Source organism: Lolium perenne, unplaced genomic scaffold, assembly GCF_019359855.2.
Source record: "Lolium perenne isolate Kyuss_39 unplaced genomic scaffold, Kyuss_2.0 unplaced28, whole genome shotgun sequence".
Lineage (NCBI taxonomy): Eukaryota > Viridiplantae > Streptophyta > Magnoliopsida > Poales > Poaceae > Lolium > Lolium perenne.
In genome coordinates this window covers 382938-527116 of record NW_027248986.1, presented here as the reverse complement: position 1 = coordinate 527116, position 144179 = coordinate 382938, and the positions used below count along the sequence as shown (strand labels likewise).

The window sequence follows — 144179 nt, the reverse complement described above, 5'->3', positions numbered from 1 at the left end:
TTATTAGTTAGTGGGTTAATTAGTTAGTTTATTTTAGTATTTAGTAAGTTTTTTTGTAAGTATTTTAGTATATATATAGATTATTTTAGTTTTTGTAATTAGTTAGTTTAAATCTTTTTGTAAGTATTTTAGTATATATATAGATTATTTTAGTTTATGTAATTAGTTAATGGTTAAATACTTAGTGATTTTGTATATGGTTAAATAGTTAGTTTATAGTTATTTTGTATATGGTTAAATAGTTCGTTTATTTTGTATATTTTATCTTGTATATAGTTTTCTTGTATATAGTTAATTAGTATAGCTAGTTATGTTGTATATATATAGTTAGTATATAGTTAGTATAGTACCGACGCCGCAACTCCCTCTTTTCTCGCCCTCTCGCGAAAACCATCGACGCCGCAACTCCCCTCTTCTCTCCCTTCTCGCGAACAACCGACGCCGACACCCTCTCTCTCTCTCTCTCTCGCAAACACGCGTCGCCGACACCCTCTCTCGCAAACACGCGTCGCCGACACCCTCTCCCTCTCGCAAACACGCGTCGCCGACACCATCTCCCTCTCGCAAACACGCGTCGCCGACACACTCTCCCTCTCGCAAACACGCGTCGCCGACACCCTCTCCCTCTCGCAAACACGCATCGCCGACACCCTCTCCCTCTCGCAAACACGTGTCGCCGATTAGGGTTAGGGTTTGGTTTGTGTTTGATTAGGGTTAGGGTTTGGTTTGTGTTTGATTAGGGTTAGGGTTAGAACATGTACTTATCGATTTAATTCTTTTGCAGAAACAATGGATCCATTCGAACGGGACTTGGAACAGGAAGACATGTTCGCGAAAATAATCCGCGATGGTACAGAAGCCGACCGAGAAGACCGCGACTCCGGTGATGGAGAAGCCCGCGGCTCCGGTCATGGAGAACCCGACGGCTCCGGTCATGGAGAAGCCGACGGCTCCGGTGACGGAGAAGCCGACGGCTCCGGTGACGGAGAAGCCGACGACGGCTCCGGTGACGAGGTATTAATGGAATTCTATATGTACATATGTATTGAGGCATTAGTATAGAGGCATTAATGCAATTCTATATGTATTCTCTTAGGCCTCCGAAGATAAGATAGAGAAACGAGGCCCGGCAAAGAAGTTGACCAAAAAAGACCACTTCACAATTGAAGCTATATCACCGGAAGGCCAACCGGTGGTACCCGAGAATGTCGGAGTGAAGTTCAAAAATCAGTGCGGAGTTGTGGTTAGAGATCGTATCCCGATCACTGTCAGAGAATGGAACAAGACCAAGAATGTGTCCGAAAATCAGGTTGCCGATAGGTACAAAGACACACTTTTTAGATATCGGGGTGGATTCAGTTGTCCCGTCGTGGGAGACATTGGAGCTCGATATCCCTGGAGGTGATGGGGGGCTTACACTCAGAGAGGTGTTGGGAGAAATCATTATCTGGGAAAAGAAGAACATCAGGCTGCCAGGCTGGGTAGCACCTAGTACCGGTCATCCCAGCAGGTCACCATCACCTCCTCCAGGTGATCGCAGGCCACCATCACCTCCTCCTACTGATCACATGTCGCCACCATCACCCCGTGGGTACGACGTCGACCACGACATCGGTAGTCCATCTCCATCTCCAGCGCCGCCGCCTCCGCCCACTAAGACTCGGAATGCACCCAGCCGGAAGCGTTTCAAGAGTCCTGTCCGCAAGAAGTCGTCCCTCCCAAAAGTACCAAAGGTTCCTCCCCCCCGTCCTTGGGATCTTACTGTCGAGGAAAATGCGGCCGCTGTTGCGAAACACAACTATGATCATTTCCATAAGCCAAAACCTCCAGCGCCAGAGCCATACACAGAGAAGCAAATAGAATATGCTACTAGTTTTCTGAACACACCATCGCAGTATGAGTTACACGAGAAGAAGGATGACTATACACGCACTCTTGCGAAGGTAATTGATCAAAAGAAGGATGAAAAGGCTAAGGAGAAGGACATTGCTGGCACGAGCAAATCATCAGCTAAAAGTGCAGCTGAGAAAAAGTCAAGTTCAACAAGTGCACCCCTCAAAGCCAAGCAAACGACAAAAGGCAAAAAGAGAAAGGAAGTTCCCCTCCTCGGTGCTCAGCCCAAACAATCGATCCCAGCACTCAAAGTGCTTAATGTTCCCAAGCTGTACCAGGAACATCATGGTGGTATCGATATGGAAGAAGCTGCAAGGCTAGCGGCTGCTTGTTCAGTTACCGTGGAGGAATTGCTGTCTGCAGCAGATGCTGCAATACCCACTGCTGATATAGCTCCTAAATTTGTCTACGGGGCCGACTTGGTCAGCAGAGAGCAGCTGCATAAACTGCCAACACATATGCGGAATTTGCATCAGTGGTACCTTGATGCATGCAAGGAGAACAAAATGTACATCGTGGCGAGTATACCATGGGAATATTACTACCGAAAGGAGGAGATCCATATTGAGATGAATGAACTCTGGCAGTTATTCAATCTAGAAGCCCTCGACAAATCTCTCATGAGTTGCTATTGCTTGTAAGTTGTTAACTACATATAAGTTCATTTTCATTCAGTTCATGTTCGTTTTCATTGCATATATATACTCATTATATCTTATGGGTTCTCTTATGCAGACTGAAGATCAGTGAATGCAAAAGTAATAATATTATCAATGTTGGGTTTGTTGACCCAGATAAAATACATGTTGAAACGGTGAAGCATAAACGCGAAGAAACGGGGGGAAACCTACTAAGGTTTTTGGGGCAGCAATATTTCTGTGATTCAATATTGTTTCCTTACAACTACGAGTGAGAGTCTTAATGATCTTTTATGCACATTCAATTTTTCTTACTCGATGTTAAGTGTAATTCCTGACGTATATGCATAACATGTGCAGCTTCCACTGGATTCTACTAGACATTCAACATGATAAGGGAATAGTTGAAGTAAAAGACCCACTGAGTAGAGGCCTGGACGGGTTCCAGGACTTGCAGAAGTTGCTCCAAGTGTAATTTCCTTCATCGCCGCGCTTTATCTTTCGTGAGATATCAATTAATTATCCACTCATTCAATCATTCTTTTGCCTGGCAGGGCTTGGCAAGCTTTGAAGAATGTTCATAAGGACATTACCTTTGCAAAGAAGCTAACATTTACTCCTGTAGCGTGCCCCCAGCAGCCACAAGGGACGAATCTATGTGGATACTACGTTTGCGAGTCCATTCGCATGTTAACCACTGAGAAGCAGAACAAAAATAAATTCGACGTAAGCAATAACATTCACAACTTTATTTATTATCATCAATATTTCGTTATCAAGACTGATATAGTCATACTCATCTCATTTTCGTATATAGGTCGACTTCATGCGGGACAGACTCCAACCAAAGGAACACGCACTAGGAATCGCGGAGGAACTGGCGGGACTTTTGGTTAGAGAAGTAATAAACAACAAAGGCTTGTTTAGTCCAAATAGTTGTTCTACCTCCAAATAGACGGTCGTTAGTACCGTTTGTCGATCGTGAGCTCCATGTATATATGTAGGGAACCTACGAATATGTGTAAGGGGAATCGACACGCTTCCAATATTTGTTTGATAGATCTATATATATATAAAGAATGAATTTGTACAACTTCTAGTAGCGTACAAATATATTCAACTTTTATTTTCGAACGAAAAAAAAGAAAAACAAGGCGGTCGGTGGCGGGGGGGGAGGGGTGCTGCACCCCTCAAACCCTAAAGCAGAAGCGTTGTGCGCGCGCCACGTAGAAGGCCTTTTGTCGCGGGTGGTAATACCGCCCGCGACAAAAGGGCCTGTGCCCTGCGCGCCCCGCGGCTGCCACGTGGTGGACCTTATGTCGCGGGTCGTAAGAGACCCGGGATAAAAGGCCTCCCTTTTATCGCGCCTTGCTTGTCGCGGCTGGCCGCCCGCGACAAAAGGCCCTAACCACCCGGATCAAAAGGCCTGTTTTCCACTAGTGAATTATAGTATGTACCGCAGGAGCGAAGCCAGGAAAAATGTTCATTGGTCTCATTCATTAGAATCTACCGGTGTCAATTCAAATTTCTAAGCGTATTACTTCATTTCCAAAGGGAAACAACAAAATTCCATTGATGTCATTTGACAGGAATTCCGTTATTTCGGGGAACATATGGTTTCGAGTATGGTAGCTTCACGTACTATATCCACCGTGTCCACATATTGGTAGCGCCTAGTGTGCTAGCAGGATCTGCCGAAGGAGCTCCGACAAGCGGTGTGCATGTGCCTAGAGGCGAAAGGATGACCGGAACGCTACAGAACCCGGCGATTCTAGCACGCACGCTACTTACTCCAGCGCTGATACCGTGATTTAATATTCGTGCCGTCATACTTCATCAAGGTTCATCGTGTTTTAGCAATACTGGAGCAGCCCGCACGCCACACAGAAAGACAATTACAAAAACGCCGCGGGAATCTGACGAGGCTTCTTGACCTCACGACAGGCTCAGTTTGCTGTGAGTTGAAACAGCACCGCTGACAAATCTTTGATATCCCAATGCATCCTATTTCCATGAAAGGTCACAGCAGCCAAATTGTTCAGTTTCATGTGTTGTTGTGACTTGTGAGCTGCTACATACTGCACCTTCGCTAGCTGATCTGCGACGCGGGCCGTGAACCAACATTGCGTATATATGGTGGCAATCAAGTGAAAAGGGCAGTTCTTAATTGTCACCCACCCATCCGTTCATGGGCAGGTTGGGGGTTGGGGGTTGGTGGACATACTCGAATTTGGTTTACAACAAATCTTGAATTTGGTGCTCTTGCCCGGTCACATGTCATATATTAGGGCTAGGGAAATATCCTAGCATAGGACTCGATAAAACACAAAATAATTCGTCCAAGATAAACCCAAAGAAGTAAAACATAATCGTTATTTTCTTCAAACAGAACACTTATAGTCAATCACTTGAACAATTATTATGACTTTAAAATTCTAGATTAGAATCGCAGCAGTTCCATGGCCACTATAGTAGCTAACTCAAGCTGAGAGTATAACTCCCGGTTTTTCTCTAGAACATCATGCATGCTTTCTTACCAATCAGCTTCCATGTCAAAAAGTTCCAAGAGTTGCATCAAAAGGCATACATTGTTTTCAACCTTGTTTGACGATTAAACGTGAAATTGTTGGAATTGTGAGCATCAAATTCTCTCTATCTCTCTCTCTCTCAAATAAGTTGAGGGGCGTTTTAGGTCAATACGTAATCCTCAACCAAAGGGTGTTGCAAGATGATGACCTAATGCCCCAGAAGGCCCTAAGCCATGACCCAGGCGAAGGTCGTGCCCTAGGTGCTCCTGGGCACCTCATTTCGGTCTCTCGAGTAGTTCTAGGGTATGTCGCTTTGTTTTTTATGCAAACTTTTGTGGCATTTCCCATATTTATCTAGGTTTTAGAAGGTTCCATAAGCATCAAAATATGAAAATAAGGATTTCCTAATTTCTAGAATTGCATAACAAAATAATGGGATTTGGCAGTGTCGGAGGACGGACAATTTTTTGTTGCGGCCAAATCCATAGCATCACATGAAAAATACTTAAGTGCACATAAAGTATGTGAATCAACATGAGACAGTAACTATAACATGCTCACCTGTACATAATAAGAACAAACTAGGATTAAAAAAAATACATCGGTAACAAAATGGAAATTTACACAATTTATTTAAAATATAGAGTCAATCTGACAAAGAAAGATGAACTGGTATTCATAATTAATTTATACATGGCAGAACAGATGGAAAGAGAAGACATTAGGAAAAAGGGGCTTACCACTTAAGCACCAATTGGATGTAGGAGAACGAGGAGGTTGAATTTGCCGCGTTTTAGTAGCTAAAAAGTATTTCTTCACTTCACCAAGATCAAGTTCCTTGAATATATCTCACTCGATGTAGCACACCATAATGCATCTGAAACTATACCTCCCAGTTTTTTCCTAGACCATAATTCATGCTAGAGGCCTTGAGGATAAAATGGCTGGAAAAGTCCCCACTTAGCATGGAAAATACATTAACATGGCCGACCGCACCGCCCTAGTCAAATCCGTGCTACCATCTTAAGTTATTGATGACCCACAAGTATAGGGGATCGCAACAGTCTTCGCGGGAAGTAAAACCCAATTTATTGATTCGACACAAGGGGAGACAAAGAATACTTGAAAGCCTTAACAGCGGAGTTGTCAGTTCAGCTGCACCTGGAAACAGACTTGCTCGCAAGAGTTTATCAGTAGTAACAGTTTTATAGCAGTAGCAGTAGTGAAATAACAGCAGCAGAGTAACCAAGACAGCAGTAGTGATTATAGTAAACAGCAGGATTAAAATACTGTAGGCACAGGGATGGATGAACGGGCGTTGCATGGATGAGAGAAACTCATGTAACAATCAAAGCAAGGGCATTTGCAGATAATAATAAAACGGTATCCAAGTACTAATCAATCAGTAGGCATGTGTTCCATATATAGTCGTACGTGCTCGCAATGAGAAACTTGCACAACATCTTTTGTCCTACCAGCCGGTGGCAGCCGGGCCTCTAGGGAAACTACTGGATATTAAGGTACTCCTTTTAATAGAGTACCGGAGCAAAGTATTAACACTCCGTGAACACATGTGATCCTCACATCACTACCATCCCCTCCGGTTGTCCCGATTTCTGTCACTTCGGGGTCATTGGTTCCGGACAGCGACATGTGTATACAACTTGCAGGTAAGATCATAAACAACGAATATCTTCATGAATCAATAACATGTTCAGATCTGAGATCATGGCACTCGGGCCCTAGTGACAAGCATTAAGCATAACAAGTTGCAACAATATCATAAAAGTAACATCTACGGATACTAGGCACCATGCCCTAACAATCTTATGACTATTACATGACCAATCTCATCCAATCCCTACCATCCCCTTCAGCCTACAGCGGGGGAATTACTCACACATGGATGGGGGAAACATGGCTGGTCGATGGAGAGGCGTCGGTGGTGATGATGGCGATGATCTCCTCCAATTCCCCGTCCCGGCGAGGTGCCAGAACGGAGTTTCTGGTCCCGAGACGGAGTTTCGCGATGGTGGCGGCGTACTGGATGGTTTCTTGTGCTTTCGACTTCTCCCCGTGCGTTTTTAGGTCGAAGGCAATAAGTAGTCCGAAGGAGGGCGTCGGGGGCCAGCCGAGGCCGCCACACACTAGGGCCGCGCGCCCCCCTCCTGGGCCGCGCCGGCCTAGCGTGTGGGGCCCTCGGGCCCCCACCTGGCTTGCCCTTCTGGCTCCGCCAATATTCTGGGAAAATAGGACCTTCTGCATAAATTCCGAGGATTTTCCTGAAAGTTGGATTTCTGCACAAAAACGAGACACCAGAGCAGTTCTGCTGAAAACAGCGTTAGTCCGTGTTAGTTGTATCCAAAATACACAAATTAGAGGCAAAACAATAGCAAAAGTGTTCGGGAAAGTAGATACGTTTTGGACGTATCAACTCCCCCCAAGCTTAGCTTATTGCTTGTCCTCAAGCAATTCAGTTAACAACTGAGTGCGATAAAAGAACTTTCACGAACACATTTGCTCATATGATGTAGATATTCTCATGATATGGTAAGTACTTAAACAATTCACAATAAGATACATGCAAATAAAATCATCTAATAATTATATCAATCATGGAAAAGGTACCAACAAATTAATAATAAGCATCATGAATCATGTCTATTAGCAGGATTGCAATGTTCATAAAAGGATATGATAATGTGGTATCTCGCTTGCCCGTATTTGTACAGCAAAACATAAATGCCCGGGCACCTTCGAAGTTCATGGAAAGACTAGAAGTAGAGATTATCAAAGATAAAAGCATCAAAGTTATACCACAAATTAATCATATTTTGAGACAAGCATATTATACTAAGAATGACAGTTGTGCTCTCAAGAAAGTGCTCAAAGAAAGGATGGTGACTCAGCATAAAAGTAAAAGATTGGCCCTTCGCAGAGGGAAGCAGGGATTAACATGTGCTAGAGCTTTTCATTTTTATAAAGACAGAAGTAAAATGGTTTTGAGAGGTGTTTGTTGTTGTCAACGAATGGTAATGGGTACTCTAACTACCTCATCAACCGGACTTCCAAGAGCGGCTCCCATGAAATTTTATTTTTGGGTGGCACTCCTTCCAACCTTGCTTTCACAAACCATGGCTAACCGAATCCTCGGGTGCCTGCCAACAATCTCATACCATGAAGGAGTGCCTTTTTATTTTAGTTTTATTTAGATGACACTCCTCCCCACCTTTGCTTTCTCAAGCCATGGCTAACCGAATCCTCGGGTGCCAACCAACAATCACATACCATGGAGGAGTGTTTATTTATAAATTTATGAAGGTTAATTAATTGGGGCTGGGAACCCCGTTGCCAGCTCTTTTTGCAAAATTATTGGATAAGCGGATGTGCCACTAGTCCATTGGTGAAAGTCCGTCCAGAGTAAATGACAAGATCGAAAGATAAACACCACATACTTCCTCATGAGCTATAAAACATCAACACAAATTGAGAAGCTTTTTGAAGGTTTTAAAGGTAGCACATGAGAATTTACTTGGAATGGTTTGAAATGCCATGCATAGGTATTTATAGTGGACACTCTGGAATAACTTGGTTTTCAGGGGTTTGGAAGCACGAGCAGCGTTCCCGCTCAGTACAAGTGAAGGCTAGCAATAGACTGGGAAGCGACAATCAAGAGAGCAGTAACTATCATAATCATGCTTGCGGCAAAATAAATTAACAGGGGCATAAAAGTGATACAAGAACTCTGAGGTGAAGTAAATCATCGAGGCTTAATTGACTTTTGTTCAGTCATATGCATGCGTGAGCATGTGCCAAGTTGATTCAAGTGGATTATTCAGAGGAGGATACCACAATGTCATATCTATCTATGAATAAAGCAATGCAAGCAAATATTTATGACATGTTACTCATATTAATAGATTGGAGCTAAGCATGAGAGATCATGAACTACTAGACTCTCTTAAATGACATATACCTCACATGAACCAACTAAGATCGCTCACATGGATGAGTATATGTACAAAAATGAAAACAAATAGAGTTCATACCAGCCTCTCACCACAGTCGGATTGTTGTTGATCGTCATTATTGCCTTTCACTTGTGTAGCTTGAATAATATGGAATGAAAACCAAGCTCCAACCACCGAAGACCACTGAACTCCATGATGAACTTTACAAAACCAAAGAAGAACAACAAATATTTTTGGTGTTTTCGGGTTAGAAACAAGAACAAAAGGAAACAGGCAAACAAAGCAAAATCTTTTTGGATTTTCTTATAGCAAACCAACGATAGCAAATAAAGCAAAATGAAAGCAAGAAACCTAGATAACAAATGGTAAAGAGAAACAACAGAAATATTTTTGGTCTTTTTGTGTTTTAGGAAAGAAACAAAGCAAAAACAAGAGAATGAAAACTAGAAGAAACACAGAAAAGCAGGATGGCAGAAATCTGCCAAAACCTGACAGCAGTACAGAAATCGATTTTTACAAAAATCTTCCGTTGCTCAGTTCGAAAAGTGTTGAACTAATGAAAGTTAGATAACAACCTGGGGAACATGCACAAAAATTTGCAACTCAAAATAACGTTCTGGCTGTGCACACGAATTTTTTTAGTAACAGCCCAGAATCTGTTTTCAGGCAGCACTTTCCCAAATATCATCTTCCTCTCATTAGAAAACCACTCAAAGAAGCTAAACAAGTATATACAAGTATCTAGCAACCATAATATGCAAAGAATGAGTGATGCCGGTATACCTCCCCCCAAGCTTAGGCTTTTGGCCTAAGTGGAGTTCAATCCCATGGTGCCCATGAACATTTTTGGGTGTTAAAATTATTATTACAGGGCAGAAAAAGATTTTCAAACCTCTAAACAACTAAAGCATCTTGCAAAATAAGTAGTGCTACAGCGAGTAAAACAAGTGGAGAAGGAAAGAAATGATGTTTAGCTCTTCTATGCATATAAAATGTACTTGTTAACAAGGTTGATCAAGTCTTGCCACTAAATAAATTTTACATAACATAAGAAGAATTAAACCTCAAATCAATCATGTTACTGATACGTCTCCGACGTATCGATAATTTCTTATGTTCCATGCCACATTATTGATGTTATCTACATGTTTTATGCACACTTTATGTCATATTCGTGCATTTTCTGGAACTAACCTATTAACAAGATGCCGAAGTGCCAGTTGCTGTTTTCTGCTGTTTTTGGTTTCAGAAATCCTAGTAACGAAATATTCTCGGAATCGGACGAAATCAACGCCCAAGTTCCTATTTTCACCGGAAGCATCCAGAACACCCAGGAAGGACCAGAAGGAGGGCACTGGGCCCCCAGACCCTAGGCCGGCGCGGCCCAGGCCCTGGCCGCGCCGCCCTATGGTGTCGTCGCCCCTTCGACCCTCCTGCGCCGCCTCTTCGCCTATTTAAAGCCCCTGGATCGAAAACCCTGATACGTTCGACGAAACCCACAGAAACCTTCCAGAGCCGCCGCCATCACGAAGCCAAGATCTGGGGGACAGGAGTCTCTGTTCCGGCACGCCGCCGGAGCGGGGAAGTGCCCCCGGAAGGCTCCTCCATCGACACCACCGCCATCTTCATCAACGATGTTGTCTCCCATGAGGAGGGAGTAGTTCTCCATCGAGGCTCGGGGCTGTACCGGTAGCTATGTGGTTCATCTCTCTCCTATGTACTTCAATACAATAATCTCATGAGCTGCTTTACATGATTGAGATTCATATGATGATGCTTGTAATCTAGATGTCATTATGCTAGTCAAGTGAGTTTTACTTATGTGATCTCCGGAGACTCCTTGTCCCACGTGTGTAAAGGTGACAGTGTGTGCACCGTGTGGGTCTCTTAGGCTATATTTCACAGAATACTTATTCACTGATGAATGGCATAGTGAGGTGCTTATTTATATCTCTTTATGATTGCAATGTGTTTGTATCACAATTTATCTATGTGCTACTCTAGCAATGTTATTAAAGTAGTCTATTCCTCCTGCACGATGTAATGGTGACAGTGTGTGCATCCGTGTTAGTACTTGGTTTATGCTATGATTATGATCTCTTGTAGATTATGAAGTTAACTATTGCTATGATAGTATTGATGTGATCTATTCCTCCTACATATGCATGAAGGTGACAGTGTGCATGCTATGTTAGTACTTGGTTTAGTCTTTTGATCTATCTTGCACTATAAGGTTACTAAAATATGAACATTAATTGTGGAGCTTGTTAACTCCGGCATTGAGGGTTCGTGTAATCCTACGCAATGTGTTCATCATCCAACAAAAGTGTAGAGTATGCATTTATCTATTCTGTTATGTGATCAATGTTGAGAGTGTCCACTAGTGAAAGTGTAATCCCTAGGCCTTGTTCCTAAATACTGTTGTGTTACTACTGCTTGTTTACTGTTTTACTGCGTTACTACTGCTGCAATACTACCACCATCAACTACACGCCAGCAAGCTATTTTCTGGCACCGCTGCTACTGCTCATATATATTCATACCACCTGTATTTCACTATCTCTTCGCCGAACTAGTGCACCTATTGGGTGTGTTGGGGACACAAGAGACTTCTTGCTTTGTGGTTGCAGGGTTGCATGAGAGGGATATCTTTGACCTCTTCCTCCCTGAGTTCGATAAACCTTGGGTATCCACTTAAGGGAAAACTTGCTGCTGTTCTACAAACCTCTGCTCTTGGAGGCCCAACACTGTCTACAGGAAAGGAGGGGGAACGTAGACATCAAGCTATTTTCTGGCGCCGTTGCCGGGGAGGAAAGGTAAAAGGTACTCACACTCCGGACCTCGGCTACTAAGCTATTTTCCGGCGCATTGTAAGTACTCGAAGCTATTTCCTTTAGATCCTGCAATTGCATCTTTTTGTTTCTTGTTTACACTAGTTTGGCATAATGGACAAAAATGAGCTTCTTATTCTATTTCCTGATTTAAGACATGGATGGTTTGATGCGAAAATTAAAAAACCGATGGAACATATTAGTATGAATGCTTTGAACACCATTGTTGCTAATGATATGGAAAATTCTAAGCTTGGGGAAGCTGGCTTTGATGAGCATGATATTTTTAGTCCCCCAAGCATTGAGGAGAAAATTTTCTTTGATGATACTTTGCCTCCTATTTATGATGATTATAATGATAGTGGTCTTTTGGTGCCACCTACTATGGAGAGTAAATTTTGTTGTGATTATACTATGCCTCCAACACTTGATGAGAATAATAATGATAGCTAATTTGTTGAATTTGCTCCTACTACAATTAATAAGAATAACTATGCTTATGTGGAGAGTAATAATTTTATGCATGAGACTCATGATAAGAATGCTTTATGTGATAGTTATATTGTTGAGTTTGCTCATGACACTACTGAAAGTTATTATGAGAGAGGAAAATATGGTTGTAGAAATTTTCATGTTACTAAAATACCTCTCTATGTGCTGAAATTTTTGAAGATATACTTGTTTTATCTTTCTATGCTTGTTGCATTATGCTTCTTGAACTTGTTTATTTACAAGATTCCTATGCATAGGAAGCATGTTAGACTTAAATGTGTTTTGAATTTGCCTCTTGATGCTCTCTTTTGCTTCAAATACTATTTCTTGGGAGTGCATCATTAAAACTGCTGAGCCCATCTTAATGGCTATAAAGAAAGAACTTCTTGGGAAATAACCCATGTGTTATTTTGCTACAGTACTTTGTCTTATATTTGTGTCTTGGAAGTTGTTTACTACTGTAGCAACCTCTCCTTATCTTAGTTTTGTGTTTTGTTGTGCCAAGTAAAGTCTTTGATAGTAAAGTTCATACTAGATTTGGATTACTGCGCAGTTTCAGATTTCTTTGCTGTCACGAATTCCAACTTGCCTCTCTGTAGGTAGCTCAGAAAAATATGCCAATTTACGTGCGTGATCCTCAGATATGTACGCAAGTTTCATTCAATTTGAGCATTTTCATTTGAGCAAGTCTGGTGCCTCGATAAAATTCGTCAATACGAACTGTTCTGTTTTGACAGATTCTGCCTTTTATTTCGCATTGCCTCTTTTGCTATGTTGGATGAATTTCTTTGATCCATTAATGTCCAGTAGCTTTATGCAATGTCCAGAAGTGTTAAGAATGATTGTGTCACCTCTGAACATGTTAATTTTTATTGTCACTAACCCTCTAATGAGTTGTTCTAAGTTTGGTGTGGAGGAAGTTTTCAAGGATCAAGAGAGGAGTATGATGCAACATGATCAAGGAGAGTGAAAGCTCTAAGCTTGGGGATGCCCCGGTGGTTCACCCCTGCATATATCAAGAAGACTCAAGCGTCTAAGCTTGGGGATGCCCAAGGCATCCCCTTCTTCATCGACAACATTATCAGGTTCCTCCCCTGAAACTATATTTTTATTCCATCACATCTTATGTGCTTTGCTTGGAGCGTCGGTTTGTTTTTGTTTTTTTGTTTTGATTGAATAAAATGGATCCTAGCATTTACTTTATGGGAGAGAGACACGCTCCTCTGTAGCATATGGACAAGTATGTCCTTGGTTTCTACTCATAGTATTCATGGCGAAGTTTCTCCTTCGTTAAATTGTTATATGGTTGGAATTGGAAAATGATACATGTAGTAATTGCTATTAATGTCTTGGGTAATGTGATACTTGGCAATTGTTGTGCTTATGATTAAGCTCTTGCATCATATGCTTTGCACCCATTAATGAAGAAATACATAGAGCATGCTAAAATTTGGTTTGCATATTTTGTTTCTCTAAGGTCTAGATAATTTCTAGTATTGAGTTTGAACAACAAGGAAGACGGTGTAGAGTCTTATAATGTTTTCAATATGTCTTTTATGTGAGTTTTGCTGCACCGGTTCATCCTTGTGTTTGTTTCAAATAAGCCTTGCTAGCCTAAACCTTGTATCGAGAGGGAATACTTCTCATGCATCCAAAATACTTGAGCCAACCACTATGCCATTTGTGTCCACCATACCTACCTACTACATGGTATTCTCCGCCATTCCAAAGTAAATTGCTTGAGTGCTACCTTTAAAATTCCACCATTCACCTTTGCAATATATAGCTCATGGGACAAATAGCTTAAAAACTATTGTGGTATTGAATATGTAATTATGCACTTTATCTCTTATTAAGTTGCTTGTTGTGCGATAACCATGTTTACTGGGGACGCCATCAACTACTCTTTGTTGAATTTCATGTGAGTTGCTATGCATGTCCGTCTTGTCTGAAGTAAGAGTGATCTACCACCTTATGGTTAAGCATGCATATTGTTAGAGAAGAACATTGGGCCGCTAACTAAAGCCATGATCCATGGTGGAAGTTTCAGTTTTGGACATATATCCTCAATCTCAAATGAGAAAATTATTAATTGTTGTTACATGCTTATGCATAAAAGAGGAGTCCATTATCTGTTGTCTATGTTGTCCCGGTATGGATGTCTAAGTTGAAGAATAATCAATAGCGAGAAATCCAATGCGAGCTTTCTCCTTAGACCTTTGTACAGGCGGCATAGAGGTACCCCTTTGTGACACTTGGTTAAAACATGTGCATTGTGATGATCCGGTAGTCCAAGCTAATTAGGACAAGGTGCGGGCACTATTAGTATACTATGCATGAGGCTTGCAACTTGTAAGATATAATTTACATGATACATATGCTTTATTACTACCGTTGACAAAATTGTTTCATGTTTTCAAAATCAAAGCTCTAGCACAAATATAGCAATCGATGCTTTTCCTCTATGGAGGACCATTCTTTTACTTTCAATGTTGAGTCAGTTCACCTATTTCTCTCCACCTCAAGAAGCAAACACTTGTGTGAACTGTGCATTGATTCCTACATATTTGCATATTGCATTTGTTATATTGCTTTGCATTGACAATTATCCATGAGATATACATGTTACAAGTTGAAAGCAACCGCTGAAACTTAATCTTCCTTTGTGTTGCTTCAATGCTTTTACTTTGAATTATTGCTTTATGAGTTAACTCTTATGCAAGACTTATTGATGCTTGTCTTGAAGTGATATTCATGAAAAGTCTTTGCTATATGATTCACTTGTTTACTCATGTCATATACATTGTTTTGATCGCTGCATTCATTACATATGCTTTACAAATAGTATGATCAAGGTTATGATGGCATGTCACTCCAGAAATTATCTGTGTTATCATTTTACCTGCTCGGGACGAGCAGAGAACTAAGCAGGGATGCTGATACGTCTCCGACGTATCGATAATTTCTTATGTTCCATGCCACATTATTGATGTTATCTACATGTTTTATGCACACTTTATGTCATATTCGTGCATTTTCCGGAACTAACCTATTAACAAGATGCCGAAGTGCCAGTTGCTGTTTTCTGCTGTTTTTGGTTTCAGAAATCCTAGTAACGAAATATTCTCGGAATCGGACGAAATCAACGCCCAAGTTCCTATTTTCACCGGAAGCATCCAGAACACCCGGGAAGGACCAGAGGGGGGGCACTGGGCCCCCAGACCCTAGGCCGGCGCGGCCCAGGCCCTGGCCGCGCCGCCCTATGGTGTCGTCGTCCCTTCGACCCTCCTGCGTCGCCTCTTCGCCTATTTAAAGCCCCTGGATCGAAAACCCTGATACGTTCGACGAAACCCACAGAAACCTTCCAGAGCCGCCGCCATCGCGAAGCCAAGATCTGGGGGACAGGAGTCTCTGTTCCGGCACGCCGCCGGAGCGGGGAAGTGCCCCCGGAAGGCTCCTCCATCGACACCACCGCCATCTTCATCAACGCTGCTGTCTCCCATGAGGAGGGAGTAGTTCTCCATCGAGGCTCGGGGCTGTACCGGTAGCTATGTGGTTCATCTCTCTCCTATGTACTTCAATACAATAATCTCATGAGCTGCTTTACATGATTGAGATTCATATGATGATGCTTGTAATCTAGATGTCATTATGCTAGTCAAGTGAGTTTTACTTATGTGATCTCCGGAGACTCCTTGTCCCACGTGTGTAAAGGTGACAGTGTGTGCACCGTGTGGGTCTCTTAGGCTATATTTCACAGAATACTTATTCACTGATGAATGGCATAGTGAGGTGCTTATTTATATCTCTTTATGATTGCAATGTGTTTGTATCACAATTTATCTATGTGCTACTCTAGCAATGTTATTAAAGTAGTCTATTCCTCCTGCACGATGTAATGGTGACAGTGTGTGCATCCGTGTTAGTACTTGGTTTATGCTATGATTATGATCTCTTGTAGATTATGAAGTTAACTATTGCTATGATAGTATTGATGTGATCTATTCCTCCTACATATGCATGAAGGTGACAGTGTGCATGCTATGTTAGTACTTGGTTTAGTCTTTTGATCTATCTTGCACTATAAGGTTACTAAAATATGAACATTAATTGTGGAGCTTGTTAACTCCGGCATTGAGGGTTCGTGTAATCCTACGCAATGTGTTCATCATCCAACAAAAGTGTAGAGTATGCATTTATCTATTCTGTTATGTGATCAATGTTGAGAGTGTCCACTAGTGAAAGTGTAATCCCTAGGCCTTGTTCCTAAATACTGTTGCGTTACTACTGCTTTCTTGTTTTCTTGCGTTACTACTGCTGCAATACTACCACCATCAACTACACGCTTGACAAGCTATTTTTACGCTTTTGCCACTCGCTCATATATATTCATACCACCTGTATTTCACTATCTCTTCGCCGAACTAGTGCACCTATTGGGTGTGTTGGGGACACAAGAGACTTCTTGCTTTGTGGTTGCAGGGTTGCATGAGAGGGATATCTTTGACCTCTTCCTCCCTGAGTTCGATAAACCTTGGGTATCCACTTAAGGGAAATCTTGCTGCTGTTCTACAAACCTCTGCTCTTGGAGGCCCAACACTGTCTACAGGAAAGGAGGGGGAACGTAGACATCAGTTACCTTGAATTGTATTGACATTGATCCAATCATAATATTTTGATATCCTTGTTCAGGCTCATATATAGGACAATCAATGGTTCCCACTTTGATAGTTCTTGAATTGGAAATTGTATTAACTCCACATATTTTATCAGTCTTCTTGGGGAAATAGACAGTATGTTCCTTGTCATCAACATTAAAAGTGACTTTTCCTTTATTGCAATCAATAACAGCCCCTGCAGTATTAAGAAATGGTCTCCCAAGAATAATGGACATATTATCATCTTCAGGCATTTCCAACACAACAAAATCAGTTAATATCAAGCAGTTTTGAGTAACTTGAACAGGAACATCCTCACATACACCAACAGGAATAGCAGTAGATTTATCAGCCATTTGCAAAGATATATTAGTCGGTATCAACTTATCTAAATAAAGTCTCTTATAAAGAGAAAAAGGCATCACACTAACTCCCGCTCCCAAATCACATAGAGCAGTTCTAACATAATTATTCTTGATGGAACAAGGAATAGTTGGTATACCTGGGTCGCCAAGCTTCTTTGGAACCTTACCGTGAAAAGAGTAATTAGCAAGCATAGTGGAAATCTCCTCATTAGGAATTTTCCTTTTGTTAGACACAATATCTTTCATATACTTTGAATAAGGAGGCAATTTAATAGCATCAGTCAAAGGTATTTGCAGGAATAAAGGTTTCATCCAATCACAGAATTTGTTATAGTGTTCTTCTTCCTTTGATTTTAGTTTCTTAGCAGGAAAAGGCATTTGCTTTTGAACCCAAGGTTCCCTTTCATTACCATGTTTCTTAGCAATAAAATCTTCTTTAGTATACTTTTTATTTTTATCTTGCTTTTCAGGTTCATCTTCAACTTCTTCTTTATCAGGAGTATCATTCTTATCATTATCTTTATCATGTTCATTACCACTTTCAGTTTCAGCATCAGAAATAGAAATACTATTAGGATCATTAACAGGTTCAGAGGATTCTACAACATTCTTATGTTTCTTTTTCTTTTTCTTAGATGGAGCACTATTTTTAGTTCGTTGAGAATCTTGTTCAACTCTTTTGGGATGCCCCTCAGGATATAGAGGATCCTGGGTAGAAACACCACCTCTAGTTGTTACTTCATAAGCATGTTTTTCTTTAGAATTATTTTCCAACAAGTCATTTTGAACTTTAGTGAGTTGATCAATTTGAGTTTGAACCATATGAAAATGTTTAACAAGCATCTTAACATCATTGGAGGTTCTCTCCACAATACCATGCAATTCACTAATAGCTCGAGAATTTTCCATTAAATGATTCTCTACTCTCATATTGAAATTATTTTGCTTAACAATATAATTATCAAACTCATCTAAGCATTGATCAGGAGGTTTTGAATACGGAATATCTTCTCTAGTAAAGCGTTCAAGAGAGTGTACCTCAATCATGGATGAAGGGGGAGTTATCTTACATAAATCTTCTATAGGAGGTAAATTCTTCACGTCTTCAGGTTTAATACCCTTATCTTTAAGAGACTTCTTGGCTTCCCTCATATCTTCATCATTTAATTTAATCAGACCCCTCTTCTTCAATATCGGTGTCGGGGTTGGTTCAGGTGTAGACCAATCATCATGATTCTGGCCTATTTTAGCCAATAATTCTTCAGCGTCGTCTGGAGTTCTTTTCCTGAAAACACAACCAGCACAACTATCCAGGTATGCCCTAGACTCAATGGTTAGTCCACTATAAAATATATCTAGTAGATCATTCTTTTCTAAATCATGTCCAGGTCGAGCTCTGATAAGAGAACAAAATCTTGCCCAAGCCTCAGGCAATTTCTCTTCATCTCCCTGGTCAAATCTATAAATTTTCTGTAAAGCAACATGTTGAGCACTAGCAGGAAAGTATTTTCGAAAGAAAATATCACGCAAATCAGTTGGACTTCTAATAGAACCAGGTGGCAAACTATTATACCAAGTTTTAGCGTCATCCTTTAATGAGAATGGAAAGATTTTAGCAACAAAGTAAGTACGCTTCTTAACATCATCAGAAAACAAGCTACTCCGAGTAGATAACTCAATCATGTGTTCAACAGCACTTTCTTTTTCAGTACCACAAAAGGGTGTTTTCTCAACAATAGCTATATGAGATAGATCAAGAGAAAAATCATAATCTTTATCCTTAATGTTTATAGGAGATGTGGCAAACTTAGGATCAGGAGACAGTTTATATCTAACAGTATGTTCTGCAAGCAACTTTTTGAATTTTTCTTGCATCAGTAGTAGCATTGCATTTTTCAATAAAATCATCATCAAGTTCCACATAATCTTCATCAAGATCATCACTAGAGTATTCAACAGACTCAGGTGAATTAACAGGTGTAGCAGCATTTTCATTAGGAGTTTCAGTATTTTCAATTTGTCTAGACCTAGCAATTGTAGCATCTAGAAAAGATCCTAACGAACCATCATTATCAAGCACAGCAGAAGCATCATCAAAATTATAAGAGGAGTTTTCAGATTCGGCAGAAGTACCAGCATTTCAAGCTTGTGGTGGTGAAACAAGTTTACTTATCACAGATGGTGAATCAAGAGCAGCAGAGGTACTCAGAGTTGTACCTTTTCTTGTAGTGGATGGTAATATGGCGACCTTAGTATCGCGAGGTTTACCCAAGATGGAGAATTTGCAGCGAACAATATCAATCCAAGTGAACTTCCAAATAAAGCTATGCTCCCCGGCAACGGCGCCAGAAAATAGTCTTGATGACCCACAAGTATAGGGGATCGCAACAGTCTTCGCGGGAAGTAAAACCCAATTTATTGATTCGACACAAGAGGAGACAAAGAATACTTGAAAGCCTTAACAGCGGAGTTGTCAGTTCAGCTGCACCTGGAAACAGACTTGCTCGCAAGAGTTTATCAGTAGTAACAGTTTTATAGCAGTAGCAGTAGTGAAATAACGACGAGAGTAACAAAGACAGCAGTAGTGATTATAGTAAACAGCAGGATTAAAATACTGTATGCACAGGGATGGATGAACGGGCGTTGCATGGATGAGAGAAACTCATGTAACAATCAAAGCAGGGGCATTTGCAGATAATAATAAAATGGTATCCAAGTACTAATCAATCAATAGGCATGTGTTCCATATATAGTCGTACGTGCTCGCAATGAGAAACTTGCACAACATCTTTTGTCCTACCAGCCGGTGGCAGCCGGGCCTCTAGAGAAACTACTGGATATTAAGGTACTCCTTTTAATAGAGTACCGGAGCAAAGCATTAACACTCCGTGAACACATGTGATCCTCACATCACTACCATCCCCTCCGGTTGTCCCGATTTCTGTCACTTCGGGGCCATTGGTTCCGGACAGCGACATGTGTATACAACTTGCAGGTAAGATCATAAACAACGAATATCTTCATGAATCAATAACATGTTCAGATCTGAGATCATGGCACTCGGGCCCTAGTGACAAGCATTAAGCATAACAAGTTGCAACAATATCATAAAAGTAACATCTACGGATACTAGGCACCATGCCCTAACAATCTTATGACTATTACATGACCAATCTCATCCAATCCCTACCATCCCCTTCAGCCTACAGTGGGGGAATTACTCACACATGGATGGGGGAAACATGGCTGGTCGATGGAGAGGCGTCGGTGGTGATGATGGTGATGATCTCCTCCAATTCCCCGTCCCGGCGAGGTCCCAGAACGGAGTTTCTGGTCCCGAGACGGAGTTTCGCGATGGTGGCGGCGTACTGGATGGTTTCTCGTGACTTCGACTTCTCCCCGTGCATTTTTAGGTCGAAGGCAATAAGTAGTCCGAAGGAGGGCGTCGGGGGCCAGCCGAGGCCGCCACACACTAGGGCCGCGCGCCCCCCTCCTGGGCCGCGCCGGCCTAGCGTGTGGGGCCCTCGGGCCCCCACCTGGCTTGCCCTTCTGGCTCCGCCAATATTCTGGGAAATTAGGACCTTCTGCATAAATTCCGAGGATTTTTCTAAAAGTTGGATTTCTGCACAAAAACGAGACACCAGAGCAGTTCTGCTGAAAACAGCGTTAGTCCGTGTTAGTTGTATCCAAAATACACAAATTAGAGGCAAAACAATAGCAAAAGTGTTCGGGAAAGTAGATACGTTTTGGACGTATCAGTTATCTACCACTTGACCCCCTCATTACCCCGTAGGATGTGCTAAACAACATGAAGAAAATTGAGCGTGGGGGGGAATATGCAATGTCAAGTGGGAGACGGTTTGCTGCCCAAAGGATCTTCGTGGCCTTGGTGTGTTATGCATTGAAAAATTTGCAAGAGCTATTCAATTATGATTACCTTGGTTAGAATGGAATGAATTATCAAAAAAAAGAATGGGTGGCCATGTAAAAACCTTGCACGGAGGAGGATATGGACACTGTTTATGCCGCTACCACGATCAAGGTAGGTAATTATGGGAATATTCCTTTTTTAGGATGCGCCTTAGCTCAACGGGGCAAAACCTAGCAACGCTGCAGGAACAGCGGAATGATCTGAAACATTAGTACATACGATCTGATGGTCCAGAGTGTCTAGTCATTGTGATAGCTACTAGGTGGTGTTTCTTGATATGCTCTCCAAAATAAGGAACTGGACCATCAAGAGGGCTATGCATGGGAATACATGGGTCGCAAAAATCAACTTGACCGAGGAGTTCCTTTTTGCTCACGTGGAACAATTTGTTAACCTTTAAATTTCATATTCAACTTAAAAATATGATGAAATTATTTGAAATCTATCCGCGGATGATCAATATTCAACTGCCTGAGCGTGCAAAATACAAGCTCCTTGATAGTGCGCCAAGTTTGTTTTCAGAGGACGTGGCGTTGCATGCTGAAGCTTGACATGATACTGCGGAAAACAACATGGAGAGATGACGTGAGAGTGTTATGCATATGCCGCCTGATGTGGCAATACGTCTCTAAGAAGTGTGCAAAAAAAGAATAGCTGGCCATCATCAGTGTAGCCACTATTTTTTTAATAGCGGACGCATCATTGAATTTGAATGGTGAAGCACTGAAGCATTCGTGCTGTTGGAGATATGCCCAAGAGGCAATAATAAAGTGGTTAATGTTATATCTTAGTGTTCATAATAAATGTTTATATCCCATGCTATAATTGTATTAGCCGGACTTGTGTGTTTTGTAAACATAAAAGAGTCCCTAGTAAGCCTCTTGTGAAACTAATTGTTGATTAATAGATGATCATAGTTTCATGATCATGAACATTGGATGTTACCAATAATAAGATCATATCATTAGGTGAATGATGTGATGGACACATACCCATAGTAAGCATAGCATATGATGAAGTCATTAATTTCATTTTGATACAAGCTTTAAGATACATAGTAACCTAATCCTTCGATCATGAGATCATGCACCTACACCAGATGGATGCTTTGATGACATCAAACGTTACTTCGTAAATGGATGGTTATAAAGGTGGCATTAAGTATTTGGAAAGTATGGGTTGAAGCGCACGGATTAAGAGTGGGATTTGTCCATTCAAATGACGGATAGATATACTCTGGATCCTCTGGGTGGAATGTTATCCAATTAGCTTGCAAGCATGTGACTAGGTCACAAGGGATATCATTTCACGGTACGAGTAGAGAGTACTTATCGGTAACGAGGTTGAACTAGGTATAGAGATACCGATGATCGAACCTCGGATAAGTAAAGTATCGCGCGACAAAGGGAATCGGTATCGTATGTTAATGGTTCTTTTGATCATGAAGTCCTCGTTGAATATGTGAGAGCCATTATGGATCTCCAGGTCCCGCTATTGGTTATTGATCGAAGAAGTGCCTCGATCATGTCTGCATAGTTCACGATCCGTAGGGTGACACACTTAAGGTTCGATGTTGTTTAAGTAGATATGGAATATGAGATGGAGACTGAATATTGTTCGGAGTCTCGGATGGGATCCAGGACGTCTCAAGGAGGTTCGGAATGGTCCGGAGAATAAGATATATATATATAAAGTCATTTTTCGGGGTTCGGAAAAAGTTCGGTGTTTTGACCGGAGCTTCTAGAAGGTTCTAGAAAGATTGGAAGGGTTTGGAATATTATGGAAGGTTTCTGAAGTGTCCGGAACGACCCGGGCTGTATAAGGAAGTCTGGAGGGTTCCATAATAGGTGTATCCACGTCTTCCTTAAGGGTTAAGGAGTTTCCCCTAAGGCAAATTCGGATTTGGCAGAGTCTTAGTTCTAGTAGGTTTCGGCTCACAGAAACCTACCGAAACTCTCCCAAACATTGGGGGAAGGTCTTGGACGACCCAAGGACATTTTCCACCTATAAAAGGAGGGCAAGGGGAGCCCCAACGGAGCACAAGTCGCATCCCAAACCCCCTCTCCCCAAACCCTAGCCGCCTCCTTCCTCCTCCTCCCTCTTGCACGGCTACGGCGAAGCCCTGCAGGATTTCTTCACCACCGCCGCCACCACGCTGTCGTGCTGCCGGGATTCCGTGGAGGATCTACTACTTTTGCTGCCCGTTGGAATGGGGATAAGGATGTCTTCATCAACACCGTACGTGTGACCGAGTGCGGAGGTGCTGCCCGATTGCGGCATCGTCGAGATCTTCTAGTCGCTCCTGAGAGCGGCAAGTGATAGATTACATCATCCATGAGATTTATCTCGTTAACGCTTAGCGATCTTCGAGGGTATGTTGATCTCATCTCCTTTCTACCATCCACTAGATTAGATCTTTGCTTGTTGTTCGTTCTTGCGGTCGGAAATTTTTTGTTTTCTATGCTATGAATCCCTACAATGGTATCAGAGCTAGGTCTATGCATAGATTGGTTGTACCAGTAGAACACAATGGTTTTATGGGCGTTGATGTTTTTTTTTTGTCGTTTGCTTATCGTGTACTTTGCATCTTGCGGCATGGTGGGATGAAACCGCCCGGGCTAACCTTACATGACCGCGTTCATGATACTTGCTCCACGCTTGACATGCAACTTGTATTGCATAAGTGGCTTGCGGGTGTCTGTCTCTCTCACCATAGTTAAGATCCAATTTATAATCTGCACTTGACAACACTTGTATCAGCGCTGTGGTTCATGTTCGTAGGTAGATCGGATCTTACTCGAAAGCCCCAAGCCACGTAAAATATGCAAACAAAACTAGAGGCATCTAACTTGTTTTTGCAGAGGTTGGTGATGTGATATGGCCATGATGTGATTGTGATTATATTTGTTGTATGAGATGTTCCTTATTGTATTGTGGCAACCGACAGGAGTCTTATGGTTGTCTTTAATTTCATATTGATTCATCATGTAGTAGTTTTATTTCAAAGTAGGGTTGTAATAGTTGCTACAAGTGGTGGACAACCATGAAGACGTCGCCATTGACCTTGACACCCTGCCGACGATGATGGAGATCATGCCCGTTGATGATGAATATCATGCCCGTGCTTTGGAGATGAAGATCAAAGGCGCAAGATAAAAAAGACCATGTCATATCATATTATGAATTGCATGTGATGTTAATCTTTTTTATGCATCTTGTATTGTTTAGATCATGACGGTAGCATTATAAGATGATCCCTCTCACTAAAACTCAAGATAATAAAGTGTTGGTCCTTAGCTAGCACCGTTGCTAAGACTCATTTTTTTGAAGCATCACGTGATGATCGGGTGTGATAGATTCAACGTGTGCATACAACGGGTGCAAGCGAGATTTGCACATGTGGTAACTAAGGTTTAACTTGACGAGCCTAGCATGTACAGACATGACCTCGGAGCACAGCAAACCGAAAGGTAAAGCATGAATCATATAGATGATATGATGAACATGTCGATGTTCACCATTGAAGCTACATCATCTCTCGTGATGATCGGACTTGGTGTAGTGGATTTGGTTCGTGTAATCACTAAGGCAACGTGAGGGATGTTGTTTTGAGTGGGAGTTCACCTAGTTAATTTAAAAATTAATAGCAAACTCAATTTATCCTAAACATAGTCTGAATTGTATTTGAATTAAATTTTCTAGAATTGGCATCCGTTTTCTACCTTGCGCTAGGCTTGTAACTGAGATAAAAAACACTGTTAAATTTGACAAGTAACTTTACGAACTGGTACCGTATTGTTAAAGAATCAAGAAATTATTAAGCCCTATTGCAAACTTTTGGTAATCCTCAAATTGCTAATTCGAAGAGCAATGGTTTCAATTAGTATCTAAAATTATCTTGTCTCCTTGAAACTTGATGTTCACATCAGTTTGAAAAGTAAGGAGCTGAAAAGTTTGTTTTCAGAAATAAGCAAGGTGTGAGATATATATGATATCTAAGATCATATTACAAGATGATAGAATATAAATTAGTGAGACGCATAAACTCATAAGTTTTATGGGAATGTACTAAGGTTTAAGATGCTAGGCGTCCCGATCCTCCAACTAGTTGGGCACTAAGGTTATTCATGTATCCACATATAAACCATAGTTGCTTCATCATGAAGTTGTCATGTTTTGATGGATACATTATGAGTGAAATTGTTCATCACATTAAAAGGTTACTAATAGTGAAATCTGGAACACTTGTCATGTGATGATCAACTTCAAAGTACAAGCCTCAAGGTGATAGGTATTTGACCAAAAAGCCTAGAAGTTATTGATGTTGAGTGTTTTCTGAAATATGAGAAAAACCGAAAGAGAAACTACAAAAGATTTTGGCAAAAAGAAAGAAAAGACTAGAAAGTCTAGCTCATGTGTATATAGATGATATACATGTTATGAATGTATTCTTTGATTGGTCACACAATAGAATTCTTGGGTTTTTGTACCATATTGGTTGCTAAGAGATATCATACAATACAACACAATACAAGAATATAATGGTCTAAGTGACTGGCAAGGAATATGGTAACAATGCACGTTTGGAACACAATAAATTGTTATTATATTCATCATTGGCATTCTACCTAGCCCTTGAGATTTATTATGAAGAACTTAATATTGTTGTTTTGCTCTGGTAAAATGATAGCAATGAGTGGTTCAAATTATGACCATACTTCATGTATGATGGATAAGTTATTATAAATCTTAATGGTGGAACACACATGCATAACACTGACACTAAAATGCCATACGGCAAATGATCAGAAATCCACTTATTTGTATAACCGCCATTTAGATCATGTTAGAAAGGAACGCATGAAGAAACTCCATGCAAATGGATTTTTGGAGTCATTCGACTTTGAATTGTTTGGCACTTGCAAATCTTTTCTAAAGAGAATGACTGAAATACCGTTCATAGGCCAAGAGTTGAATGGGTAACTAGCTTAGTGGAAATATACATGATGATGTATATGGTTCATTGGGCATAATTGTGTGCGGAAGATTCTTCTACTTCATAAAAACTTCCAAAAATGAATTAAGTGTATATATATGGATATATTTATTCGATGAGAAAGAAGTCTGAAACATTAGAATAGATTCAAATAAATTTCAGCGCGAAGTGAAAATCTTCGTAATGAAAAAGTCAAATATCTATGATTGCATCATGGTGGAAATATTTGAATTACGAGTTTTAACGAACATCTAAGAGAGTTTGCGAAATTTTTCCACAACTCACGTATCGCGGAGCACCATAGTTATGATGGAGTATTCGAGAGACGTATCCAAACCTTGTTGGATTAATGGTGAGATAAAATAAAATAAAATAATGCCATTATATTTTTGTGGATTATGCTTTAGAGACTACCGTGTTTACACTAAATAGAGCATCATCATAATCCGTTGAAATGACACCATACGAGTTATGGCATGTGTATAAATCCTAATAGTCATTTCTTAAATTTTGGTATGCGTAGCATAAGTAAATGAGTTTACAACCAAAATCGGATAAATGTTTTTGTTGGTTATCCCAGAGAACAAATTGGAAATTATTTCCACTATGAAGTCAAAGACAAAAGTGTTTGTTGATGTTTCTTGCTTATTTCTAAAAAAATGTTTCTCACGAAATATTTGAGTGGGAGGACAATGGAACTCGATAAAGTTGATGAACCTGAGCATAATGAGCAGAGTAGCGCAGCGTCAGAAATGGTTCTGGAAGCAGCCACGATGATCATGGCTCCCATGTCTACAAATTGTTATACCATGGAGATCGAAGTACCTATTGAACCTTGTAGGAATGGTTTACTTTGTGATCAAATAAATGATTTGTGGACAAAGAATTGATTTTGAACAATGATAAACCAACTACATACAAAGAAGCTATGATGGGCTCTGACTTCGTTAAAATGGCTAAGTGCCATGAAATCCAAGATAGTATCTATAATCAAGCTTAGATCTTGGTAAACCTTCAGAAGGAATAAATACTTTTTGAAAGTAAATGGATCTATAAAATTAATGGACATAGATGTAATATCCTTGAAGAAGCTCGACTTGTCGAAAGGTTGTTTACGACAAAGTTCAAAGAGTTGACCGCGATAGGATTAGATATTCTGTAGCAATGCTTATAGTCTATGCAGAATATTCTAGTAATCGCTACATATTTCTTTTATGAGATATGTTAGTAGGATGACAGAAATACATTCCTTAACAGAAGTATGTATTAAAGGTGTATACAAGATACAACCGAGAATTTTGCTAGCCCGTAGAATACTAGATAGGTATACAAACTTCACTGGATGAAGTGAGCATCACAGAGTTGGAATCTTCACCGGATGAAATAATCAAAGAGTTTTGATTTCATCGGAAACGATGAAAATGCTTGCATTTGCATGAAATTAAGTGGGAGTGCTGAGACATATTTGAAATACTTTATGTCGATGACGTATCATTGATTAGAAATGATATAATTTTGTACATTATGTGATTAAAAGGTTTCATTAAAAATTAATTTCATTGAAATGATATGGAATAATATAACGATCCGACCCAGTACGGGTAGAATCTCTGTGCATAATAGTGCTAGTCCCTGGATCAATCGCTAGCACACACAGTTTAAGATGTAATACCAAAAAAACAAAGGTCTTTATTACATCGCATGATCCAATAATTTACAAAGTAAACATTACAAATTGTTACATCAAAGTTTCCAACGAAACATATCAGCATGGAGTCCTTCGTATTCATGTGCCACAGGCGAGCATGTTGAGTATAGACTCGTAACCCTAACCATCGAACCTCACTCGTTCATCGGAATATCTGCAACATAAAACGTTGCAGCCACGCAGGGTCAATACATTTGGAATTGTATTGGCAAATGTCACTATTTGGTGGATATATATAATGGCGCCTAACAACTACGTGCTCATTTGGCAGGTGGAGTTTCTGCTCTTTTGCGAAAAGCAATAGTTTCCCTATCTTTTATAAACAGTTTTACTCTTTAAAAATCATCGTCTAGGAACATATTAGCATAACCCATGCCGTCGCAAGACAGTTAGCTTCATATGCTCCTAAACATCTACGGACATGCTATCATAGACCCATGTAGACACAAGCCAGCCTAGCTTTGCATGCTCCTAAACCCATTGTTTCCCATCAAGTTTTATTAGGAAATTGGAATGCTGAGATCTTCCAAACAGTAACATGCCTAGTTGCTCATAGTTGTCCGTAACCGGGGACACGGCTAAGTACTTAGTTTGACACTCTCGAGAGGATTATACACTTTACCCACATGACCTAGTCAGCCCCTTTTACCATGATGCTCAATTTGCTCAAATGGCCGGGAAAAGACTAAGTCGAGACCTTTTTCAGAAGTAGGACCCCAAGCCATCTGGACGGACCCATGCCAACCTACACATCTACATCTGCTAGTCACGTCAGGTCGGGTTCCTACAACTTACTTAGTCAAGCCAGAGCCCATATGACATGCGGCTGTACACGGAAGCTACTAAACAATAAACCTGTCCAATCTCTTTGATCCCTGGGCGGCAATCCCCACCATTGTTCACCGTGCAGACGCTCCCGTCTTACCAATCCGCCCAGGTGTTTCATTATTCAGGTTGTTTTCATTATATAAAAACATATACTTTTATTCATCTAAACTTATCATGATAACCCAATCCACGCATCTAAGATAGCATTGCTAAGCAAACAACAATACGGTGGCGACAAAAGAATCAAGTGTTGAACATGTGGCTGTTCTAATAGGTGCTCATAGCATAACAATATATAATTTTAAAGCAATCCTACACATGGATAGCTACTGAAAATAACTACAAAGTGCATAGAAAAATAGTAGGACAGAACGGTATGTGACACTTGCCTTTTTGGTAGTTGATGATCGTACACTTCTCACAGTCACACTCGTTGCACTCCGTACAATCTATACGGTAGAATAATACACACAATAAACAGACAATCCAAAAACCAAATAACACGAAACAATCACAAATAAGACAATTTAGTATTATCATTTCATTAGCCATTGTACGTTTATTGGTTCAGTATGCAAAAAAGAATCAATGATGTAACTTCACGGTTTGCATTGTATGGCTTTGTGAGTTTAAGCTTCAATTTAAATGTGTACAAATTGAATTGTGTGAGTTAAAGCATTAATGGTTTTTCCTAGATACTAATGATTAATATAAAACCATAGGAAAAGATATGGATCAATAAGCATTAATGATTGTGGCATGAGGCTGGCTTCTAGGATATGGCTTTAACAGAATGAATGGCAAGATCAAAACTTAGAAGGAAAAATATACCATCTAGAATATATTTGGAAAGGATTGATTGGTGATGTCTACGCACGCTTCTATTCCTGTAGACAGTGTTGGGCCTCCAAGAGCAGAGGTTTGTAGAACAGCAACAAGTTTCCCTTAAGTGAATCACCCAAGGTTTATCGAACTCAGAGAGGTAGAGGTCAGAGACAGGGGTAGAGGTCAGAGATATCCCTCTCAAGCAACCCTGCAATTAAGATACAAGAAGTCTCTTGTGTCCCCAACACACCTAATACACTTGTCAGATGTATAGGTGCACTAGTTCGGCGAAGAGATAGTAAAATGCAAGTGATATGGATGAATATGAGTGGTAATAACAATCTGAAATAAATATGGCAGCAAGTAAACATGTAACAAAACTTGTTGGAAATGGTGTTTCAATGCTTAGAAACAAGGCCTAGGGATCATACTTTCACTAGTGGACACTCTCAACATTGCAATCATGATTGAATATAAATATAAGCACTTCATCATGCTATTCTGAATTACTCTCTGGCGGGATAACGAACACTAATTCACCGTGTAGGGCTGCAAAGCAAACCTTATAGATGTATTTCCAAGTACTAATAAACACCCCACGCTGTCACTGTGAGCATTCATAGGAGGTACTAACACACCACAATTTCATAGAGACATCCAACTCAAATCATAACCCAGTGAACAAGTATTCTGTGAAATATAGCCTAAGAGACCCACACGGTGCACACACTGTCACCTTTACACACGTGGGACAAGGAGTCTCCGGAGATCACATAAGTAAAATCCACTTGAATAGCATAACGACATCTAGATTACAAAGCTCATCATATGGATCTCAATCATGTAAGGCAGCTCATGAGATCATTGTATTGAAGTACATGGGAGAGAGATTAACCACATAGCTACCGGTAGAGCCCTTAGCCTCGAGGAAGAACTACTCCCTCCTCATCATAGGAGACAGCGGCGGCGGTGAAGATGGCGGTGGTGTCGATGGAGATGCCTTCCCGGGGCAATTCCCCGTCCCGGCAGCGTGCCGAAACAGAGACTTCTGTCCCCCGAACTTGGCTTCGCGATGGCGGCGGCTCTGGAACTTTTCTCGTATCGTGGCTTATTCCTTTAGGGTTTTCGCGACGGAGGCTTTATATAGGCGGAAGGGCAGCCTCGGGGGAGTCCTGGTGGAGCCAGACCACCATAGGGGGGCGCCCCCCCTTGGCCGCGCCGCCTTGTGGGGTGGGGCCCCCCTGGCTCCCCTCTGGCCCCTCTTCGGTGCTCTGGAAGCTTTCGGGAAAAATAAGATACTGGGCGTTGATTTCGTCCAATTCCGAGAATATTTCCTTTCTAGGATTTCTGAAACCAAAAACAGCACAAAACAGGAACTGGCACTTCGGCATCTTGTTAATAGGTTAGTTCCGGAAAATGCATCAAAACATTATAAAGTATGAATAAAACATGTAGGTATTGTCAGAAAACTAGCATGGAACATAAGAAATTATAGATACGTTGGAGACGTATCAAGCATCCCCAAGCTTAGTTCCTACTCGCCCTCGAGTAGGTAAACGATAACAAGAATAATTTCTTAAGTGACATGCTACCAACATAATCTTGATCAATACTATTGTAAAGCATATGAGATGAATGAAGTGATTCAAAGCAATGGTAAAGATGATGATTAAACAACTAAATCATATAGCAAAGACTTTTCATGAATAGTACTTTCAAGACAAGCATCAATAAGTCTTGCATAAGAGTTAACTCATAAAGCAATAGATTCAAAGTAAAAGGCATTGAAGCAACACAAAGGATGATTAAGTTTCAGCAATTGCTTTCAACTTGTAACATGTATATCTCATGGATAGTTGTCAACATAAAGCAATATAACAAGTGCAATAGGTAAACATGTAAGAATCAATGCACAGTTGACACAAGTGTTTGCTTCTAAGATAGAAAGAAGTGGGTAAACTGACTCAATATAAAGTAAAAGAAAGGCCCTTCGCAGAGGGAAGCATGGATTACTATTTTTGTGCTAGAGATTTTATTTTGAAAACATAGAAACAATTTTGTCAACGGTAGTAATAATTCATATGTGTTATGTATAAGACATCCTATAAGTTGCAAGCCTCATGCATAGAATACCAATAGTGCTCGCACCTTGTCCTAATTAGCTTGGATTAACATGGATTATCATTGCATAACATATGTTTCAACCAAGTGTCACAAAGGGGTACCTCTATGCCGCCTGTACAGAGGTCCAAGGAGATAAATTGCATTTGATTTCTCGTTTTTAATAGATCTCAACCATGGACATCCATACCGGGACAACATAGAAAACAGATAATGGACTCCTCTTTTAATGCTTAAGCATTCAACAACAGATAATATTCTCATAAGAGATTGAGGATTTGTGTCCAAACTGAAACTTCCACCATGATTCATGGCTTTAGTTAGCGGCCCAATGTTCTTCTCTAACAATATGCATACTCAAACCATTTGATCATGAAAATCGCCCTTACTTCAGACAAGACGAACATGCATAGCAACTTGATGTCTACGCACGCTTCTATTCCTGTAGACAGTGTTGGGCCTCCAAGAGCAGAGGTTTGTAGAACAGCAGCAAGTTTCCCTTAAGTGAATCACCCAAGGTTTATCTAACTCAGGGAGGTAGAGGTCAGAGATATTCCTCTCAAGCAACCCTGCAATTAAGATACAAGAAGTCTCTTGTGTCTCCAACACACCTAATACACTTGTCAGATGTATAGGTGCACTAGTTCGGCGAAGAGATAGTAAAACACAGGTGGTATAGATGGTGGTAATATTGCAGGAAGTAAAGATGCAGTAAAACAGTAAACAAGCGATGTTTGCAGTATTTGGAAACAAGGCCTAGGGATCCTACTTTCACTAGTGGACACTCTCAACATTGCAATCATAATTGAATATAAATATAAGCACTTCATTATGCTATTCCGAATTACTCTCTGGCGGGATAACGAACACTAATTCACCGTGTAAGGCTGCAAAGCAAACCTTAAAGATGTATTCCCAAGTACTAATGAACACCCCACGCTGTCACTTTGAGCATTCATAGGAGGTACTAACACACCACAATTTCATAGAGACATCCAACTCAAATCATAACCCAGTGAACAAGTATTCTGTGAAATATAGCCTAAGAGACCCACACGGTGCACACACTGTCACCTTTACACACGTGGGACAAGGAGTCTCCGGAGATCACATAAGTAAAATCCACTTGAATAACATAAGACATCTAGATTGCAAAGCTCACGATCACATAGATGAACACATAAGTACTACTCTCAAACACTCTCTTGTTGGATGACAAACACCATTCATTGTGTAGGGCTACAAGAGCTCCCTCAAGCCGGAGTTAACAAGCTCCACAACATACGGAGTTCATATTTAAGTAACCTCTAGAGCATAATAGACAAGAGTAACATCTACACATTCATATAGATCACATCATGGGAGAGAGAGATGAACCACATAGCTACCGGAAGAGCCCTCAGCCTCGATGGAGAACTACTCCCTCCTCATCATAGGAGACAGCAGCGGCGATGAAGATGGCGGTGATGTCGATGGAGATGCCTTCCAGGGCAATTCCCCGTCCCGGCGGCGTGCCGGAACAGAGACTTCTGTCCCCCGAATCTTGGCTTCGCGATGGCAGCGGCTCTGGAACTTTTCTCGTATCGTGGCTTATTCCCCTAGGGTTTTCGCGATGGAGGCTTTATATAGGCGGAAGGGCAGCCTCGGGGGAGTCCTGGTGGAGCCACATCATAGGGGGCGCCCCCCCCCTTGGCCACGCCGCCTTGTGGGGTGGGGCCCCCCTGGCTCCCCTCTGGCCCCTCTTCGGTGCTCTGGAAGCTTCCGGTAAAAATAAGATACTGGGCGTTGATTTCGTCCAATTCCGAGAATATTTCCTTTGTAGGATTTCTGGTGGATTATCAATGCATAACATATGTTTCAACCAAGTGTCACAAAGGGGTACCTCTATGCCGCCTGTACAGAGGTCTAAGGAGAAAGTTCGCATTGGATTTCTCGCTTTTGATTATTCTCAACTTAGACATCCATACCGGGACAACATAGAAAACAGATAATGGACTCCTCTTTTAATGCTTAAGTGTTCAACAACAGATAATATTCTCATAAGAGATTGAGGATTTGTGTCCAAACTGAAACTTCCACCATGATTCATGGCTTTAGTTAGCGGCCCAATGTTCTTCTCTAACAATATGCATACTCAAACCATTTGATCATGAAAATCGCCCTTACTTCAGACAAGACGAACATGCATAGCAACTCACATGATATTCAACAAAGGTGTAAAAGTTGATGGAGTCCCCGGAAACATGGTTACCGCTCAACAAGCAACTTATAAGAAATAAGATACATAGCAACATATTCAATACCACAATAGTTTTTAAGGCTATTTTCCCATGAGCTATGTATTGCGAAGATAAAGAATAGAATTTTAAAGGTAGCACTCAAGTAATGTACTTTAGAATGGCAGAGAAATACCATGTAGTAGGTAGGTATGGTGGACACAAATGGCATAGTTTTTGGCTCAAGGATTTGGATGCACGAGAAGTAATCCCTCTCAATACAAGGCTTAGGCTAGCAAGGTTGTTTGAAGAAAACTCAAGTATAAACCGGTACAGCAAAACTTACATAAGAACATATTGCAAGCATTATAAGACTCTACACTATCTTCCTTGTTGTTCAAACACCTTAACCAGAAAATATCTAGACTTAGAGAGACCAATCATGCAAACCAAATTTTAACAAGCTCTATGTAGTTCTTCATTAATAGGTGCAAAGTACATGATGCAAGAGCTTAAACATGATCTATATGAGCACAACAATTGCCAAGTATCAAATTATTCAAGACATTATACCAATTACCACATGAAGCATTTTCTGTTTCCAACCATATAACAATGAACGAAGCAGTTTTCAACCTTCGCCATGAACATTAAAAGTAGCACTAAGAACACATGTGTTCATATGCAACAGCGGAGCGTGTCTCTCTCCCACAACAAAGAATGCTAGGATCCAAATTTATTCAAACAAAAACAAAAATAAAAGCAAACAGACGCTCCAAGTAAAGCACATAAGATGTGACTGAATAAAAATATAGTTTCACTAGAGGTGACCTGATAAGTTGTCGATGAAGAAGGGGATGCCTTGGGCATCCCCAAGCTTAGATGCTTGGGTCTTCTTGAAATATGCAGGGATGAACCACGGGGGCATCCCCAAGCTTAGACTTTTCACTCTTCTTGATCATATTGTATCATCCTCCTCTCTTGACCCTTGAAAACTTCCGCCACACCAAACTCAAAACAAACTCATTAGAGGGTTAGTGCATAATCAAAAATTCACATGTTCAGAGGTAACACAATCATTCTTAACACTTCTGGACATTGCCCAAAGCTACTGGAAGTTAATGGAACAAAGAAATCCATTCAACATAGCAAAAGAGGCAATGCGAAATAAAAGGCAGAATCTGTCAAAACAGAACAGTCCGTAAAGACGAATTTTTCTGGGGCACTTAACTTGCTCAGATAAAAAATCTCAAATTGAATGAAAGTTGCGTACATATCTGAGGATCACGCACGTAAATTGGCAGATTTTTCTGAGTTACCTACAGACAGGGCTGCTCAATTTCGTGACAGTAAGAAATCTGTTTCTGCGCAGTAATCCAAATCTAGTATCAACCCTACTATCAAAGACCTTACTTGGCACAACAATGCAATAAAATAAAGATAAGGAGAGGTTGCTACAGTAGTAACAACTTCCAAGACACAACAAAACAGTAGCAAAATAAAACTTGGGTTATCTCCCAAGAAGTGCTTTCTTTATAGCCATTAAGATGGGCTCAGTGATTTTAATGATGCTCACATGAAAAATAAGAGTTGAAGCAAAAGAGAGCATCAAGAAGAAAATTCAAAACACATTTAAGCCTAACCCACTTCCTATGAAAAGGAATCTTGTAAGGGAACAAGTACTGAGAGCACATAGCAACAAGCATAAAAAGGCAACACAAGCGCAACTTCAATATTCTCAACATAAAGAGGGGAAACTTAATATTATTAAGATGCATATAACCATGTTTCCCTCTCTCATAATAACTTTCAGTGGCATCATGAACAAACTCAAAAATATAAGTATCACATAAAGCATTCTTATTCACATGCATAAAAGTATCATTACTCTCCACATAAGCATAATCAATTTTATTAGTAATAGTGGGAGTAAAACTACCATAACCATCATTGTAATCATCATAAATTGCAGGCATGGTATAATCATAATAACCTTTATCCTCCATAGTAGGTGGCACCAAAATACCACAATCATTATAATCATCATAAATAGGAGGTAAAGTATCATCAAAGAAAATTTTCTCCTCAAAACTTGGGGGACTAAAAATATCATGCTCCTCAAAACCAGCTTCCCCAAGCTTAGAATTTTCCATAGCATTAGCAACAATGGTGTTCAAAGCATTCATACTAATAACATTCCCATTAGCATGCATATAAAGTTTCATGGGTTTTTTAATTCTCTCTTCAAACACATCATGTCCTAATTCATGATAAAGTTCATAAAGATCTCTCATTTTGTTGTTGTTTTCCATTAAGCCTAACTAGTGAAAATAAGAAACAAAAAGATATAATTGCAGGATCTAAAGGAAATATGTTCGAGCACTCACACACCGGCAACAGTGCTAGGAAATAGCTTAGTAGTCGGAGGATGTGAATACCTTTTACCTTACCTCCCCGGCAACGGCGCCAGAAAATAGCTTGATGTCTACGCACGCTTCTATTCCTATAGACAGTGTTGGGCCTCCAAGAGCAGAGGTTTATAGAACAGCAGCAAGTTGAAATAGCTTAGTAGTCGGAGGATGTGAATACCTTTTACCTTACCTCCCCGGCAACGGCGCCAGAAAATAGCTTGATGTCTACGCACGCTTCTATTCCTGTAGACAGTGTTGGGCCTCCAAGAGCAGAGGTTTGTAGAACAGCAGCAAGTTTCCCTTAAGTGAATCACCCAAGGTTTATCGAACTCAGGGACGTAGAGGTCAGAGATATTCCTCTCAAGCAACCCTGCAATTAATATACAAGAAGTCTCTTGTGTCCCCAACACACCTAATACAATTGTCAGATGTATAGGTGCACTAGTTCGGCGAAGAGATAGTAAAACACAGGTGGTATAGATGGTGGTAATATTGCAGGAAGTAAAGATGCAGTAAAACAGTAAACAAGCGATGTTTGCAGTATTTGGAAACAAGGCCTAGGGATCCTACTTTCACTAGTGGACACTCTCAACATTGCAATCATAATTGAATATAAATATAAGCACTTCATTATGCTATTCCGAATTACTCTCTGGCGGGATAACGAACACTAATTCACCGTGTAGGGCTGCAAAGCAAACCTTAAAGATGTATTCCCAAGTACTAATGAACACCCCACGCTGTCACTTTGAGCATTCATAGGAGGTACTAACACACCACAATTTCATAGAGACATCCAACTCAAATCATAACCTAGTGAACAAGTATTCTGTGAAATATAGCCTAAGAGACCCACACGGTGCACACACTGTCACCTTTACACACGTGGGACAAGGAGTTTCCGGAGATCACATAAGTAAAATCCACTTGAATAACATAAGACATATAGATTGCAAAGCTCACGATCACATAGATGAACACATAAGTACTACTCTCAAACACTCTCTTGTTGGATGACAAACACCATTCATTGTGTAGGGCTACAAGAGCTCCCTCAAGCCGGAGTTAACAAGCTCCACAACATACGGAGTTCATATTTAAGTAACCTCTAGAGCATAATAGACAAGAGTAACATCTACACATTCATATATATCACATCATGGGAGAGAGAGATGAACCACATAGCTACCGGAAGAGCCCTCAGCCTTGATGGAGAACTACTCCCTCCTCATCATAGGAGACAGCAGCGGCGATGAAGATGGCGGTGATGTCGATGTAGATGCCTTCCGGGGGCAATTCCCCGTCCCGGCGGCGTGCCGGAACAGAGACTTATGTCCCCCGAATCTTGGCTTCGCGATGGCGGCGGCTCTGGAAATTTTCTCGTATCGTGGCTTATTCCCCTAGGGTTTTCGCGATGGAGGCTTTATATAGGCGGAAGGGCAGCCTCGGGGGAGTCCTGGTGGAGCCACATCATAGGGGGGCGCCCCCCCCCCCCTTGGCCGCGCCGCCTTGTGGGGTGGGCCCCCCCTGGCTCCCCTCTGGCCCCTCTTCGGTGCTCTGGAAGCTTCCGGGAAAAATAAGATACTGGGCGTTGATTTCGTCCAATTCCGAGAATATTTCCTTTGTAGGATTTCTGAAACCAAAAACAGCACAAAACAGGAACTGGCACTTCGGCATCTTGTTAATAGGTTAGTTCCGGAAAATGCATCAAAACGATATAAAGTATGAATAAAACATGTAGGTATTGTTATAAAACTAGCATGGAACATAAGAAATTATAGATACGTTGGAGACGTATCACAACTCACATGATATTCAACAAAGGTGTAATAGTTGATGGCGTCCCCAGAAACATGGTTACCGCTCAACAAGCAACTTATAAGAAATAAGATACATAGCAACATATTCAATACCACAATAGTTTTTAAGGCTATTTTCCCATGAGCTATGTATTGCAAAGATAAAGAACAGAATTTTAAAGGTAGCACTCAAGTAATGTACTTTGGAATGGCAGAAAAATACCATGTAGTAGGTAGGTATGGTGGACACAAATGGCATAGTTTTTGGCTCAAGGATTTGGATGCACGAGAAGTAATCCCTCTCAATACAAGGCTTAGGCTAGCAAGGTTGTTTGAAGAAAACTCAAGTATGAACCAGTACAGCAAAACTTACATAAGAACATATTGCAAGCATTATAAGACTCTACACTATCTTCCTTGTTGTTCAAACACCTTAACCAGAAAATATCTAGACTTTAGAGAGACCAATCATGCAAACCAAATTTCAACAAGCTCTATGGTAGTTCTTCATTAATAGGTGCAAAGTACATGATGCAAGAGCTTAAACATGATCTATGAGAGCTCAAAACAATTGCCAAGTATCAAATTATTCAAAACCATATACCATTTACCACATGAAGCATTTCCTGTTTCCAAGCATATAGAAATTAACGAAGCGGTTTTCAACTCCGCCATGAACATTAAAAGTAAAAGCGAAAAACACTAGTGTTCATATGAGAAAGCGGAGCGTGTCTCTCTCCCACACAAGCATGAATTTATTCAGAGAATGAAAATAACAAAACGAAAATAAAAGCACACAGACGCTCCAAGTAAAGTACATAAGATGTGACTGAATAAAAATATAGTTTCACTAGAGGTGACCTGATAAGTTGTCGATGAAGAAGGGGATGCCTTGGGCATCCCCAAGCTTAGACGCTTGAGTCTTCTTGAAATATGCAGGGATGAACCACGGGGGCATCCCCAAGCTTATACTTTTCACTCTTCTTGATCATATTGTATCATCCTCCTCTCTTGACCCTTGAAAACTTCCTCCACACCAAACTCGAAACAAACTCATTAGAGGGTTAGTGCATAATCAAAAATTCACATATTCAGCAAGGACACAATCATTCTTAACACTTATGGACATTCCCAAAGCTACTGAAAGTTAATGGAACAAAGAAATCCATTCAACATAGCAAAAGAGGCAATGCGAAATAAAAGGCAGAATCTGTCAAAACAGAACAGTCCGTAAAGACGAATTTTTCTGGGGCACTTAACTTGCTCAGATGAAAAATCTCAAATTGAATGAAAGTTGTGTACATATCTGAGTATCACGCACGTAAATTGGCAGATTTTTCTGAGTTACCTACAGACGGGGCTGCTCAATTTCGTGACAGTAAGAAATCTGTTTCTGCGCAGTAATCCAAATCTAGTATCAACCCTACTATCAAAGACTTTACTTGGCACAACAATGCAATAAAATAAAGATAAGGAGAGGTTGCTACAGTAGTAACAACTTCCAAGACACAACAAAACAGTAGCAAAATAAAAACATGGGTTATCTCCCAAGAAGTGCTTTCTTTATAGCCATTAAGATGGGCTCAGTAATTTTAATGATGCTCGTGCAAGAAATAAGAGTTGAAGCAAAAGAGAGCATCAAGAAGCAAATTCAAAACACATTTAAGCCTAACCCACTTCCTATGAAAAGGAATCTTGTAAATAAACAAGTCATGTAAGCATAATGCAACAAGCATAGAAAAGCAACGCAAGCGCAACTTCAAGATTCTCAACACAAAGAGGAGAAACTTAATATTATTAAGATGCATATAACCATGTTTCCCTCTCTCATAATAACTTTCAGTAGCATCATGAACAAACTCAACAATATAACTATCATATAAAGCATTCTTATTCACATGCATAAAAGTATCATTACTCTCCACATAAGCATAGTCAATTTTATTAGTAATAGTGGGAGTAAAACTACCATAACCATCATTGTAATCATCATAAATTGCAGGCATGGTATAATCATAATAACCTTTATCCTCCATAGTAGGTGGCACCAAAATACCACTATCATTATAATCATCATAAATAGGAGGTAAAGTATCATCAAATAAAATTTTCTCCTCAATAGTAGGTGGACTGAAAATATGATAGTCATCATTGTAATCATCATATATAGGAGGCAAAGTATCATCAAAGTAAGTTTTCTCCTCAAAACTTGGGGGACTAAAAATATCATGCTCATCAAAACCAGTTTCCCCAAGCTTAGAATTTTCCATAGCATTAGCAACAATGGTGTTCAAAGCATTCATACTAATAACATTCCCATTAGCATGCATATAAAGTTCCATGGGTTTTTTAATTCTCTCTTCAAACACATCATGTCCTAATTCATGATAAAGTTCATAAAGATCTCTCATTTTGTTGTTGTTTTCCATTAAGCCTAACTAGTGAAAACAAGAAACAAAAAGATATAATTGCAGGATCTAAAGGAAATATGTTCGAGCACTCACACACCGGCAACAGTGCTAGGAAATAGCTTAGTAGTCGGAGGATGTGAATACCTTTTACCTTACCTCCCCGGCAACGGCGCCAGAAAATAGCTTGATGTCTACGCACGCTTCTATTCCTGTAGACAGTGTTGGGCCTCCAAGAGCAGAGGTTTGTAGAACAGCAGCAAGTTTCCCTTAAGTGAATCACCCAAGGTTTATCGAACTCAGGGAGGTAGAGGTCAGAGATATCCCTCTCAAGCAACCCTGCAATTAAGATACAAGAAGTCTCTTGTGTCCCCAACACACCTAATACACTTGTCAGATGTATAGGTGCACTAGTTCGGCGAAGAGATAGTAAAATGCAAGTGATATGGATGAATATGAGTGGTAATAACAATCTGAAATAAATATGGCAGCAAGTAAACATGTAACAGAACTTGTTGAAAACGGTGTTTCAATGCTTAGAAACAAGGCCTAGGGATCATACTTTCACTAGTGGACACTCTCAACATTGCAATCATGATTGAATATAAATATAAGCACTTCATCATGCTATTCCGAATTACTCTCTGGCGGGATAACGAACACTAATTCACCGTGTAGGGCTGCAAAGCAAACCTTAAAGATGTATTCCCAAGTACTAATAAACACCCCACGCTGTCACTGTGAGCATTCATAGGAGGTACTAACACACCACAATTTCATAGAGACATCCAACTCAAATCATAACCCAGTGAACAAGTATTCTGTGAAATATAGCCTAAGAGACCCACACGGTGCACACACTGTCACCTTTACACACGTGGGACAAGGAGTCTCCGGAGATCACATAAGTAAAATTCACTTGAATAGCATAACGACATCTAGATTACAAAGCTCATCATATGGATCTCAATCATGTAAGGCAGCTCGTGAGATCATTGTATTGAAGTACATGGGAGAGAGATTAACCACATAGCTACCGGTAGAGCCCTTAGCCTCGAGGAAGAACTACTCCCTCCTCATCATAGGAGACAGCAGCGGCGGTGAAGATGGCGGTGGTGTCGATGGAGATGCCTTCCGGGGGCAATTCCCCGTCCTGGTAGCGTGCCGGAACAGAGACTTCTGTCCCCCGAACTTGGCTTCGCGATGGCGGCGGCTCTGGAACTTTTCTCGTATCGTGGCTTATTCCTTTAGGGTTTTCGCGATGGAGGCTTTATATAGGCGGAAGGGCAGCCTCGGGGGAGTCCAGGTGGAGCCAGACCATAGGGGGGCGCCCCCCCCCCCTTGGCCGCGCCGCCTTGTGGGGTGGGGCCCCCCTGGCTCCCCTCTGGCCCCTCTTCGGTGCTCTGGAAGCTTCCGGGAAAAATAAGATACTGGGCGTTGATTTCGTCCAATTCCGAGAATATTTCCTTTGTAGGATTTCTGAAACCAAAAACAGCACAAAACAGGAATTGGCACTTCGGCATCTTGTTAATAGGTTAGTTCCGGAAAATGCATCAAAACGTTATAAAGTATGAATAAAACATGTAGGTATTGTCATAAAACTAGCATGGAACATAAGAAATTATAGATACGTTGGAGACGTATCAATTGGTTATAAAAGAATGAAAAAAATTAGAATGACCCATGTGATAGAAATCACATAGATTCCACATGGTGAAAAGTCAAATGCTATTAAGTTGAAGTGTGAAAACACTTATCACAATAGCTCAAGTTACACAAAGTCTTGGGTATGAATAACAATATATTGAGTTACTCAAATGACTCACTTGTAATTTGAATAATATTCAAGATGCGAATCAAAATGGTTTATGGATCATGTGATATGACATATAGAAGGAAACAACTTCAAATCTAAAACCATGTGAAGTGAATATGTTTCAACTAGACTAAACATGAGTTCTAATGGATAGAGAGTTTTAATATGATTCATTTGCATAAGGAATCAATTTAAAATAATTTATAGAATTTAAGTTATGTCGAAACTACTCAAGTCCTCATATTTAGACTTGAATACTTGCAAATAGTTTTATAAGTTTTAGGCACTGATGTTAATGGAGAGGGGACATCAATAACTGATGTAGCCCCGGTCACCGACGTCGCTACACCAAGACCAACAAGTCCCCCAAGTGGACCGATGACACGAGCCCGAGTCAAAGCACTACATGATGAGGTGAACTCGCTCCTCACCACCCTTGATCTTGGTACACCTTTGGATGGATTGCTACCTCATGCCGACGTGTTATGTGTCATTAGGTACAAGGAGCATCAAGGTCACCAAGAGGAGGATACGCCATGGTCAAAGGGAGGAGAGGAGCAGCTGGACAAGAAGATGGACATGAAGATGGACATGGAGCTGGACAGGAAGTCGCCCGAAGAACGCAAGGAAGAGAAGACGGACGGCCGGCCCAGAACCCGGTCAACCGGCTCCCTGACCGGACCACCCGGTCCACAGCCCGGTCTGACCGGCCTCCTGACCGGACCGCCCGGTCAGCAACCGGGATTTGCGCTCGTGACATCCGGGCGCCATCCAGGGGACTTGGAGCCTCGTCCGGTCGCCGCCCGGTCACAGGCCCGGTCTGAAACCGGACCGCCCGGTCATAGGCCCGGTCTGACCGGCTCCCTGACCGGGCGCCCGGTCACAGGCCCGGTCTGACCGGCCTCCTGACCAGCCTGCGCGACTTAAGTTATATTTTTGGCCCGAACTTACCTTTTCGGCCTGTGACGCCTTGTAAGACTATATAAGCACCCCAAGCACCCCTTTAGCTCTTTAGACTTGTTTAGAACTCAAACCTAACTTTGAGCTTAGTCTCCCTTGGGTATCATCCCTCTGTAATCAAGGCACCTTAGTTGTTGACTTTGAACTTGTTGAGTGAGATTCTAGTACAAGATACTCTCTCTCCCTCACCAAGTTCTTCCTCTCCAACTCCAATCTCTCCCCGGGGAATTCTACCGCGTGTCTCTTCCTCGGAGATTCTATTGGCGTGGTCCGTCGAGCCACGGAGGTAAGCATCGGGTGTATCGGGTTGTGTGTGTGCGTGAGTCTCGGAGTTCCTCGTGTTCATCGCCGTGTTCTTCGTGTTCCTCGCGTTTTCCCATCTTCCCCCTTGGTTTCGAAGTCAATCCGCGAGATCGGGCCACACACGGGGTCTCAGACCTCATCATAGTGAGCAATGGTTTGCTCCTCGGATTCTTGGATGTTGGCTCGCATCATAGTGAGCTCCATCTCCTTGTAGAACTCCTCAACGGTTTTGGTGCCTTGCTTCAACTTTTGGAGCTTGTTGAAGAGGTCTTTCATGTAGTGCTTTGGGACAAAGCGAGCATGCATCTCCTTCTTCATATCTTCCCAAGTGTCAATAGGAGGTTCACCCTTCTCTTCTCGGAGAGTGAGGACTTGCTCCCACCAAGTGTTGGCGTAGTCTTCAAACTCGAGTGATGCCATAGCCACTTTCTTGGCACCGGAGTAGTTGTGGATGCGGAAAATCTTGTCCACCTTGAGTGCCCATGAGAGGTATGCTTCAATCGTCTTCACCTTTGAACTTGGGCATGTTGAACTTGAGCTTGCCATACATGTTCTCTTCATCCTCCAAGTTTCTTCTACGAGGAGGGGCGCCGTCAACTCTTGCGGCTAGAGGTGGAATAGGAGGTCTTCGATGGCCAACCATAGCATTGGGTTGGCGTTGGAGTTGAACACTTGCTTCACTTGGTTCACGGTGAGGATGTGGTTGAAGATCTTGTCGCGGTTGAGGACGATGCTCAATGTTGGGTCTCTCATCTTGATCATGGTGTAGTTCTCCTCGTCCACGTTGATCATGGTGAGGGTGGCGACGAAGATCTCGCCGAGGTGGATCTTGAGGATCTTGGTCTTGGGGACGGCTATCACGCCCATGGTGAGCATGGCGATCCACTTGGTGACGATCTTGTTGAAGGTCTTGAGCTTGTGGAGGACGCTCATGTGGACGAGCATGGCGATGTATTTCTCCACGCCTAGAGTTGGAGCGGGAGTCTTCATGACGAGCATGTGAGCGATGAGGTCGATGATGGTCTTCACGCCTTGAAGAAGAGCTTGGGGACGAAAGGCCACCATGAGAGTAATGGTCTTCATGCCTTGAGTAAGAGCTTGATGAAGAAGAAGTAGAGCGGTGTCGACGATGGCGACCCAAGTTGGTGATGGCGCGCTCGAGGCTATCCATGCGCCGCTCCATGTTGGCATCATTGGCCGCCATTTGGCCATTCAAGTTGTCCGTAGCTTCACGAAGAAGGGCCAAGTCGTGGTTCACGGTGGAGAAGTTGTGAGCCACTTCATCGTATTGCTCATCGATGCGCGTCTCGAAGAGGGAGAGTTGCTCCTTGAACTCTTGTCGTTGCGTCCATAGGTTGTGTTGAGTAGCCAACCTCTCGGTGTTGTGAAGGATCTCTTCATCCCTATTGGTATCTCCGTTCCTATCCATGATGGAAAGACAAGAACTATGTTGTGTATGTTAGTGGAAGGAGACTACCTCGCACTCTTACCACGGTAAGATAGTATTGAGGCAATCCACCAAACCGAAAGCAAGATCAAGTGTATCGGGGACACACGCAAAACCACACGCAAAAGCTAGCAAATATGGTGGTAGGCGAGTGTTGTGGAAAGCCAAAAGACAAAACCAAGATCGAGTATGTTGTTAAAAGTGGGTGAGGTCCAAAAATCCAAATGTCAATGTGAAGATCACTATAAACACGGAAAAAGATGTGGAACACACACACGAGATAAATGGGGTTAGTGCAACCAAAAGTGAGCGGAAAAGTGTATGTATAAGTGCTCGGTGTCACACTAACACAAGGAGAGCCAAAGCTTTGGTTGCAAAGGAAGAGACAACAAGATTTACACGTGGCCTCTCTTCTCCTATCTCTCTTTGCTTAAAAGCTTTTTCTCTTTTGTATATGGCGGCACTTGCACTCGTTTGTATCTTTGGTGGCACGTGGACACTTTGTATGTATGGATGTATGGATGTATGGTGCTACTCGCACTCTTTTTGTGTTTTTGGGGCTTTTTCACACACTATGATGGTGTTAGCCTCGCTTTTGCTATCTTGCCACACGAGTGTTTGCTTGGGTGCCTTACTCAACGCGACACACACACCTCACAATGCGGGGCCACGTGCAATGTCTCGCAACACTAGACAAGCAATGCTCGATGGGATAGATCGCAAAAGGAAGAGGGGTTACAAGGTGACCTGCAAGTTATACCTGCGATGATGGTGGTGGTGGTGGTGGTGGTGGTGGAGATCGCCGGAAGTCGAGGTCGAAGGAGTGGCGTTGCGTCGCCCGGTCGGAGGCCCGGTTGGACCGGGTTGTGGACCGGCTTGCCCGGTTTGCCGCCCGGTTGACCGGGTTCTGGGCCGGCTCGGCCGGTCGTGGGCCCGGTTGACCGGCTGCTCAACCGGATTTCGCGGGATGAAGCTTTCTCTCTCCTGTTCTTCACGAAAACCAAGCCAAATCGACCAAAACGAAGGGAAACGATGGAATTGGAGGCTAAAAGTTGGGGAAATAGTAGATCAAGCACAACAACACCAGATCCACGGACCAAAACCACTCAAAACGCAACCAAATCACAGATCGGTCAAGAGGCAATTTAGGGCTATTTTTGGGGATTTTTTGGAAAATTTTCTAGGGACGAAATCGGGTGGGTGGGAGGTCAAATCCGCGGTAACCAAGAGCTGCTGATACCATATGATGAGGTCTGAGACCCCGTGTGTGGCCCGATCTCGCGGATTGACTTCGAAACCAAGGGGGAAGATGGGAAAACGCGAGGAACACGAAGAACACGGCGATGAACACGAGGAACTCCGAGACTCACGCACACACACAACCCGATACACCCGATGCTTACCTCCGTGGCTCGACGGACCACGCCAATAGAATCTCCGAGGAAGAGACACGCGGTAGAATTCCCCGGGGAGAGATTGGAGTTGGAGAGGAAGAACTTGGTGAGGGAGAGAGAGTATCTTGTACTAGAATCTCACTCAACAAGTTCAAAGTCAACAACTAAGGTGCCTTGATTACAGAGGGATGATACCCAAGGGAGACTAAGCTCAAAGTTAGGTTTGAGTTCTAAACAAGTCTAAAGAGCTAAAGGGGTGCTTGGGGTGCTTATATAGTCTTACAAGGCGTCACAGGCCGAAAAGGTAAGTTCGGGCCGAAAATATAACTTAAGTCGCGCAGGCTGGTCAGGAGGCCGGTCAGACCGGGCCTGTGACCGGGCGCCCGGTCAGGGAGCCGGTCAGACCGGGCCTGTGACCGGGCGGTCCGGTTTCAGACCGGGCCTGTGACCGGGCGGCGACCGGACGAGGCTCCAAGTCCCCTGGATGGTGCCCGGATGTCACGAGCGCAAATCCCGGTTGCTGACCGGGCGGTCCGGTCAGGAGGCCGGTCAGACCGGGCTGTGGACCGGGTGGTCCGGTCAGGGAGCCGGTTGACCGGGTTCTGGGCCGGCCGTCCGTCTTCTCTTCCTTGCGTTCTTCGGGCGACTTCCTGTCCAGCTCCATGTCCATCTTCATGTCCATCTTCTTGTCCAGCTGCTCCTCTCCTCCCTTTGACCATGGCGTATCCTCCTCTTGGTGACCTTGATGCTCCTTGTATCTAATGACACATAACACGTCGGCATGAGGTAGCAATCCATCCAAAGGTGTACCAAGATCAAGGGTGGTGAGGAGCGAGTTCACCTCATCATGTAGTGCTTTGACTCGGGCTCGTGTCATCGGTCCACTTGGGGGACTTGTTGGTCTTGGTGTAGCGACGTCGGTGACCGGGGCTACATCAATAACTTTCATTTGCAAGAGGAATCATTTGATTTAAATTTATAGAATTTGAACCATGCATAAAATACTCAAACTTACATATTTAAATTTGAATATTCGAAACAATTCAAATGTCAAATTTTATTGCACCACTGTGTTCTCCTCATTTTTGTGAGTTCAACGACATATTATTTGTTAGAATCCGAGTTTCCAAACATTAGTTATAAATTTTACAAGATTAAACATGTCGCGGTTAAATTTTAATGTTGTACGAAAAGTTGTCCGGAAACGTTTATTGGATGGAAAAACTTTCTAAGAGAATTTAATTACAAACTCAATTCAACGAAAAGTTGTACCTAAAACCGAGCTATAGATAATTTGATATAGAATTTTGAAGTTAGATATGAGCTAGGAGCTAGTACAATCCGCACACGATCCATCCATCGGAAACATGATGACTGTGGTCCGGTTCAATTAGCCTAACAGGAACGCTTAGATTTAGATCTAATGGTTTAAGTTGATTTAGCTTAATCTAATGGAGACTGTAGACATCACTTGCACACTACATTACCGGTGATGACGGTCTGTGTTCGTGCTTGTGTGAGGACGTCGATGGTGGCGGCGTTGTGGGCGTCCCTGGGTGGCGGCGAAGAACATGACGAGGTGTGGTGGACAACGGCAGTCACGGTATTGGCCTTTCCGTCCTGTTCTTCTTGCTCGGGTCGCAGCTGCGAGCAATGGAGGTGGCGGTACGGTGGTTAACTCTGGTGAACTCCGGCGACGAATTCGAGGCGTCTCCGTGCTCTGCAGATAAGGGGAAAGGGTGAGAACGAGAAGGTAGACCAAGGGTGAGAGATTGGTACGAAGAAGAGGGTTTTGGGAGGTCTGACACGACGGTCACATCAACCCTCGAAGCTCAGCGACAACAGCGGAGGCGCGAACTCCGGCGAGAAATTTCGGCAGCCTGGCGGCCCACAAATTCTAGATTTTTGGGGCCAAAAACAGAGGAGATTGTGGGATATTTATAGAGGATTTTTTTCGTGGCAAAGGGGGCACGAATTAGGTGAGATTTTCGTGGGATTTGGATCAGTACCGAACTCGTGCGCGAGTTGGATTCAACTGGAGGTGGAAGACGACCTGATGAGTGGGGCCCGCCGGTCAGGAAAAAAAATACGCGGTGTGTGCGACCCGCTGCTGCCGTGCTGCGCTAGGCTAGCTCGGCCTTTGGGCACGCGTGGTGCTGGCTGGGTTGGCTCGCTGCTTGAGCTGGCCTGGCCGGTTCTTCTTTATTTATTCTTTTCTGAATTTATTCATAGAGTCAGTTTTAGAGCTCCAATTTTGATAAAAATTGTTCTGAAAAATTCGTAAAATTGAGAGTAACCTTTTAGGACATTAGGGAAATTTATTTCCTTCCCTAAAAGATGTAAATTACATTTTTATACATTTGACCAAATAGGCTAATTAGCAAATCTAGAAATAGAATTTAGGTTTTATGCAAGAAACAAACCAACATATTTATTAAAATTGTAAACTTTCAAAGATTTTATTTTAAACATAGATTTCAACTTTTAAAGTCTAAAACGTCTAAAATGACTTTATCAAACCAACTTTGGTCAAAACCAAATAAAACATGTCGTTTTGCATGTAATGCCTCATATGGCTATTTAGGAAAAGTCAAAACATGATTTAAGTCATTTGTGTAAGACAATTTTGTAAACACATCAAAACTGAAACATTCTACCCGCAACACGCCCGTAAGGTTTACATTGATATTCTACACTATAATAGTAACATCGCTTGCTGCCTTCGCGTGTTGATAAGACCGAGAGTTTGTAGACGATGGAGGGGTGCTGGAGGACGATACCTACTCCCTTAACCGCACTCGATCTGTACGATGTACCTCTTGCCAAGCAAGGGGAGAGGGGCGATGACAAGAGCGGTTCCGGCGAACCTCCCCACCATGGGTTTCCACCTAGAGTCTATCAGTATCAATGCTTTGTACCTCGTCCAACAATCGAGGTTGGAAGATGGACAGAGAATGGGAATGAAAATAAGAGGACATGCAGGGGAGGGGCGATGGTAGTATATGTTCCAATGGAAGGAAGGTGATGGTGGGAGAGAATCCCATGAATATCCCCGCCCCTGGTTTTCACCTGGGCAACACCGCTCCTCGCTCTTTTGGAGCGATAACAAAGGACATCGAGCGGTGCTACGAGGTAGAGAAAAGTGGGTACGAGCGAGGAAGAATGGGTGGAGGGTAGACGAACATAACGGATTCTTCTTTATAAAGTGTGTTTTATTACTTAAAATGTTTAAGCATTATACCTGGCCTCTTCATTAGTAAGATGCACACAGCGGCTCAAATCCAAACGTATCAAAAGCCAGATAACGTCACCGTCCCTAGGGTTCTATCATGTCCAACACGGATCACATCTCTCATGGAGCAACCAGTGAGGAAGACGAGCAATAGTGGGTGATGTGGAAACCACAGGTTCGGTATGAGGTGGTTTCTCGTCCCAAAATTATGACGATGTTCAGCACCCCTCGCGTCTCTCACGGAGCGACCAGAGAGGACGACGGACGGTGGTGACCACCCTGCAAAGCATTGGGACATGGAGATGATGGCATCGAAACAACTTGGTGAGGAAGGAGGAGGGAAGCTACAAAGTAATGGAGAGAGCTGAACCAAACCTGATGTTTTATATAGTATGTGGTCCGAGCGGACTCACCTAAAGCATGGAGTCTCTCTCCCACTAGGCAAGCGGTGTGCATTAGGGAGCGTGTGCGTAAACGGAGCATGGCGCATAGCCGCGCCGTGCAAAACTTCCTCCAGAGACGTATGTATGGTGAAGGGTACGGAGACAAGGTTGTGAGAGTCGGTTTCACGCCTCGCTAGGGCCCATGACATGACCTTACCATGAGGACTAGCGTATGGCGACAATCTGGGGAGCTGACTTCGGTCCGCGATGAGCCCCGCACCGTGGGAGAAGCGGGGCTCGCCGGGTGCCAAACACTCTCACCGAGTGCGAATCCGTCCAAAGGTAAAGACGTGTGGAGCAGAGCGGCTGGGAGCAGGACATGGATGAGTGAGAAAGGGTTGCGGGGAGGAATGTTGTTATAGGACGTGCAGTGGGACCAGAGCTGAGAGACTGGGACTCTGTCCTGATGGCTCTGCGTGTCCTGCTAGGCTCACCATCCGACTGTGTGATGCTTTCAAAGAGACGTGGATACCAAAAATCGCCGAAACATTTGACAAATCTTGTTTACTCTGATTGCAGTTAAACGACATATCCCAGATAGTCCAAACTATTTCAGGTTGATATTTCTCCCTGCCATTAGTACATAAGGCGGCTGGAATACCTTCCCGTGCAATACACCTCATGAAAACTTAAAACAGCTTCAAGCAGGTGGAATTTTAAGCATCAGAAGTTATATGACTACGTAGTCATATAACTGACGATTTGACATTCAAAGCATTGCTGAGATCCAGGGTGTTGATTTGAACGGCAGAAACCACCAGACAAAGATATATCAAATGTCGCATGAAATCTTATTATCAGGACATGCTATTACTGACACAATAATGATAAAGCATTTGATAATGCTAGTGAATTAATGTTTGTTTTTCCATTAGTCGAGAAAAGAAGGAGTCCAGTTGTGCGACACAGTATCTTGCAGGCCGTAGTTTGCAGAATGTAGAAATCAAAACAAAAGGCTCTAGCGGATTAACAGTGTGCAGCTAATCAGGATTGATGGAACATATGGTATGTGAGAGGGGCACACGCGTGAGCGAGTTTGGTAGCTCACCATGAGCGATGCCCGGTGCCAATATCAACCAAAGGACCGCCCAAAACCCACATTCAAAAGATGGAGCACGTCATTGCAGCCATGGTTAGCAACCAAAGAATGATCAGAGGGCCATGCAGTGCGCGCACAGGAAAAGATCAGGAAGCATGCCGACCATCTATAGTCAGGGTGGCCCTTCACACGCCGATGAACTTAGTTTGTTGTGCGTGGCTAGTTCACCATTAACAATTCCCTCATGTCCCAATGCATCCAATTCCCATGCACATCAGCAGCAACGCAGCATACACATTGTTTAGTTCCGTCCGTTGTTATGAGTTGAAACTGCACCTCGACTAGCTGATCTATAATGCAGTGGTGAACCACCATGTATATATATAAGGTGTCATTCAAGTGAAAAAGTTGTGATGCTTAAATATCTGTGGTCAGGTTGGAGGTTGGTAGAGTTGTAGCTTATTTCAATTTACAGCAAATAAACCTTGCAGGGTACTCGCATAGCTTCCACAACCACTAGAGTATTTACTCTTGCAGCGCTGAGCTCCAGAATTACCAGCTCATGCAAAGATCTGCAAGTATATAATATTAACAGTTTCTCTCTAGAACTCATTGCATGCTTCTTGGCAATCAGTCAGCACAACAATTGAAGGTGCGCATCAGAGAGGCCAACATAAGTCTTATTTCAAAAGAAAATACCCTCTAACTGACTACGACAGTTATCTAGGTTCCATGTCAAAAACTTCTACCAAAAGGCATACACAGCCTCTGTCCTTGTTTGACAACTAAACAGATGATTACAATAAATATTTTCCTTTTCTATTGAATCGTAAGCATCAAAACTTAGAAGATTACAAGGAAAAACATGGAAATTTGACATTCAGAGCATTAATCAACTCCAATGTGTTGATTTCAATGTCAGAAACATCGAATAGAAACGTTTCGAATGGTACATTACATCTATCCTGATTACCACGGCATGCTACAACTGACAGAGGCAAACAAAATTAATACCAGATAAGGACACAACCATGAACAAGAGCAGTTCCACAACCAACTAGAATTATTGACTCTTGCAGCGCTGAGCTCCAGAATTCCAGTTCAAGCAAAGATCTCTAAGTATATACCCAATTTTTCTCTAGAAAAAAATGCAGCTCTCAAGGCAGTCAATCAGCATAACAATTGAAGATATTTTGGTCCAGGGTATCAACACAAGTCACCGTTTTTTAAAGAACTTCTAATTGACATCAACAGATATCTATGGTCCATGTCAAAATGTTACCAAAGTTCTGCTCAAAGAAATAGACAGCAGCCATCCTTGTTCGACTATTTGAAGTTTCTATGTAGACAGGTGATATTTGATTTGTCAAAATCATACATGACTACAAGACAAAACCGAAAGTTTCAGCTTCAAAGTATTGTTCAAATCCAATGTGTTGATTTGGATGGCAGCAACCACTGGACATAGATGTATGAAATGTTAGATGTAACATGATTACCAGGGCAAGCTATATCTGAGACAAGATCATAAATTATTTGATAAGACAAGGAACCCATCACTACACAACCACACAACAGGGTGCTATTTGAGCCACAAGGGTAATGAGGTGCATAAACGAGTATCCAGAAACAACCTGGCAATCTTTGAAGTCACGGAATCAATGATAACAGGTGCAGCATTTATACATCTCATAACACTGGATCACATGGAAACAATAATACAGTTTGCTATATAAGGCTCATTCCGTTGCAAGTTCGAGTGCACTTTCACCTAATGTTTTGACACACAGAAGTAATGTTTAGCCACTTCACGCGTAGACAAGGAAGCCCATCAAAAGTTGCCTGCATATTACAACAAAGCACCGCAAGATCAGTAAATAAACAAATGCAGTGTAGCAAGTCGCCTGGCAACAGTATATATTGCGCCACAAAGTAGTTCAAGTTCCAGGTTACAAGATTTCAGAGCATGGAGACTACGGGAATTATAGATCGGTACACACCGGAGCAGTGTTCTTTAGGTTTCTGTTATCGAACATTACCCCCACAAAACCATAACAGACCCTTAAATGTCCTTAAAAACCCTAAAATAAAATGAACACTTCTGGCATCTGGACAATAACAAAGAGGGATCTTAACATGTCGAATTTCTAAATGGCATCTTGACAATAACAAAGAGGGAAAACATTCTCCCCAGATTGATCATAGATTGGGGACTCCCACCCATATAATCGTAGAATCTACGACAACAACATCGATCAGCGAGCATCAGCGATCCCCAATTCGTACCTCTCGAATCGGAGATCAGTGCTGGTGGTGTCTATGGCCGTGGGAGGAGCAGCCGCCGCTGGTCCCCTCGCCGCCATCCCCCGGAGGATTCCGGCGGCCGGGGTCCGGCTCGTCGTCGCTGCAGTCCTCGTCGAAGGGGACCTCCTTGTGGAAGATGCAGCACTTCTTGGAGCTCTTGCGGCCGAGGGACTCGTTGTCCACGGTCCCCTCCTTCCAGGAGACCTTCTTCTTCGCCCGCCGCTTCAGCCGCAGCACCACCGTCTCCGGCGGCGGCGGGGCGGCCGCGGGGGCGGAGGAGGAGGAGGAGGAAGGGGAGGGGTCGATCGTCACGGTCACGGATCCGGATGAGGACGACGACGGAGGCGGCCCGCGAGAAGCCATGGCGATCTGCGATTTCTCCTCGTCTCTTTTTTTTTACTCTCGCTTTGTCTAAAGTTTTCCCCTTTCGTTCCCTTTCCTTTGGAGATTGGAAGAACCCAATTCGATCGTGTTGCAGGGGTCACCGCGTTTCAGTCAAACGCACGAATGTTGGACCGGACCGGACCGCTGGTTTAAACGAAAAAACTAAAACCATGGCCTCTGGCGGTTTTTTAAGCGCATTGGACCTTCTGCGCCAGTGAACCGGATTAAACAGGATAAACCAGAGTCCGAACGCCGGGCTTAGGCACTGAACCTGCCATCCGGTCGGGCCGATTCAATTTCTAAGCATTGGAGAATGATAAAGGAGAGAGTCGAACGTCCCTCCCTCGATGGATCAAATTCCATGATCCCTCGGGTGGAGAAGCCCCCACATATCTTTTGCCTTCAAAAGAAAATCCCTAGAAATTAGGACGAGAATTTCTCCTCCCCGTACATGGTGTTGCTTCTTTCTTCACCCGCCCGTGCTCCACGAGCCACAACTATCACCAGAGTCGTTGTGGGTGTTGCCGGAGAACCTTGTCGAAGGCGTCGCGGGAGAACTGATGCAACATCTTCTCCCCATGCCATGCATCTCCTCCGCCAGCCACGGAGATCGTCGGAGAAACCCGGCACGACATTCTCGGCGAAGCAGCAACGTCGTTGGCCTTTTGTAGCACCGCCACACCCCTCTGGTAGCATCGCCTCCACGCCACCTCGCCATAGGTAACAACGTTGTCGCGCCAAGGTAGTAACTCCAACAAAACCTGCCGCCCTTTACAACAAGGCCAGCCACCCTTGTAGCAACGCCGCCTCGCCATGGTAGCAAAGCTCGTCGCCCATTGTAGCAAGGCCGGAGCCCCCTTGTAGCAAGCATGCCCACCACTGGGAGCAACGGCCTCCACTGTTGGGAGCAATCGCGTCCGCCGCAACATGGTAGCAGAGTTGTCGCACCATGGTAGCAAAACCGTCCGCCCTTGGAAGCAAGGCTGGAGCACCCTTGTAGCAAACATGTCCCGCTAGGACGCGGTTGGTGAAGCGACCGACACCGGCGCCCGTGGGGACTCGGATTGCCTCGACGGTGGCGGCGCGGAGGATGTCCATGAGACAACGGTGATGTCGATGCGGAGAACGTCTATGAGGCCGTTGTCGAGCGACGTGCTATCAGACGGGGTGGTGGCGGCGGCAGCAACTAAGGTCAGGACACGGGACTGCAGCGTCGCTGCTCTTCGGGGGCGACGATGAGGGTTGGACGTCAGTAACAGGGCTACCTCCGGTCATGGCTAGGTGCGAGGTTGGTGGTGGTGTACTGGGGCGGCGGCACAGGGATTTGTAGGTGGTGAGGGATGGAAGGTGGAGGCGTCATGGTTGGCACCGGGAGGCAGGCCGGCTAGGGAGATCGAGGCCCTCCTCCATTTGTTTCGTACTCCGATCCGTAGAAGCCATCACTAGAAATTTTTGAGCGAGAGCATAGGGATGGGAAGACGAAAGTTTTCACGTGCGTGGGGTCCATAGGGGACACCCGTCGCTCAGACGGGACGAGAAATGAGAGCGTCCATCGTCCAGGTGAACGTACTACCTTTGTTCAGGATTAGGGCATCTCCAGCGGCGCGACGCATTTCGGACGTCCGAAATGTCCGTTTGCGTCGCGCGGCGGACGCGAGACAGACCGTTTTTGTCCGCGCGTCCGTTTGCACCCTGGGGTGGCTCCAGCGGCGCGACGCATTTCCGCGTTTGCATCAAATATGAAGTTTTGAAACAACAAATAGGATTTCAACGAAGTCATAGTTATTACATTTAAATTTTGAAAAGTCTACATCAAAATAAGATACTAGTCCTCTAGGCATGATCTTCATGGCCAGCCATGGTCCATTGATGCTCAATCAGATCCGTCTGCAGCTGTTTGGAGACGGTATCGTTTGTGACTTCTACATTCATATGTAGATAGTCCTCCCAAGTAGAAGCTCCAGGAATTGGCGCAACCAACTCACCTTGGAATTCCCAGTGGTTCTCATTGCGGCCATCAGGACGCTCGTTCTCAACGATCATGTTGTGCATGATCACGCAGCATGTCATCACCTCATGCATGGTCTTCAGCGACCATGTTCTTGCCGGGTGACGGACAATTGCCCACCGAGCTTGGAGCACACCAAATCCACGCTCCACATCTTTCCTGCAAGCCTCTTGCATCTTGGCAAACCTCCTCGTCTTCTCGGAGTTTGGATTACGGACAGTCTTCACCAATGTGGCCTAATCAGGGTAGATGCCATCAACAAGATAATACGGCTTGTCATATGCATTTCCATTGATCTCATAGCTTACCCGGGGAGCTTTGCCTTGCATGAGCCTTTCGAAAACCGGTGATCGGTGCAACACATTGATATCATTGTTGGAACCGGCCATGCCAAAGAATGAATGCCAAATCCATAAATCTTGAGATATGACAGCTTCAAGAATGACAGTCCGTCCCTCCTCATGCCCGTTGTACTGACTCTGCCATCCAAATGGACAGTTTTTCCACTCCCAGTGCATGCAATCTATGCTGCCAATCATTCCTGGGAAGCCTCTAGACTCGTTGATAGATAGGAGGCGCCTTGTATCATCAACAGTTGGCTCCCTACAGTAATACTCTCCGAACACGGCAATCACGGCTCGGCAAAACCTGTACATGGACTCAAGGCAGGTGCTCTCACCCATTCGAAGATACTCATCGAATATATCAGCAGCCATTCCATATGAGAGCATGCGAATAGCCGCAGAGCATTTTTGGTAGGAGGTGAAGCCTAGCGCACCTGTTGCATCGGGCCTGCATTGGAAGTAGGGGTCGTAGTTCCTGACGCCCCGTAGAATGACCAAGAACAGGTCCCTTGACATCCTGTATCGGCGCCGGAACAATTTTTCCGGAAAGATCGGATTGGTGAGGTGGAAGTAGTCCTTGTGGAGGCGGGCCTGCCCTGCCACTCTGTTGCGCGGCAGGTTTTTCGAGCGCCCCTTCACAGAGCCCCGGTGCTGCGGCCCCGGGTTTGAGGTGAACTCGTGGATCATGGAGGCCGCAGTAGTTGCCAATGTGTGCGCCGACTGATCGGACTCGTCGTCCGAAGAGGAGTCAACGATCTCCGCGCGGAACTTCTCCACCATATGCCATGCGTCCATCTGCGTCGATACGAACTGTTGATCAATTGCCGCGCACAAATCGCGCCCAAAAATGGAGAAGGAACCTACCGGCGCAATAGGTCGAACAGGTCGTGGGCGGCGCGGAAGGGCGGCGCAACCGGCAACGTTTCGCCCGAAAATAGCCGGCAGGTTCGAGCCGGAGCCAACCCCGAGTACGATCCTGCTCTCCCGCGCGGCGACAACGGTGTCGGCGGCGAGTACTGCGGCGCTGCGGCAGACGGCGGGGATTGGGGCGGGGGCGTCGCACTAGGGCACCAACAAGGGTGAAAAAAGAAATGAGGTCCAAGCGGTAGATTTTGCTCTCGCTGACTTGCGGGACCGGGTAAGAAATGGAGGACGGTCGGCGCGTCCGCCAAGCGTCCGCGGAAACGCAAACCTGGCGCATATTTGGGCCACGTTTGCGTCTCCGCGGACGGGCCGGTCACTTTGCGTCGCCCCGCTGGAGCAGGGCCCAGACGCATTTCCGGTCACGGCGGACGAAAACGGTCGCTCAGCGACCATTTGCGTCGCGCCGCTGGAGATGCCCTTATAAGACCGGCGTGTATACGCGGGCCATCACATGAGTTGTATAAAATGAAACTTATATTATTAAAAAGTAAAATATCTAAACTTATTAATAATATATATTTTCTACTCCGTATTACGTTGATTAATTTACGACTTAGAAACTTGTGGCTGCCTTATAATCCGGAATGGAGGACGTAAGTGTTTTCCAAGATAAATTGGAGCGTACGGAGTTTCAAACTCTCCACCTAAAACGCAATTGCACAGTTACAACAAGACCGCGACCAGTTATGCTTTGACTGATTGACGTGCATAGAAGAAACATGTTTGTTTTGTGAAATCTTTACATGGCAGTAGTAAAAGATGAACTAAAGCATCTTTAGCGGCTCAACGTGAAACAAATGCAAAATGACTGTTTGCGTCTGTGTCCGTATTATTGCGTAGCGGTCCGACAAACTGACCGGTCTCTTCGTGGACACTAAATTTACGTCGTGGATGTGGCGTGCTTGGCCGCTCTGTACTCCTTCTCTAATTAATACTAGACTAGATGACCCGTTGCACTATCGAGCAAAAGGCAGAATCATGTTATAATTTAAACCTTAAATTTAGCTTATTTTATTATTAAAAATTAACCCAGAATTTCAATTTTTTTGGTGTATCGCACACACTATTCCATCGAAATGATGCTTTTGTACCGAAAAAGGTAGCATCATAAAAGAAGCATAAAAGGACAATTACTATTGCAAGAAGAATGTTTCTACTTATTGCGAGTAGCAATAAAAAAAAGTTTGGTTTGAGATTTTGAGCCCTTTAACCGATACCACGGGAATCAGAAACTCTTACAAATGTTTGCCTCGCGTAATCCACGCCATCAGCCACAATCGTCCACACCATCGGCTGCTCGCCTCAAGACTTACCTAACACTTGATAGAGGACAAAATATATTAAATTTTCGGAATCCTAAGACAATATGTTGTCAATTTAGAACGAGGTTTAAAATAGCATGCTATTTCTTCGCTAATAGCAAGGTATAGCATATCCTGACAGTCCACGCTAAGTTTTTGTAATTTTACTCGCTAAGACGCTATTTATGAAATAGCATGTTATATCGTGTTAAAACATCAGTGTTAGCTCGCTATTTTTTAGAGCCTATTAATACAAAGGTTTGAGTTTTCCTTGTTAAGAAAAGAAGAATTTTCCTTTTATTTGTTGCGGTGATGAACGTCAATATGTTGATTCTCTTCTGAATCTGAAGATAATATCGGTAATACTGATAATTCTTAGTAAATAATTTATACAATATCATTACTACGTGAAATATTGATGTTAGGCTTTTAAAAAATTAGAGGAACTATTTTTGTATGTGATTATGTATGTATGAATATGTCACTTTTGGACTAAAATATTTATTTTTTGACTTTATCTACTATTTCTTTTCAAAATGATATTCGAAATATAGCACGCTATTAGCAGAACGATATATGGTGCATAGCATCTGGAGGATTCCGCCGCTATTTCTTTTAGCGCACTATTTTAAACCTTGATTTAGAACCAACACAATAATACATTTAGAGAAATAATATAAAATTTTAAAGAAATGTATTTCAGATCGTCCTCTTGGAGAAGCCGCTTGACACGAGGGCAGCGAGCACTAGTTGTAGAAAGACGTTGTGGAGGGAGACGTCGTCAAGCAGGAGACAACATGCCAAAGGATGGCCAAGCTTCTAAAGCCAGCAGTTAAAGCAAATATAAATTGCTTCTATACCTTCTAATGCTGATGTTTTTTAGTTCAAGTTTCGTCACTTTCAAACAGAGGCGATGACATCGGCGGTGTGTCCTGCACACTTTCAAACGGATTAACCATATCATTTAAGATTAATCGGTTTCTTAGAAATTCCATTTGAGATATATAATCTACCATTTGAGATATATAATCTACCGATAACTCATGTGTCCAATAAATAATTATTACCCTAATTATTTTACAAAAGCACATTTGAGGTACGAAGATATATATACTACAAATCCAAGCAAAATAACACAACAATTTTGTGGTCGCACAGAGTTGAACATGGTGAATTTAAATGGTTCCATGATGGCAATGAGAGGTCCTTTAAACTGGCCCATGCTTTGCAACCATGGACACATAAAAGGAAATTAACATCATCGTGCTCTTGTAGAGCTATGTGCAAAATTGTTTGAATTGTGTGTCACAACAAAAGTACACATGCAAGCATTGCAAAGTATCCTACATGCCTAATCTGCTAATCTGCTAAGAAAAATAAAAAATACTAACAAAGCTTATGTTATAGAAGATAAAACAAAACAATAAATTCAGCTGTATGTACACAAGCCCATAATGTACATAAATAAAAAGAAAACCTCGTGTGTGAATCTTTTGCATTTCAGAAACCTGATAAAATCAGATCCTTGACAACATAGAACCGTGAAAATGCTCATAGAGAGTCTCATTTGGTTGGTACTCAAAGACAAGCATTCTTGAGAATGAATCAGACTCCTTGCAGTATCTCACCATCTTCCTAAAGTGTTGGTGATCCAATCTAGTTATTGTGTTTCGAACAAAATGTTTAATGGAAAATAAAAATCAACCAGAACCCGTGGACAATTGCACAAAGAGAAACATCAGGAGCATGAAGGTGGAGGAATGGATTATACCTGAGAGCGATCCCAACAACATGCAGGTTCATCCCATTTTGGGTAATATTGTATATGCCTATATACTGAATCCTAGAGGAAGACAGAAAAGCAGGAGGCAACATTCAGATCCAAGCCAACAATAAATACACCATAATGTGGACACATACCAAAGGCGGCAAGCAAGTATCCAAACCTAAACAGGGAACGGAGGATACCTGTGGAACTTTGGCAATATATCTCCTTGAGTGCTCACCGGTATCTGAAACCGCTTGAGTTACCTGCAAGATAGGTCAGTTACATTGCATACACCACCGCAAAAAATAGGGACGTGAGGGAAAGTCTCGTATCCAGTGCTTTCGGTAGATGAGTGCAAGTGCTTCTCCGCAAGGAACATTCCAGACTATTTTGAAGGATCCTTGTGCATTTTTGGTGAGATTCCAGATCGAAAAAAGGAACTTTAAACTAATGTAATGAGGATTAAGACATACAAAATAACAGCTATCCAAAACAGTATCACCCGCTCGCAACAAAACTGTATTCATAGTAATCAGTCCATGCAAACCCAGAAGGTCAGAAGGCTTTTGAAATAAATTAGCACATGTCAAAAATCTGCTAGCTCTTGCCAAATAAAGTGCAATCTAAGAGATGAAATATTCAAATATCACTGACCAACATTTTGGCTGTTTAAAGTAAGAACAACAAGACTGTGTTTGCTGATTTGTTTGGTTGGAAAACCAGGGCACGAGGTCAAACAAAAACGACACTTTTTTTCTTAGTGAAAGCAAATTTGCACTGGTGCATAATTAATAAATGTACATATTGCTGTCATATTCCATGTAGAGAATATGATAGAAATTCTAATCAACCTTGTCAATAAGTTCTACCAAAAATAAAGCTGAAAATCTGGAGTCCTGCTCCTACATTAAAAAATGGAAAAGCCATGGACCATTTATGCAATATGGTGTTGTTAATCGCTCACTACCTTGAGACTACATCAGCATAGATTGTTTGCTCTACTACATAAAAAATTAAACACACAGCGATAAATTGCAAAGAACTTGCGGCTCCGCAGTTTCCGAAAATGTGCTTGTCTTATTCTACTGAATAAAGCTCAACTATAGTTCATGCTGAGGCCGCAATAGATAAAAAGTGCCCAAATCTGAATCAAGCTCAATTATGGTTCACTCTCTCGGTTTTGAAGGACAATGAGCTGGACTGACAAAACAATAATGTACATTAAGAGCAGAAACCATGAACAAAACACCACATGAACTAATTGTTTTATATTGTCAAACCCGCTTCCACAATAAAAAGAAACTCACACACTCTTTTTATTCAATTTCTTCAACACTCTCTTGTATGGTACATGTAAAATAAAGCTTATGAAATTTCCTATTTAGGGTTTCTGACAAAGTAAGAATATGGTAGATAATTAATGGAACATGTTGCATATGCCAGCCGACAAAGTATAAAATGGAATACTCCTTTCTCTCTTAAAAGAAAAAAAAAGAAATTTTGCTTTCAATTAACTTATTTATGAAGGCCATACGTGGCATGCTTTTTAAATACATGACAAAATCACTAAACTGAAAGCCTTTGGGAGTCCTATGCCACCAAGTAAAAAAAAGCAATGGTTATTCAAGCAAAAAAAAAGGAGAGTTCTGAGTATGCAGCAAAGGTAAGCACCACTGAATCTAAATCATCAATAAGATAGCATACTCAAATTTTACTTCTAGTAAGATGACTACATGGATAAATAGAACATCCTATAAAAAACATGCACCTTGGCAGAGAAAGAAATCAGGATTTGACCTTAGTATCTTGGATGGGCGCTCTTATTCATCAACGTACATCAATCATCTTGCTGGCTTGAAGGGGCAATGTCCTACTACCAGAATGATCAGAATCTTTACATAGAGGAAAAGTTCATAGAGAAATCCTAAGAATAAAACAATCTAAACTGAAACATAACTATTTGGATCCTTTATGCAATGCTTTTATATTCATCCCGTACCTCATTTGCTACTCATCACAAAAGCTCCAGCACCAACATGGTGGGTTAATTAATGGTAACAGAATCCTTCCTACATCAAAGCAGTCCAAAGATCAAATGAAGCCTAAAAATGACAAAAGGTACGCACAAGTATAAAAACAACTGAGTGAGACATGCGATGTCGAAAAAGTGAGTTGTTACCTGCATATTGCACAACACTACCTTCCCAAACTCCAAACCAAATCTCCTTGAGTCGCTGCTCCATGCCTGAGCTTCCCAGATGATCCACATAAGCTCGCCTCAAGAGACAACGCCTTGCAAACCGACAAGCCCTTATAGTCCTCCACCTTTAGACCAATCTGCTCGGCAGAGAAACAAAAAATTAAAACCTCAAAAGCATCAGTTGGTCGTTGGAAATTTTACCGCTACACTAACCACATCAAATCAGCAATATTATATCACAAATAAAATTGATCTGATTAGAATACACTGAGATTCAGAACCACTTGATCTCCATCTCATAAAAATACCGCAAGAGACAACGCCTTGCAAACCGACAAGCCTTATAGTCCTCCACCTTTAGATCAATCTGCTCAGCAGAGAAACAAAAAATTAAAACATCAAAAGCATCAGTTGGTGGTTGGAAATTTTACCGCTACACTAACCACATCAAATCAACAAGATTATATCACAAATAAAATTGATCTGATTAGAATACACTGAGATTCAGAACCACTTGATCTCCATCTCATAAAAATACCGTAACCGAGCTGCGGCGTGCTCCTATTCTCTCCATCTCCATGCTACTCTACCAGTAGGGTTCATACCCAGCGCAGGGAGCACAGCAAGGCGACCCTTGGAAGCAACACACACCTCACCACCAAAAGGACCCCAAATAAAAGACCATGCGGAATTATATCCATGACAAACATACATCAGATCCATGTATTAAACTTGAATTCAGATAGGCACACATCTAGCAGTAGCCCACAACGGCAACGACACATGCACACCTAGCAGAACACATCAGGTCGTGGCTAAAACATAATAAAAATGACAAGCATAATTAGCATCATTCAACGGTGGCTAAAACAAGCAGCATGGCATGGTCAGAGGGGGCAGAAACCAATAAAGCTCAGTTTCCACACTTGATTTCCTCAGAAGATAAGAAGGGTAGAACTACCTGACGGTAATCAGACTCCGCAGAATTTCCCTCGGAAATCTGAGAAGCTCCATGCTCTTCATGATCCAAAAGGGGATCTCTTCACCTGAAAATCTTTCACGTGAATCATAAAGATATAGTAACCCTAAGCAGGAAAATTAAAGTGGATTCAGGTGGAGAACTAAGAGAAGGGGAAAATACCAGTGGGCTATCCGGGGAAGAAGCAAAGAGGTGTAGCAGAGGCACTGGGGGTCGTCGCCCAGAGTGCAGGAGAGAGAGACCGAGAGGAGAGGGACGAGATGGACTTGCCTGGCCCGGTCGTCGCCCGCCGCTAGCGCTCCGTCGCTAACCACGGCATCTCAATGCATCATTCCTCTCCTCCATGGTCTAATCCTCCACTGATTCGCATCGTCATCTGACTTGGGGGCGACTGACGAGCAGGTGACGCGAGGAGTCAGCGAGCAACGCGTAGAGGTGGCGGGGTCGAGCACCAGCCGGTTGTGGCGACGTGCCGCCGCCTTACTCCTGCAACGCCTAGATCTAGGTTGGAATTGGATTGGGAGGAGGCGGCTGATTGGGGGAAAGTGTTTCACCGATCTAGGTTTCACTTTCACCGGCGGCTCCCACGCACACGCGAAAAGCAAGGCAATGCGAGTGGAAGTCGAAGAAAAGCGACGGGAACAAGCGTGCGGGGCTGTCTCTGCAGCCCAACCCCATACGCGACTGGCTCCAGGCGTCATTGACTCGACAAGAAGCTGAACAAGTGAAAAAAGAAATTACAGATCCAACGGTTAGAGTGAAAAGTGGGAGAGCAAATTCACTGTAGCAGTAATAACGTGCGATCCAGATTGATTTGCCCCCTGGAGATGGCCCGGTTGGCTGGGTAGTGTTGCAACATTTATAGGAGAAATTCTTTTCATGTGCTGGCCACTCCTGCGCACACGAAATACATCTCCCCCTCTCTCTTCTCTCTAATTAATGCAAGATATGTCCTTTGCGGTTAAAAAATAGGCGCCGTCAATACAAAGGTGGTGCAGAGGCATACGAACGTATTGGAAGAAAGTAGCCGTTTTCATGTTCACGTCTGATGCAAACAGACTGAAATTAATATAAAATTGTGTCAAAATGCGTCGTGCCGCTGCAGATGCGCTAACATAACACCACGGGGATTTGCCGATTTACTGCTTTTTGCTCTGCATGTGTGTTAGCTTCGGCTGATAGAGGCTTGCTGCTAGTGGCTGGAAGTTTTGGACATGGCAAAGTTGTGCTAGGCTTCTAACTACTCTATTACATAATTATGTGATTTATTATGCTAAATTGCAAGCTTGGAATATTTTTGTATACATAATTATTAGTTTATGTAGCATTTATAGTTAAAAGTATATGACTTTATATGTTAAAAAACAAACACTGAACCATAAACCAATGGTCCAGCCGGTAAAAATCTGAACCGACAACCTCATCGATTCAATTACCAGTCCAATTTTTATACTATGATCGTAAGAGCATCTTTTCCTCAAAGCGGCGCCCAAATGTATTCGAGGCGCGTTGTACAAAATTTCATTCTCAAAGGCCCTTCCGGTCTGGCGCGGTCCAATACGGTGTCCGGCACCCCGAGCCCGTCCCCGCTCCACATGGGACGCTTCGGGCACGTCGGACACAACGAAATGCGAGGCGAGGAGGCGCGGGCCCGATGCGTCAGTGACACGGAAGTCTAAAACCTCATCGCCTACCTCTGGTCAAGCGACGTTAATGGCGCCCAACTTTCCCAGGCGACGCAGTGACGCGTCTCGTCATGCATGGCCGCGTGGCCATCCGCGCCGGCGTTTATTGCGGCAAACGCCTTGCCGCTTCGCCTGCCGCCGATGTACAATAAGAGCGTCTCTCCTTACTTCCTCATTCCAATCTTGCCGCTCCAATCTCGCCGCACCCAATCTCTTGTCGCACCTCCCAGCCGCTCCAATCTCGCCGCAATGTCGTCCTCCCGCAAGAGCGTCAGAGCAAACGACTTCGGTCGCAGCAGCCTCACCGTGGCGGAGGCGTGGGCGATGTACCGTACGGATTATCCTGTCCCGCCGAACATGCGCCTGCCAAGCAGTGGCGAGTGGAGGATGGCCCTGCTGGCGTGCACTCGTAGTACGCAGTCACGCTGTTGGGGAACCCCAAGAGGAAGGTGTGAAGAGCACAGCAGGAAGTTTTCCCTCAGTAAGAAACCAAAGTTTAATCGATCAGTAGGAGAAAGACGTGACTTCTGAAGGTGTTGCTGGCTGACTAGCGACAGGGTGCACTACCGGCGTCAGTAACAACGTGGAACCTGCACACAACACAACCCAAATACTTTGCCCCAACTTACAGTGAGGTTGTCAATCTCACCGGTTTGCTGAACACAAAGGATTAGACGTATCGAATGGAAGGAGATATTTTCAGAAAGTAAACAAAGCAGGACTGCAGTTGAATTTATCAGTAAAATAAATAGGACCGGGATCCACAGTTCACTAGAGTTGTCTCTCCATAAAGAAATAGCATGTTACAGCTGGGCAATTGACAGAATATCGATCGATACATGACAAGATGATTACTATGATAACTTGGTATTGGGCATTACAACATAATACATAGACCGTAATCCTACTGCGTCTATAAATAATAATCCACCTTCAGGTTAGCGTCTGCACCCCTTGCAGTATAAAGTTGCAAGCAACAGACTATCGCATTAAGCAATGTGTGTAAAGTAAACAATAGAGTTACCCTCGGATAAAACATTGTTGGGTTATCCCTAGTAGCAACAGCACATCTACAACCTTACAAGTTATAAAGTGACTCTCCCAGGAAACTAGAGGCATGAACCTACTATCAAGCATATATACCCCCTCTTGGAGTCACAAGTATCCACTTGTCAGAGTTTCTACTAGCAACGGAGAGCATGCAAGATCACAAATAACATATGACATGAATATATAATCAATCTTAACATAGTATTCAACATTCATCGGATCCCAGCAAACCAAACATAGAGGATTACATAAAGATGATCTTGATCATGTAGGGCAGCTCACGAGATCGATACATGAAGCACAAAGTGGATAAGACAACTATCTAACTACTTCTATGGACTCATACTCCAGGGATGAACTACTCACGCATCACTTCGGAAGCGGGCATGGCGATGTAGATGCCTCCGGCGATGATTTCCCCCTCCGGCAGGGTGCCGGGAAGAGCTTCAGAACCCCGCGAGATGGGTTCGGCGATGGGGGCCGCGATGGAACTTTTCGTGGATGGAGGCTCCGGTATACAAGGTTTTCCCGAGAAGATGTATAAATAGGCGGAGGATTCAGGTCGGTGGGGCGCCTGTGGGCCCCACACCTACCCTAGGCGCGGGCCAGCCCTAGGCCACGCCTAGGGATGGTGTGGGCGCCCTGGTGCGCCTCTTCATCCCCCCTCCGTACTTTGTCTTTGTTTCAGTAAAATTGACTTCGGCTTTTGTTTCGTCCAATTCCGAGAATATTTCATGTACAACTGTTCTGAAATACAAAAACAGCAGGAAACATGGAACTAGCAATGTGGCATCTTGTTAATAGGTTAGTGCCGGAAATCATGTAAAAGTGCAACGAAGTGTAATAAAAACACATATGAATTGGTGTAAAACAAGCATGTAGCATCAAAAATTATAGATACGTTTGAGACGTATCAGCATCCCCAAAAGCTTAACTCCTGCTCGTCCTCGAGTAGGTAAGTGATAACAAAATAATTTTTGAGGTGACATGAAGCCAACACAATCTTGATCAATCATGTAAAGCATTGTGAGCTGGGATCTAAGTACTCTAACATAGGCATGATAGATATAATTCAATTGATCTTAGCAACTATGTTATAACATGAAGAGTAACTCAAACAAAGGATCATAAATAATAGTGCATTGAAAGCAACTGTGTGTTTACGATCATAGAGTAAACATAATAAAGTGGTACTCAACATGTCCTTATGGAATAGCAAAACATAAATGCAAGGACACCTTCAAAGTTCAAAGGGTGACTAGATACAAATAATTTGAGAGCAAGCAATAGCACAATCATAAATCAATCAATAATAATTTTGGGACTATGCACATTGCACTAAGAATGAAAACTATGCTCTCTTAATCGATGCATAAAGTAGAAGGTGGAGACTCAACATGAAAGTAAAAGAAAGACCCTTCGCAGAGGGAAGCAGAGATTACCCATGTGCTAGAGCTTTTTATTTTGAAAGCAATAGGAGTGTTGAAAATATTTATTTTGAGAGGTGCTACTTATGTCAATGATACGTCTCCAACGTATCGATAATTTCTTATGTTCCATGCCACATTATTGATGTTATCTACATGTTTTATGCACACTTTATGTCATATTCGTGCATTTTCTGGAACTAACCTATTAACAAGATGCCGAAGTGCCAGTTCCTGTTTTCTGCTGTTTTTGGTTTCAGAAATCCTAGTAAAGAAATATTCTCGGAATCGGACGAAATCAACGCCCAAGTTCCTATTTTCACCGGAAGCATCCAGAACACCCGGGAAGGACCAGAGGGGGGGCACTGGGCCCCCAGACCATAGGCCGGCGCGGCCCAGGCCCTGGCCGCGCCGCCCTATGGTGTCGTCGCCCCTTCGACCCTCCTGCGCCGCCTCTTCGCCTATATAAAGCCCCTGGATCGAAAACCCTGATAAGTTCGACGAAAACCACAGAAACCTTCCAGAGCCGCCGCCATCGCGAGGCCAAGATCTGGGGGACAGGAGTCTCTGTTCCGGCACGCCGCCGGAACGGGGAAGTGCCCCCGGAAGGCTCCTCCATCGACACCACTGCCATCTCCATCACCGCTGCTATCTCCCATGAGGAGGGAGTAGTTCTCCATCGAGGCTCGGGGCTGTACCGGTAGCTATGTGGTTAATCTCTCTCCTATGTACCTCAATACAATGATCTCATGAGCTGCTTTACATGATTGAGATTCATATGAGTTTTGTATCACTACTATCTATGTGCTACTCTAGCAATGTTATTAAAGTAGTTTTATTCCTCCTGCACGTGTGTAAAGGTGACAGTGTGTGCACCGTGTTAGTACTTGGTTTATGCTATGATCATGATCTCTTGTAGATTGCAAAGTTAATTATTGCTATGATAATATTGATGTGATCTATTCCTCCTACATATGCATGAAGGTGACAGTGTGCATGCTATGTTAGTACTTGGTTTAGTCTTTTGATCTATCTTACACTAAAGGTTACTAAAATATGAGCATTATTGTGGAGCTTGTTAACTCCGGCATTGAGGGTTCGTGTAATCCTACGCACTGTGTTCATCATCCAACAAAAGTGTAGAGTATGCATTTATCTATTCTGTTATGTGATCAATGTTGAGAGTGTCCACTAGTGAAAGTGTAATCCCTAGGCCTTGTTCCTAAATACTGCTATCGCTGCTTGTTTACTGTTTTACTGCGTTACTACTGCTGCAATACTACCACCATCAACTACACGCCAGCAAGCTATTTTCTGGCACCGTTGCTACTGCTCATATATATTTATACCACCTGTATTTCACTATCTCTTCGCCGAACTAGTGCACCTGTTAGGTGTGTTGGGGACACAAGAGACTTCTTGCTTTGTGGTTGCAGGGTTGCATGAGAGGGATATCTTTGACCTCTTCCTCCCTGAGTTCGATAAACCTTGGGTGATCCACTTAAGGGAAAACTTGCTGCTGTTCTACAAACCTCTGCTCTTGAAGGCCCAACACTGTCTACAGGAAAGGAGGGGGAACGTAGACATCAAGCTATTTTCTGGCGCCGTTGCCGGGGAGGAAAGGTAAAAGGTACTCACACTCCGGACCTCGGCTACCAAGCTATTTTCCGCCGTCGTAAGTACTCGAAGCTATTTCCTTTAGATCCTGCAATTGCATCTTTTTGTTTCTTGTTTACACTAGTTTGGCATAATGGACAAGAATGAGCTTCTATTTCTGTTTCCTGATTTAAAACATGGATTGTTTGATGCGAAAATTAAAAAACCTATGGAATCTTATTTGCATGCTGGTAGTAATATTAGTATGAACGCTTTGAACACCATTGTTGATAATAATATAGAAAGTTCTAAGCTTGGGGAAGCTGGTTTTCATGATCTTTTTAGTCCCCCAAGCATTGAGGAGAAAATTTTCTTTGATGATACTTTGCCTCCTATTTATGATGATTATAATGATAGTAGTCTTTTGTTACCACCTGTTATGGAGGATGATTTTGATTATGAGTACAATATGCCTCCTATATTTGATGATGAGAATAATAATGATAGCTACTTTGTTGAATTTGCTCCTACTACAATTAATAAGAATAACTATGCTTATGTGGAGAGTAATAATTTTATGCATGAGACTCATGATAAGAATGCTTTATGTGATAGTTATATTGTTGAGTTTGCTCATGATGCTACTGAAAGTTATTATGAGAGAGGAAAATATGGCTGTAGAAATTTTCATGTTACTAAAACACCTCTCTATGTGCTGAAATTTTTGAAGTTACTCTTGTTTTATCTTCCTATGCTTGTTACTTTGCTCTTCATGAACTTGTTTATTTACAAGATTCCTATGCATAGGAAGCATGTTAGACTTAAATGTGTTTCTAATTTGTCTCTTGATGCTCTCTTTTGTTTCAAATACTATTTCTTGCGAGTGCATCATTAAAACTGCTGAGCCCATCTTAATGGCTATAAAGAAAGAGCTTCTTGGGAGATAACCCATGTGTTATTTTGCTACAGTACTTTGTTTTATATTTGTGTATTGGAAGTTGTTTACTACTGTAGCAACCTCTCCTTATCTTAGTTTTGTGTTTTGTTGTGCCAAGTAAAGTCTTTGATAGTAAAGTTCATACTAGATTTGGATTACTGCACAGTTTCAGATTTCTTTGCTGTCACGAATTCCGACCTGCCTCTCTGTAGGTAGCTCAGAAAAATATGCCAATTTACGTGCGTGATCCTCAGATATGTATGCAACTTTCATTCAATTTGGGCATTTTCATCTGAGCAAGTATGGTGCCATTTTAAAATTCGTCTTTACGGACTGTTCTGTTTTGATAGATTCTGCCTTTTATTTCGCATTGCTTCTTTCGCTGTGTTGGGTGGATTTCTTTGTTCCATTACCTTCCAGTAGCTTTGGGCAATGTCCAGAAGTGTTAAGAATGATTGTGTCACCTCTGAACATGTGAATTTTTGATTATGCACTAACCCTCTAATGAGTTTGTTTCGAGTTTGGTGTGGAGGAAGTTTTCAAGGGTCAAGAGAGGAGGATGATATACTATGATCAAGAAGAGTAAAGAGTCTAAGCTTGGGGATGCCCCGGTGGTTCATCCCTGCATATTTCAAGAAGACTCAAGCATCTAAGCTTGGGGATGCCCAAGGCATCCCCTTCTTCATCGACAACATTATCAGGTTCCTCCCCTGAAACTATATTTTTATTCCATCACATCTTATGTGCTTTTCTTGGAGCGTCTGTGTGCTTTTGTTTTTGTTTGTGTTTGAATAAATTGGATTACATCATGCTTGTGTGGGAGAGAGACACGCTCCGCTGGTTCGTATGAACACATGTGTTCTTAGCTCATAGTATTCATGGCGAAGTTTCTTCTTCGTTAAATTGTTATATGGTTAGCATTGGAAAATGATACATGTAGTAATTGCTATAATGTCTTGGGTAATGTGATACTTGGCAATTGTTGTGCTCATGTTTAAGCTCTTGCATCATATACTTTGCACCCATTAATGAAGAAATACATAGAGCTTGCTAAAATTTGGTTTGCATAATTGGTCTCTCTAAGGTCTAGATAATTTCTAGTAAGGTGTTTGAACAACAAGGAAGACAATGTATAGTCTTATAATGCTTGTAATATGTCTTTTATGTAAGTTTTGCTGTACTAGTTCATACTTGTGTTTGCTTTAAACAACCTTGCTAGCCTAAAACTTGTATCGAGAGGGAATACTTCTCATGCATCCAAATCCTTGAGCCAAACAACACTATGCCATTTGTGTCCACCATACCTACCTACTACATGGTATTTCCTGCCATTCCAAAGTAAATTGCTTGAGTGCTACCTTTAAACAATTCAAAATTTATCACCTCTGATTTGTGTCAATGTTTTATAGCTCATGAGGAAGTATGTGGTGTTTATCTTTCAATCTTGTTGGGCAACTTTCACCAATGGACTAGTGGCTTCATCCGCTTATCCAATAATTTTGCAAAAAGAGCTGGCAATGGGATTCCCAGTCCCAAATTAATTAACAAAAATAGACACTCCTCCATGGTATGTGATTGTTGGACGGCACCCGAAGGATTCGGTTAGCCATGGCTTGTGTAAGCAAAGGTTGGGAGGAGTGTCATCATAATAAAACTAAAATAAAAAGGCACTCCTTCATGGTATGAGATTGTTGGCAGGCACCCGAGGATTCGGTTAGCCATGGTTTGTGAAAGAAAGGTTGGAAGGAGTGCCACACAAAAGTAAAATAAAATGGGAGCCGCTCTTTGAAGGTTTGCCTGGCAAGGGGGTTAGAGTACCCGCTACCATTCGTTGACAACAACATACACCTCTCAAAACTTTATTTTTATGCTCTCTTTATGTTTTCAAAATCAAAGCTCTAGCACAAATATAGCAATCGATGCTTTTCCTCTATGAAGGACCATTCTTTTACTTTCATTGTTGAGTCAGTTCACCTATTTCTCTCCACCTCAAGAAGCAAACACTTGTGTGAACTGTGCATTGATTCCTACATACTTGCATATTGCATTTGTTATATTACTCTATGTTGACAATTATCCATGAGATATACATGTTATAAGTTGAAAGCAACCGCTGAAACTTAATCTTCCATTGTGTTGCTTCAATGCCTTTACTTTGAATTATTGCTTTATGAGTTAACTTTTATGCAAGACTTATTGATGCTTGTCTCGAAGCACTATTCATGAAAAGTCTTTGCTTTATGATTCAGTTGTTTACTCATGTCATTACCATTGTCTTGGATTGCTGCATTCACTACATATGCTTTACAAATAGTATGATCAAGTTTATGATGGCATGTCACTCCAGAAATTATCTTTGTTATCGTTTTACCTGCTCGGGACGAGCAGAACTAAGCTTGGGGATGCTGATATGTCTCCAACGTATCGATAATTTCTTATGTTCCATGCCACATTATTGATGTTATCTACATGTTTTATGCACACTTTATGTCATATTCGTGCATTTTCTGGAACTAACCTATTAACAAGATGCCGAAGTGCCAGTTCCTGTTTTCTGCTGTTTTTGGTTTCAGAAATCCTAGTAAAGAAATATTCTCGGAATCGGACGAAATCAACGCCCAAGTTCCTATTTTCACCGGAAGCATCCAGAACACCCGGGAAGGACCAGAGGGGGGGCACTGGGCCCCCAGACCATAGGCCGGCGCGGCCCAGGCCCTGGCCGCGCCGCCCTATGGTGTCGTCGCCCCTTCGACCCTCCTGCGCCGCCTCTTCGCCTATATAAAGCCCCTGGATCGAAAACCCTGATAAGTTCGACGAAAACCACAGAAACCTTCCAGAGCCGCCGCCATCGCGAGGCCAAGATCTGGGGGACAGGAGTCTCTGTTCCGGCACGCCGCCGGAACGGGGAAGTGCCCCCGGAAGGCTCCTCCATCGACACCACCGCCATCTCCATCACCGCTGCTGTCTCCCATGAGGAGGGAGTAGTTCTCCATCGAGGCTCGGGGCTGTACCGGTAGCTATGTGGTTAATCTCTCTCCTATGTACCTCAATACAATGATCTCATGAGCTGCTTTACATGATTGAGATTCATATGAGTTTTGTATCACTACTATCTATGTGCTACTCTAGCAATGTTATTAAAGTAGTTTTATTCCTCCTGCACGTGTGTAAAGGTGACAGTGTGTGCACCGTGTTAGTACTTGGTTTATGCTATGATCATGATCTCTTGTAGATTGCGAAGTTAACTATTGCTATGATAATATTGATGTGATCTATTCCTCCTACATATGCATGAAGGTGACAGTGTGCATGCTATGTTAGTACTTGGTTTAGTCTTTTGATCTATCTTACACTAAAGGTTACTAAAATATGAGCATTATTGTGGAGCTTGTTAACTCCGGCATTGAGGGTTCGTGTAATCCTACGCAATGTGTTCATCATCCAACAAAAGTGTAGAGTATGCATTTATCTATTCTGTTATGTGATCAATGTTGAGAGTGTCCACTAGTGAAAGTGTAATCCCTAGGCCTTGTTCCTAAATACTGCTATCGCTGCTTGTTTACTGTTTTACTGCGTTACTACTGCTGCAATACTACCACCATCAACTACACGCCAGCAAGCTATTTTCTGGCACCGTTGCTACTGCTCATATATATTTATACCACCTGTATTTCACTATCTCTTCGCCGAACTAGTGCACCTGTTAGGTGTGTTGGGGACACAAGAGACTTCTTGCTTTGTGGTTGCAGGGTTGCATGAGAGGGATATCTTTGACCTCTTCCTCCCTGAGTTCGATAAACCTTGGGTGATCCACTTAAGGGAAAACTTGCTGCTGTTCTACAAACCTCTGCTCTTGGAGGCCCAACACTGTCTACAGGAAAGGAGGGGGAACGTAGACATGAGTCAACGGTAGTGATAAATAGTATGGCTTATGCATAATTACTTCCTATAAGTTTACTTGCCTCATGCATAGTATACCAATAGTGCTCACACCTTGTCCTAATTATCTTGGACTTCCATCAATTTTCATCGCATACATATGTTTTAACCAAGTGTCACAAAGGGGTACCTCCTTGCCTCCTGTACAAAGGTCCTTAGGAGATGGATCTCATTTGATTTCTCAATTTTGATGAATCTCAACTTTTTTGGACATCCATACCGGGAAAGCAAGGACAACATATATTTGGACTTTTGCCCAGCTGAAACTTCCACCATGTGAACATGGCTTTAGTTGGCGGCCCAATGTTCCTCTCTAACAATGTGCATACTCAAATATTTGCAACTCATGGTAAATCTCCCTTACTTTAAACAAGATGAGCATGCGTAGTAATTCACATGATATTCAACAAAAGCACATTGATGGTGTTCCCCATGACAGCATGGTTATCACACAACAAGCAACTTATAAGAACTAAAAATGCATAAAACATAGTACTTGCCACAATAGTTTTTAGACTACTTTCCCATGAGCTATAATTTGCATAAAACAGGTGATAATTTTTTGAAGGTTTAAAGGTAGCACATAATCAATTTACTTTGGAGTGGCGGTGAAATACCACATATAGGTAGATATGGTGGACACAATTGACAACTTTGGTTTTTGGTGGTTGGATGCACGAGTAGAGCTCATACTCAGTACAGGTGAAGGCTAGCAAAAGACTGGGAGCGACCAACTAAGAGAGCAATAATGTCCATAATCATGCATAGCGACAAAACATTATCAATCAAAGCATAAAGTGATATTACGAATCAAAAACTAAAAGATCATAGAGGCTTTAGTTGACTGGTTATAGTCATAACATGTTATAAGCATGCGCCAAGTGTCCATATATTTGGCTGGTTCTGTAAACTCATCTAACATTGTATCAGTTGCACCCGCTAGATGGATATTCAATTGAAAGAACAAGGTTAAAAGGTTCCTACAGTTGTCCATATATTTGGCTGCTTCTGCAGGTTTTCTCTTGGCAAATTTGAAATGGTTTAGTGTGGGATCTTCATCCTCCTCCATATGTGGAATATGGGCAAACTCAGAGCCAATAAGATCTTTTGTCTTATGCTCGCGTATCTCAGTGATGGCTTTTAGGATAGTTATATGGTAGGTTGTCCTAATGGTTCTTGCCTCTCCTACAGGCATTACTGGGCTCATACCTAATTCTTCAGGTAACTGGAGTCCAACTCTATATTTTGCTAGTACAGTACCATTATAGTACATGTACTTCATCACTCGAATCTGGGGATCACACCCAAATTCGAGCAACATAGCACGAAGTATGTCTGCAAGTACTCCATCATAGCAAGGAAAAAAATAGCGCGCTATAACAAAATAGCGTGGGTCTAAAAATACGCTATTAGCATGTTATAGCGTGCTATTAACGCGAATAGCGCGCTATAGCACCGAAATAGCGTAGCGTCGGCTCTCCAGATATGCTATAGCGTGCTATTAGCGTTGGAATAGCGCGCTATTTTTTCCATGCATCATAGTCATCCAGACAAGATTCCTTCACCTTAACGTTGCGTCCCGAACGTGAACTGGCCATAATTGGCTGTAGATAAGAAAGAATATAATATTAGTAATAATGCATCATAATAGTAAAAATAAACAATTATCGCACTAAAAGATATGAATGTATTATTCTCAAGTGAATAGGCATCATATTTTAGAGAATCCTTTACTACTTCTATTTGACTCCTACAGGTTCTCCCATTAACTAGGTTTCAATATAAGGTTAAAGCTTTTGCTCTGATACCAAATGTGGTGACCCTGCATACCACTGCATGTTGTAGTATTGTTGCGGTCAAAAACCCACCGGCGAGTATCGACGGGCAACACCGTAGAGCCGGGAGGCTCCCAGGATTGCGGTGGACCCTGGTCCCTCGGGCGATGGCCCGCAATGCCTTCTGGCACACGTCCTGGTGCTTACGAGGGCGTGCCACCTGACCTATACCTGGTCAGGAAGGTGATGGAATGCTTCGACTAGTTTCCTGCATGGCAAACACGTAAACATTAAATACGAGCCCCGATCGGCTCTTAAGTTGTTCTGTGGATCGGCTCAAAGAGCCGATTGCCCCATGGTTCATGTTAGATTTATAAGGACATGGGGATCATGCTTTATCAATATCAAGCTAAACTAATCTACGATAGTCTAGGGTTTTCACCGTATAATCGGAACATCCTATGCGTAGTTGAGCCTAACAGATACGTAAGATAATGGAAAACCAGCCCTAAAGAGGCCTAAAAACCAACGTGAAGTTGATCCCCGGAACAATCCCTCTAGAGCTTAATAAACCACACCTTACGCACTACCGGATCGTTCAACCCGTTTATAAGGCCTAACCATACGGATATCAAACCAATCCTTGAAGAACAAGGAGCAACTATAACGGATTAGATCTACTAAATAAATATCAAGCAAGATGTTGCCCTTACATCTAAAATAGGTGTAAGGGCAGCTAGATATCGAGGGGCAGCGTAGCTGAATAAGTACATCGTGAAAACATCGACGTCAGCCCCAAAACACCTAAGATAAGGGTGTTGCTCGCCATCAAAAAGGCTCCAGCACGAACAACACCAATAACGAATAAACTGATACTGCCTAGATCGCAAGATGCGATCTAGGCAGCATGTTGCTTACCCGGGAGAAACCCTCGAAACAAGGGGTGGCGATGCGCCTAGATTGATTTGTTGTGAACGTGATCGTCCTCTTTCTCAATAACCCTAGGTACATATTTATAGTCCGTAGACTTTCTAATGCGGGAATAAACTCACCCGTGTACGGGCTAAACTCTATCTCTTTGATTCTAAACTAAGATGCAATCTACTATAATATACAGATACACGGGCAATCTAGCCCAAACTTATCGCGCAAGGCCGCTTCAGAGACGCTCCACGTGTATATCCTTCAAGCCCATCTCAATTACGACCCATCTCCTGATTTGGCCAAAATCCGGTGATAACACATGCCCCCCTGGTTTTGGTAATGATAATTTCAAAACCACTCTGTTTTTCCTTCGTAGGGTCATGTCGTGGCAGAGCAGAACCGCTTCAGTATCTTTCCATCATGATACCCTGTCTTCTCAACTTCTGCACGATTGACAGTTTTGGCACCGCATCCTCGAAAACTGCTCGAGCATTAAATTTCCACTATATCCCCTTTATTTAACCGCGCCGAGCAGTTCGCCTCTTCATCCTCTTGCTCCGTACTAGCCATCGAAAAACCCTCCTCCAACATGGACTCATCCTCCTCCTCTGCTTCATCGGCTCTCTCCTCCCAATCTTCTTCCTCAAGCGAGCCGATGCCAGAGCACAACCAATGGGAAGAGCAGGAGTGGGACTTCGACTTCGTACCAGATGGCCCACCCGAGGCCCTCGTAGGGTCAGATGGTGATTTACCCCTGACCGATGGGGAGGACGACCTCCGGTTCCTCATCGACGGGGAACTAGAGGCGGAGAGTGAGGATGACCTCCTCTCCTGGGGTAACTTCACCCCCTCCAACGAAGAGGAAGAAGAGGAGGGCGAGGAGGACGATGCCCCCTCCAACGAGGAGGAAGAGGAGGACGAGACCTCCTCTGACGAGCCGCCGGCGAAGCGCTTCCGCGGCTGGGCCTGGTCAGATGACGACGAAGACGACGATGATGAGGAGGAAGAAGCCCCTATTGAGGGCTACGGCAGTAGCGACGAGGAGCTCGCCAGCAGCAGCACCGGCGGCGGCTACAACGGCGACGACGAGGACAGCGACGGTCCTTAGAGAAGGGACCACTATCATAGGACTAGTAGTAGCAATCTGTCCCCTTTTGTTCCTCCGTTCCTGAGCAATCAGCTCCTCCTTGTAAAAAATCCCCCTTTTTAAATCAATGAAGAAGGACTCCATAATTAATTCTCCCGATTATCAAAATAAATCATTGCTCGAGAAGCCGATGGTAGTACATCGGTCTTTGCCCAAAACGCCAGCAAGGCCAGTCCCACAATCGAATGTAAAATTGAATGGTAACCTGAAATAACAGTTGTTCCTTTATAGTCGATGGCTGCGCATCGGCTGTTTTATTCTTCAGTCGATGAACGGGCATCGGCTCTTGCTTCGCACATATATTTCCTCTTATCGGCCAATTTCGTACATTGGCCCCCATATTCCACTGCTCCAGTTGATGAATTTTTTTTTTACTGGCCGATTTAAAAATCGGCCCCCGTATCTCACTGCCCATCATCCCACATACTTGGGAAATACTTCTTGAGATGCTGGCCATTGACGGCCACTGGGAACTTCACACCATCCAACTGCTCGAGCATGTATGCATTTCCATTTAGGACTTGGTCAACCCTGTACGGCCCGTGCCAATTTGGAGACCATTTACCATACGCCTTGTCCTTAGTCCCTGATACGTCTCCGACGTATCGATAATTTCTTATGTTCCATGCCACATTATTGATGTTATCTACATGTTTTATGCACACTTTATGTCATATTCGTGCATTTTCTGGAACTAACCTATTAACAAGATGCCGAAGTGCCAGTTGTTGTTTTCTGCTGTTTTTGGTTTCAGAAATCTTAGTAATGAAATATTCTCGGAATTGGACGAAATCAACGCCCAGGGTCCTATTTTGCCACGAAGCTTCCAGAAGACCGAAGAGGAGACGAAGTGGGGCCACGAGGTGGCCACACCCTAGGGCGGCGCGGCCCCCCCCTTGGCCGCGCGGCCCTGTGGTGTGGGCCCCTCGTGCCGCCTCTTGACCTGCCCTTCCGCCTACTTAAAGCCTCCGTCGCGAAACCCCCAGTACCGAGAGCCACGATACGGAAAACCTTACTGAGACGCCGCCGCCGCCAATCCCATCTCGGGGGATTCAGGAGATCGCCTCCGGCACCCTGCCGGAGAGGGGATTCATCTCCCGGAGGACTCTACGCCGCCATGGTCGCCTCCGGAGTGATGTGTGAGTAGTCTACCCCTGGACTATGGGTCCATAGCAGTAGCTAGATGGTTGTCTTCTCCCCATTGTGCTTCATTGTCGGATCTTGTGAGCTGCATAACATGATCAAGATTATCTATCTGTAATTCTATATGTTGCGTTTGTTGGGATCCGATGAATAGAAAATACTTGTTATGTTGATTATCAAAGTTATGTCTATGTGTTGTTTATGATCTTGCATGCTCTCCGTTACTAGTAGATGCTCTGGCCAAGTAGATGCTTGTAACTCCAAGAGGGAGTATTTATGCTCGATAGTGGGTTCATGTCTCCGTGAATCTGGGGGAGTGACAGAAACCTCTAAGATTATGGATGTGCTGTTGCCACTAGGGATAAAACATTGGTGCTATGTTCAAGGATGTAGTTACTGATTACATTACGCGCAATACTTAATGCAATTGTCTGTTGTTAGCAACTTAATACTGGAGGGGGTTCGGATGATAACCTGAAGGTGGACTTTTTAGGCATAGATGCATGCTGGATAGCGGTCTATGTACTTTGTCGTAATGCCCAATTAAATCTCACTATACTCATCATAATATGTATGTGCATGGTCATGCCCTCTTTATTTGTCAATTGCCCAACTGTAATTTGTTCACCCAACATGCTGTTTATCTTATGGGAGAGACACCTCTAGTGAACTGTGGACCCCGGTCCAATTCTCTATACTGAAATACAATCTACTGCAATACTTGTTCTACTGTTTTCTGCAAACAATCATCTTCCACACAATACGGTTAATCCTTTGTTACAGCAAGCCGGTGAGATTGACAACCTCACTGTTTCGTTGGGGCAAAGTACTTTGGTTGTGTTGTGCAGGTTCCACGTTGGCGCCGGAATCTCTGGTGTTGCGCCGCACTACATCCCGCCGCCATCAACCTTCAACGTGCTTCTTGACTCCTACTGGTTCGATTAAACCTTGGTTTCTTACTGAGGGAAACTTGCCGCTGTGCGCATCACACCTTCCTCTTGGGGTTCCCAACGGACGTGTCAACCACACGCATCAAGCAAATTTCTGGCGCCGTTGCCGGGGAGATCAAGACACGCTGCAAGGGGAGTCTCCACTTCCCAATCTCTTTACTTTGTTTTTGTCTTGCTTAGTTTTATTTACTACTTTGTTTGCTGCACTAAATCAAAATACAAAAAAATTAGTTGCTAGTTTTACTTTATTTGCTATCTTGTTTGCTATATCAAAAACACAAAAAAATTAGTTACTTGCATTTACTTTACTTGATTCATCATGTTTCCTTTTAATTTTACCACGAAAGACATACCGGTAGGACGTGGGTCTATAGTTGGGAGAAATAATATAGAGGAATTTTTCAACCATGTTAGTACCATTGACGATTTTGAAGATAGACACTTGGTAGACCTTGCTCCCACTTATGAAATTGCTGCTGCTGCTTTAGTTCGCATGTTGGAAACTAAATTTGTTAATCTCAATCCTATAATCCAACACATGTTTCTCACACTTGGTGATATGGAAGAAGGGGAAAAGAAAGATTTTGTTTTAGAAACCCTTCTTAGAGAATTTGGTGGTCTAGCAAGAGAAGCTAGAAAGGTCTTTGCTAAATTTAATATGCTTGGTTCTTATACCAATTTTGTTAGTCTCCTTGAAAAGATGGATATGGATAGAATAAAGTACACTAATAATATTAATGATGGTGGGGAGATCAAAGCACCAATACTATGTAAGCTCCTAGCGATGAATGATGCACTAGAAAATAACTATGCTTGGCTTGTTCCTGAAAATTTGTTTGATGAGAGTAGCAAGCCCAAGACTAATGAAAAGGGAGACGCTAAAACTTATGTATCCAATATACTATTCCTAGTTGAGAAAAATACACACCCCGCTGTAGAAGTACCACCCTTTGATAATACTTGATACACACTTTCTGCGCCTAGCTGAAAGGCGTTAAAGAAAAGCGCTTATGGGAGACAACCCATGTTTTTACCTACAGTACTTTGTTTTTATTTTGTGTCTTGGAAGTTTTTTACTACTGTAGCAACCTCTCCTTATCATAGTTTAGTGTTTTGTTGTGCCAAGTAAAGTCGTTGATAGAAAAGTTCATACTAGATTTGGATTACTGCGCAGAAACAGATTTCTTTGCTGTCACGAATCTGGGCTGTTTTCTCTGTAGGTAACTCAGAAAATTATGCCAATTTACGTGAGTGATCCTCAGATATGTACGCAACTTTCATTCAATTTGAGCATTTTCATTTGAGCAAGTCTGGTGCCTCGATAAAATTCGTCAATACGAACTGTTCTGTTTTGACAGATTCTGCCTTTTATTTCGCATTGCCTCTTTTGCTATGTTGGATGAATTTATTTGATCCATTAATGTCCAGTAGCTTTATGCAATGTCCAGAAGTGTTAAGAATGATTATGTCACCTCTGAACATGTTAATTTTTATTGTCGCTAACCCTCTAATGAGTTGTTCTAAGTTTGGTGTGGAGGAAGTTTTCAAGGATCAAGAGAGGAGTATGATGCAACATGATCAAGGAGAGTGAAAGCTCTAAGCTTGGGGATGCCCCGGTGGTTCACCCCTGCATATTCTAAGAAGACTCAAGCGTCTAAGCTTGGGGATGCCCAAGGCATCCCCTTCTTCATCAACAACATTATCAGGTTCCTCCCCTGAAACTATATTTTTATTCCATCACATCTTATGTGCTTTTCTTGGAGCGTCGGTTTGTTTTTGTTTTTGTTTTGTTTGAATAAAATGGATCCTAGCATTCACTTTATGGGAGAGAGACACGCTCCGCTGTAGCATATGGACAAGTATGTCCTTAGGCTCTACTCATAGTATTCATGGCGAAGTTTCTTCTTCGTTAAATTGTTATATGGTTGGAATTGGAAAATGATACATGTAGTAATTGCTATAAATGTCTTGGGTAATGTGATACTTGGCAATTGTTGTGCTCATGTTTAAGCTCTTGCATCATATGCTTTGCACCCATTAATGAAGAAATACATAGAGCATGCTAAAATTTGGTTTGCATATTTGGTTTCTCTAAGGTCTAGATAATTTCTAGTATTGAGTTTGAACAACAAGGAAGACGGTGTAGAGTCTTATAATGTTTACAATATGTCTTTTATGTGAGTTTTGCTGCACCGGTTCATCCTTATGTTTGTTTCAAATAAGCCTTGCTAGCCTAAACCTTGTATCGAGAGGGAATACCTCTCATGCATCCAAAATACTTGAGCCAACCACTATGCCATTTGTGTCCACCATACCTACCTACTACATGGTATTTCCGCCATTCCAAAGTAAATTTCTTGAGTGCTACCTTTAAAATTCCATCATTCACCTTTGCAATATATAGCTCATGGGACAAATAGCTTAAAAACTATTGTGGTATTGAATATGTACTTATGCACTTTATCTCTTATTAAGTTGCTTGTTGTGCGATAACCATGTTCACTGGGGACGCCATCAACTATTCTTTGTTGAATTTCATGTGAGTTGCTATGCATGTTCGTCTTGTCTGAAGTAAGAGAGATCTACCACCTTATGGTTAAGCATGCATATTGTTAGAGAAGAACATTGGGCCGCTAACTAAAGCCATGATCCATGGTGGAAGTTTCAGTTTTGGACATATATCCTCAATCTCATATGAGAAAATTATTAATTGTTGTTACATGCTTATGCATAAAAGAGGAGTCCATTATCTGTTGTCTATGTTGTCCCGGTATGGATGTCTAAGTTGAGAATAATCAATAGCGAGAAATCCAATGCGAGCTTTCTCCTTAGACCTTTGTACAGGCGGCATAGAGGTACCCCTTTGTGACACTTGGTTAAAACATGTGCATTGCAATGATCCGGTAGTCCAAGCTAATTAGGACAAGGTGCGGGCACTATTAGTATACTATGCATGAGGCTTGCAACTTGTAAGATATAATTTACATGATACATATGCTTTATTACTACTGTTGACAAAATTGTTTCATGTTTTCAAAATCAAAGCTCTAGCACAAATATAGCAATCGATGCTTTTCCTCTATGGAGGACCATTCTTTTACTTTTATTGTTGAGTCAGTTCACCTATTTCTCTCCACCTCAAGAAGCAAACACTTGTGTGAACTGTGCATTGATTCCTACATACTTGCATATTGTACTTATTATATTACTCTATGTTGACAATATCCATGAGATATACATGTTATAAGTTGAAAGCAACCGCTGAAACTTAATCTTCCTTTGTGTTGCTTCAATACCTTTACTTTGATTTATTACTTTATGAGTTAACTCTTATGCAAGACTTATTGATGCTTGTCTTGAAGTACTATTCATGAAAAGTCTTTGCTATATGATTCACTTGTTTACTCATGTCATATACATTGTTTTGATCGCTGCATTCACTACATATGCTTTACAAATAGTATGATCAAGGTTATGATGGCATGTCACTCCAGAAATTATCTGTGTTATCGTTTTACCTGCTCGGGACGAGCAGAACTAAGCTTGGGGATGCTGATACGTCTCCGACGTATCGATAATTTCTTATGTTTCATGCCACATTATTGATGTTATCTACATGTTTTATGCACACTTTATGTCATATTCGTGCATTTTCTGGAACTAACCTATTAACAAGATGCCGAAGTGCCGATTCTTTGTTTTCTGCTGTTTTTGGTTTCAGAAATCTTAGTAACGAAATATTCTCGGAATTGGACGAAATCAACGCCCATGGTCCTATTTTGCCACGAAGCTTCCAGAAGACCGAAGAGGAGACGAAGTGGGGCCACGAGGTGGCCACACCCTAGGGCGGCGCGGCCCCCCCTTGGCCGCGCGGCCCTGTGGTGTGGGCCCCTCGTGCCGCCTCTTGACCTGCCCTTCCGCCTACTTAAAGCCTCCATCGCGAAACCCCCAGTACCGAGAGCCACGATACGGAAAACCTTACTGAGACGCCGCCGCCGCCAATCCCATCTCGGGGATTCAGAGATCGCCTCCGGCACCCTGCCGGAGAGGGGATTCATCTCCCCGGAGGACTCTACGCCGCCATGGTCGCCTCCGGAGTGATGTGTGAGTAGTCTACCCCTGGACTATGGGTCCATAGCAGTAGCTAGATGGTTGTCTTCTCCCCATTGTGCTTCATTGTCGGATCTTGTGAGCTGCATAACATGATCAAGATCATCTATCTGTAATTCTATATGTTGCGTTTGTTGGGATCCGATGAATAGAGAATACTTGTTATGTTGATTATCAAAGTTATGTCTATGTGTTGTTTATGATCTTGCATGCTCTCCGTTACTAGTAGATGCTCTGGCCAAGTAGATGCTTGTAACTCCAAGAGGGAGTATTTATGCTCGATAGTGGGTTCATGTCTCCGTGAACTGGGAGTGACAGAAACCTCTAAGATTATGGATGTCTTGTTGCCACTAGGGATAAAACATTGGTGCTATGTTCAAGGATGTAGTTACTGATTACATTACGCGCAATACTTAATGCAATTGTCTGTTGTTAGCAACTTAATACTGGAGGGGGTTCGGATGATAACCTGAAGGTGGACTTTTTAGGCATAGATGCATGCTGGATAGCGGTCTATGTACTTTGTCGTAATGCCCAATTAAATCTCACTATACTCATCATAATATGTATGTGCATGGTCATGCCCTCTTTATTTGTCAATTGCCCAACTGTAATTTGTTCACCCAACATGCTGTTTATCTTATGGGAGAGACACCTCTAGTGAACTGTGGACCCCGGTCCAATTCTCTATACTGAAATACAATCTACTGCAATACTTGTTCTACTGTTTTCTGCAAACAATCATCTTCCACACAATACGGTTAATCCTTTGTTACAGCAAGCCGGTGAGATTGACAACCTCACTGTTTCGTTGGGGCAAAGTACTTTGGTTGTGTTGTGCAGGTTCCACGTTGGCGCCGGAATCTCTGGTGTTGCGCCGCACTACATCCCGCCGCCATCAACCTTCAACGTGCTTCTTGACTCCTACTGGTTCGATTAAACCTTGGTTTCTTACTGAGGGAAACTTGCCGCTGTGCGCATCACACCTTCCTCTTGGGGTTCCCAACGGACCTGTCAACCACATGCATCAGTCCCCAATGGCAACACAGCTTCCCATACCAGATCACCAACATGGAACTCCTTTGGTTTCACCTTCTTATTATATGCACGAGCCACCTTGGCCTTGTTCTCCTTAATCTTCTCAAGTGACCAAAGTCTAAGTTCCGTCAGATCCTCAACGCTATCACTCATCAGGGCTGCATACTCTTCAGTTGTCAAGTCATTCTGAAACGTGACACGTCTCGACCCAGCCGTGATCTCCCAGGGTAACACAGCTTCTTGTCCATAGACCAGATGGTACGGCGAGGTCTTTACCGCCCCATGACATGACATGCGATAAGCCCATAAAGCCTCCGACAAAACCTCGTGCCAACGCCTAGGGTACTCGTCGATTTTTCTCTTAATCAGCTTGATAAGGCTTTTGTTGGACGCTTCAGCTTGCCCATTTGCCTGAGCATAGTATGGAGATGATCGGATCAGCTTAATTACCATGTCGTCGCAGAACTCTCTGAACTCTTTAGAAACAAAAACCGAACCTCCATCGGTCGTGATGGTCTGGGGAATCCCAAATCTGTGAATGACATGCTCTTTCACAAAACTGATAACGTCCTTCGACGCCACAGACTTCATAGGGACGGCCTCTACCCATTTAGTGAAATAATCTGTAATGGCCAAGATCCACTCGTGGCCTTAGTATGACACATGTTATAATTATCCTTATGAAACTTGTCATAGTTATGATGGGATTGCCAAAAACCATTCCCTTAGTATGCAACTTGTTTACCATGTTCAAATTCTTGATAATGATCCTGCTCCAATTACTATTAATGAGAAGAGTTTTTCTTATGCCAAAAATAATGATACTTTTATGCACATGAATCATGATAAGAATGTTTTAAGTGATGGATATATTGTGGATTTCATCAATGATGCTACTGAAGGTTATTATGAGAGAGGGAAACATGGTTATATGCATCTTAATAATATTAAGTTTCCCCTCTTTAAGTTGAGAATATTGAAGTTGTGCTTGTGTTGCCTTTCTATGCTTGTCGCTATGTGCTTTCAGTACTTGTTTCCTTACAAGATTCCTTTTCATAGGAAGAGGGTTAGACTTAAATGTGTTTTGAATTTGCTTCTTGATGCTCTCTTTTGCTTTCACTCTTATTTCTTGCGCGAGCATCATTAAAATTACTGAGCCCATCTTAATGGCTATAAAGAAAGCACTTCTTGGGAGATAACCCATGTTTTTATTTTTTGCTACTGTTTTGTTGTGTCTTGGAAGTTGTTAAGTACTGTAGCAACCTCTCCTTATCTTTATTTTATTGCATTGTTGTGCCAAGTAAAGTCTTTGATAGTAGAGTTGATACTAGATTTGGATTACTGCGCAGAAACATATTTCTTACTGTCACGAAATTGAGCAGCCCCGTCTGTAGGTAACTCATAAAATTCTACCAATTTACGTGCGTGATCCTCAGATATGTACGCAACTTTCATTCAATTTCAGCTTTTTCATCTGAGCAAGTTAAGTGCCCCAGACAAATTCGTCTTTACGGACTGTTCTGTTTTGACAGATTCTGTCTTTTATTTCGCATTGCCTCTTTTGCTATGTTTGATGGATTTCCTTGTTCCATTAACTTTCAGTAGCTTTGGGTAATGTCCAGAAGTGTTAAGAATGACTGTGTCCTCTCTGAACATGTGAATTTTTGATTATGCACTAACCCTGTAATGAGTTTGTTTTGAGTTTGGTGTGGAGGAAGTTTTCAAGGGTCAAGAGAGGAGGATGATATACTATGATCAAGAAGAGTGAAAAGTCTAAGCTTGGGGATGCCCCCATGGTTCACCCCTGCATATTTCAAGAAGACTCAAGCATCTAAGCTTGGGGATGCCCAAGGCATCCCCTTCTTCATCAACAATTTATCAGGTTTCTTCTATTGAAACTATATTTTTATTCGGTCACATCTTATGTGCTTTACTTGGAGCGTCTGTTTGCTTTTATTTTCTTTTTGTTATTTTCATTCTCTGAATAAATTGGATCATACCTTGTGTGGGAGAGAGACACGCTCCGCTTTTTCATAAGAACACTAGTGTTCTTCGCTTTTTACTTTTAATGTTCAATGGCGAAAGTTGATCGCTTCACTTATTGCTATTTGGTTGGAAACAGAAAATGCTTCATATTGTCTTGAATAATTTGATACTTGGCAATTGTTTTGAGCTCTCATAGATCATGTTTAAGCTTTTGCATCATGTAGTTTAAACCTATTAGTGTAGAACTACTGTAGAGCTTGTTGAAATTTGGTTTGCATGATTGGTCTCTCTAAAGTCTAGATATTTTCTGGTGAAGTGTTTGAACAACAAGGAAGACAGTTGATACGTCTCCGACGTATCGATAATTTCTTATGTTCCATGCTACATTATTGATGATATCTACATGTTTTATACACATTATATGTCGTATTTATGCATTTTCCGGCACTAACCTATTAACAAGATGCCGAAGAGCTAGTTGATGTTTTCTGTTGTTTTTGGTTTCAGAAATCCTAGTAAGGAAATATTCTCGGAATTGGACGAAATCAACGCCCAGGGGCCTATTTTTACACGAAGCTTCCAGAAGACCGAGAGGGAAAGGAAGTGGGGCCACGAGGCGCCGCCACACTAGGGCGGCGCGGCCCAGGCCTTGGCCGCGCGGCCCTAGCGTGTGGGGCCCTCGTGTGGCCCCCTGCGTTGCCCTTCCGCCTACTTAAAGCCTCCGTCGCGAAACCCCCAGTACCGAGAGCCACGATACGGAAAACCTTACTGAGGCGCCGCCGCCGCCAATCCCATCTCGGGGGATTCAGGAGATCGCCTCCGGCACCCTGCCGGAGAGGGGAATCATCTCCCGGAGGACTCTTCACCGCCATGGTCGCCTCCGGAGTGATGAGTGAGGAGTTCACCCCTGGACTATGGGTCCATAGCAGTAGCTAGATGGTCGTGTTCTCCTTATGTGCTTCATTATTGGATCTTGTGAGCTGCCTGACATGATCAAGATCATATATCTGTAATGCTATATGTTGTGTTTGTCGGGATCCGATGGATAGAGAATACTATGTTATGGTGATTATCAATCTATTACCTATGTGTTGTTTATGATCTTGCATGCTCTCCGTTATTAGTAGAGGCTCTGGCCAAGTTTTTGCTCTTAACTCCAAGAGGGAGTATTTATGCTCGATAGTGGGTTCATGCCTCCATTAAATCTGGGACAGTGACAGAAAGTTCTAAGGTTGTGGATGTGCTGTTGCCACTAGGGATAAAACATTGATGCTATGTCCAAGGATGTAGTTATTGATTACATTACGCACCATACTTAATGCAATTGTCTGTTGTTTGCAACTTAATACTGGAAGGGGTTCGGATGATAACCTGAAGGTGGACTTTTTAGGCATAGATGCATGCTGGATAGCGGTCTATGTACTTTGTCGTAATGCCCAATTAAATCTCACTATATTTATCATATCATGTATGTGCATTGTCATGCCCTCTCTATTTGTCAATTGCCCGACTGTAATTTGTTCACCCAACATGCTATTTATCTTATGGGAGAGACACCTCTAGTGAACTGTGGACCCCGGTCCTATTCTTTACATCGCATACAATCTACTGCAATACTTGTTCTTTACTGTTTTCTGCAAACAATCATCTTCCACACAATACGGTTAATCCTTTGTTACAGCAAGCCGGTGAGATTGACAACCTCACTGTTTCGTTGGGGCAAAGTACTTTGGTTGTGTTGTGCAGGTTCCACGTTGGCGCCGGAATCCCTGGTGTTGCGCCGCACTACATCCCGCCGCCATCAACCTTCAACGTGCTTCTTGGCTCCTCCTGGTTCGATAAACCTTGGTTTCTTTCTGAGGGAAAACTTGCTACTGTCTGCATCACACCTTCCTCTTGGGGTTCCCAACGGACGTGTGTTAATTGCACGCATCAAGCTCTTTTTCTGGCGCCGTTGCCGGGGAACTGAAGAAAAGCTACACCACAGAGAATTGCCTCCCACGGCAACAGCTCTTTTTCTGGCGCCGTTGCCGGGGAGATCAAGACACGCTGCAAGGGGAGTCTCCACTTCCCAATCTCTTTACTTTGTTTTTGTCTTGCTTTATTTTATTTACTATTTTGTTTGCTGCACTTAAACAAAACACAAAAAAATTAGTTGCTAGCTTTACTTTATTTACTGTCTTGCTCTCTATATCAAAAACACAAAAAAAATTAGTTACTTGCATTTACTTTATCTAGTTTGCTTTATTTACTACTGCTAAAATGAATACCCCTGAAAACACTAAGTTGTGTGACTTCACAACCACAAATAATAATGATTTCCTATGCACACCTATTGCTCCACCTGCTACTACAGCAGAATTCTTTGAAATTAAACCTGCTTTACTGAATCTTGTTATGAGAGAGCAATTTTCTGGTGTTAGTTCTGATGATGCTGCTGCCCATTGATACGTCCAAAACGTATCTACTTTCCCGAACACTTTTGCTATTGTTTTGCCTCTAATTTGTGTATTTTGGATGCAACTAACACGGACTAACGCTGTTTTCAGCAGAACTGCTCTGGTGTCTCGTTTTTGTGCAGAAATCCAACTTTCGGGAAAAACCTCGGAATTTATGCAGAAGGCCCTATTTTCCCAGGAAACTAACGGAGCCAGAAGGACAATTGAAGTGGAGGCCCGAGGGCCCCACACCATAGGGCGGCGCGGCCCAGGGGGGGGCCCGCGCGGCCCTGTGGTGTGGCCCCCTCGGCCGGCCTCCGACGCCCTCCTTCGGACTACTTATCGGCCTCGACCTAAAAACGCACGGAGAGAAGTCGAAGTCGCCAGAAACCCTCCAGAACGCCGCCACATCGCGAAACTCCGTCGCGGGAGCCAGAAGTCTCCGTTCTGGCACTCCGCCGGGACGGGGAATTGGAGGAGATCATCGCCGCCATCACCGCCATCACCTCTACATCAACCAGCCATGTTTCCCCCATCCATGTGTGAGTAATTCCCCCGCTGTAGGCCGAAGGGGATGGTAGGGATTGGATGAGATTGGTCATGTAATAGCATAAGATTGTTAGGGCATAGTGCCTAGTGTCCGTTATTGGTACTTTGATGATATTGTTGCAACTTGTTATGCTTAATGCTTGTCACTAGGGCCCGAGTGCCATGATCTCAGATCTGAACATGTTATTGCTTCATCAAGATATTCATTGTTTATGGTCTTACCTATAAGTTGTATACACATGTCGCTGTCCGGAACCAATGGCCCCGAAGTGACAAGAATTGGGACAACCGGAGGGAATGGTAGCGATGTGAGGATCACATGTGTTCACGGAGTGTTAATGCTTTGCTCCGGTACTCTATTAAAAGGAGTACCTTAATATCCAGTAGTTTCCCTTGAGGCCCGGCTGCCACCGGCTGGTAGGACAAAAGATGTTGTGCAAGTTTCTCATTGCGAGCACGCACGACTATATATGGAACACATGCCTATTGATTGCTTTGTACTTGGACACCGTTTTATTATTATCTGCAAATGCCCTGCTATGATTGTTACATGAGTTTCTCTCATCCATGCAACGCCCATCATCCGTTCCCGTGCCTACAGTATTTTAATCCTGCTGTTTACTAAAATCACTACTGCTGTCTCTGTTACTCTGCTGCTGTTATTTCACTATCGCTCTTGCTATAAAACTGTTACTACCGATAAACCCTTGCGAGCAAGTCTGTTTCCAGTGCAGCTGAATTGACAACTCCGCTGTTAAGGCTTCCAAGTGTTCTTTGTCTCCCCTTGTGTCGAATCAATAAATTGGGTTTTACTTCCCTCGAAGATCATTGCGATCCCCTATACTTGTGGGTCATCAAGACTATTTTCTGGCGCCGTTGCCGGGGAGCATAGCTTTATTTGGAAGTTCACTTGGATTAATATTGTTCGCTGCAAATTCTTCATCATGGGTAAACCTCGCGATACTAAGATCGCCATATTACCATCCACTACAAGAAAAGGTACAATTCTGAGTACCTCCGCTACACTTGATTCACCATCTGTGATTGATAAACTTGTTTCACCGCCACATGCTTCGCATGTGGGTACATCTGCTGAATCTGAACACTCTCATAATATTGATAATGTTTCTGCTGTGCTTGATGATAGTGGTTCATTGGGATCTTTTCTAGATGCTACAATTGCTAGGTCTAGACAAATTGAAAATACTGAAACTCCTAATGCTACTACACCTGTTAGTTCACCTGAACTTGATTATTTTAGTGATGATCCTGAGGAAGATTATGTGGAGCTTAATGATGATTTTATTGAAAAATGCAATGCTACTACTGATGCAAGAAAAATTAAAAAGTTGCTTGCAGAACATGCTGTTAGATATAAACTGTCTCCTGATCCTAAATTTGCCACATCTCCTATAAACATTAGGGATAAAGATTATGATTTTTCTCTTGATCTATCTCATATAGCTATTGTTGAGAAAACACCCTTTTGTGGTACTGAAAAAGAAAGTGCTGTTGAACACATGACTGAGCTATCTACTCTTAGTAGCTTGTTTTCTGATGATGTTAAGATGCGTACTTACTTTGTTGCTAAAATATTTCCATTCTCATTAAAGGATGACGCTAAAACTTGGTATAATAATTTGCCACCAAATTCTATTAAAAGTCCGAAAGAATTGCTTGATGTTTTCTTCCGCAAATACTTTCCTGCTAGTGCTCAACATATTGCTTTGCAGAGAATTTATAATTTTAATCAGGAAGATGAAGAGAAATTGCCTGAGGCTTGGTCGAGATTTTGCTCTCTTATTAGAGCTCGACCTGAGCATGATCTGGAAAAGCATGATTTACTTGATATATTTTATAGTGGACTAACCATTGAGTCTAGGGCATACCTGGATAGTTGTGCTGGTTGTGTTTTCAGGAAAAGAACTCCGGATGACGCTGAAGAATTATTGGCTAAAATAAGCCGGAATCATGATGAATGGACTACGCCTGAACCAACTCCAACTCCAATATTGAAGAAGAGGGGTTTAATTGAATTGAATGATGAAGATATGAGGGAAGCCAAGAAGTCTCTCAAGGAGAAAGGTATTAAATCTGAAGATGTGAAGAATCTACCTCCTATTGAAGATATATGTGAGATAATTCCCCCTTCATCCATGATTGAGGTAAACTCCCTTCAACGCTTTACTAGGGAAGATATTCCGTATTCGAAACCTCCTGCACAATGCTTAGATGAGTTTGATAATTATATTGTTAAGCAAGAAAATTTTAATATGAGAGTAGAGAATCATTTAATGGAAAATTCTCAAGCTATTAGTGAATTGCATGATATTGTGGAGAGAACCTCCAATGATGTTAAGATGCTTGTTAAACATTTTCAAATGATTCAAACTCAAATTGATCAACTCACTAAAGTGCAAAATGACTTGTTAGGGAATAATTCTAAAGAGAAACATGCTTATGAAGTAACAACTAGAGGTGGTGTCTCTACCCAGGATCCTCTATATCCTGAAGGGCATCCCAAAAGAATTGAACAAGATTCTCAACGCATTGAACCTAGTGCTCATTCTAGGAAGAAAAAGAAGAAGAAACATAAAAATGTTGTAGAATCCTCTGAACCTGTTAATGATCCTAATAGTATTTCTATTTCTGATGCTGAAACTGAAAGTGGTAATGAACATGATAATGATAATGATAATGATAAGAATGATACTCCTGATAAAGAAGAGGTTGAAGAAGAACCTGAAAAGCATGCTAAAAATAAAAAGTATACTAAAGAAGACTTTATTGCTGAGAAACATGGTAATGAAAGAGAACCTTGGGTGCAAAAGCAAATGCCTTTTCCTGCTAAGAAACTAAAATCAAAGGAAGAAGAACACTATAATAAATTTTGTGATTGGATGAAACCTCTATTCTTGCAAATCCCTTTGACTGATGCTATTAAATTGCCTCCTTATTCAAAGTATATGAAAGATATTGTTACTAACAAAAGGAAAATCCCCAATGAGGAAATTTCCACTATGCTTGCTAATTACTCTTTCAATGGCAAAATTCCAAAGAAGTTGGGCGACCCAGGTATACCTACTATTCCTTGTTCTATTAAGAATAATTATGTTAAAACTGCTCTATGTGACTTGGGAGCCGGTGTTAGTGTTATGCCTTTTTCTCTTTATAAGAGGCTTTACTTAGATAAGTTGATACCTACTGATATATCTTTGCAAATGGCTGATAAATCTACTGCTATTCCTGTTGGTATATGTGAGAATGTTCCTGTTCAAGTTACTACTAACTGCTTGATATTAACTGATTTTGTTGTGTTGGAAATGCCTGAAGATGATAATATGTCTATTATTCTTGGGAGACCTTTTCTTAACACCGCAGGGGCTGTTATTGATTGCAATAAAGGAAAGGTTACTTTCAATGTTGATGATAGGGAACATACCGTTTATTTCCCCAAGAGGATTGAGAAAGCGTGTGGAGTTAATACTATTTCTAATGTGAGAACTATCAAAGTGGGAACTATTGATTGTCCTATATATGAGCCTAAGGAAGAATATCAAACTCTTGTGATTGGATCCATATCAATACAATTCAAGGTAACATGATTGATTTGAGGTTTATTTCTTCTTATGCTATGAAAAAGTTATTTGGTGACAAGACTTGATCAACCTTGTTAACGAATACCTTTTACATGCATAGAGAGGGTAAACAACATCTCTTTCTTCCTCCACTTGTTTTACTTACTGTAGCAACCTCTCCTTATCTTTATTTTATTGCAATGTTGTGCCAAGTGAAGCCTCTAATCGAAGGTTGATACTAGATTTGGATTTCTGCGCAGAAACAGATTTCTATCTGTCACGAATCTGGGCTGTTTTCTTTGTAGGTAACTCAGAAAATTATGCCAATTTACGTGTGTGTTCCTCAGATATGTACGCAACTTTCATTAGTTTTGAGTTTTCTGATCTAAGCAACGGAAGTATTTATTTAAAATTCGTCTTTACTGGCTGTTCTGTTTTGGCAGATTCTGTCTCTATTTTTTGCATTGTCTCTTGTGGACTTTAAGCGAGCTTTTCTAGACATAGAGAGCTGTAGCTAATGTTTTATTGAGTTTTTGCAATGTGCCACTACAGGACCAAGGTGGATTCAAATTTTTTGAGTACTAACCCCTCTAATGAAGTTTATGAGAAGTTTGTTGTGAAGGAAGTTTTCAAGGGTCAAGAGAGGAGGATGATATATGATCAAGAAGAGTCAAAAGCCTAAGCTTGGGGGGAGGTATACCGGCATCACTCATTCTTTGCATATTATGGTTGCTGGATACTTGTACATATTTGTTTTGTTCGTTTGAGTGGTTTTCTAATGAGTGGAAGATGATATTTGGGGAAGTGCTGCCTGAAAACAGATTCTGGAACGTTACCGTAAAAATTCTCAAAAATAGCCAGAGCGTCATTTTGAGCTGCCAATTTTTGTGCAGGTTCCCCAGGTTGTTATCTAACTTTCATTAGTTGAACACTTTTCGATCTGAGCGACGTAAGATTTTTGTAAAAATCGATTTCTGTACTGCTGTCAGGTTTTGGCAGATTTCTGCCATCTCGCTTTTCTGTGTTTCTTTTAGTTTGCTATTTCTTGTTTTCGCTTTGTTTCTTTCCCAAAACACAAAAAGACCAAAAATATTTCTGTTGTTTCTCTTCACCATTTGTTTGCTTTGGTTTCTTGCATTTGTTTCGCTTTATTTGCTATTGCTAGTTTGCTATAATAAAACCCAAAAAGATTTTACTTTGTTTGTTTGTTTCTTTTTGTTCTTGTTTCTAATTCGAAAACACCAAAAATATTTGCAGTTCTTCTTTGGTTTGTAAAGTTCTTTATGAGTTCAATGGTCTTCGGTGGCTGGAGCGTGGTTTTCATTTCATATTATCCAAGCTACACAAGTGAAAAGGCAATAATGACGATCTACGACAATCTGATTGTGGTGAGAGGCTGGTATGAACTCTATTTGTTTTCATTTTTGTACATATACTCATCCATGTGAGCATGCTTAGTTGGTTCATGTGAGGTATATGTTATTTGAGAAAGTCTAGTAGTTTATGATCTCTCATGTTTAGCTCCAATCTATTAATATGAGTAGCATGTCATGGATGTTTGTTTGCATTGTTTTATTCATAAGTAAGTATGGCATTGTGGTATCCTCCTCTGAATAATTCATTTATATCGACTTGGCACATGCTCACGCATGCATATGACTGAACAAAAGTCAATTAAGCCTCGATGATCTATATTGCTTCAGAGTTCTTGTATCACTTTTATGCCTCCGTTAATTTATTTTGCCGCAAGCATGATTATGACAGTTACTGCTCTCTTTATTTGTCGCTCCCTAGTCTATTGCTAGACTTCACTTGTACTGAGCGGGAACGCTGCTCGTGCTTCCAAACACCTGAAAACCAAGTTGTTCCAAAAGTGTCCACCATAAATACCTATGCATGGCATTTCAAACCATTCCAAGTAAATTCTCATGCGCTACCTTTAAAACCTTCAAAATGCTTCTCAATTTGTGTTTATGTTTCATAGCTCATGAGGAAGTATGTGGTGTTTAGCTTTCAACCTTGTCATTTACTTTTGACGGACTCTCATATGGACTAGTGGCACATCCGCTTATCCAATAATTTTGCAAAAAGAGCTGGCAATGGGATTCCCAGTCCCGAATTAATTAACTTAAATAGACACTCCTCCATGGTTTGTGATTGTTGGACGGCACCCGAAGGATTCGGTTAGCCATGGCTTGTGTAAGCAAAGGTTGGGGGGAGTGTCATCATCATAATAAAACTAAAATAAAAAGGCACTCCTTCATGGTATGAGATTGTTGGCAGGCACCCGAGGATTCGGTTAGCCATGGTTTGTGCAAGAAAGGTTGGAAGGAGTGCCAAATAAATATGCAATAATTCATGGGAGCCGCTCTTGAAAGTCCGGTTGGCGAGGTAGTTAGTGTACCCATTACCATTCGTTGACAACAACAAACACCTCTCAAAATAATTTTACTCCTGTCTTTATAAAAATAAAAGCTCTAGCGCATGTTAATCCCTGCTTCCCTCTGCGAAGGGTCAATCTTTTACTTTTATGTTGTGTCTCCATTATTTCTTTGAGCACTATCTTGAGAGCACAACTGTCATTCTTAGTACAATATGCTTGTCTCAAAATATGATTGATTGTGGTATAACTTTGATGCATTTATCTTTTGACAATCACTACTTCTAGTCTTTCTATGAACTCCAGAGGTGCCCGGGCATTTATGTTTTGCCAATCAAATACAGGCAAGCGAGATACCACTTTATCATACTCTCTTATGAACATTGCAATCTTGCTTATATACATGATTCATGATACTTCTTATTAATTGTTGGTACCTCTCCATGATTGACATAGCTGTTAGATGATCTTATTTGCATGCATCTCATTATGAACTGTTTGAGTATTAGCCATTGCATGAGAATATATACATCATATGAGCAAATGTGTTCGTGAAAGTTCTTTTATCGCTCAGTTGTTAACTGAATTGCTTGAGGACAAGCAATAAGCTAAGCTTGGGGGGAGTTGATACGTCCAAAACGTATCTACTTTCCCGAACACTTTTGCTATTGTTTTGCCTCTAATTTGTGTATTTTGGATGCAACTAACACGGACTAACGCTGTTTTCAGCAGAACTGCTCTGGTGTCTCGTTTTTGTGCAGAAATCCAACTTTCGGGAAAAACCTCGGAATTTATGCAGAAGGCCCTATTTTCCCAGGAAACTAACGGAGCCAGAAGGACAATTGAAGTGGAGGCCCGAGGGCCCCACACCATAGGGCGGCGCGGCCCAGGGGGGGCCCGCGCGGCCCTGTGGTGTGGCCCCCTCGGCCGGCCTCCGACGCCCTCCTTCGGACTACTTATCGGCCTCGACCTAAAAACGCACGGAGAGAAGTCGAAGTCGCCAGAAACCCTCCAGAACGCCGCCACATCGCGAAACTCCGTCGCGGGAGCCAGAAGTCTCCGTTCTGGCACTCCGCCGGGACGGGGAATTGGAGGAGATCATCGCCGCCATCACCGCCATCACCTCTACATCAACCAGCCATGTTTCCCCCATCCATGTGTGAGTAATTCCCCCGCTGTAGGCCGAAGGGGATGGTAGGGATTGGATGAGATTGGTCATGTAATAGCATAAGATTGTTAGGGCATAGTGCCTAGTGTCCGTTATTGGTACTTTGATGATATTGTTGCAACTTGTTATGCTTAATGCTTGTCACTAGGGCCCGAGTGCCATGATCTCAGATCTGAACATGTTATTGCTTCATCAAGATATTCATTGTTTATGGTCTTACCTATAAGTTGTATACACATGTCGCTGTCCGGAACCAATGGCCCCGAAGTGACAAGAATTGGGACAACCGGAGGGAATGGTAGCGATGTGAGGATCACATGTGTTCACGCAGTGTTAATGCTTTGCTCCGGTACTCTATTAAAAGGAGTACCTTAATATCCAGTAGTTTCCCTTGAGGCCCGGCTGCCACCGGCTGGTAGGACAAAAGATGTTGTGCAAGTTTCTCATTGCGAGCACGCACGACTATATATGGAACACATGCCTATTGATTGCTTTGTACTTGGACACCGTTTTATTATTATCTGCAAATGCCCTGCTATGATTGTTACATGAGTTTCTCTCATCCATGCAACGCCCATCATCCGTCCCCGTGCCTACAGTATTTTAATCCTGTTGTTTACTAAAATCACTACTGCTGTCTCTGTTACTCTGCTGCTGTTATTTCACTACTGCTACTGCTATAAAACTGTTACTACTGATAAACCCTTGCGAGCAAGTCTGTTTCCAGGTGCAGCTGAATTGACAACTCCGCTGTTAAGGCTTCCAAGTGTTCTTTGTCTCCCCTTGTGTCGAATCAATAAATTGGGTTTTACTTCCCTCGAAGACTGTTGCGATCCCCTATACTTGTGGGTCATCATTCTCCCCCGAGGCTGAGGGCTCTACCGGTAGCTATGTGGTTAATCTCTCTCTCATGTACCTCAATACAATGATCTCATGAGCTGCTTTACATGATTGAGATCCATATGATGAGCTTTGTAATCTAGATGTCGTTATGCTATTCAAGTGGATTTTACTTATGTGATCTCCGGAGACTCCTTGTCCCACGTGTGTAAAGGTGACAGTGTGTGCACCGTGTGGGTCTCGTAGGCTATATTTCACAGAATACTTGTTCACTGGATTATGATTTGAGTTGGATGTCTCTATGAAATTGTGGTGTGTTAGTACCTCCTATGAATGCTCACAGTGACAACGTTGGGTGTTTATTAGTACTCGGGAATACATCTTTAAGGTTTGCTTTGCAGCCCTACACGGTGAATTAGTGTTCGTTATCCCGCCAGAGAGTAATTCAGAATAGCATAATGAAGTGCTTATTTATATTCAATTATGATTGCAATGTTGAGAGTGTCCACTAGTGAAAGTAGGATCCCTAGGCCTTGTTTTTAAGCATTGAAACACCGTTTCCAACAAGTTCTACTACATGTTTACTTGCTGCCATATTTATTTCAGATTGTTATTACCACTCATATTCATCCATATCACTTGCATTTTACTATCTCTTCGCCGAACTAGTGCACCTATACATCTGACAAGTGTATTGGGTGTGTTGGGGACACAAGAGACTTCTTGTATCTTAATTGCAGGGTTGCTTGAGAGGGATATCTCTGACCTCTACCTCCCTGAGTTCGATAAACCTTGGGTGATTCACTTAAGGGAAACTTGCTGCTGTTCTACAAACCTCTGCTCTTGGAGGCCCAACACTGTCTACAGGAATAGAAGCGTGCGTAGACATCAATTATCTGTTTTCTATGTTGTCCCGGTATGGATGTCCATGGTTGAGATCTAATAAAAACGAGAAATCAAATGCGATTTATCTCCTTGGACCTTTGTACAGGCGGCATAGAGGTACCCCTTTGTGACACTTGGTTGAAACATATGTATGCAATGATAATCCGTGTTAATCCAAGCTAATTAGGACAAGGTGCGGGCACTATTGGTATTCTATGCATGAGGCTTGCAACTTATAAGATGTATTATGCATAACACATATGAATTATTACTACCGTTGACAAAATTGTTTCTATGTTTTCAAAATAAAAGCTCTAGCACAACAATAGTAATCCATGCTTCCCTCTGCGAAGGGCCATTATTCTACTTTATGTTGAGTCAGTTTACCTACTTCTTTCTATCTTAGAAGCAAACACTTGTGTCAACTGTGTGCATTGATTCCTACATACTTGCTTATTTGCACTCATCATATTACTTTGTGTTGACAATTATCCATGAGATATACATGTTGAAGTTGAAAGCAACTGCTGAAACTTATATCTTCCTTTGTGTTGCTTCAAAACTTTCTACTAAGAATTTATTGCTTTATGAGTTAACTCTTATGCAAGACCTTTTGATGCTTGTCTTGAAAGTTCTATTCATGAAAAAAGTTTTGCTATATGTTATCTATTTGTTAGCAAACTATAGATCATTGCCTTGAGTCACTTCGTTCATCTCATATGCTTTACAATAGTATGATTAAGATTATGTTGGTAGCATGTCACTTCAGAAATTATTCTTTTTATCGTTTACCTACTCGAGGGCGAGTAAGAACTAAGCTTGGGGATGCTTGATACGTCTCCAACGTATCTATAATTTCAGATGTTCCATGCTAGTTTTATGACAATACCTACATGTTTTATATGCACTTTATATCATATTATGGAATTTATTGGACTAACCTATTAACAAGATGCCACAGTGCCAGTTTCTGTTTATTATGTCTGTTTATTGCAGAAAAGGTCCAAAAACCAAAGTGCTCGGAAAAATCCAGAAAAATTACATAAATTCTATTCCGCCAGAAGACTCGCGGAGCCAGAAGGGCCAGGCCAGAGGAGGCCCAGGGCCTCCTCCCCATCAGCCGGCGCGGCCAGGAGGGGGGCTGCCCCACCCTATGGTGTGGGCCCCTCGGGACTCTCCCGACTCCGCCTCTTCGCCTATATAATCCCTTTCGACCTAAAAACGCGATACCAATTGACGAAACTCCAGAAAGACTCCAGGGACGCCGCCGCCATCGCGAAACTCCGTTTCGGGGGACAGAAGTCTCTGTTCCGGCACGCCGCCGGGACGGGGAAGTGCCCCCGGAGTCATCTCCATCGACACCACCGCCATCTTCATCACCGTTGCTGTCTCCTATGATGAGGAGGGAGTAGTTCTCCCCCGAGGCTAAGGGCTCTACCGGTAGTTATGTGGTTCATCTCTCTCCCATGTACTTCAATACAATGATCTCATGAGCTGCCTTACATGATTGAGATCCATATGATGAGCTTTGTAATCTAGATGTCGTTATGCTATTCAAGTGGATTTTACTTATGTGATCTCCGGAGCTCCTTGTCCCATGTGTGTAAAGGTGACAGTGTGTGCACCGTGTGGGTCTCTTAGGCTATATTTCACAGAATACTTGTTCACTGGGTTATGATTTGAGTTGGATGTCTCTATGAAATTGTGGTGTGTTAGTACCTCCTATGAATGCTCACGGTGATAGTGTGGGGTGTTTATTAGTACTTGGGAATACATCTTTAAGGTTTGCTTTGCAGCCCTACACGGTGAATTAGTGTTCGTTATCCCGCCAGAGAGTAATTCAGAATAGCATAGTGAAGTGCTTATATTTATATTCCATTATGATTGCAATGTTGAGAGTGTCCACTAGTGAAAGTAGGATCCCTAGGCCTTGTTTCTAAGCATTGAAACACCGTTTCCAACAAGTTCTGTTACATGCTTGCTTGCTGCCATCTTTATTTCAGATTGCTATTACCACTCATAATCATCCATATTACTTGTATTTCACTATCTCTTCGCCGAAATAGTGCACCTATACATCTGACAAGTGTATTAGGTGTGTTGGGGACACAAGAGACTTCTTGTATCTTGATTGCAGGGTTGCTTGAGAGGGATATCTTTGACCTCTACCTCCCTGAGTTCGATAAACCTTGGGTGATTCACTTAAGGGAAACTTGCTGCTGTTCTACAAACCTCTGCTCTTGGAGGCCCAACACTGTCTATAGGAATAGAAGCGTGCGTAGACATCAGACAGCAAGGTCCTGTGCAGTTTGGTGACTATCCCTGGCTTGTGTGTGCCTGTGTGTTGCATGTTGGAACTTGGGGCTTGGTGGATCAGCTCGGCTGGTCTGGTCTTATCCTTCCCATTTTACTTCTTTTGTTAACCTTCCAAGTGGCATTGCCACTTGGCAACAATGTGCATTTTCTGGTTGTGCTCTTATGCAGGGATCAAAGATGATCAAGAAGTTCTCCTTCTACTGGATGATCAAGAAGATCAAGACAGTATATAGGTTTAGTTTAGCTTAGTTCTTTAATTCATTGTAATTTTCTTTTTCTTTTTTCCTTTATCAATTTCTTAAATGATTATGTAATAATTATTATATTTGGATATTGTAATGACAATGTATCTTGTGTGATGATCAATAAAGCTCAGGGTTTCTCTAATGAGCTTATTGTAATTTATATCTATAAATTTATTGTTTGAATTATCCAAATATAATATTATTTGTTGAATTATTACTTGTCTTTTATTTTATGTAGTGTTTAAGTTTGAAATTTCAATTCAAACTTGTTTCAAATGCATTCACTCAATGACATGTGTTGAATTCAAAAGTTTCCCATCTTTAAAAACCCTAATTCAAAAGAGATCATGTCCAAGTTTATCGCACTCTCGAAATCCTAATCCTGGCTGGTGTCGAGAGAGAAACTTGTTCCCTCTTAGGTTTTATGCAATTAAGAGCAAAATTCCCCCTAGTTTTGCGATGCAATGCACATCCATTTTCTAATTCTACCCCGCAAATGTCTGAAATCCTGGGATATTACACCAAGCGAATGGCAAACAGTACACCCATACCCATGCTTAGGTGTACAAAATCCACACTCATTTAGGTTTTGAATTTTGACTGCGAGTGGGTTTGGACTAAGGGGAAGCTGAACCTATTTTCCTTGTATAACTATAAATTTAATTGAAGCCTTCCATAGCTGTCGGATGCTTGGAGATTCGGATTAGATGGCTGGTGAGAGAAATGTTTGTTTCCGAAAATGAGAGCTGTGGTGGAAAATGTTCCATTCAGCCAAACTTTGCATGAATCTCCAGGTCCAAACGAACGGCAAACAGTACACCCATACACATGCTTAGGTGTACAAAATCCACACTCATTTAGGTTTTGAATTTTGTCTGGGAGGGGGTTTGGACTAAGGGGAAGCTGAACCTATTTTCCTTGTATAACTATAAATTTAATTGAAGCCTATTTTATCCTTAAATAATTATAAATAAAGTAGATCTCTCTTTATTTTTTACATGGCAATCTATTTATCCACCTCTCCACATATGCATAATTTTGTTTTATCGTAGTTTGGCTGGTACATGCCAATGTTGTAGGTTGTACTCTATACCGCAGAAAATCCCTTTTTAAACCTTCGAGCTAAGCTAAATCACACTTTACGGTTGTCGGGTCAGTTCGAAATATAACACTTGTAGTCTTTCCAGAGCCAAATATACACATATAAGGATTTTTTTAGAGATGGATATGAGGGACTTCTATGCTGGCGAAGCAGGTAATAAAAGACCAAGTTAAAGAAAGAGGGAAGGGGCATTCCCCATTTCACCTCTAGTCCCGCTCTTGGTAAATTTCTTCAGCCACATCCCCCAAGAAGGAGGCACGGCGAGGGACATTCACTATTCGAACAAAAATATGGGTTATGTAGAGGCAGTCTGTGATTCGTGTTTAATGTAAAGAAATAAATATAATACCGTGGAGCTAAGACTAGTCATATTGGGAAGTAACATAGAGTAGTAACATGGTGCATGTTACTACCCTATGTTACTACCTTCATAGTGGGTAGTTACATATATGTGGTATCATGCATGTTATATTTATTAGATTGTAGACTTATCTTGTCTTGAGAAGTGTGATGTTATGGTAACATAGCTAGTTACCACCCCACTCTCTTTCTTCATTTATTGTCATGCCATGTCACCAAAATATCTTGGGGTGTGTGATGTTACTACCTATGTTACTCCCACTATGAGCAATCTAAGATACACAGGAAAGGAATTCAGTAGGAAAAACACATTGCGATGAGCCTTTTTAATTTTGGTCTAGTGCATGGTACAATGGGAATAAACTATGTATATATGCTATCCGTTTATGCATAGTACTAGAGAGATATATGTTAAATTTAATAAATGTGGTAAATATCTAAAATTTGAAAAACCCAAAGTAGTAAAATGTGGAGTCAATTCTAAATAAAAAAATCTTCCTTTATTAGCATTTGAATGTGAATCCATGATGAATGATTTCTTTTACTATTATTAAGTATATATTCCCTTCGTTTATATATTATAAACCTTTTTAAATATTTCAATGTGGACCAGATCAGGGCTAGGGGGCAGCTGGGCCCATGCCCCATGCTGGAAATTTTGCTGAAAGATCCACAAAAATATATGTGAAATGCTCCCTAAGTTTTTAAATACTTGCCTATCTGGTCCCCTCCAAGAAAAGTTTTGTTCACTTGCCCCCCTCCAAGTAACATTCCTGGCTCCGTTCCTGGACAAGATAGGAACCAAAAAGAGTGCACCTATACACTGACATACGTCTAAATATATGCATTTTTGGAAAATATTGTCTTATACATAGTAAACAGAGGGAGCAGAAATCTTAGTTAGTGTTAACTGAGCGGTCTTGGTCTGTTAACTGACATATGTCACTAATTTTGTTTAACGTGTTCATGTTTGTGCGTGGATTAAAAATCAGCTTAAGTTGATTGACAAACTCTAGAAAGTAACTTTTAGAAGAAATGGATACTTGTATAATTTCTCAACTTTTCGTAGTAATTTTGAAAAAATAACCTGAACACAAATTTAACACTCCAGAAATAAACCTTGGGGATACTGAATATAGCTAAATGTGTGCATCTCTGTATGCAAAACTACTTTTAAAGTTGCTGTTGTTGTTGATTATTATTAGATCGGTGATTTTTTTGCAAAAAAAATTACAAATATTTAACATCGAAATATATAATTTGCTAGGAACAAAAAAGTCCAGGAAAGAAAACAACTAAAAAAATTGTGTATACATATATGTACAGTCTCCCTAATATTTTGCATTAATACATTTTAGTCTTGTTCAACCAAGCTTAGCTATCAGATTTAATCATTTTTTGTGCTCACACTATTTTATTTTATCATAGGGATTCAATGGCTTCCATCGGAGTCGGAGCCAAAAGTTTACCCTAGTCATCTACGGTCCATTAGTTGACCCGGCACCTAAATGGACGACTTGGCGCTTATCAAGACTTGTTCGTATCCCTCTTGGGGTGTTGCCAACGATAGGCATCCTCTCCATTTATAGTATTTTTTTGTGAAACCTAGTACACATAGACAATCACAAATACTTTATGAGCACCTACGGGAGGTTGAGTCTAAAAAATTGATCCGACGAGTGTTAAGATTGATAAAGTCAACACATACGCCTCATTATCAATGGGAACATCGTCTCCCACTAAAAATATTCCGTCTTTTTTGAGACACCAAAGTGTTAACCTTGAGGTTTAATCACTGATAGACTAGAGGTACAACTGCTCTCCTAATCATCCAACAACCGGTTAATTCTCTAGTACCTTCTTTCTTGATACCTCTCAATCTCATGATACATTTCTTAGACATTTTAGGAATGCCTGCTTGTTAATCGGTTGGTACTCATGAAATAAAAAGAGCTAGCGGAATTCTATATAAATACATCCAATGAACCGCACATGTTGGGGATATGTAAGATGATACGGTACTCATTCGTTCTACAGTTACTGGTTTACTGCTGGGTACTACTATCTCCACCGGCGCATCCCATAGCGGTTCAAATAGCGATTTGAGGGCAGGCGTGGTTTTTGGGCTCGCACCGGTGCGCCTCAAACGTCGCCGGCTAGTTTTCGAGCCCAATAGAATCGTCGGCATCCCCGTGCCGGCCCCTTCGCGTAGGGCACGAATCAGGCGCGCCGGCGCCTCGCAGCACGTCAGAAAACGAGCGTGGGCTCCGCCTAGTAGCGAGACACACCGATTTCCCACCTCCTACCCACGCCCGAGCCGACTCCCACCCCTCTAGATCGCCACCGTCCCTGTCGCCGCCGCGCCCCTGCTTGCAATAGACACCGCCGCCTGTCTAAGAACCGCCGTCCATCGACACGACCGCCACCCCCCTCGACCGGTGGCCGCTGTTTCGCCCGGAATAGAGCTCGCCGCCACCGCGGCACAACCACCCCGCCTGCAAGGTGTTCGTCCGATTGTCACGATGGACAACGACGACGAGATGATGGTGCATCTGTTCACGGAGGAGCAGAACGCTGAGGCTGTCCGGCGGCAACAGCAGCAGCTGATTCTGACGAGCATGCTGCGCGTTCGCCAGCCTTTCTTCGTCGTGCATCGGCGCGACGGCTCAAAGCCAGGCAAGAGGAGGAACATCAGCCGGCATCGTCAAGCCGGCGCAATGCTGCTTGACGCCGACTACTTCAACGACGTCGCGACTCATTCGTCGAAGGAATTTCGGCACCGGTTTCGGATGAAGGAGTTGTTCTTGAAGATTGTCTACGGCGTCAGGGAGTACGACAACTACTTCATTGCCAAGCAAGATTGCACAGGTTTGTGAGGCTTCACCTCAATTCCGAAGTGCACTGTTGCAATGCGTTGTCTTGCATACGGAGCTCCTACAGATACAACCAATTACTACCTACGGATGGCAGAGTCGACATGTACAAAGACTCTCTACAGATTTTGCTGAGCCGTCATAGCGTTGTTTGCTAAAGACTATTTGAGAGCACCAAGAGAAGATGATACAGCTCGGATCCTGCAAAAAATGCAGCAAGAGGGTTAGGGTTAGGGTTAGATAAATCCTGCTTATAGTATTACCCAAGAGTAAAGAAAATACATATTCTTTTTTGTCACCACTTTTTGCCTGGCCATTTTTGCTTTTGTAGGGCTAGGAATTGCAGGGAGTATTGTGGAGTAGTCCGTCACTTCTTTGTCAAAATCCAGGTTGTACGAATATAATCAATCCACCTCAGGAAAGACTGAACACACTAATTTATCTTGCAAGATAGGCATGCAAGATAATCGACACTATTCATCACAAAAAAAAAGATAAACGACACTATTAATTACTTTGCATTGTTTAAAAATACTACAAACAACAAACTAATTTAAAAATATCTGAAAGAAGATGATATGAAACTAGGCTGATAATAAGATTTTTATTTAAAACTATTCGGAATGTGCTTGACACATGGGAATCTGCAAACCAAGGGAGCAACCTTTACATATACATATCCCAACCCTTATTTCGAGACATCACTTTCACTTTACATGTAAAATAAAATGTAATAATTAAATATATTTGATACATGTGGAAATGCATGCACTGCATCATATCACAGATTCAGCGACAGCAAAATTGGTCGGGAAAACTGCTTTCTTCAACAGAAAGTCAGACGGGAAAGGGTTTTACCGACCGACCTTGTCTATCACAGTAATTCAAGTCAGCAAAGGTCTTTCCCGACCAACATATGGTTGGGTGACCAGTACCACTTTTGCGTCAAGATTATGATGGCGCAGCATTCGAAAAGGAGTATTATGATGGTGTACCCTAGTCGTATAACATAAAATTCCGTTTCCAGAATTAGAGAAAGCTTTCACATATACAACAAAAAAAATCACATTTGGGGAAAGCCCTCAGTCTTGTACCTGTACTAGCTTTTTTTTTCGATAAAGGAAATATATTAATATCAAGAAGATACCAATTACACCCAGCCTCTGCAACAACGCACCACCCTATTGGCACTACGGATGCACACAGCCAAAAAAACAAGAAAAGAAAACTAAGAAACAAAAGTCCCGCTACAGTATCTCGGGCCTAACAACAGCAATACATCCACCGCTAAGACAACACCTGAATTACAGACTCTCCAAAAACGACGCCTCCAAGAAGGAAACAGTGCTCAAACACCATCGTCGCCCCATCAAAGATCTTAGGTTTTCACCCTGAAGATAATCCCCGCTCTCAAAACAATGCCTCCACCAAGGTCATTGTCAGGCACAACCAATTAAGGTCAGATCTTGGGTTTTCACCCTGAAAGGTAGGACTCTGCACTTCACTTGTGTTGTCGCCCCCACTTTCATACCGCTGTTGTGAAGCCCAGAACACCAAGCAAGTCCCTCAACAGTGCAGAAACTTGAACCTCCCTTAGCTAGTTCTCCCCTCCGGCCTTCCTGAAATTCTCTTCTCCCGATTTTCATCATGGATCCATAGTCACTTGATGTCAACACAGAAAAAGAGCTTCGCGCTGCTCCCTCCAGAACCAATCGGTCGGAATAAAAACATGGGTGCGCGTGACCGAATACCTCCGATCCAGCAAACTCCAGGCAAAAGCACTGTTACATTCCCCTCGGAGCCTTCCGAAACTCAACACTAGCTACATGCTGATCGAATGTTTCTCGAAAGATTTCTAAAAACCCTTCCCTGTTGGACTAAAGCAGTCTAATTACTATGCAATACATTGTGATTCCACGACTCTCAGCCTGCATACGATCGCGTTTGGTACAAGCCAAAACCTGGTTGCAGTCTAGCAGTTACCAAGTGAGGTGGGAATACGGGAATAGGTGTCGATGGCTACCACTAACTCCCGATGCTGGCGCAGTTAAGCTCCCAATGCCTCTACGCGATCACCCTTAGCTGCAAGAGCCCATTGGGGATCCAGCTCTATATCCCAGCATCTGGCGCTTGCAGCAGAACTACGTCTGATCTCGTGCATGGTTACTTAGTGCAATTCAATATATTGTGGCGCGATTAGGTCCTCCGGTGCTGCAGGACCTGGAACTTGTGCTTACAGAACATGAGTTTTTGCATGTATAGCAACGCTAGTAGGCATGGCTAAATCTACGATATGCAGGATGATGTAGCACGTCAGCAGCATTATTTTCCTCGATGCTTCTCACTCCCATCAAACTTACCTCCCGAAATTCCAACATTGCCATCTATTCCTCTGCTAGTCTGATGGAAACAAGAAGCAAGAATAAAGTGTTGTATATATGTGCATACAGTGATGAGCAGCTGTCGCATATGGTGCGTACCCGTGAAATAGGTGGACAGTTACATACGGCATATGCTCACACCTACTACTTGTTGCAATACAGTTTTCTTTCCGAAAATAAAGGTGCCCAGAGACGTAGAGTAAAGGAAGGACGAAAAGTTAACCAATACGCTATTGGATGATGTGCAGTTTCAAACAATTTACCAAATATTAGCTGAATACACATGTGTTACCACTTACCATAGGATATTTCCTCCCTTGTTAGTTACCATGGTGAAGTACCCAAATATTAGTCTGCCTGGTTTCCATCTAATGGACTCACAACTTTACCTAAGTTTTCTGAAGTCTATGATCAATAAAAATATTCGTAAGAAAAAAAAAGCTTAGAAAACATGCCAAATAAGAGACACGGTCGATTTCACTTGCGAGAAACCTTTCAAACCATCTCCAAACGGTTATTTTTATCCGGAGGCTTAAAAGGAAGTTTAGAGCATCTCCAGCCGCGTCCCCCAAACCCCCCCCCCCCCCCCCCCCCAAACAGCGCCGGATCGAGCGTTTCAGGGACGCGTTTTCTTCGTGCCGCGTTTGGGGGACATTGCTCCCCAGCCACGTCCCCCAAACGCGGCCCTAATTTTTTTTATAGGGATTTTCGAAAACATAACCATTTTATTAAACATAGCATACACATAAATATGTTTGCCAAAATTGTTTTCAGATTAAAATACAACAAATAATAAAACAACTAAACAAATATAATAACCGGGGCTAGATTAAGGCGCCGTGGCATTTGCTGATAATCCTTTGACCCTCCACATATGCTCAACGAGATTATTTTGAAGTTGCTCGTGAATATTGTTGTCACGGATCTCTGCGTGCATGGCGGGGAAATCAGCAAAATCTGCATGCACATCATGATCAACCTCCGCAATAGGGCACTGACACTCATAGGGACCAACATGTCTCCTGACCTGATTCTTGCGGTCATTCTCAATGATCATGTTGTGCATGATCACACAAGGCTGCATCACCTCCCACATTTGGTCGTGAGACCAGCTTAGAGCAGGGTACCGAACAATTACAAATTGATCTTCAAGCACACCAAATGCCTGCTCGACACCCTTCCTGCAAGCCTCATGTTGCGAAGCAAAGTGGCAATTCTTCTAACCTAATGGAGTCGAGATTGTTTTCACAAAAGTGGCCAATTTTGGATATATACCATCGGTTAGATAATAGCCTTTGGTATATGGGTGGCCATTGATCTCATAGTTGCATAGTTGAGCATGACCTTTCACTAGTTTGCTGAACACCGGAGACCGCCGCAACACGTTGATGTCATTGTGTGATCCCGCCATACCAAAGAAAGAATGCCAAATCCACAGGGCATAATCTGCCATAGCTTCAAACACCACATTACAATATCCATGACGTCATTTGTATATACCTTGCCAAGCAAACAGACAGTCCTTTCATGACCAGTGCATGCAATCGATGCTTCCAAGCATCCCAGGAAATCCTCTCGCATCATTTTGTGACATGATCTTTGCAGTCTCTTCTTTAGTTGGCCCTCTCAAGTACTATTTGCTAAACTTTTCCACCGCAGCTCGACAAAATTTGTACATGCACTCAATGGCAGTAGACTCACTCATGCGAAGGTAGTCGTCCTTGATACGTCTCCGACGTATCGATAATTTCTTATGTTCCATGCCACATTATTGATGATATCTACATGTTTTATGCATACTTTATGTCATATTTATGCGTTTTCCGGAACTAACCTATTGACGAGATGCCGAAGGGCCAGTTGCTGTTTTCTGCTATTTTTGGTTTCAGAAATCCTAGTAAGGAAATATTCTCGGAATCGGACGAAATCAACGCCCAGCATCTTAGGATCACGCGAAGCTTCCAGAACACCCGAGAGAGGCCAGAGGGGGCCACTAGGCCACCAGACGCCAGGGTGGCGCGGCCCAGGCCTTGGCCGCGCCCCCCTAGTGTGTCACCGCCTCGTTGACCCTCCGACTCCGCCTCTTCGCCTATATAAAGGTCCCTGACCTAAAACCTCGATACGGAAGAGCCACGGTACGAGAAACCTTCCAGAGCCGCCGCCATCGCGAAGCCAAGATCTGGGGGACAGGAGTCTCTGTTCCGGCACGCCGCCGGGACGGGGAAGTGCCCCCGGAAGGCTTCTCCATCAACATCACCGCCATCTTCATCAACGCTGCTGTCTCCCATGAGGAGGGAGTAGTTCTCCATCGAGGCTCGGGGCTGTACCGGTAGCTATGTGGTTCATCTCTCTCCTATGTGCTTCAATACAATAATCTCATGAGCTGCCTTACATGATTGAGATTCATATGATGATGCTTGTAATCTAGATGTCATTATGCTAGTCAAGTGGGTTTTACTTATGTGATCTCCGGAGACTCCTTGTCCCACGTGTGTAAAGGTGACAGTGTGTGCACCGTGTGGGTCTCTTAGGCTATATTTCACAGAATACTTATTCACTGTTATGAATGGCATAGTGAAGTGCTTATTTATATCTCTTTATGATTGCAATGTGTTTTGTATCACAATATATCTGCGTGCTACTCTAGTGATGTTATTAAAGTAGTTTATTCCTCCTGCACGGTGTAATGGTGATAGTGTGTGCATCGTGTAGTACTTGGCGTAGGCTATGATTGTGATCTCTTGTAGATTATGAAGTTAACTATTGCTATGATAGTATTGATGTGATCTATTCCTCCTTTCGTAGTGTGAAGGTGACAGTGTGCATGCTATGTTAGTACTTGGTTTGGTTATGTTGATCTGTTATGCACTCTAAGGTTATTTAAATATGAACATTGAATATTGTGGAGCTTGTTAACTCCGGCATTGAGGGTTCGTGTAATCCTACACAGTTAGTGGTGTTCATCATCCAACAAGAGGGTGTAGAGTCTAGCATCTATCTATTTATTCTGTTATGTGATCAATGTTGAGAGTGTCCACTAGTGAAAGTATGATCCTGATACGTCTCCAACGTATCGATAATTTCTTGTGTTCCATGCCACATTATTGATGTTATCTACATGTTTTATGCACACTTTATGTCATATTCGTGCATTTTCTGGAACTAACCTATTAACAAGATGCCGAAGTGCCAGTTCCTGTTTTCTGCTGTTTTTGGTTTCAGAAATCCTAGTAACGAAATATTCTCGGAATCGGACGAAATCAACGCCCAGGTTCCTATTTTTCCCGGAACCATCCAGAACACCCGAGAGCCGCCAGAGGGGAGCCCTGGGGGCCCCACACCACACCTGGGCGCGGCCAGAGGGGGGGCCGCGCCGCCCTAGGGTGTGGGCCCCCCTTCGACCTTCCTGCGCCGCCTCTCCGCCTATAAGAAGCCCCTGGATCAGAAAACCCTATACGATTGACGAAACCCACGAAAACCTTCCAGAGCCGCCGCCATCGCGAAGCCAAGATCTGGGGGACAGGATCTCTGTTCCGGCACCCTGCCGGAGCGGGGAAGTGCCCCCGGAAGGCTTCTCCATCGACACCGCTGCCATCTCCACCGCCATCTTCATCACCGCTGCTGCTCCCATGAGGAGGGAGTAGTTCTCCATCGAGGCTCGGGGCTGTACCGGTAGCTATGTGGTTAATCTCTCTACTATGTACTTCAATACAATGATCTCATGAGCTGCTTTACATGATTGAGATTCATCTGAGTTTTGTATCACAATTCATCTATGTGCTACTCTAGTGATGTGTTATTAAAGTAGTTCTATTCCTCCTACACGTGTGTAAAGGTGACAGTGTGTGCACCGTGTTAGTACTTGGTTTATGCTATGATCATGATCTCTTGTAGATTATGGAGTTAACTATTGCTATGATATTATTGATGTGATCTATTCCTCCTACATATGCATGAAGGTGACAGTGTGCATGCTATGCTAGTACTCGGTTTAGTCTGTTGATCTATCTTACACTAAAGGTTACTTAAACATGAGCATTATTGTGGAGCTTGTTAACTCCGGCATTGAGGGTTCGTGTAATCCTACGCAATGTGTTCATCATCCAACAAAAGTGTAGAGTATGCATTTATCTATTCTGTTATGTGATCAATATTGAGAGTGTCCACTAGTGAAAGTGTAATCCCTAGGCCTTGTTCCTAAATACTGCTGAGTTACTACTGCTTGTTTACTGTTTCACTGCGTTACTACTGCTGCAATACCACCACCATCAACTACACGCCCGCAAGCTATTTTCTGGCACCGTTGCTACTGCTACTATATATTCATACCACCTGTATTTCACTATCTCTTCGCCGAACTAGTGCACCTATTAGGTGTGTTGGGGACACAAGAGACTTCTTGCTTTGTGGTTGCAGGGTTGCATGAGAGGGATATCTTTGACCTCTTCCTCCCTGAGTTCGATAAACCTTGGGTATCCACTTAAGGGAAACTTGCTGCTGTTCTACAAACCTCTGCTCTTGGAGGCCCAACACTGTCTACAGGAAAGGAGGGGGAACGTAGACATCAAGCACTTTTCTGGCGCCGTTGCCGGGGAGGAAAGGTAAAAGGCTCTCATACTACGGTCCCAGGTAAAGTATTTTTCTGTTGCCGTCGTGTGTGTGCTCAAAGCTATTTCCTTTAGATCCTGCAATTGCATCTTTTTGTTTCTTGTTTACACTAGTTTGGCATAATGGACAACAATGAGCTTCTTGTTCTATTTCCTGATTTAAAACATGGATTGTTTGAGGCGAAAATTAAAAAACCTATGAAATCTTCTTTGCATGCTGGTAGTAATATTAGTATGAACGCTTTGAACACCATTGTTGACAATAATATAGAAAGTTCTAAGCTTGGGGAAGCTGGTTTTCATGATATTTTTAGTCCCCCAAGCATTGAGGAGAAAATTTTCTTTGATGATACTTTGCCTCCTATTTATGATGATAATGATAGTGGTCTTTTGGTGCCACTTACTATGGAGAGTAAATTTTGTTGTGATTATACTATGCCTCCTACACTTGATGAGAATAATGATGATAGCTACTTTGTTGAATTTGCTCCCACTACAACTAATAAAATTGATTATGCCTATGTGGAGAGTAATTATTTTATGCATGAGACTCATGATAAGAATGCTTTATGTGATAGTTATATTGTTGAGTTTGCTCATGTTGCTACTGAAAGTTATTATGAGAGAGGAAAATATGGTTGTAGAAATTTTCATGTTACTAAAACACCTCTCTATGTGCTGAAATTTTTGAAGCTACACTTGTTTTATCTTCCTATGCTTGTTACTTTGCTCTTCATGAACTTGTTTATTTACAAGATTCCTATGCATAGGAAGCATGTTAGACTTAAATGTGTTTTGTATTTGCCTCTTGATGCCCTCTTTTGCTTCAAATACTATTTCTTGCGAGTGCATCATTAAAACTGCTGAGCCCATCTTAATGGCTATAAAGAAAAGAACTTCTTGGGAGATAACCCATGTGTTATTTTACTACAGTACTTTGTTTTTATTTTGTGTCTTGGAAGTTGTTTACTACTGTAGCAACCTCTCCTTATCTTAGTTTTGTGTTTTGTTGTGCCAAGTAAAGTCTTTGATAGAAAAGTAAGTACTAGATTTGGATTACTGCACAGTTCCAGATTTCTTTGCTGTCACGAATCTGGGTCCACCTCCCTGTAGGTAGCTCAGAAAATTATGCCAATTTACGTGCATGATCCTCAGATATGTACGCAACTTTCATTCAATTTGAGCATTTTCATTTGAGCAAGTCTGGTGCCATTTTAAAATTCGTCAATACGAACTGTACTGTTTTGACAGATTCTGCCTTTTATTTCGCATTGCCTCTTTCGCTATGTTGGATGAATTTCTTTGATCCACTAATGTCCAGTAGCATTATGCAATGTCCAGAAGTGTTAAGAATGATTGTGTCACCTCTGAATATGTTAATTTTTATTGTGCACTAACCCTCTAATGAGTTGTTTCGAGTTTGGTGTGGAGGAAGTTTTCAAGGGTCAAGAGAGGAGGATGATATACTATGATCAAGAAGAGTGAAAGCTCTAAGCTTGGGGATGCACCCGGTGGTTCACCCCTGCATATATCAAGAAGACTCAAGCGTCTAAGCTTGGGGATGCCCAAGGCATCCCCTTCTTCATCGACAACATTATCAGGTTCCTCCCCTGAAACTATATTTTTATTCCATCACATCTTATGTGCTTTACTTGGAGCGTCTGTGTGCTTTTGTTTTTGTTTGTGTTTGAATAAATTGGATTACATCATGCTTGTGTGGGAGAGAGACACGCTCCGCTGGTTCGTATGAACACATGTGTTCTTAGCTCATAATATTCATGGCGAAGTTTCCTCTTCGTTAAATTGTTATATGGTTGGAATTGGAAAATGATACATGTAGTAATTGCTATAATGTCTTGGGTAATGTGATACTTGGCAATTGTTGTGCTCATGTTTAAGCTCTTGCATCATATACTTTGCACCTATTAGTGAAGAATACATAGAGCATGCTAAAATTTGGTTTGCATAATTGGTCTCTCTAAGGTCTAGATAATTTCTAGTAAGGTGTTTGAACAACGAGGAAGGCAATGTATAGTTTTATAATACTTGTAATATGTCTTTTATGTGAGTTTTGCTGTACTAGTTCATACTTTTGTTTGCTTCAAACAACCTTGCTAGCCTAAGCCTTGTATCGAGAGGGAATACTTCTCATGCATCCAAATACTTGAGCCAACCACTATGCCATTTGTGTCCACTATACCTACCTACTACATGGTATTTCTCCGCCATTCCAAAGTAAATTGCTTGAGTGCTACCTTTAAACAATTCAAAATTTATCACCTCTGATTTGTGTCAATGTTTTATAGCTCATGAGGAAGTATGTGGTGTTTATCTTTCAATCTTGTTGGGCAACTTTCACCAATGGACTAGTGGCTTCATCCGCTTATCCAATAATTTTGCAAAAAGTGCTGGCAATGGGATTCCCAGTCCCAAATTAATTAACAAAAATAGACACTCCTCCATGGTATGTGATTGTTGGACGGCACCCGAAGGATTCGGTTAGCCATGGCTTGTGTAAGCAAAGGTGGGGAGGAGTGTCATCATAATAAAACTAAAATAAAAAGGCACTCCTTCATGGTATGAGATTGTTGGTAGGCACCCGAGGATTCGGTTAGCCATGGTTTGTGAAAGAAAGGTTGGAAGGAGTGCCATCCAAACATAAAATAAAATGGGAGCCGCTCTTTGAAGGTTTGTCTGGCAAGGGGGTTAGAGTACCCGCTACCATTCGTTGACAACAACATACACCTCTCAAAACTTTATTTTCATGCTCTCTTTATGTTTTCAAAATCAAAGCTCTAGTACAAATATAGCAATCGATGCTTTCCTCTTTGAAGGACCATTCTTTTACTTTCATTGTTGAGTCAGTTCACCTATTTCTCTCCACCTCAAGAAGCAAACACTTGTGTGAACTGTGCATTGATTCCTACATACTTGCATATTGCACTTATTATATTACTCTATGTTGACAATATCCATGAGATATACATGTTACAAGTTGAAAGCAACCGCTGAAACTTAATCTTCCTTTATGTTGCTTCAATACCTTTTACTTTGAATTATTGCTTTATGAGTTAACTCTTATGCAAGACTTATTGATGCTTGTCTTGAAGTGCTATTCATGAAAAGTCTTTGGTATATGATTCATTTGTTTACTCATGTCATATACATTGTTTTGATCGCTGCATTCACTACATATGCTTTACAAATAGTATGATCAAGGTTATGATGGCATGTCACTCCAGAAATTATCTTTGTTATCGTTTTACCTGCTCGGGACGAGCAGAACTAAGCTTGGGGATGCTGATACGTCTCCAACGTATCGATAATTTCTTGTGTTCCATGCCACATTATTGATGTTATCTACATGTTTTATGCACACTTTATGTCATATTCGTGCATTTTCTGGAACTAACCTATTAACAAGATGCCGAAGTGCCAGTTCCTGTTTTCTGCTGTTTTTGGTTTCAGAAATCCTAGTAACGAAATATTCTCGGAATCGGACGAAATCAACGCCCAGGTTCCTATTTTTCCCGGAACCATCCAGAACACCCGAGAGCCGCCAGAGGGGAGCCCTGGGGGCCCCACACCACACCTGGGCGCGGCCAGAGGGGGGGCCGCGCCGCCCTAGGGTGTGGGCCCCCCTTCGACCTTCCTGCGCCGCCTCTCCGCCTATAAGAAGCCCCTGGATCAGAAAACCCTATACGATTGACGAAACCCACGAAAACCTTCCAGAGCCGCCGCCATCGCGAAGCCAAGATCTGGGGGACAGGATCTCTGTTCCGGCACCCTGCCGGAGCGGGGAAGTGCCCCCGGAAGGCTTCTCCATCGACACCGCTGCCATCTCCACCGCCATCTTCATCACCGCTGCTGCTCCCATGAGGAGGGAGTAGTTCTCCATCGAGGCTCGGGGCTGTACCGGTAGCTATGTGGTTAATCTCTCTACTATGTACTTCAATACAATGATCTCATGAGCTGCTTTACATGATTGAGATTCATCTGAGTTTTGTATCACAATTCATCTATGTGCTACTCTAGTGATGTGTTATTAAAGTAGTTCTATTCCTCCTACACGTGTGTAAAGGTGACAGTGTGTGCACCGTGTTAGTACTTGGTTTATGCTATGATCATGATCTCTTGTAGATTATGGAGTTAACTATTGCTATGATATTATTGATGTGATCTATTCCTCCTACATATGCATGAAGGTGACAGTGTGCATGCTATGCTAGTACTCGGTTTAGTCTGTTGATCTATCTTACACTAAAGGTTACTTAAACATGAGCATTATTGTGGAGCTTGTTAACTCCGGCATTGAGGGTTCGTGTAATCCTACGCAATGTGTTCATCATCCAACAAAAGTGTAGAGTATGCATTTATCTATTCTGTTATGTGATCAATATTGAGAGTGTCCACTAGTGAAAGTGTAATCCCTAGGCCTTGTTCCTAAATACTGCTGAGTTACTACTGCTTGTTTACTGTTTCACTGCGTTAGCATTATCGCTGCAATACCACCACCATCAACTACACGCCCGCAAGCTATTTTCTGGCACCGTTGCTACTGCTACTATATATTCATACCACCTGTATTTCACTATCTCTTCGCCGAACTAGTGCACCTATTAGGTGTGTTGGGGACACAAGAGACTTCTTGCTTTGTGGTTGCAGGGTTGCATGAGAGGGATATCTTTGACCTCTTCCTCCCTGAGTTCGATAAACCTTGGGTATCCACTTAAGGGAAACTTGCTGCTGTTCTACAAACCTCTGCTCTTGGAGGCCCAACACTGTCTACAGGAAAGGAGGGGGAACGTAGACATCAGATCCCTAGGCCTTGTTCCTAAATACTGCTATCGCTGCTTGTTTACTATTTTACTGCATCTTTACTTCCTGCAATATTAATACCATCAACTGCACGCCAGCAAGCACTTTTCTGGCGCCGTTACTACTGCTCATATTCATTCATACCACTTGTATTTCACTATCTCTTCGCCGAACTAGTGCACCTATTAGGTGTGTTGGGGACACAAGAGACTTCGTGCTTTGTGGTTGCAGGGTTGCATGAGAGGGATATCTTTGACCTCTTCCTCCCTGAGTTCGATAAACCTTGGGTGATCCACTTAAGGGAAACTTGCTGCTGTTCTACAAACCTCTGCTCTTGGAGACCCAACACTGTCTACAAGAATAGAAGCACCCGTAGACATCAAGCACTTTTCTGGCGCCGTTGCTAGGGAGGAAAGGTAAAAGGTACTCACACTCCGGATCTCGGCTACTAAGCTATTTTCGCCGTTGTAAGTACTCGAAGCTATTTCCTTTAGATCCTGCAATTGCATCTTTTTGTTTCTTGTTTACACTAGTTAGGCATAATGGACAACAATGAGCGTCTTATTCTATTTCCTGATTTAAGACATGGATGGTTTGATGCGAAAATTAAAAAACCTATGGAACATATTAGTATGAACGCTTTGAACACCATTGTTGCTAATGATATGGAAAATTCTAAGCTTGGGGAAGCTGGCTTTGATGAGCATGATATTTTTAGTCCCCCAAGCATTGAGGAGAAAATTTACTTTGATGATACTTTGCCTCCTATTTATGATGATTATAATGATATTGGTCTTTTAGTACCGCCTGTTATGGAGGATAAATTTGATTATGATTACAATATGCTTCCTATATTTGATGATGAGAATAATAATGATAGCTACTTTGTTGAATTTGCTCCCACTACAACTAATAAAATTGATTATGCTTATGTGGAGAGTAATGATACTTTTATGCATGTGAATAAGAATGCTTTATGTGATACTTATATTGTTGAGTTTGTTCATGATGCCTCTGAAAATTATTATGAGAGAGGAAAATATGGTTGTAGAAATTTTCATGTTACTAAAACACCTCTCTATGTGCTGAAATTTTTGAAGTTACACTGGTTTTATCTTCCTATGCTTGTTACTTTGCTCTTCATGAACTTGTTTATTTACAAGATTCCTATGCATAGGAAGCATGTTAGACTTAAATGTGTTTTGAATTTGCTTCTTGATGCTCTCTTTTGCTTCAACTCTTATTTCTTGCGAGTGCATCATTAAAACTGCTGAGCCCATCTTAATGGCTATAAAGAAAGAACATCTTGGGAGATAACCCATGTGTTTATTTTGTTACAGTACTTTTATTTTGTATTTGTGTCTTGGAAGTTGTTACTACTGTAGCAACCTCTCCTTATCTTATTTTATTGCATTGTTGTGCCAAGTAAAGTCTTTGATAGTAGGGTTGATACTAGATTTGGATTACTGCGCAGAAACAGATTTCTTGCTGTCACGAATCTGGGCCTAATTCTCTGTAGGTAACTCAGAAAAATCTGCCAATTTACGTGCGTGATCCTCAGATATGTACACAACTTTCATTCAATTTGGACATTTTCATTTGAGCAAGTCTGGTGCCATTTTAAAATTCGTCTTTACGGACTGTTCTGTTTTGACAGATTCTGCCTTTTATTTCGCATTGCTTCTTTCACTGTGTTGGGTGGATTTCTTGTTCCATTACCTTCCAGTATCTTTGGGAAATGTCCAGAAGTGTTAAGAATGATTGTGTCACCTCTGAACATGTGAGTTTTTGATTATGCACTAACCCTCTAATGAGTTTGCTTCGAGTTTGGTGTGGAGGAAGTTTTCAAGGGTCAAGAGAGGAGGATGATATATTATGATCAAGAAGAGTGAAGAATCTAAGCTTGGGGATGCCCCGGTGGTTCATCCCTGCATATTTTAAGAAGACTCAAGCTTCTAAGCTTGGGGATGCCCAAGGCATCCCCTTCTTCATCGACAACTTATCAGGTTTCTTCTCTTGAAACTATATTTTTATTCGGTCACATCTTATGTACTTTACTTGGAGCGTCTGTTTGTTTTTGTTTATGTTTGAATAAGTTCATTCTTGTGTGGGAGAGAGACACGCTCCGCTGGTTCGTATGAACACATGTGTTCTTAGCTTTATTCTTAATGTTCATGGCGAAGGTTGAAACTGCTTCGTTAATTGTTATATGGTTGGAATCGGGAAATGCTACATGTAGTAATTCTAAAATGTCTTGAATAATTTGATACTTGGCAATTGTTGTGCTCATGTTTAAGCTCTTGCATCATATACTTTGCACCTATTAATGAAGAAATACATAGAGCTTGCTAAATTTTGGTTTGCATAATTGGTCTCTCTAAGGTCTAGATAATTTCTAGTAAAGAGTTTGAACAACAAGGAAGACGATGTAAAGTCTTATAATGCTTACAATATGTTCATATGTGAGTCTTGCTGCACCGTTTTATACTTGAGTTTGCTTCAAACAACCTTGCTAGCCTAGCCTTGTATTGAGAGGAATTCTTCTCGTGCATCCAAATCCTTGAGCCAAAAACTATGCCATTTGTGTCCACCATACCTACCTACTACATGGTATTTCTCTGCCATTCCAAGCAAATACTTCATGTGCTACCTTTAAACAATTCAAAAGCTATTATCTCTTATTTGTGTCAATGTTTTATAGCTCATGAGGAAGTATGTGGTGTTTTATCTTTCGATCTTGTCATTTACTTTTGACAAACTTTCACAATGGACTAGTGGCTTCATCCGCTTATCCAATAATTTTGCAGAAAGAGCTGGCAATGGGGTTCCCAGCCCCAATTAATTAACTTGCATTAATAATTCTCTTCACATGTTTTGCTCTGGTTCATCAGTAAGCAACTTAATTTTGCAAATAGACACTCCTTCATGGTATGTGATTGTTGGAAGGCACCCGAGGATTCGGTTAGCCATGGCTTGAGAAAGCAAAGGTTGGGAGGAGTGTCATCTAAAAAAATAAAAAATAAAAACTAAACTAAAATACATGTGTAAATAAAAGAGAAGAGGGATGATCTACCTTGCTGGTAGAGATAACGTCCTTCATGGGAGCCGCTCTTGAAAGTCTGGTTGATGAGGTAGTTAGAGTGCCCACTACCATTCGTTGACAACAACAAACACCTCTCAAAACTTTACTTTTATACTCTCTATATGATTTCAAAACTTAAAAAGCTCTAGCACATGATTTAATCCCTGCTTCCCTCTGCGAATGGCCATTCTTTTACTTTATGTTGAGTCAGTTTACCCACTTCTTTCTATCTTAGAAGCAAACACTTGTGTCAACTGTGTGCATTGATTCTTACATGTTTACCTATTGCACTTGTTATATTGCTTTATGTTGACAACTATCCATGAGATATACATGTTACAAGTTGAAAGCAATTGCTGAAACTTAATCATCCTTTGTGTTGCTTCAATGCCTTTTACTAAGAATTTATTGCTTTATGAGTTAACTCTTTTGCAAGACTTATTGATGCTTGTCTTGAAAGTACTATTCATGAAAAGTCTTTGCTTTATGATTCATTTGTTTACTCATGTCATTACCATTGTTTTGATCGCTGCATTCATTACATATGCTTACAATAGTATGATCAAGGTTATGATGGCATGTCACTCCAGAAATTATCTTTGTTATCGTTTACCTGCTCGGGACGAGCATGAACTAAGCTTGGGGATGCTGATACGTCTCCGACGTATCGATAATTTCTTATGTTCCATGCCACATTATTGATGATATCTACATATTTTATGCATACTTTATGTCATATTTATGCGTTTTCCGGAACTAACCTATTGACGAGATGCCGAAGGGCCAGTTGCTGTTTTCTGCTGTTTTTGGTTTCAGAAATCCTAGTAAGGAAATATTCTCGGAATCGGACGAAATCAACGCCCAGCATCTTAGGATCACGCGAAGCTTCCAGAACACCCGAGAGAGGCCAGAGGGGGGCCACTGGGCCACCAGACGCTAGGGTGGTGCGGCCCAGGCCTTGGCCGCGCCCCCCTAGTGTGTCACCGCCTCGTTGACCCTCCGACTCCGCCTCTTCGCCTATATAAAGGTCCCTGACCTAAAACCTCGATACGGAAGAGCCACGGTACGAGAAACCTTCCAGAGCCGCCGCCATCGCGAAGCCCAGATCTGGGGGACAGGAGTCTCTGTTTCGGCACGCCGCCGGGACGGGGAAGTGCCCCCGGAAGGCTTCTCCATCAACATCACCGCCATCTTCATCAACGCTGCTGTCTCCCATGAGGAGGGAGTAGTTCTCCATCGAGGCTCGGGGCTGTACCGGTAGCTATGTGGTTCATCTCTCTCCTATGTGCTTCAATACAATAATCTCATGAGCTGCCTTACATGATTGAGATTCATATGATGATGCTTGTAATCTAGATGTCATTATGCTAGTCAAGTGGGTTTTACTTATGTGATCTCCGGAGACTCCTTGTCCCACGTGTGTAAAGGTGACAGTGTGTGCACCGTGTGGGTCTCTTAGGCTATATTTCACAGAATACTTATTCACTGTTATGAATGGCATAGTGAAGTGCTTATTTATATCTCTTTATGATTGCAATGTGTTTTGTATCACAATATATCTGCGTGCTACTCTAGTGATGTGATACGTCTCCGACGTATCGATAATTTCTTATGTTCCATGCCACATTATTGATGTTATCTACATGTTTTATGCACACTTTATGTCATATTCGTGCATTTTCTGGAACTAACCTATTAACAAGATGCCGAAGTGCCAGTTGCTGTTTTCTGCTGTTTTTGGTTTCAGAAATCCTAGTAAGGAAATATTCTCGGAATTGGACGAAATCAACGCCCAGGGTCCTATTTTGCCACGAAGCTTCCAAAAGACCGAAGAGGAGACGAAGTGGGGCCACGAGGTGGCGACACCCTAGGGCGGCGCGGCCTGGCCCCTGGCCGCGCGGCCCTATGGTGTGGGCCCCTCGTGCAGCCTCCTGACCTGCCCTTCCGCCTACTTAAAGCCTCCGTCGTGAAACCCCCAGTACCGAGAGCCACGATACGGAAAACCTTCCAGAGATGCTGATGGCGTGTAACTCACACGTTCGTTGGGAACCCCAAGAGGAAGGTATGATGCGCACAGCAGCAAGTTTTCCCTCAGAAAGAAACCAAGGTTTATCGAACCAGGAGGAGCCAAGAAGCACGTTGAAGGTTGATGGCGGCGGGATGTAGTGCGGCGCAACACCAGGGATTCCGGCGCCAACGTGGAACCTGCACAACACAACCAAAGTACTTTGCCCCAACGAAACAGTGAGGTTGTCAATCTCACCGGCTTGCTGTAACAAAGGATTAACCGTATTGTGTGGAAGATGATTGTTTGCAGAAAACAGTAGAACAAGTATTGCAGTAGATTGTATTTCAGTAAAGAGAATTGAACCGGGGTCCACAGTTCACTAGAGGGGTCTCTCCCATAAGACAAACAGCATGTTGGGTGAACAAATTACAGTTGGGCAATTGACAAATAAAGAGAGCATGACAATGCACATACATATCATGATGAGTATAGTGAGATTTAATTGGGCATTACGACAAAGTACATAGACCGCCATCCAACTGCATCTATGCCTAAAAAGTCCACCTTCAGGTTATCATCCGAACCCCCTCCAGTATTAAGTTGCAAAGCAACAGACAATTGCATTAAGTATGGTGCGTAATGTAATCAACAACTACATCCTTAGACATAGCATCAATGTTTTATCCCTAGTGGCAACAGCACAACACAACCTTAGAACTTTCTGTCACTTGTCCTGTGTGTCAATGCAGGCATGAACCCACTATCGAGCATAAGTACTCCCTCTTGGAGTTACAAGCATCTACTTGGCCAGAGCATCTACTAGTAACGGAAAGCATGCAAGATCATAAACAACACATAAGTATAACTTTGATAATCAACATAACAAGTATTCTCTATTCATCGGATCCCAACAAACGCAACATATAGAATTACAGATAGATGATCTTGATCATGTTAGGCAGCTCACAAGATCCGACAATGATAGCACAATGGGGAGAAGACAACCATCTAGCTACTGCTATGGACCCATAGTCCAGGGGTAGACTACTCACACATCACACCGGAGGCGACCATGGCGGCGTAGAGTCCTCCGGGAGATGATTCCCCTCTCCGGCAGGGTGCCGGAGGCGATCTCCTGGATCCCCCGAGATGGGATCGGCGTTGGCGGCGTCTCTGGAAGGTTTTCCGTATCGTGGTTCTCGGTACTGGGGGTTTCGTCACGGAGGCTATTTGTAGGCGGAAGGGCAGGTCAAGAGGCGGCACGGGGGCCCCACACCATAGGGCCGCGCGGCCAAGGGGGGGCCGCGCCGTCCTAGGGTGTGGCCCCCTCGTGGCCCCTCTTCGTCTCTCCTTCGGACTTCTGGAAGCTTCGTGGAAAAATAGGCCCCTGGGCTTTGATTTCGTCCAATTCCGAGAATATTTCCTTACTAGGATTTCTGAAACCAAAAACAGCAGAAAACAAAGAATCGGCACTTCGGCATCTTGTTAATAGGTTAGTTCCAGAAAATGCACGAATATGACATAAAGTGTGCATAAAACATGTAGATAACATCAATAATGTGGCATGGAACATAAGAAATTATCGATACGTCGGAGACGTATCAGCATCCCCAAGCTTAGTTCTGCTCGTCCCGAGCATGTAAAACGATAACACAGATAATTTCTAGAGTGACATGCCATCATAATCTTGATCATACTATTTGTAAAGCATATGTAGTGAATGCAGCGATCAAAACAATGTATATGACATGAGTAAACAAGTGAATCATAAAGCAAAGACTTTTCATGAATAGCACTTCAAGACAAGCATCAATAAGTCTTGCATAAGAGTTAACTCATAAAGCAATATTCAGAGTAAAGGCATTGAAGCAACACAAAAGAAGATTAAGTTTCAGCGGTTGCTTTCAACTTGTAACATGTATATCTCATGGATATTGTCAACATAGAGTAATATAATAAGTGCAATAAGCAAGTATGTAGGAATCAATGCACAGTTCACACAAGTGTTTGCTTCTTGAGGTGGAGAGAAATAGGTGAACTGACTCAACACTGAAAGTAAAAGAATGGTCCTCATAGAGGAAAAGCATCGATTGCTATATTTGTGCTAGAGCTTTGATTTTGAAAACATGAAACAATTTTGTCAACGGTAGTAATAAAGCATATGCATCATGTAAATTATATCTTATAAGTTGCAAGCCTCATGCATAGTGTACCAATAGTGCCCGCACCTTGTCCTAATTAGCTTGGACTACCTGGATTATCACCGCAATACATATGCTTTAACCAAGTATCACAAAGGGGTACCTCTATGCCACTTTGTACAAAAGGTCTAAGGAGAAAGCTCGCATTTGGATTTCTCGCTTTTGATTATTCTCAACTTAGACATCCATACCGGGACAACATAGACAACAGATAATGGACTCCTCTTTTAATGCTTTAAGCATTCAACAACAATTAATTCTTTTCTCATTAGAGATTTGAGGATATTTGTCCAAAACTGAAACTTCCACCATGAATCATGGCTTTAGTTAGCGGCCCAATGTTCTTCTCTAACAATATGCATGCTCAAATCATTCAACTCAGTGTAGATCGCCCTTACTTCAGACAAGACGAACATGCATAGCAACTCACATGAAATTCAACAATGAATAGTTGATGGCGTCCCCAGTAAACATGGTTATCGCACAACGAGCAACTTAATAAGAGATAAAGTGCATAATTACATATTCAATACCACAATAGTTTTTAAGCTATTTGTCCCATGAGCTATATATTGCAAAGGTGATGATGGAATTTTAAAGGTAGCACTCAAGCAATTTACTTTGGAATGGCGGAAAATACCATGTAGTAGGTAGGTATGGTGGACAAAAATGGCATAGTGGTTGGCTCAAGTATTTTGGATGCATGAGAAGTATTCCCTCTCGATACAAGGTTTAGGCTAGCAAGGCTTATTTGAAACAAACACAAGGATGAACCGGTGCAGCAAAACTCACATAAAAGACATATTGAAAACATTATAAGACTCTACACCGTCTTCCTTGTTGTTCAAACTCAATACTAGAAATTATCTAGACCTTAGAGAAACCAAATATGCAAACCAAATTTTAGCATGCTCTATGTATTTCTTCATTAATGGGTGCAAAGCATATGATGCAAGAGCTTAAACATGAGCACAACAATTGCCAAGTATCACATTACCCAAGACATTTATAGCAATTACTACATGTATCATTTCCAATTCCAACCATATAACAATTTAACGAAGGAGAAACTTCGCCATGAATACTATGAGTAGAAACCAAGGACATACTTGTCCATATGCTACAGTGGAGCGTGTCTCTCTCCCATATAGTGAATGCTAGGATCCATTTTATTCAAACAAAGCAAAAAACAAAAACAAACCGACGCTCCAAGAAAAAGCACATAAGATGTGATGGAATAAAAATATAGTTTCAGGGGAGGAACCTGATAATGTTGTCGATGAAGAAGGGGATGCCTTGGGCATCCCCAAGCTTAGACGCTTGAGTCTTCTTGATATATGCAGGGGTGAACCACCGGGGCATCCCCAAGCTTAGAGCTTTCACTCTCCTTGATCATGTTGCATCATACTCCTCTCTTGATCCTTGAAAACTTCCTCCACACCAAACTCGAAACAACTCATTAGAGGGTTAGTGCACAATATAAATTATCATATTCAGAGGTGACACAATCATTCTTAACACTTCTGGACATTGCATAATGCTACTGGACATTAGTGGATCAAAGAAATTCATCCAACATAGCAAAAGAGGCAATGCGAAATAAAAGGCAGCATCTGTCAAAACAGAACAGTTCGTATTGACGAATTTTAAAATGGCACCAGACTTGCTCAAATGAAAATGCCCAAATTGAATGAAAGTTGCATACATATCTGAGGATCATGCACGTAAATTGGCTTAATTTTCTGAGCTACCTACAGGGAGGTGGACCCAGATTCGTGGCAGCAAAGAAATCTGGAACTGTGCAGTAATCCAAATCTAGTACTTACTTTTCTATCAACGGCTTAACTTGGCACAACAAAACACAAAACTAAGATAAGGAGAGGTTGCTACAGTAGTAAACAACTTCCAAGACACAAAATAAAAACAAGGTACTGTAGGTAAAAACATGGGTTGTCTCCCATAAGCGCTTTTCTTTAACGCCTTTCAGCTAGGCGCAGAAAGTGTATATCAAGTATTATCAAGAGACGAAGTGTCAACATCATAATTTGTTCTCATAATAGAATCAAAAGGGTACTTCATTCTCTTTCTAGGGAAGTGTTCCATACCTTTCTTGAGAGGAAATTGATATTTTATATTACCTTCCTTCATATCAATGATAGCACCAACAGTTCGAAGAAAAGGTCTTCCCAATATAATGGGACAAGATGCATTGCATTCAATATCCAAGACAACAAAATCAACGGGAACAAGGTTATTGTTAACGGTAATGCGAACATTATCAACCTTACCCAAAGGTTTCTTTGTAGAATGATCAGCAAGATTAACATCCAAATAACAATTTTTCAGTGGTGGCAAGTCAAGCATATTATAAATTTTCTTAGGCATAACAGAAATACTTGCACCAAGATCACATAAAGCATTACAATCAAAATCTTTAACCTTCATCTTAATGATGGGCTCCCAACCATCCTCTAGCTTTTTAGGAATAGAGGCTTCACGCTCTAGTTTCTCTTCTCTAGCTTTTATGAGAGCATTTGTAATATGATGTGTAAAAGCCAAATTTATAGCACTAGCATTAGGACTTTTAGCAAGTTTTTGCAAGAACTTTATAACTTCAGAGATGTGGCAATAATCAAAATTCAAACCATTATAATCTAAAGCAATGGGATCATCATCCCCAATGTTGGAAAAAATTTCAGCAGCTTTATCACAAAAGCTTCAGCAGTTTTAGCAGTTTCAGGCAGTTTCTCGTGCTTTGCATTAGAAGTGGAAACATTGCTAACACCAATTCTTTTATTAGTATTAGTAGGAGGTGCAGCAACATGTGTAGCATTAGCATTGCAAGTGGTGGTAATAGTCCAAACTTTAGCTACATTCTTCTCTTTAGCTAGTTTTTCATTTTCTTCTCTATCCCACCTAGCACGTAGTTCAGCCATTAATCTTATATTCTCATTAATTCTAACTTGAATGGCATTTGCTGTAGTAACAATTTTATTATGATGATTTTCATTAGGCAAAACTTTCGATTTCAAAAGATCAACATCAGCAGCAAGACTATCAACTTTAGAAGCAAGTATATCAATTTTCCCAAGCTTTTCTTCAACAGATTTGTTAAAAGCAGTTTGTGTACTAATAAATTCTTTAAGCATGGCTTCAAGTCCAGGGGGTGAACTCCTATTATTGTTTTAAGAATTCCCATAAGAATTACCATAGCCGTTGCCACTATTATAAGGATATGGCCTATAGTTGTTACTAGAATTGTTCCGGTAAGCATTGTTGTTGAAATTATTATTTTTAATGAAGTTTACATAAACATGTTCTTCTTGTGCAACCAATGAAGCTAACGGAACATTATTAGGATCAATATTAGTCCTATCATTCACAAGCATAGACATAATAGCATCAATCTTATCACTCAAGGAAGAGGTTTCTTCGACAGAATTTACCTTCTTACCTTGTGGAGCTCTTTCCGTGTGCCATTCAGAGTAGTTGATCATCATATTATCAAGAAGCTTTGTTGCTTCACCAAGAGTGATGGACATAAAGGTACCTCCAGCAGCTGAATCCAATAAATTCCGTGAAGAAAAATTTAGTCCTGCATAGAAGGTTTGGATGATCATCCAAGTAGTCAGTCCATGGGTTGGGCAATTTTTAACCAGAGATTTCATTCTTTCCCAAGCTTGAGCAACATGTTCAGTATCTAATTGTTTAAAATTCATTATGCTACTCCTCAAAGATATAATTTTAGCAGGGGGATAATATCTACCAATAAAAGCATCCTTGCATTTAGTCCATGAATCAATACTATTCTTAGGCAGAGATAGCAACCAATCTTTAGCTCTTCCTCTTAATGAGAAAGGGAACAATTTTAGTTTAATAATATCACCATCTACATCTTTATACTTTTGCATTTCACATAGTTCAACAAAATTATTAAGATGGGCAGCAGCATCATCAGAACTAACACCAGAAAATTGCTCTCGCATAACAAGATTCAGTAAAGCAGGTTTAATTTCAAAGAATTCTGCTGTAGTAGCAGGTGGAGCAATAGGTGTGCATAAGAAATCATTATTATTTGTAGTTGTGAAGTCACACAACTTAGTATTTTCAGCGTTGGCCATTTTAGCAACAGTAAATAAAGCAAAACAGATAAAGTAAATGCAAGTAAACTAATTTTTTTTGTGTTTTTGATATAGCAAACAAGATAGCAAATAAAGTAAAACTAGCAACTAATTTTTTTGTATTTTGATTTAGTGCAGCAAACAAAGTAGTAAATAAAACTAAGCAAGACAAAAACAAAGTAAAGAGATTGAGAAGTGGAGACTCCCCTTGCAGCGTGTCTTGATCTCCCGGCAACGGCGCCGAAAAATATGCTTGATGGCGTGTAACTCACACGTTCGTTGGGAACCCCAAGAGGAAGGTATGATGCGCACAGCAGCAAGTTTTCCCTCAGAAAGAAACCAAGGTTTATCGAACCAGGAGGAGCCAAGAAGCACGTTGAAGGTTGATGGCGGCAGGATGTAGTGCGGCGCAACACCAGGGATTCCGGCGCCAACGTGGAACCTGCACAACACAACCAAAGTACTTTGCCCCAACGAAACAGTGAGGTTGTCAATCTCACCGGCTTGCTGTAACAAAGGATTAACCGTATTGTGTGGAAGATGATTGTTTGCAGAAAACAGTAGAACAAGTATTGCAGTAGATTGTATTTCAGTAAAGAGAATTGGACCGGGGTCCACAGTTCACTAGAGGGGTCTCTCCCAGAAGACAAACAGCATGTTGGGTGAACAAATTACAGTTGGGCAATTGACAAATAAAGAGAGCATGACAATGCACATACATATCATGATGAGTATAGTGAGATTTAATTGGGCATTACGACAAAGTACATAGACCGCCATCCAACTGCATCTATGCCTAAAAAGTCCACCTTCGTTATCATCCGAACCCCCTCCGGTATTAAGTTGCAAAGCAACAGACAATTGCATTAAGTATGGTGCGTAATGTAATCATCAACTACATCCTTAGACATAGCATCAATGTTTTATCCCTAGTGGCAACAGCACAACACAACCTTAGAACTTTCTGTCCTTTGTCCCGGTGTCAATGCAGGCATGAACCCACTATCGAGCATAAGTACTCCCTCTTGGAGTTACAAGCATCTACTTGGCCAGAGCATCTACTAGTAACGGAAAGCATGCAAGATCATAAACAACACATAAGTATAACTTTGATAATCAACATAACAAGTATTCTCTATTCATCGGATCCCAACAAACGCAACATATAGAATTACAGATAGATGATCTTGATCATGTTAGGCAGCTCACAAGATCCGACAATGATAGCACAATGGGGAGAAGACAACCATCTAGCTACTGCTATGGACCCATAGTCCAGGGGTAGACTACTCACACATCACACCGGAGGCGACCATGGCGGCGTAGAGTCCTCCGGGAGATGATTCCCCTCTCGGCAGGGTGCCGGAGGCGATCTCTGGATCCCCGAGATGGGATCGGCGTTGGCGGCGTCTCTCCGGAAGGTTTTCCGTATCGTGGTTCTCGATGACCGGGGGTTTCGTCACGGAGGCTATTTGTAGGCGGAAGGGCAGGTCAAGAGGCGGCACGGGGCCCCACACCATAGGGCCGCGCGGCCAAGGGGGGGGCCGCGCCGCCCTAGGGTGTGGCCCCCTCGTGGCCCCTCTTCGTCTGTCCTTCGGACTTCGGAAGCTTCGTGGAAAAATAGGCCCTGGGCTTTGATTTCGTCCAATTCCGAGAATATTTCCTTACTAGGATTTCTGAAACCAAAAACAGCAGAACAAAGAATCGGCACTTCGGCATCTTGTTAATAGGTTAGTTCCAGAAAATGCACGAATATGACATAAAGTGTGCATAAAACATGTAGATAACATCAATAATGTGGCATGGAACATAAGAAATTATCGATACGTCGGAGACGTATCAGACGCCGCCGCCGCCGATCCCATCTCGGGGGATTCAGGAGATCGCCTCCGGCACCCTGCCGGAGAGGGGATTCATCTCCCGGAGGACTCTACGCCGCCATGGTCGCCTCCGGAGTGATGTGTGAGTAGTCTACCCCTGGACTATGGGTCCATAGCAGTAGCTAGATGGTTGTCTTCTCCCCATTGTGCTTCATTGTCGGATCTTGTGAGCTGCCAAACATGATCAAGATCATCTATCTGTAATTCTATATGTTGCGTTTGTTGGGATCCGATGAATAGAGAATACTTTTTATGTTGATTATCAAAGTTATGTCTATGTGTCGTTTATGATCTTGCATGCTCTCCGTTACTAGTAGATGCTCTGACCAAGTAGATGCTTGTAACTCCAAGAGGGAGTATTTATGCTCGATAGTGGGTTCATGCCTCCATTGATATCTGGGACAGTGACAGAAAGTTCTAAGGTTATGGATGTGCTGTTGCCACTAGGGATAAAACATTGGTGCTATGTTCAAGGATGTAGTCACTGATTACATTACGCGCAATACTTAATGCAATTGTCTGTTGTTAGCAACTTAATACTGGAGGGGGTTCAGATGATAACCTGAAGGTGGACTTTTTAGGCATAGATGCATGCTGGATGGCGGTCTATGTACTTTGTCGTAATGCCCAATTAAATCTCACTATACTCATCATAATATGTATGTGCATGGTCATGCCCTCTTTATTTGTCAATTGCCCAACTGTAATTTGTTCACCCAACATGCTGTTTATCTTATGGGAGAGACACCTCTAGTGAACTGTGGACCCCAGTCCAATTCTCTATACTGAAATACAATGCAATCTTGTTCTACTGTTTTCTGCAAACAATCATCTTCCACACAATACGGTTAATCCTTTGTTACAGCAAGCCGGTGAGATTGACAACCTCACTGTTTCGTTGGGGCAAAGTACTTTGGTTGTGTTGTGCAGGTTCCACGTTGGCGCCGGAATCCCTGGTGTTGCGCCGCACTACATCCCGCCGCCATCAACCTTCAACGTGCTTCTTGGCTCCTCCTGGTTCGATAAACCTTGGTTTCTTTCTGAGGGAAAACTTGCTGCTGTGCGCATCATACCTTCCTCTTGGGGTTCCCAACGAACGTGTGAGTTACACGCCATCAAGCTCTTTTTCTGGCGCCGTTACCGGGGAGATCAAGACACGCTGCAAGGGGAGTCTCCACTTCCCAATCTCTTTACTTTGTTTTTGTCTTGCTTAGTTTTATTTACTACTTTGTTTGCTGCACTAAATCAAAATACAAAAAAATTAGTTGCTAGTTTTACTTTATTTGCTATCTTGTTTGCTATATCAAAAACACAAAAAATTAGTTACTTGTTTTACTTTACTTAATATCATGCATGTTTTTATTTCACTAGTTAAGCATAATGGAAAACAACAAAAATATGAGAGATCTTTATAAACTTTATCTTGAATTAGGACATGATGTGTTTGAAGAGAGAATTAAAAAACCCATGGAACTTTATATGCATGCTAATGGGAATGTTATTAATATGAATGCTTTGAACACTATTGTTGCTAATGCTATGGAAAATTCTAAGCTTGGGGAAGCTGGCTTTGATGAGCATGATCTTTTTAGTCCCCCAAGCATTGAGGAGAAAATTTTCTTTTATGATTACAATATGCCTCCTATATATGATGATAGCCACTTTGTTGAATTTGCTCCCACTACAACTAATAAAATTGATTATGCTTATGTGGAGAGTAATAATTTTATGCATGAGACTCATGATAAGAATGCTTTATGTGATAGTTACATTGTTGAGTTTGCTCATGATACTACTGGAAATTATTATGAGAGAGGAAAATATGGTTGTAGAAATTTTCATGTTACTAAAATACCTCTCTATATGCTGAAATTTTTGAAGTTACACTTGTTTTGTCTTCCTATGCTATTCACTTTGTTCTTCATTGACTTGTTTATTTACAAGATTCCTTTTCATAGGAAGCATGTTAGGTTTAAATTTGTTTTGAATTTGCCTCTTGATGCTCTCTTTTGCTTCAAATACTATTTCTTGCGAGTGCATCATTAAAACTGCTGAGCCCATCTTAATGGCTATAAAGAAAGAACTCCTTGGGAGATAACCCATGTTTTTACTACAGTACTTTGTTTTATATTTGTGTCTTGGAAGTTGTTTACTACTGTAGCAACTTCTCCTTATCTTAGTTTAGTGTTTTATTGTGCCAAGTAAAGTCTTTGATAGAAAAGTTCATACTAGATTTGGATTACTGCGCAGTTTCAGATTTCTTTGCTGTCACGAATTCCGACCTGCCTCTCTGTAGGTAGCTCAGAAAAATATGCCAATTTACGTGCGTGATCCTCAGATATGTACGCAACTTTCATTCAATTTGAGCATTTTCATTTGAGCAAGTCTGGTGCCATTTTAAAATTCGTCTTTACGAACTGTTCTGTTTTGACAGATTCTGCCTTTTATTTCGCATTGCCTCTTTTGCTATGTTGGATGAATTTCTTTGATCCATTAATGTCCAGTAGCCTTATGCAATGTCCAGAAGTGTTAAGAATGATTATGTCACCTCTGAACATGTTAATTTTTATTGTGCACTAACCCTCTAATGAGTTGTTTCGAGTTTGGTGTGGAGGAAGTTTTCAAGGATCAAGAGAGGAGTATGATGCAACATGATCAAGGAGAGTGAAAGCTCTAAGCTTGGGGATGCCCCGGTGGTTCACCCCTGCATATTCTAAGAAGACTCAAGCGTCTAAGCTTGGGGATGCCCAAGGCATCCCCTTCTTCATCGACAACATTATCAGGTTCCTCCCCTGAAACTATATTTTTATTCCATCACATCTTATGTGCTTTGCTTGGAGCGTCGGTTTGTTTTTGTTTTTTGTTTTGTTTGAATAAAATGGATCCTAGCATTCACTTTGTGGGAGAGAGACACGCTCCGCTGTAGCATATGGACAAGTATGTCCTTAGTTTCTACTCATAGTATTCATGGCGAAGTTTCTTCTTCGTTAAATTGTTATATGGTTGGAATTGGAAAATGATACATGTAGTAATTTGCTATAATGTCTTGGGTAATGTGATACTTGGCAATTGTTGTGCTCATGTTTAAGCTCTTGCATCATATGCTTTGCACCCATTAATGAAGAAATACATAGAGCATGCTAAAATTTGGTTTGCATATTTGGTTTCTCTAAGGTCTAGATAATTTCTAGTATTGAGTTTGAACAACAAGGAAGACGGTGTAGAGTCTTATAATGTTTTCAATATGTCTTTTATGTGAGTTTTGCTGCACCAGTTCATCCTTGTGTTTGTTTCAAATAAGCCTTGCTAGCCTAAACCTTGTATCGAGAGGGAATACCTCTCATGCATCCAAAATACTTGAGCCAACCACTATGCCATTTGTGTCCACCATACCTACCTACTACATGGTATTTTCCGCCATTCCAAAGTAAATTGCTTGAGTGCTACCTTTAAAATTCCATCATTCACCTTTGCAATATATAGCTCATGGGACAAATAGCTTAAAAACTATTGTGGTATTGAATATGTACTTATGCACTTTATCTCTTATTAAGTTGCTTGTTGTGTGATAACCATGTTCACTGGGGACGCCATCAACTATTCTTTGTTGAATTTCATGTGAGTTGCTATGCATGTTCGTCTTGTCTGAAGTAAGAGCGATCTACCACCTTATGGTTAAGCATGCATATTGTTAGAGAAGAACATTGGGCCGCTAACTAAAGCCATGATCCATGGTGGAAGTTTCAGTTTTGGACATATATCCTCAATCTCATATGAGAAAATTATTAATTGTTGTTACATGCTTATGCATAAAAGAGGAGTCCATTATCTGTTGTCTATGTTGTCCCGGTATGGATGTCTAAGTTGAGAATAATCAATAGCGAGAAATCCAATGCGAGCTTTCTCCTTAGACCTTTGTACAGGCGGCATAGAGGTACCCCTTTGTGACACTTGGTCAAAACATGTGCATTGTGATGATCCGGTAGTCCAAGCTAATTAGGACAAGGTGCGGGCACTATTAGTATACTATGCATGAGGCTTGCAACTTGTAAGATATAATTTACATGATACATATGCTTTATTACTACCGTTGACAAAATTGTTTCATGTTTTCAAAATCAAAGCTCTAGCACAAATACAGCAATCGATGCTTTTCCTCTATGGAGGACCATTCTTTTACTATTCATTGTTGAGTCAGTTCACATATTTCTCTCCACCTCAAGAAGCAAACACTTGTGTGAACTGTGCATTGATTCCTACATACTTGCTTATTGCACTTATTATATTACTCTATGTTGACAATTATCCATGAGATATACATGTTACAAGTTGAAAGCAACCGCTGAAACTTAATCTTCCTTTGTGTTGCTTCAATACCTTTACTTTGAATTATTGCTTTATGAGTTAACTCTTATGCAAGACTTATTGATGCTTGTCTTGAAGTGCTATTCATGAAAAGTCTTTGCTTTATGATTCACTTGTTTACTCATGTCATATACATTGTTTTGATCGCTGCATTCACTACATATGCTTTACAAATAGTATGATCAAGGTTATGATGGCATGTCACTCCAGAAATTATCTGTGTTATCGTTTTACCTGCTCGGGACGAGCAGAACTAAGCTTGGGGATGCTGATACGTCTCCGACGTATCGATAATTTCTTATGTTCCATGCCACATTATTGATGTTATCTACATGTTTTATGCACACTTTATGTCATATTCGTGCATTTTCTGGAACTAACCTATTAACAAGATGCCGAAGTGCCGATTCTTTGTCTGCTGTTTTTGGTTTCAGAAATCCTAGTAAGGAAATATTCTCGGAATTGGACGAAATCAACGCCCAGGGTCCTATTTTGCCACGAAGCTTCCAGAAGACCGAAGAGGAAACGAAGTGGGGCCACGAGGTGGCGACACCCTAGGGCGGCGCGGCCTGGCCCCTGGCCGCACGGCCCTATGGTGTGGGCCCCTCGTGCCGCCTCCTGACCTGCCCTTCCGCCTACTTAAAGCCTCCGTCGCGAAACCCCCAGTACCGAGAGCCACGATACGGAAAACCTTCCAGAGACGCCGCCGCCGCCGATCCCATCTCGGGGGATTCAGGAGATCGCCTCCGGCACCCTGCCGGAGAGGGGATTCATCTCCCGGAGGACTCTACGCCGCCATGGTCGCCTCCGGAGTGATGTGTAAGTAGTCTACCCCTGGACTATGGGTCCATAGCAGTAGCTAGATGGTTGTCTTCTCCCCATTGTGCTTCATTGTCGGATCTTGTGAGCTGCCTAACATGATCAAGATCATCTATCTGTAATTCTATATGTTGCGTTTGTTGGGATCCGATGAATAGAGAATACTTGTTATGTTGATTATCAAAGTTATGTCTATGTGTTGTTTATGATCTTGCATGCTCTCCGTTACTAGTAGATGCTCTGGCCAAGTAGATGCTTGTAACTCCAAGAGGGAGTATTTATGCTCGATAGTGGGTTCATGCCTCCATTGATATCTGGGACAGTGACAGAAAGTTCTAAGGTTGTGGATGTGCTGTTGCCACTAGGGATAAAACATTGGTGCTATGTTCAAGGATGTAGTCACTGATTACATTACGCGCAATACTTAATGCAATTGTCTGTTGTTAGCAACTTAATACTGGAGGGGGTTCGGATGATAACCTGAAGGTGGACTTTTTAGGCATAGATGCATGCTGGATGGCGGTCTATGTACTTTGTCGTAATGCCCAATTAAATCTCACTATACTCATCATAATATGTATGTGCATGGTCATGCCCTCTTTATTTGTCAATTGCCCAACTGTAATTTGTTCACCCAACATGCTGTTTATCTTATGGGAGAGACACCTCTAGTGAACTGTGGACCCCGGTCCAATTCTCTATACTGAAATACAATCTCTTGCAATCTTTGTTCTCTTGTTTTCTGCAAACAATCATCTTCCACACAATACGGTTAATCCTTTGTTACAGCAAGCCGGTGAGATTGACAACCTCACTGTTTCGTTGGGGCAAAGTACTTTGGTTGTGTTGTGCAGGTTCCACGTTGGCGCCGGAATCCCTGGTGTTGCGCCGCACTACATCCCGCCGCCATCAACCTTCAACGTGCTTCTTGGCTCCTCCTGGTTCGATAAACCTTGGTTTCTTTCTGAGGGAAAACTTGCTGCTGTGCGCATCATACCTTCCTCTTGGGGTTCCCAATGAACGTGTGAGTTACACGCCATCATGATGTTATTAAAGTAGTTTATTCCTCCTGCACGGTGTAATGGTGACAGTGTGTGCATCGTGTAGTACTTGGCGTAGGCTATGATTGTGATCTCTTGTAGATTATGAAGTTAACTATTGCTATGATAGTATTGATGTGATCTATTCCTCCTTTCGTAGTGTGAAGGTGACAGTGTGCATGCTATGTTAGTACTTGGTTTGGTTATGTTGATCTGTTATGCACTCTAAGGTTATTTAAATATGAACATTGAATATTGTGGAGCTTGTTAACTCCGGCATTGAGAGTTCGTGTAATCCTACACAGTTAGTGGTGTTCATCGAGGGTGTAGAGTCTAGCATCTATCTATTTATTCTGTTATGTGATCAATGTTGAGAGTGTCCACTAGTGAAAGTATGATCCCTAGGCCTTGTTCCTAAATACTGCTATCGCTGCTTGTTTCATCGTTTTTTCGCATCTTTACTTCCTGCAATATTAATACCATCAACTGCACGCCAGCAAGCACTTTTCTAGCGCCGTTACTACTGCTCATATTCATTCATACCACTTGTATTTCACTATCTCTTCACCGAACTAGTGCACCTATTAGGTGTGTTGGGGACACAAGAGACTTCTTGCTTTGTGGTTGCAGGGTTGCATGAGAGGGATATCTTTGACCTCTTCCTCCCTGAGTTCGATAAACCTTGGGTGATCCACTTAAGGAAAACTTGCTGCTGTTCTACAAACCTCTGCTCTTGGAGGCCCAACACTGTCTACAAGAATAGAAGCACCCGTAGACATCAGTCCCGTGTATCGGCAGGTGCTCCGTATGCAAGCATCCTCATGGCGGCGGTGCACTTCTAAATTGACAAGAACCCGTCAATGCCTACAACGTCGTGCAATAGCTTGAAGTAGGGGTCGAACTCTCGAACGCTGTGGAGGATATTCATGAACAAACCCTTGCTCATCCTATACCGGAGCCGAAAATTACCGGTCTGTGTTGCGTCATCTGCGAAGTAGTCGTTGTGCAGCATGGTATGACCCTTCATCCTATGTCGGGGCTTCGACTTCTTTCTTCCCGGCCTTGAACCTCCGCGACGCGGCCTCTTCTGCTTCTTCACATCGGCGTCAAGCATGTTCCGGAGGGATGCGATGATCAAAAAATGCTCCCGAATGTCGTTTCGAAGGCTTGCTCGTCCTCCAACAGTCGGACAAGCATCTTGTCGTCGCTATCCATGTCTGAAGCAAAATTAATGGTTAAAATTCAGCCCCGACAGACGAGGCAACGAACATCGACGTATCGCGCCTACCTGACAAGGCGTTGAACACCTTCTATGCGCGGAGGTGGGGAGGATTTGACGGCACGTTCTGGGACGCGTTGGCGAAGCGGCGGGGGCAAAAAGGCCGGCGAGAGAGCTAGCCGCCAGGACGGTGCCTGACTCAGAAGAGATCTGCCGTCGAAACGGTCGGCAAATCGAGCGGCGGCGGGGGGGTGGGAGGCTCGGGAGGGAAAGCGTGAAGAGAAATAAAAGGCGCGAACCAACTGTTGTGGAAGTGGTCGCCGACAGGTGGGAGCCCGCCTCGCTTTTCGTTGTGTCCGGCGTGCCCGGAGCATCCTCTGTGGATCGGAGATGGGGTCGGGGCGCCGAACACCGTATTTAGCCGCGCTGGAAGAAAGGAGGTTTTGTGGTGCGCGGCTGGAAACGAAAAATTGTCCAACGTGCCCCAAATACCTTTGAAGATCGCTTTAAAGGACGCGGCTGGAGATGCTCTTAGTACTGCCCTGCCCTGGCCCCCGAAGTAGGAATGATCCAGACTCCCTCTAGGGCTCTCCCTCTCTATGGCCCCGCTTGACAACTTGGTAAATATTCCCCGCCGGATTAAATGAGGAGCGTGAATCACTATGCACACAAATTCCCGCTGAATTAAAAACGGACCTACTGAGGTGACACTGTTTTTAGGGAGAAAATGGCAAAACGATCGTTTTGGGCTAGATTGAAACGACGAACCAAGCGTGTTTGCTGAGGATGCATTGAAATAAATCGGAACTGTTACATCAGTTTGCGGCTAAAAAACGCACTCGCCCTTATCTAAGTTCATCCTTTTTATTCTCAGCACTTTTACTAAAATTATCTCTGTAACTACCCCTAATAAATACGGCAGCACTGAACTACTAATACTCGTGATCCATTAAAAACATGGCAAATTTGCAAAGAAGGTTCAACTCAATATAGCTGAATAAAAAATCAACTGTGGTGGCATGTAGTTCTCCGCGGGAAATGTAACAGTGAGATGATACAGGTCCAATGAATATATTACTATATTAAACTGTTATTTTTACATGGTTCTTATTGTGCCTCCGGGCTCCGGCCCCGCAGATCACCAATGACGCAGGGTATGAGATAACCAACAATTGAGAAACGACGAGAGACACGATCAGGATGATGAGATCTAAATTTCCTTGATCGCCATGTGCCACCCTATAATACAGATAGATGATGAGCCACTGAAGCGTCGCCGCTGCTCTATCAGATCTCTCGCGGATACACTTAGGGGCTGTTTGGTTCAGTGGCTATCCACTGGATGGCAAGGGATAACCATTTTTTTGGTGGTTGCCGCACGTTTGGTTTGGAGGGTGGAGATGGTTAGGGATAACCAGATTCTTGAAATATGCCTCAAAAAACTGGTTGAGCTGCTCCAGCAAAAAGAGCTGGATGAGGCCAACCACTCTCCGCTCGCTCACCGCGAAACGTTTTCGCTCGCTCATCTCCCTATACCGGTCGCCGGCCGCGCGAGCCACGGGCAGGGGCGAGGCTCGCCGTGCGCGCGGGCAAGGTCGCCGGCCGCTCGCCACGCCGTTGGAGCCGGCCGCCCCGCGCCGCGCCCTGCAGCTCGGCCCACGTCGCGCCCTCGCCGCTGCGCTCGCCACGCCGTTGGAGCCGGCTGCCCCGCGCTGCAGCTCCGCCCACACCCTCGCCCTCGCGCGGTACCTTGATGCCGTCCGTGCACGACTCGCCGCGCGTCGGGGTGGCCTCGCCTTGCAGCGCCTCCACCCAAGGCCTCGCCTCTCCTCTCGCCGGCGCCATGCTCCCTACTCCTCTTGCATTCTCTCTCTGCAGGGGCTATGGATTGGGACGTCGACGCGGGGCGCGCGGGCGTGCGGCTGATGGGCTGAGCAAAGTGATCCATGTGCGGCGGCCGGTTGCTGAACTAAAGTGAGACGATAGCTGAACCGGTAGCAAACTTGACTAGCTAATATGTAAGGGACTAGCTAGCTTTCTCCTCGATCTCTTGCCTTCAGCTAGCTTGTGTTGATTTCCTCTTCTTTTCTTTTTTACTGTTAAAGATTTGTATCCATCTACTGTATTTAGTAATAGAGAATTTGGTGAAATAGATTAGAGTTTTTATCCCCAATTAAGCTTATTCATAATTTAGAGGTATTCTCACCTTCCCAATTGAAAAGGTAACTACATCAGCTCGTCCAGTCTTCATCCTCTGAACCAAACACAAAATAGGCTATCCCTAACCACCTTGTAACCTTTGTAACCAAACAGAAAAAACGGCTACCACTAACCACGTGGTTGGGGATATCCCCATCCCCTGACTCATATCCCCTAAACCAAACAGCCCCTTACTAACCTTGATGGACAACATGACCTGACAAACATGGTTGTTTTTCTCGTTCGGACCCCGCAAGCTGTAGCCATACACTATGCAAGCACGAAGTCACAAATTGTATTGCATTCCTTCTCGATACCTCTCATCCTCATCAAGCATTTCTTCCAAACTTTTCGACAATCCCAGCTAGCTAGCTAGTTTATCGCTCGTGAAATAAGAAGAGTCAATTCTGTATATATAGACGCAATGAACAGAGGAAATCACACGTACGGTGCTTTGGCTTTTAAATAAGTTAGGGTGCTAATTCATTCAAGAGTACGACTGCATTCTGAAAATATAGATTGTATCAATTACCCATCTTAAATGCTGGTAAACAGGTCTGGAGTTTATTTCTTTCTTACCACATGATATATTGAATTCAGTGCCCCAACCACTATACGCAAAGGCTCAAATCAACACGAGGTGGATGTAGTCAAGAGAGAACATTACAGTGAGAAGAAGGTTAAAATCCCGAGGAGGTGCTTGGTGAGCACCCCTATCCAGACCGTCTATATTGTATCAAGATCTGTGCAAGTTTTTTTTTCCCTCTCAAATAATTTCTCATTTTTTTATCTCTCATACCATACATTGTTTGAACTCAAAAATTTGCAGATCACTTAAACATAATTGAAATGTGGGAAATTATTTTGGATTTTTTATGTCATTATATGTATTTCAACAATTTATTTTGAATTTTTAATAATTTTAATTTTAAATTTGCACAAAAAATCCGAAATATTTTCCTCCATCCTATTTACAGTATTATTTTTGAGTGACTTGCAAAAAAATAATCAAAACATTATATAATTTGAGAGATAAAAAAGAAAAAAAAATAATAAGGTGCGTGGAGCGCACATGCTCCACCACACTTCCGTAAAATCCTGGCCTCCGTATCAAAGTAATTCACACAGAGTACATAACAAAACTAACCAAGGCTAAAACATTACAAGATAGTATATGTACTAAGTCGATCTCTTCCCCAGCAGCATCTTCATATGAAGATAAACTCAGTTGCACCATCACTTTTACTTCGGTACACCCTCTAGTTACATCAATGATGGGGATTAGAATCGCAATAGAGGGTTGCATATGCGTCACCTCTATCAGACGTCGCTGCCGATTGCCGCTCATCGACGTTGGTCTGAAGCTGGCCTCGTGGTGCCTGCTAAGAGCATGTCTAACAGACCCCGTATTTTTTCGCCCCTTAAAACGCGAGTAGAGGATCATGTATTCACTTTTAGCCGGCTGAAAACTCGTCCGAGCTAGCAGACCCGTTTCCCCACCCTCTGTTTTACGGGGTGGGGATACGGGGTCTGCTAGCTCGGACGAGTTTTCAACCCCTCAAAACAGGTTTTTTTTTGACAAATTGGACATTAGAACCAACACAACATTCATATAAAATAAATGTTTTACATCACACAATAATCGTCATAATTATTACAATAATGTTTTTCGGAAATGTCAACAAATGTTCTAATGGAAGAAAACAAATAACAAATGTTTCACACATACAACAATAGGAAATGAATGTTTCACACATACAACAATGGGAAATCTGAAGGTATATATGATGCCCCCTATGGGGCCTCACAGCGATTTGCGCCTCGTGGCCGTTGGATCGTGCCTTGCCTCGAATCTCAGCCGTTCAATTGCTTTCACCATATCATATAAGGGCTCGTTCGGCAGGCAGGGATTGAAGTGTATTACCACACGTGTTTTGGGTGAAAACACAGGGATTAACAGGTACGTTCGACAAATCCTTGCTAAGCTAGAGTGCTAGGCTACTGATCAATGTATGCAGGATGCAGCTAGCTTTGCACGGGTAGGATGATGCACGTGGGCGCGCGTCACACGCCACCCCGGCTGGTTAAAGCTGAGCGCGTCACATGCCAATCAGTCAATCGATTGCAGTTGACCAACGTACAGCAAGCTCGCGAGAAAAAAACGCGAGGCATCCCTAGCGTTTTAATTCACACGTGTATTAGCAATTTTTTTGGGAATACTTGGAGCTAGACACGTCCAAACCAGTTGAAACCTGGCGTACCGAACAGGCGATTTGCCCAAAAATAACCCAAAACTGAAAGAAAAGCACAGACTGACCCCCCGACGAAACTATTTCACGGATCTAACCCTTTTGTGTGGCGCCCCTCTCACGGGCGCCACACATGCCAATGTGGCGCCCCTGGCGCTGGCGCCACACACCCATCCGACGTGGCCCGTGGACGCTGAGCTGGTGACCCCGGTCCGACGTGGCAGCACGAGTGGCGCCGCTCTCGCCGGCGCCACACTTTGAAAGTGTGGCGCCCGTGGCAAGGGCGCCACACATTCACTTAAGTTTGGGCCGCGCGCGCCCCCAGCCCGACCCTTCTTCTTTCTCCTCCCTCTGTTCTTCTTCTCTCATCCAGGGCGCCCGGTTTTCTCTCTCCCCCTCTCTCCCCCCACCAAATCAACCACCAAATCGTCAGATCTGTCCGTGGAGATCGTTCCCAACTCGTTGCTTGAGCTAATCTCCTCCGTTTCCCCTCTTTTCATCCATTGATTTTGTGTATTTGCTCCAATCTATATTTGAAACCCTAGATGTGGATTTGGTTGATTTGAGGTTGGAGATGGATTTGGTTGGATGTTAGGGTTGTTGAAGTAGAAGAAATGGTAGTGTGCTAGTTTGTATGGGTAGATTATGTTGATTATGGTAACTAATGAACACATGTGTGTATGTGTTCCCATTATGCTAGGGGGATGGAAAGAATTGTTCATGTTCATCATGTGGAGAAGGATGCTTTCTTGAAGGGAAACATAGAGCCGGACCCGGAAGAGGTTGACTTGGTGTTTGACGTTAGCCCTAGCTTTGCGGAGGTGGTAGCACAAGTTAGGGTTGAGTTGAATTGGAATGAGCCAAATGATGGTGTTGAGCTAGAGGGAAGGCATAATGTGGGGTTTGGAATGCACACCCGTTGGAAGATAATGCGTATCAACTCGGAGCAACGTTGGTCCATTTACAAGGAGACGGTGGCCGGGTCACAAGATAAGGCTTTGGAGTTGTTTGCAACCAAGACGGTTGAGGCTCGTATCGAGCTTGACCTTAACCGGCCCTCCTCTCCCGTTCGAGAGAGGACTCCTCCACCCATGAGCCCAGAAGAGGCCACCCAATCTCCCATTGTCCAATCTCCCATTGCCCAACAACCTCCGTTGGATAATGAGTATGATGAGCATGACGATGGTGATGATGGTTTCGAGATGAATTGCAACAATATCGGTGATTTGGATAAATATTGGACGCAAGAGGAGATGGACCACTCCATTCCTTATTCCCGATGCT

The 144179-nt window shown here is 42.4% G+C and overlaps 1 protein-coding gene, 1 long non-coding RNA gene and 1 pseudogene across 4 annotated transcripts; all 3 read right to left on the bottom strand.

Annotated features, from left to right (window-relative positions):
* Window positions 1-52838: 52838 nt before the first annotated feature.
* LOC127334203 (uncharacterized) lies at window positions 52839-54008 on the bottom strand. Its single transcript, XM_051360626.1, has 2 exons — window positions 53540-54008; window positions 52839-53095 (listed from the first exon to the last, which is right to left on the bottom strand). Exon 1 carries the CDS (start codon window positions 53918-53920, stop codon window positions 53555-53557), a length of 366 nt encoding a protein of 121 aa, XP_051216586.1. The 5' UTR covers window positions 53921-54008; the 3' UTR covers window positions 52839-53095; window positions 53540-53554.
* A 2177-nt stretch (window positions 54009-56185) lies between these two features.
* On the bottom strand, window positions 56186-138342 carry LOC139834314 (uncharacterized; annotated as a pseudogene).
* LOC127334204 (uncharacterized) lies at window positions 58522-63355 on the bottom strand. Of its 3 annotated transcripts, none has more exons than XR_007871979.2 (8): window positions 62700-63354; window positions 62466-62623; window positions 62286-62355; window positions 62084-62156; window positions 60487-60549; window positions 60290-60361; window positions 59379-60174; window positions 58522-58536 (listed from the first exon to the last, which is right to left on the bottom strand). It is a non-coding gene; the product is annotated as an uncharacterized lncRNA (long non-coding RNA). The 3 variants fall into 3 exon arrangements; XR_007871978.2 differs by having other exon boundaries at window positions 62753-63354; XR_011750082.1 differs by having other exon boundaries at window positions 62466-63355.
* Window positions 138343-144179: the final 5837 nt, after the last annotated feature.

Coding starts and splice junctions, on each gene's coding strand:
- LOC127334203 (XM_051360626.1), bottom strand. CDS start 53,920: ATGGCTTCTCGCGGGCCGCCTCCGTCGTCGTCCTCATCCGGATCCGTG.